Source organism: Mesocricetus auratus, unplaced genomic scaffold, assembly GCF_017639785.1.
Source record: "Mesocricetus auratus isolate SY011 unplaced genomic scaffold, BCM_Maur_2.0 Super-Scaffold_100004, whole genome shotgun sequence".
Lineage (NCBI taxonomy): Eukaryota > Metazoa > Chordata > Mammalia > Rodentia > Cricetidae > Mesocricetus > Mesocricetus auratus.
This window is the reverse complement of record NW_024429189.1, coordinates 83,700,518-83,844,696: the sequence shown is the minus strand read 5'-3', so window position 1 is coordinate 83,844,696 and position 144,179 is coordinate 83,700,518. Positions and strand designations below refer to the sequence as shown.

The 144,179-nt window shown below is 39.8% G+C and overlaps 1 protein-coding gene and 1 long non-coding RNA gene across 2 annotated transcripts in view; both read right to left on the bottom strand.

Moving 5' to 3' along the window:
* Window positions 1-40,238: 40,238 nt before the first annotated feature.
* Spred1 (sprouty related EVH1 domain containing 1) lies at window positions 40,239-121,844 on the bottom strand. Its single transcript, XM_040746019.1, has 7 exons — window positions 120,881-121,844; window positions 75,657-75,831; window positions 59,532-59,700; window positions 57,776-57,825; window positions 53,571-53,729; window positions 47,374-47,475; window positions 40,239-45,182 (listed from the first exon to the last, which is right to left on the bottom strand). Exons 1-7 carry the CDS (start codon window positions 120,910-120,912, stop codon window positions 44,535-44,537), a joined length of 1,335 nt encoding a protein of 444 aa, XP_040601953.1. The 5' UTR covers window positions 120,913-121,844; the 3' UTR covers window positions 40,239-44,534.
* A 16,376-nt stretch (window positions 121,845-138,220) lies between these two features.
* LOC121140234 overlaps window positions 138,221-144,179 on the bottom strand; it is a 13,626-nt gene continuing 7,667 nt past the window's right edge. Inside the window, exons 3-4 of the long non-coding RNA XR_005877026.1 lie at window positions 141,634-141,761; window positions 138,221-138,448 (exon numbers count right to left, since the gene is read on the bottom strand). This is a non-coding gene — a long non-coding RNA (uncharacterized LOC121140234). The remainder of the gene's footprint in view (window positions 138,449-141,633; window positions 141,762-144,179) is intronic.

Here is a 144,179-nt window from a genome sequence, read left to right as displayed (position 1 = left end):
CACAGCACTGAGACCCAGGAAACAATCTTATAAAATATGGAACCGGAATCTGATATAGCCTTAAGGATCTACCTACTGGAAAACAAAGAGAAGAGAAACATGCTGGATGCAATCTTGAGAGTAACCAGTAAAAGTGGGACTTACTGAGTCAGTAAGAGGAGTCTCACATAAGGAAACATACCACCAGATACCATCTGAGGACCTAGTTAAGATTCTTTAACCGAATTTAAAAACAAAACCAATCATAAACAGGTATCTGTGAGACCCCAAGGGAAAATTTCAACATGAAAATATTGGTTTTATGACCTTAGGTTAAGCAACAACTTTTCTAAAATGGGACCAAAACAAAAACAAAAGGAAAAGGAAAACATAGAGCTAGAGAGTTGGCTCAGCTGGTAAAGTGCCTATGAGAGACATGAGTTGAATCCTCAAACCCACATAAAGGTAGAGGGAGAAAACCAACCCAAGGTTGCCTTCTAACCTCCACATATATGCTGTGCTGTGTGCACACACGTGTGCGTAACACACATACGCATAGTTTTAAAATAATTTAAATAAAGTGTGAATTATAGTTCATCAATATTTTCCTCTTTAGTTTCTTAAATTTTATTTTGGTTGTGAGCCTAGCCTTTAACAGCTGAGCTATCCCTCCTTAATTGCCATCCTAGAGCCTTTGTCCAGTAGCTGATGGAAGTAGAAGCAGGCATCCACAGCTAAGCACTGAGCCATACTCCTGGAATCCAGTTGTAGAGAAGGAGGAGGGATGAGCAAAGGAGTCAAGACCACGCTGGAGAAACCTACAGAACCAACCGGCTGATCTGACCTAGTGAGAGCACACAGACCACAGTCATAAAGCTGGGGAACTAGCATTGGACTGAACCAAACCCCTCTGAATGTGAGTGCCAGTTAGGAGGTCTGGGCAGTCTATGGGACTTCTAACAGTGGAACCAGTATTTATCCCTAGTGCACAAATGGACTTCAGGAGCCCATTCCCTATGGAGGGATACTATTTCAGCCCAGATACACGGAGGCTGGGAATTGAAGAGCAGGCAGTGTTGATCCATCTCTCCAGCCCCAATATTTAAATACTTATACATTAACATATTAAAGTGTCCACAAAATAAAAAATTTCCTCCAGGTTTTCCATCTTCCCTATTGTCACCTCTTCTGTATGCATACATATGAATGTTAATATATTTCTTTGTTAACAGTAATGTTTGAGTTTTCCAGAGAACAAGGGATTTCCTGACAGCAATCTTCAACTGCTTCCGAAAGAGAATGAGGATCCACTTCCTTGACTTCACCTGATTCGACTGGAGGCATCTGAATTGCCCCACATCATTGACTCCACCTGACAAGCACTATCCTGAAACTGGCTTGAAACTACATCACTCTACACATCTCTGGACCAAGAAACTGAAACAGCACATCTTCTACAATCTGACCAGAGCTTCAAGATAAGAGCTTCAATCAACATTAGAACCCTAGTCAGGAACTTCAATCAAGCATCTCCTGCCATACTGAGACTGTCTGATCTACTGAGATTTTGTTATACTAACATTTTCTTTTCACAGGTCCCCATGAAATTATCATCGTCCCATCTCTGCAGGAAGTAGTTTTGAGAATTCCACGCCCCCTCTCCCTACTATTGATATTATAAGATAGTTTACACCTGTTAGTGTTAGTTTTCAATTATTTTAGAGTTGGGATTGGAAGGAGGTGTTCATATTTGGGTGTTTCTTTCAGATAAGTTTAGGTTTAGATAGAAGTTTGATACATTTTGTTCATGGACACAAGTTAGTTGTCCTTTTTTAGACTAAAAGGGGAATTGTAGGAGGAAGTTAGACTGTTCAGAAAAAGAAATCCATAGATAACAGTCCCTCATTTTTTATTTCTTCTGTCTTATATCAATGGCTCTTTGATATAATACAGAAATTCTGAATTGTATTTAAATAATATGCTTGGGTTTAGAGTAGGAGAGCCAATCCAACTCCAAAGCCAGCTTCAGTTAAATGAATGGGAACTGAGGTATGTGAAGAAATAAAGATAAAAGGATACTATGAAAAAACAATATAGAGAGATTTAGACTTTGATACCACACAGTGAGATACTGTTTGTTTGATGGTCCTCAGGGTAGCTATTCATTCTTCTACAGGAATCCATAATTCCAGTATTCTTTGCTGAGTTTACCTGTGAATACAAAAAACAAAACACTTCTCTTTCCTTTTAGGAGGTCACTTTACCCATGGTGGACTATGAATTTGTAGATGGGCTGTTATCTTCCTCCTCCTGAGATGTTTTCTGTTCTGATCGAATTTTAATTAATTTTGATGGAACCCAAACCTTTTCTTCTCCTGTGGAAACAAAAGCATAACCCCTTCCCCAACGTAACACATATCCTGGTTTCCAGACTGAGGTCATAACATCCTTAAAATACACCGGTTGGTTCAGTTCAGAAGTCTTCTCTGTAGTCCAGTGTCTTTCTGCTGCAGTTTGTCCTTTTTCATCAGCATTAAGAAAATTCAACGTTAGTAAAGCATTGTGTAACCTGTGTCTAGGTGTCTTTGTTTTCCCTGGCTGTTTATGAAGCATCTCTTTTAAGGTTCGGTTAGACCTTTCAATTATTGCTTGTCCTGTGGGATTGTAAGGTATACCAGTTACATGTTTTATATTATAATATTTGAAGAATTGTTCCAATTTACTGGAGACATATGCTGGACCATTGTCAGTTTTTATTGTTTTAGGTATACCCATAACAGCCATTACCTCTAAGAGGTGTGTAATAACAGAGTCAGCTTTTTCAGAGCTGAGGGCAGTAGCCCATTGGAAGCCTGAGTACGTGTCTATAGTATGGTGTACATATTTCAAACTGCCAAATTCTGGGAAGTGAAATACATCCATTTGCAAAAGTTCATTTCTGTGAACACCTTTAGGATTACAACCTGCTGGTAATGGAGTTTGATTGTACAATGAGCAACTGGGACAATTTCTTACTATTTCTTTGGCTTGTTGCCAGGTGATAGAAAAATCCTTCTTTAAACCTTTGCTGTTAACATGGTGTTTCTTATGAAATTCTGAAGCTTCCAACACATTACCTACTAATAAACGATCAATTTCATCATTGCCTTGTGCCAGAGGACCTGGCAGACCTGTATGGGATCTGATGTGTGTTATATATATAGGATGAGTCCTGTTTCTGATGATTTCCTGCAATTGTAAAAACAATGAGGTTAATTCTGTATTATCAGGAACAAATTCTGCAGTCTCAATGTGCAGGACAACTCTTTCTGCATACTGAGAATCTGTGACTATATTGAGAGGCTCTGTAAAGTCTTTAAGTACCATGAGAATGGCATATAACTCTGCCTTTTGTACGGGGTTGTAAGGGCTTTGAACTACTTTACTTATTTTTCCTGATTTATACCCTGCTTTACCTGATTTGTTTGCATCCGTGTAGAAGGTAAGAACTCCAGAAATAGGTGTTTGCCTCATGATACATGGAAGAATCCAAATTGTTTTCTTTATGAATTTGATTCTCTCTGTTTTGGGATAGTTATTACTAATAGTTCCCAAAAAGTCACTGCAAGCTATTTGCTAATACTCATTATCCTTCCATAAGGAGGAAATTTCCTCATTCGCTAAAGGTACAATAATTTCAGCTGGGTCTTTCCCAGTCAGTTGACGAAGCCTTAATTTACCTTTTAATATCAAATCAGAGATCTTTTCTATATAGGTTTTCAATTTTTTATTCTGTTTATGTGGCAGAAATACCCATTCTAGAATGATGTCGTCCCTCTGCATTAATATTCCTGAGGGGTATTCTCTAGATGGTAAAATAACCAGAATACAGTCCAGATTTGGATCTACACGGTCCACATGTGCTTCTAATATTCTCTTTTCTACCCATTCTAATTCTTTTTCAGCCTCAGCTGATAGTACTCGTGGGCTGTTTAGGTCTTTATCTCCTTTTAAAGCCATTTTCAGGTGTTTTAAATCATGCCCTTCTACACCAATAATCGTCTGTAATTGAGAGATTTCTCCTAATAGTTTTTGAAGATCATTAAGAGTCCAGTGACGATCTCTTCTGATCTGTACTTTCTGTGGTCTAATTTTCTGAGCATCTATTTTATAACCTAAATAGTTAATAGAATCTCCTCTTTGTATTTTTTCTGGGGCAATTTGTAATCCCCAGTGAGGCAAAATTTCCTTTACTGCCTCAAACATCTTTTCCAAAGTATCCTTATTTGAATCAGACAATAATATGTCATCCATATAATGATATATTAACGAATGTGGAAATTATTTACAAATTATTTCTAGAGGTTTATTCACAAAATATTGACACAAAGTTGGACTGTTTAACATACCTTGAGGTAGTACGTTCCACTGGAATCTCTGTACCGGACGGGAATTATTATAGGTCGGTACTGTGAAGGCAAACTTTTCTCTGTCGTTTTCTTGTAGCGGTATGGTGAAGAAACAATCTTTTAAGTCTATAAATATAATTGGCCAATCCTTAGGAATTAGAGAAGGTAACGGCATCCCAGGTTGTAGAGACCCCATAGGCTGAATTACCTTGTTGATGGCTCTAAGATCAGTAACCATTCTCCACTTACCAGACTTCTTCTTGACAACAAAAATAGGTGAATTCCATGCACTAGTTGATTCCTCAATATGTCCAGCATCTAGCTGTTCCTGAACTAACTTCTCCAAAGCCTCTAACTTCTCAGATGTCATAGGCCATTGACCCACCCAGACGGGTTCATCTGTCAGCCATTTTAATGGTAGAGCTTTCGGTTGCTCTGTAGGTTTGGCACTAGCATCTTGCTTCTGTACAGCCTGTACATTTGGCATCTGTTTTCTGTACTGTCTTACTATATTCTTACTACCACTAAGAGCTTGTCTATAATTCCTAGCTGATACAGGAGGAATTTTAATCTGCGTATTCCATTGCTGGAGTAGATCACGACCCCAGAGGTTTATAGCAATATCTGCAACATATGGCTTTAACCTTCCTCTCTGTCCTTCTGGCCCAATAAATCAATCCATCTAACACTCTGTTTAACTTCAGATAGGGTTCCAATTCCTAAGAATTGAACATTAACCTCTTTTAAAGCCCAGTTGTGTGGCCAGGACTGCTGATTAAGGATAGTGACGTCACTTCCGGTGTCCAGTAATCCGTAAATCACCCTATTATTTACCTTAACCGGAAGTTTGGGTCTATGATATTGTATAGAAGTTTGCCAAAATATATGTTTTGTATCTCCTCCTGATGTAATTGATTCATCCTCTGGAGCTAATGTATTATCCAGTGCCGTATTATTTACAATGGGCAGTGGATCTTCTAATTGTCCTGGGAGAGGCTGTCCTCCACTGTCACTGGGAATGACCGGATAATCTTCCTTTTCGGGGCTCCATTGAGCCCCGGAACCCTGTTTCCCTGCTGTAAAGATCTACCTTGTCTGTCTATTGTGGAAAAGCATTCATCAGTCCAATGGCGCCCCTTCCCACACCTCCTGCATAGACCAGGAGGCTTAGGCCTTCTGTTTGATGCATTCCTGGTAAAAGCATTATTTCTAGGAATGCGTTGTCTACAGTTCCTACTAAGATGTCCTATTCTACCACAGTTAAAGCATTTTGCATCTTTACGCCTATTTAAATTCTTTGAGGTTGCCTTCCCTACCCATGCCTCTATATCATCACAGGTAGGGTATTTGGCATCCTGGTGCCTCCTCAAGCCTGTAGAAATAGCTTCACCTACCCAAGCTCCTGTATACTGACTTTTACATTCCAGGTTCGCTGTATGTAGGACCCATTCCTCCAATGGCGCTGATCTCATTTTTAATGGCCAAATTACCTGCCTGCATTGAGGATTCGCGTTCTCATACGCCAAAGATTCTATAAGAAGACGCCTGGATTCTGGGTTCGCTACCTGTACTTCTACTGCTCTGGATAATCTCTCTAAAAATTCAGTAAACCTTTCCCTTGGGCCCTGTAATACCTTGGTGTAGGGTTGCATTATCTCTCCTGTTTCACAAACCTTATCCAAGGCATTTAAAGCAGCTGTACAGCATGTCTATCGCCATGCACAAAACTTAAGTCCAAATGGATCAAAGACCTCAACATAAATCCAGCCACACTGAACCTCTTAGAAGAGAAAGTGGGTGGTACCCTTGAACGAATTGGTACAGGAGACAGCTTCCTGAACATAACACCAGTAGCACAGGCAGTAAGATCAACAATTAATAAATGGGACCTACTGAAACTGAGAAGCTTCTGTAAGGCAAAGGACACAGTCAGCAAGACAAAAAGGCAGCCCACAGAATGGGAAAAAATATTCACTAATCCCACATCTGACAGAGGGTTGATCTCCAAAATTTACAAAGAACTCAAGAAGCAAGTCTCCAAAACACCAAAGGACCCTATTAAAAAGTGGGCTGCAGAACTAAATAGAGAGTTTTCAATAGAGGAGTCTAAAATGGCTGAGAGGCACTTGAGAAAGTGCTCAACATCCTTAGCCATCCGGGAAATGCAAATCAAAACAACTCTCAGATACCATCTCACCCCTGTCAGAATGGCTAAAATCAAAAACACCAATGACAATTTATGCTGGAGAGGATGTGGTGAAAGGGGGACACTCCTCCATTGCTGGTGGGAGTGCCAACTGGTTCAGCCACTTTGGAAATCAGTGTGGAGATTCCTCAGAAAAATGGGAATAAACCTACCACAAGACCCAGCAACTCCACTCTTAGGCATATATCCAAAAAATGCCCATTCATACAACAAAGATGTCTGTTCCACTATGTTCATAGCAGCTTTATTTGTAATTGCCAGAACGTGGAAGCAACCTAGATGTCCCTCACCTGAAGAGTGGATAGAGAAAATGTGGTACATCTACACAATGGAGTACTATTCAGCAGAAAAAAATAATGGAATCATGAGATTCGCAGGCAAATGGATGACACTAGAAGAAACCATCCTGAGTGAGGTAACCCAGTCACAAAAAGAGAAACATGGCATGTACTCTCTCATATATGGATTTTAGACATAGATCTGGGGAGTGCCAGCCTACAATCCTATGGCCAGAGAGTCTGGGAAACAGAAACTTTATTTAGTGGCTGATCGAAGAAGAGGCAGACTCCCTTGGTTAAGTACTGAGCTGAACTCAAGAAAGCCAGTAACAGAGAGGGAGGACTGATGATCAAAGGGATCAAGACTGGGCTGGTTTAACCCCCAGAAACAGCTGACCAGACAAAGGTTAACTCTTGAATCCCAGGCAATAGCCTGGGAAGCCAGCATGGGACTGATCAACACCCCCTGAATCTGGGTGTCAGTGAAGAGGCCTAGGGAATCTACTGAGCCTTGGGCAGCAGATCAGTACCCATCCCAAGTATACACACAGACTTTGGACTCCCATAGAACAATGTGAGGTGCACTCTCACCCTGAACTCTTGGGGAAGGGTATAGGCCCTGCCCTATATGAAATGACACACTATGCACACCCCCATGGAGGGCCTCACCCTCCCTGGAGAAATGAGGGGATAACGGGGGGGGAGGGCACGGGAGGAAGGGAGGGAATGGGAGAGGGACCTGGAACTGACTTGTGAAGCAACCTCGTTTCTTATCTAAATTTAAACTGGAAAATAAAATTTAAAAAAAAAATGGTAAAAACAAAAAGTAAGATATTAACGTACATCATGAAAGTGAAATGAATCCATAGAATAAGATAAATATTCTCAAATAATATCTGATATATGAATCCAAAATGTATAAAGAACTTTAAAATGCAACAGTAAAATAACAGTTCAATAAAAAATATGCAATAAAAATAGATAACAGGGTTCTCTTCAAAAATACTTATACAAATAAACAATAAACACCAAAAATATATACCTATAGATTCAATAGTGGCATGAATGCTATATGAATAACCAATCACGGATTTAAGGCCTAGTCTACAGTAGTAAACACATGGTTTGTATTGTAAGATCCTTGACTATTGACCATAGGAGTGAATCCACTGCAAATATTTTGCTAAATGGATGTAGTTCAAACTGCCTTTTAAATGCATAGATGATTAGCAGAGCTCCCTGTCCTCATTGAAGAAGCTTCTTTGTGCAATGAACAGTGGTTACTAGAGAGACTTACAACAGTCAGAGTGCAGAGAATGACTGTGGGACACTGGGCCATAAACAGGACATCTATTTCATAGTCCCTCCCCTCAGTGTTCAGGGAATATCATGGGAGAGGGGGTGGAAAGATCTCAAGAGCCTGAGGTTGGGGAAGACTGGGGCAAATCAGTGTCTTCTGGACATGACAGGACCTCTGTACTCACAAACTCATAGCAGCTGTGGTTGCCTGCACAAGACCTGAGTTTATATGCTCAGAACCCAATTAAAGCCAGGTGTGTGGTGGCACAGTGTCTGTACCCCCAGCACTGGGGTAGAGCAGACAGAAGTGGTGAAGCTAACTGACCAGATCAGTGGGCTCTAGCTCAGTGAGACAATGAGTTTCATATGCTAAGGTATGGAGCAATTGAGGAAGACATCAACCTCCTTTAGCCTCCACATGAACATGTACAGAGGTGCACACACATGAACATGTAGGCACACATGCAGCAGCAACACACTCAGGAGCCATCATCTCCTGGGGAGATATACACTGTATCTGTGGTGGCATGATGATGAGATCTGAGTCAGGTGGCAATAGGCAATAGTACCTGGGAATTGGGACAGTACAGATGAAACAAGACTGACCTTGAGTTCATATGTGTTGAGTTTAGGAGTGAAATCCCTGAGGGTTTGTTCGGCTCTTCTGTTAGTGTTTATATGTGTTTGTAATTTTCCATGGCTAACAGCTACAGTTAACAAGTTGGTTGCTGTTAGGGCACAGATGAGTTGGACTGTGACAGTAGTGACAGAGTCAGAGCATGTCAGGAAGAACCTGGGAAACTATCTAAAACTGTCTTTTCACAAAACTGACATCCCCGAAGATGGAAATAAATGAGGAAGATCTAAAACAGGAATCTGTAATCTTTAAAAGAGTTGTCTTTAGAGTGCACAGGGGAGCAGAGAATAATTTCCCCAGTCTTCTATGCTCTTTAGCTGAGCTGTGAACTCAGCTGACACACGGATTTACATAGAAAACCCACACTCTAATACGCATGTGTGTAAGAACGCTCATTGATCATCACCCAAGTTGAGTCTACCTCGAGGCCTGTTCCTGGGGATGTGCCTTCCATGTGTTTGGGTAAGTGTAGAATGACAGCTACTAACCACAACTGTGCCTACCATTCAGGGGACTTTCTCTTCCATGAGCAGTATGTATGCATGTGTGAGATTAAAGAATTCATGTAGCATCTCCTCATCCCAAATTTGTTGTCAAGTTAGAATACTCATTTAAACTTTAAAAATATCCTCGTTGCCTTGAAAGGAAAATTCTCAACTTTATAGGGCAAACAAAAGACCCAGGATAGCCAAAACAGCCCTGTACAAAAAAGGAATGTCTGCAGGCATCACCATCCCTGACTTAAAGTTCTATTATAGACCTATAGTCCTGAAAACAGCTTGGTATTAGCACAAAAATAGACAGGTAGACTAATGGAATAGAATTGAAAACCCCTGATATGGACGAGAAGCTTTTTCTTTGCTAGCTGCTTTGGTTTATCCCCCGCCAGCCGCCTGGGCTCTGCTGCGTTGTAGTCCCCAAATAAATACACAAGACACTGTATTAATTATGAAGCTGTTGGCCTTGCTTGTCTCTCACTGGCTAGCTCTGCTTTAAGTAATTACCCCATAATTGTTAATCTAAGTATGTCTCTTACCGGAGAATAGTTCTGGGCTCCTACCCCATGGCGTTACATGTTGACTCTCTTGTGTTTCTCCTTCCCAGAATCCTCCTGGACTCCTAGTCCCACCTATCTAGATTCCTATTGGCCAACAGTGCTTTATTAAAAAATGTACAGGACTTCCCTATCATGGACCCACACACCTACGAACACCTGATTTTTCACAAAGAAGCTAAAATTATACAATGGAAAAAAGAAAGCATCTTCAACAAATGGTGATGCCATAGCTGGATGATGGCGTGTAGAAAATTGCAGACAGAGCCAAATCTATCACCATGCATAAAACTTGAGTCCAAATGGATCAAAGACCTCAGCATAAATCCAGCCACACTGAACCTCTTAGAAGAGAAAGTGGGAGGTACCCTCGAATGAATTGGTACATGAGACTGCTTCCTGAGCATAATACCAGTAGCACAAACACTGAGATTGACAATTAACAAATGAGACCTCCTAAAACTGAGAAGCTTCTGTAAGGCAAAGGACACTGTCAGCAAGACAAAAAGGCAGCCCACAGAATGGGAAAAGATATCCACCAACCCCACATCTGACAGAGGGTTGATCTCCAAATTTACAAAGAACACAAGAAGCTAGTCACCAAAACACTAAATAATCCAATTAAAAAGTGGCATACAGAACTAAACAAAGATTTTTTTTTGGTTTTACGAGATAGGGTTTCTCTGTATTGTTTTGGAGGCTGTCGGTCCAGTCCAGCCTCGAACTCACAGAGATCCACCTGCCTCTGCCTCCCGAGTGCTGGAATTAAAGGCGTGCGCTACCACTGCCTGGCTAAACAAAGAATTCTTAATAGAGGAGTCTAAAATGGCTGAGAGACACTTAAGAAATAGCTCAGCATCCTTAGCCATCTGGGAAATGCAAATCAAAACAACTCTGAGATACCATCTTACTTCTGTCAGAATGGCTAAAATAAAAAAAAACCAATGGAAATTAATGGTGGAGAGGATGTGGAGAAAGGATTACTGCTGGTGGAAGTGCCAACTTGTACAGTCACTTTGGAAATCAGTATGGAGATTCCTCAGGGAAATGAGAATCAGTCTACCACAACACCCAGCAATTCCACTCTTAGGCATATACCCAAAAGATGCACATTCATACAACAAGGACATCTGTTCAACCATGTTCATAGCATTATTTGTGGTAGCCAGAATCTGGAAGCAACCTAGATGCCCCTCAAACTAAGAATGGATGGAGAAAACGTGGTACATTTACACAATGGCATACTACTCAGCGGAAAAAAAAAACAACAAACAAAACAACGGAATCTTGAAAATAGATGGAACTAGAAGAAACCTTCCTGAGTGAGGTAAACCAGTCACAAAAAGACAGACATGGTTATGTACTCACTCATATATGGATTTTAGACATAGAGCAATGGATTACCAGCCTATAATCCACACTGCCAGAGAAGCTAGGAAACAAGGAGGACACTAAGAGAGACAGACATACATGGTCCCCTGGAGAAGGGGAAAGGGACAAGATCTCCTGAGCTAATTGGGAACATGGGGGGAAGGGAGAGGGAGTAGGAGAAAGAGAAGGGGAGTACAGGAGGACACAAGAGAACAGAAAGATCAAGTCAGGGGAAGAATAGAGGAGAGGAAGAAAAGAGTTAACATAATAGAAGGAGCCATTATAGGTAAAGAAAAATCTGGCACTAGGGAAATGTACAGAGATCTTCAAGGTTGACCACAACTAACAATCTAAGCAATAGTCGAGAGGCTACCTTAAATGCCCTTCTCCGATAATGAGATTGATAACTACCTTATATGCCATCCTAGAGCCTTCATCCAGTAGCTGATGGAAGCAGAAGCAGATACCCACAACTGAACTCTGAAATCCAGTTGCAGAGAAGGAGGTGTGATGAGTAAAGGAGTCAAGACCAGTTTGGTGAAACCCACAGAGACAGCTGATCTGAACAAGGAGGACCTCCTGAACCCCAGACTGATAACTGGGAAACCAGCATAGGATTGTTCCAGACCCCCTGAATGAGGATGTCAGTTTGGATATCTGGTTAATCTACATCTGGTAGTGGATCAGTATTTATCCCTAGTACATGAATGGATTTTAGGAGCCCACTCCATATAGAGGGATACTCTCTCAGCCTGCTCCAAATGATATAACAGACTTTGAAGATTCCCCATGGAAGGCCTCACCCTCCCTGGGTAGCAGAAAGGGCATGGGATATAGAGTTGCTTGGGGGCAGGGGAGGAGGGGTGGGAGAGGGAACTGGGGTTGACATGTAAAACAAGTTTGTTTCTAATTTAAATGAAAAGGGAAAAATCCTAGCTGTACTAGCTCTCTCTTCCTTCTCTCCCTCCCCCCTCCCTTCCTGTAAACAGGTTATAGTGTGTTTAACAATGTGTGTAGGCTTAAGAAAAAAAAAGGATATGGACAATTATAAAAAATAGTTTAAAAAATAAAGTCTTTTTAAAAAGTAAAGTAATAATAATAAAAATAAATCATATAGAGATGGAAAATATACAGGGAATTTGGATTCTGTATGTTATTGCATTGTCTTTGAATTTTTTGATTGCTGATAAGCAAATGACAGCTCCTGGAAGACATGGATTGTGAAAGGGACTTCAGAGATAAGACAACCTAGAAACTTGAGAATGCCTGAACTTTAAAATGGATTAAAAAATGTATTGCTTTGGGAAAGAGGTTATGCTTTTGTTTCCTGTGGATTCATTCAAGGTTGATAGAGATCAGATTTGATTGGAGGAGATCCCTTGAAAATCCTGGCTACAGACAAAGAAATAAACCTAAGCAAGCAAACAAACAAACAAAAAATCCCTACCAGACAGGTGATGTATATTTTACCTACTCAAACTTAAAACAAAAAATCATCTTTGGCTGGCTTGTGTACAAGTCATATTTGTATTAATGCAGATATGTATATTGAAATTCTGTGTGTTTTCAGAGTAAGGGAACAAACAGCAATGAAAATGGATAGCCTAGGTGATACAGCCTCTGCTACAATTTCCTCAGTGTTCTAAACCTAGAAAATCTTCAAGGCTGCTGACTGAGATGGTTCAGCCTCACAGATTATTCTAGCCAGGACTTGGACATTATTCCAATTTTCTCAAAGTCCCCAAAGACACCAATTCCCCAAGACAACAGGCAGGGGTCTAGAGAACACAACACCCACATTCTTAAGAGGTGGGATAAGTGGTATTTGTTGATTTGATGGGTTATGAATATTTGTCATCCTTTAGGGGAGATTGGTTACAAGCTGTCATTGGTAATGGCCAGGGAAAAAAAGATAAACAAAGGAGATTAGATTCAGGGATTTTGTTCTGAAAGGAAAAGGGAGGATACAGAAATGATAGGATAAAAGGGTAGATTATTGAATCTATTTTAAACTAAAAGAGCCACTAGTAGTCATAAATATTTTCCACTGGTATCGATTTTTGTATATTGATACAAATTTAAGGTTACTTTTGTTATACTGTATATGTTTCTACTCTTCTTTAAGGTATTTTTGTATACTGATATAAATTTAATGTTATTTTTGTTTGAACATACTGTTTCTCTTCTTGTTTAAAGTATTGTACCTATGCAGCTCATTTAAAATATAAAGTTTTAGTCCTTGAAAGCTATGTAGGATAATAAATATAAGTTAGTAGTCATCTACAATAATCAAACTTGTAGTCATGTTAGATATGTTTTCAAGATTACACAGATAATCTTTAAACACTTCAAAGACCTACAGAATATGGCATTTAAGATGTTTAATAAGTTGAGGCTTTTTATGAGAGTGAGACATGCTTGCTCCTGGCAACACCAATCTACTTCAGAAAAGGTGATGGTCCATATGGAGTTTGCTTTCAATGTAGCAGAACTAGTCATTTGGACAAGAAACTGTTCTTGTCTTGACTGTTTAGAGTATGTCGTCCAAACTGGACAAGCAAAACACAAAGGAAAAAAAACTGTTGAACTTTGCCAAGATAAAGTGGAACAGTCCTTCAAAATTCCTACTTCATAGAAAAGTCTGCCAGACATTCTGCAGGACACACAGGAGTGACTACTGAACTTTGACAAAACAAGGCAGGACGGTCCTTCAAAATTCCTGCTTTACAGAAAGGTCTGTCAGACATTCTAGGCCTGTAGGCCAAAGATGAATGCCTCAACACTGCAGAAGAACCTAGGGGAGACTGTACAGGCAGTCAGATGTCTCCATCATTTCTTAGTTTTGAAAGTAGCTTGCACCGCACTGCCTGTTTACTGAGGTAATATTATATCCTTCTGAGGTCTTTGGTGGAATTGAAGACTAGATAGTTATAGTTATACTTTAGTTATAATAGAGGGTAAATTAGGTACAAAACTTTGGACTCACCAAGATAGGATAAATAATGGAATATTTTCTTTGAATTTGCCAAATACAAATAGACTGGAAACTGTAAATGTAATTCTTACCTGATAATTGTTCTTATTCTATACAGTTTTACTATGTCAGAGTTAAAACCCTTTCCTTTTTATTTAGACAAAAGAGGGAAATGTGAGATATTTGATTACACTGTGTAAAGATATGCCACTGTGATTGGTTTAATAAAAAGCTGAATGGCCAATAGCTAGACAGGATTCCAGGGACAGAAGATGCTGGGAAGAAGAAGGACGGAGACACCTGGTCTCAGAGGAAGCAGCATGGGAGGGAGGTACAGAGTAAAGGTAACCAAGCCACATAAAAGAACATACGTTAATATAAATGGGTTAATTTAAGCTATAGTTAGAAACAAGTCTAAAGTATCAGCTGAGCTTTCATAATTAGTAAGTCTCCATGTCATGATTTGGGATCTGGCTGGTGGGACAGAGAAAGACTCACCATAACACCCAGTGACTCAGTTCACTTCCTGTTACCTTTGGATCAAGAGTAGCCAACATTGTCTGCCTTCATGCTGCCATGTCCCTCCATGATGTTAATGAACTAAACCTCTGAAACTGTAGGTAACCTCAATTAAATGCCTCCCTTTATAAGAGTTGCATGGTCATGGTGTCCCTTCATAGTGATAGAACCCTAACTAAACACCGCCTTTAGACTTCCCTTTTATAAGCTAAGAGTATTTTAATATTTAATTTTGAAAAAGCCACCAAGCTATCTTTCAAAGCAGTTATTATATTTTATATTCTCATTAGCATTGAATAAGATTTCAATTGTCCAGGTCTCCATGGCATCCGGTATCATCAGTATTCTGGATTTTTGCCATTCTCATGTGTGTAGTGATTCTCAGTTCTATTTAAATTTCCATTTCTTTAATAACAGATGATGTATCTTATTGTTGAGTTTCTTGTTTTTAAAGGGTTTAGTTTTATTTTAAGTATATGAGTGTTTGCTATAGGTATGTATTTGTACTACATGGACACCTGGTGGCTGCAAAAGCCAGAAGGGGGTGTTGATCCCCTGGACCTGGAGTTACAGGAAGGTGTGGGCCCACATATAGGTGCTGGAAATCAAAACTAGGTTCTCTAAAAGAGGAGTAAGAGAAAGAATTCTTCCTGTGTTTTTGAATTAGTCTTTTCTCTGCAAGCATTTTCTCCAGTCTGTCACTCGTCTTCTCTTTCTCTACAGTGGTTTTCCCAGAGCAGGATGTTTTGAAAGTTAATGAAGTTTGGCTCATTGGTCCTTTCTTTCATGGACCTCAACTTTGGTGTTTCATCAAGAAAAAAGTCATCAGCAAACAGAAGATCACTAGCTGCTCTACCATGGTGCCTCTTAGGAGTTCTGTCATTTTGCATTTTACATTGAGGTTTGTGGTCTATTTGTAGTTGTTTTGTGGAGTACAATGTCTATGTCTAGGTTTAGTTTTTCACATTTAGATATTCAGTTGTTCTGTTGTTTCACTCCTGAATAAAAACAAACAAACAACAAAACCATTGGCTTTGTTTCATGGATCTGTTTCTGAACTGTATCTACTGTATGCATTGTTCCACAGGCTTGATTACTGTTGTTTTCATGTGTCAGGTGGTTGGATAATGTCAGCCCTACTTCAATACTGCATTGTTCTTCTGCTTCGGGACTCTATTGGCTGCTCCTAAGTCTTTTCCTTCTCCATATAAACTTCATAACCAGTTGTTGATATTCACAAAATGACCTACCTGGGTTTTGATTGAGATTGCCCTGACTCAATAAGTCAAATTTGGAGCATGATATTTTCTTCCTAGCCATGAAATATCTCTTTGTGGATTATTTCTTCATTTATTTAGTTCTCTGATTTTTTTTTTTGCATTAGAGCTTAAAGATCTGTATGTTTACCCATACAGATCTTGAGTGTTTTTCAAGATTCCCACTTAAGTATTTTATGTCACAGGGTACCAATATAAATGGTACTTTGTTTTAATTTCTAATTCCACTTGTTTATTGTTGTAATATAGGAACATGGCAGTCTTTTGTATATCACTCTTACATCCTTCAACATGAGCTCTATTGGTTATTAATTCTAGGGTGGTCTTTGTTGTTGATTGTTTTGAATTTTCTTTTTTTTTGTGGGTTTTTTCTTTGTTTTGTTTTTCAAGACGGGGTTTCTCTGTATTACTTTGGAGGCTGTCCTGGAACTAGTTCTTGTAGATCAAGCTGGCCTCGAACTCACAGAGATCCACCTACCTCTGCCTCCTGAGTGCTGGGATTAAAGGCGTGTGCCACCAACGCGGAGAAGTTTTCTATAGAAACTCATATAGAAATCATTTTAGATTTCTTGAGTTGGTTTTGGCTGCAACCAGTAAACTCTGCTGCTATAGCAGGAAAACAGTCATATGTAATATGTAAAGAAGTGTACATATTTATTACATTACTGCTTCATATATTTAGTTTCAGATAGTAGGTAGATGGACAATTTTCACTCACGCGCTATAGTCTGCTGGCCCTGACCCAGAACAACTGATCCTCTGGAACCTAGTTCCAGTTTTCTTTTCACTGACTCAAGTCCCAAACACAACAAAGTTCAGGAGCTTGCCACTGACTGATGTTTTTCTCATTTATGAGCACTTAGAAGAAACAAAGACAGTATCCGTTGACGGAGACTTCCTATCCATGAACTGTCAGCTCAACTTTTATCTACAAATGACAGTTTTGTGGCCTCTTCAAGTCTCTTTTTTCTAAGGCCTGAAGAATCTCACCACCACTACACAGGCTAACACGGGAGGGGGAATCTCATAAGGCCCTGTGGTGATATATTATTTATGATTTATCAGAACTTGCCTGAAGATCAGAAAGCAAAGCAGCCAGTCACTAGTTCTTACCTCTATCTCAGCTCAGACCAAAGGGGCGATCCTCAAACTGATGTTTGAGGTGTGATGTCACTGCTCCTCAGATTCACTCAGACTGCTATGCTTGCCTCAACGTGGCTAGAGACTCAATGCCTGGTAATGACTACTGAAGACACAAACCAGAGCTTTAGATGAAGTTTGAAAGAAGTAGAGGGAATGTCCATCAGTACTTCTGGACATGACTTTGAGCCAGCTGGTTTTTAAATACTTCAAAAAAATGTGAATCAATCTGTGTCAGAATCATTAAGTAAAGTAAAAGAGTGGGTAAAAAACATTATCTAATATTTAAGGATCTTTCCGTTTCTCTCTGGCACAAGGGTGCAATATCACATCTTTGCAAAGACTCACAGGGTTTCCCACCACAGACCTTAGACAGCGTTGTGGGCCGCCGAGGACTAGAAGGTAAAGGATAGTGGACCAACAGAAGATGACCAAAATTCTAGGTATCAATAAACTGCGGTGCTTATTTGGCTTTTTGTTTTTTGCTTTCCCTGTCTGGTACTCCCCAGGCTGAAGTTAAAGTTTGAACAACTGGGGAGTAAGCACTGGGTGACCAGAGAGAGCTAAAACAAAAGCAAAATAAACAAACAAAAAAGCCTGCTATGCTTGGCCCAGAAACAGAAAAGAGAACTGCCAAACTCAGAGAGGATGCCGTGTTCTTACTCCCTCTCTGTTTTCTCACACGTGTAACACCATGGCAGTAATGATGGAGGCTGTGAGGCCACAGAGGTGAACCTTCTTTTTCAGTCCAGAGAGATGGGGTTCCAACAGGATGAGGCGATCAATCAAACCTCCCTGTCTCTCACTTTCTCTCTGCCCCTAGTTGGTCCCATGGGCAACAGAGTCAGGTGATTAAAGCCTCAACATCCTGGCAGATAATGACGTAAGAATTCAAGAAAATGACCCCCACCAAGGAAGCGTTTTTGAACCACTAGGATAACTGCCTAGCTGTACTTGCATGGGACTGATCCTCATCAATCTTCCAAAGACATGAGGGACAGACGGGATGATAGATGGCTACCTAGACTACAGGCTGTGACTGCAAGGTGAGACCTATGCCGGAGAGCCTGAAGACAGACCACAAAAGAGTCACAGGAGGAAGTTGGCAAATCTCACAGCCATTCCACATGCAGACAGAGCATGCACCCAGTCAGGTGAGCAGAGCTCATAGCAATGTGTGCTCAAAAGGTACTTAATTATTTTCTGTGTAATAATTTTGAAACAAAACAAGCAGCAACAGAATTGCCACCATGAGCCAGTGAATGTCTTAAGGTCTTTGGGTGCAAGCATCAGAAATGATTCCAGCTCACTCAGGCAGAAGAAAACATTTTGCTTGAAGACTATTTACTGGTTCAGAGGATTTGCAAGAATGGAGAACTAGAAGAGCAAATTGATGAAAAGCCCTGAGAAGGACCTCTCACTGGCCTAGTCATCAGGGTCACTCAGTTCCAAAGGGATGCTCAGGGTTGGCCTCCCAGGGCCCCTGGGGTGGTGGTTGCTGGATGTGTGGATTTCCATGGGGATGTCTAGAAGGACTAGGGGACAAGAGCAAACCACAGAGATGTTCAGTTGTTGGCTATCAAGAAATAGGTAAAGTATGGCCATCACACCCTCCTACAGATGACAAAAACAGAGTGTAAAATGCCTATAGTGTGTGCTCCCAACTGTCAAAGAATCTCTGGAAGAGGCTGTGGCCTCCAGAGAGCTTTGTGCAAACCATGGTGTCCTCCTGAAACAGAGAAGTAATTTGAAACAGAAGTTCCAATTTGTGCCTGACTCTGCAGTTAAAGTGAATGCTAACACAGTTTTGTTTTTTCATTTTTTGTTGTTGTTTTTAACAGTTTGGGGTTTTATTTTTGTCTTGCAAATATGAACAGTAATTTTTTTCTAGTACACACTATCTCTAATATATTTCTGAAGAAACAGTATTTGAGGATTTTGGTCACATACCCATCAGCATTTTTTTTGAGGTTCAGTCCTTGTGTGTCCATGTTCTTTTGTAAAGTATATCTACTACAATACTCATTCATTGTGTGTGTTCTCAGTAACAGGATAGAAAGAAAATGCTCAAAAACATTCACTCAGTACAAAAACCACTATTTATTTCCTTAGTAAACTGTTAATGAGTAAGCTGCTGAATGTGCTTCAGATGTCTGGCTCTACAATCAACTTATTTTTAGATGTGGTGCTAATAGCTGCTCTTTAATTAGAAAAAAATAAAAAAGATATGTAAATCCTGATGGGAGATGTCATATAGCACCCTGTTTATTATTTGGGGTTTCAGACAGCTCAGCAGGGCCCAGGTGGTTGGCGGGAAGACTACACGTTACAGAATGGTGTCAGCATGTAAGATAAAATTTCCACGTAGAACAACAAAAACTTAAAGGGATTTTAGAAACAAAAGAACAGAGAGAAGCATGGCTTCTTGGTAACAACATTTTTCTCAGATGGGCTGTTTTGCTAGAAACAAGCAGAGACTCACACAGCTTGCTTAAGAAAGTCTTTCTGACTCCACATAAGTGGAAAAACTGCAAGGCTCCTTTAAGAGGCCCTGCCAACAATTGAATGGTGTATGAGCAGCTGGCAGTGGCAGTGACCACATCTCCAAGCCGGCACCATGCTGCTGGATGTCAATATAGATGAAGGCAGTGAACACAGCTCCCAATGCTGACGGCAAACTTATGCCTGCCATGCTGGAAAGCCAGCTGTTTCTGCTTTAATTCTCACAATGTTCTTTAGCCTATATAAGACGTGTGGCCAGAAAAACATAAAGTTTTACAGTAAAGTCAGATTCAGATAAAGTAAAATATAGGTAGACTTGGGAGAGTGAAAGAAACAAGATATTGGAAAAAAATAAAAATAAAGAGAGTAGCCGGGCGGTGGTGGCGCACGCCTTTAATCCCAGCACTCGGGAGGCAAAGACAGGCGGATCGCTGTGAGTTCGAGGCTGGGCTGGACCGACAGCCTCCAAAACAATACAGAGAAACCCTGTCTTGTAAAAACCAAAAAAAATAAAAAAATAAAAATAAATAAAGAGAGTAGCTAAGTGTGGTGACACACACCTTTAATCCCAGCACTCCAGAGGCAGAGGCAGCCAGATTTCCAAAGAGATACCCTGTCTCAGAGAAAAATAAATATGTAAAAGTAAAAGAAATAGAGTAGTATAAGACACGTAAAGATGAAATACACAGAGAGTCTGGATACTGTATGCTATTGTCTGGATACTGTATGCTATTGTGTTTTTCAATTGTTCAGGCTAAGGAAGGAACAACTACTAAAATATACTTGATTATAAATGCTGCTGAATTAATCCAACTTTTATCTTTTAAAAATGCTTTGACTTCTAAATTTAAATATAAGGACAGGTTACTTGGGAAAAGTTTTTGTTTATGTTTCCACAGAAAATGGAAAGCTGTGGATTCCTTCTATGCTTCTGCGGTTTGATGAACCAAGACCCCCGGAAGCAGTCGTCCAGCATCTGAAACAGCTGAGATGACACAGCCTTACAGACTACAAAGACAAGTACTTGGTCAGGTTTTTTAGTTTTGTCATGATCCCCATGGTATGGAGAGTGCCCCCTATCAGCAAGAAGCAGTTTGGAATGAACAATGTCCAATTTCCCAAATATTGTTTATAAATTTTTGTTTTCACTTAAATGGGGTTGCTTATAATTGGCTAATGATCACAACCAATCCTTTTTAAAGGCAAATGGGGGATTGTGGTATGGAAATGAATACTTTGTATTGGTATGGGTTTTCATTTACTGATACAGATTTAAGGTCAATGTTGTGATATGTAGATTTCTCCTCTTGGTTTAAGTATTGTGTTTATACTGATATTTTAAAATGTAATACATAATTAAATACAGATTATAGTTACCTATAATAGTCAAAATTTATAGTTAGGTAAGTTAGGTTTTCTAGATATACAGAGATGTATTTAAGATAGATAGTCTTCAGATCTTTCAAAGACTTTCAGAAAATGGCATTTAAAATGGTTTAGGGTTTTTTTTTTAACAATGAGAAATGTTTGCTCCTGGCAGCACCAATTACATGTAAGAGGAAGACAGGCACTGAAGAAACTCGTTATGGAGTTTACTTTCAACATGGCAAAATTAGTTATTTGGGCAAGCAACTGCTCTTGCCTAGACTACTTGACTATTGCTGTATAAAATGGACATGCAGGACAGACAGAAAAGTGACTGCTGAACTTGGACAGTTCTACAGGGTTCCTGCTTCATGAAAGAGTCTGCCAGACATTCTTCAGGACATAGAAAAATGACTGACAGACTACCAATGCAGGCAGACAGTTTAAAATGTCCTGCTTTGCTGAGAAGTCTTCCAGACACACTGTGTGGCCTATGGGTTGAAGATGGGTGCCCCAACGTTACAGAGGAACTTCGGTGACTGTCCAGGTATCGAGATGTCTCTGTCAATTCTAGTGTTTATATATTATCCTTCTGTGGTCTTTGATGGAGTTAAAAACAGATAGTTTTAATTATAGTTTTCCTTAGCTATAATAAAATATAAGTTCATATAAGACTTTAGACTCACAAAGATAGGATAGATAATAAAATATTGTAACTATAGTTCTTGCTTGATAACTGTTTTGTTATATGTAATTTGACTGTTAAAGTTAATTTGACTATGTTAAAGTTAAAACCTTTCTTTTTATTTAGACAGAAAAGAGGAGATGATGGGAGATGTCATTCTGTAAAGCTGTCTCTCTTATTGGTTGTTGAATAAAGTACTGTTGGCCAATAGGGAAGCAAGATAGGTGGGAACAGGAGTTGAGGAGGATTCTGGGAAAGAGAGGCACATTCAGTAACAATGTAGGACATGGGAGAAGCAACATGTGGACCCTTCCTCCAGTAAGCGAAGGCCACATGAAAATACTTAGATTACCAATTATGGGTTAAATACTTAAAGGCAGAGCTAGCCAGTAAGAAGCAAAGCAAACAGCCAACAGCTTATAATTAATATAGTGTCCTGTGTGTTATTTGGGGTTTCAGACAGCTCAGCAGGGCCCAGGCGGCTGGTGGGAGGACTACACGTTACAAAACCCAAATGTAAAAGCTTTGTCTTTGGCTGTGTTCATTAAACTACAACTATGGGTCTTGTTTCTGTGAATCCCAGCTATACAAACACCAAGGGTTTCAGGGATCGGAATGTAGTGGGGACCTGAGTAAGTTTCCACTTATGCTGCTGTTAGGCAAAAGTTGAGAAGATATTACATTGTTTTATTTTTAGCAGATGAATTCAAGACTCCTGTGATTTATTTTTCAGCTAAAAAACTTAAATAGATTAGAAAGAGACTGCTTACTAATGCAGTTACTTTTTGTTGCTGTGATAAAATATTTGACAAAAGCAACTAAAGTGAAGGAGGGCTTATTCTGGATCACAATTCCAGGATGCTGTCTATCATGATGGGGAAGGCTTGGCAACTGGAGCTCAAAGCATTCATCACATCATCAGAGTCAGGAATCAGAAATGGGTGACTGTGCACTGCTGCTCACCTCCTCTTCTCCATTTGTTCTGTTCAGGACCACAGTGCATGGGTCTTCCCACATCAAATAACTTCATCAACAGGATCCTTCACAGGCATGTCCAGAGGCTCATCTCCCCAGTGAGTCTCCATCCATTCTCCACAGAAGTAACTACCTCAGCTGGATTTCTTAATAACTCAGGTCCAGCTCCCAATCTTTCCCATCTCCATGTGAATCAATGTGATCTTTAACTACTACCCCTCATTGCTTCCACGTAAGCAAACACTACCTTGTTGGAAGAGGAGCACATAAGCCAGAGGTTGAGACAATCTGTTCAATGTCAGCCTCATCAAAGAATTGCTAGGTTCTCAAGAACAGAAAACATAATCAAATATAGAAGAATGTAGGCAGAATATTTTGTCAGCTCCGTCCCACAAGCCTGCTCCCAAATAACCAGAGACTTATTGTTAATTATAAACGCTTGACCAGTAGCTTAGGTTTGTTACTAACTAGCTCTTACAATTTAAATTAACCCATATTTCTTATCTACCTTATACCACATGGAGGTACCTTTCTTCAGCATGGCATATTCATCTTGCTTCTCACTACACCTCCTGGTGACTCCACTCTTCTTCCCAGCATTCTCTCAGTCGGGCTCCCCCACCTAACATCTTCCTGCCTAGCTACTGACCAGTTGGCTCTATATTAAACCAATGACAGCAACACATCTTCGCAGTGTACAGAAGGATTATTCCACATGACAGATAGAAATGTACAAGAGAGTCAAATAATGTGATTGTTAGCTATGAATTTAAAATGCATATGTCAAGTAATTAAAAGACAACTGAGACTATTGGAGATTCGGGAAGCATAATCAAAATCAGGGAAAAACACAAGTAAGACTTCAATGAATGAACTGAACATCAAATTAGGCACAGCTTCAAAAAAATGTGTAAGCTGGATATAGATCAGAGGGAAATGTTTAGACTGGAGTATAAAAGATGGACAGAGACAGTGAGTGGAGAAGAGAAAAGAGGAGGAGAAGCAGAGAGAAAACATGTAGAAGAATAAACATTTGCAAAGAGAATGAGCATTCTACATGCTGACAGAAAGCAGATATTTGAGCTTTGTAGGGCACTTACAATCTCTGTCTAACCTATAAAGCAACACCATCATGGCACAAAGAAACCTCAGACAGTTCATAAGCAAACAGGCAAGGTTGCGTCATAAGCCATATGACAGCCAGTTTTACAAATGTGCCATAGTCCACCTGTCCCTAATTTAACTGAATAGCAGCTTCCCACTCTACACAATTTATTATTTTTTGGATCTTCACTGCAATGGTTATTTTTTCTCATAGATTGGCTACATGAAGAATCACCCAGAGAAGGAATCTCAATGAGAGATTATGGAGATTGGCCTGTGAGCAAGTCTGTGAGGAACTGTTCTTAATTGGGTTAGCTGAAGTCGGAAGACCTACCATGAATTTCCTAGGCTGGGCTTGAAGGGAAGAGACCCAGCTAAGTGCAGGCAGGCAGCAGTCCACGGCTCTCTGCTCTTGACTGGGGATGTGATATGACCAAGTTCCTGCTGCCTAGATCTCCCAGAAATGATAGACTGTCGTCTGGAACTGTGAGCACTTTCTTACTTAGGCTGCTTTTGTTAGGGGCATATTATCCAGCAACAGAAAGGAAGCTAAGACATTCATATTGCCAGCATGAACTTCTAACATTGCAACACAGGTTAGACCATTGCCTGACTAGTCTCTAGGAATAATTTCGGACATATTAATATAGTAAAAGTTTTCCAGTGACAATTTTTAAAATATTCTAGTAATAGAGATGCATCTTCTATATGTTCTTTGGGTTTAGAAGAAACTGAATTGCAGAAACATAAACTTAAACACAGCTGGAAAGATTGGAAAGGTTTCTCATTATGTTCAGATTGCCAGTTTTTATAGATTAATCATGCTGGCAGTATTTGAAATAGCAATGCAGGGTGGGGTCATTCCTGAGGATAGAGAACACACATTCATGCATGAAATGAGTTTCCAGTCTTCAGGTTTTTTTGGGTTGTCTTTAAGGTACTGTTGTAACAATTCTGGAATGAAAACATGTAGTGACATCCAGTATGGTCTTCTATCTTCAATTTCTTTACAGGCATCTGCACACTTCTTTTGCACATTTCACCAAGGCTTAGGTTTTTAAAAGCTGAATAGAACTATCTGTTAGCTTGGTTCCTATGTTAATGTGACTGACTCTCCCGCAGATCGTACTGTTCAATAAATACTTGGAGCACATAATTTTTCCAATTTTCCATTTAAGAAAAGGTACATAAATGCCCCATTATTTTCTTCTCCTTCCCCAGCCAGTCATTACTTACTGTCTGCATGGCTAGCCATTTCATGCCAACCACAGCCATTTAGAGCAACAGTCCCCTGCTCTTAACAGACGATTCCTAGCTGACATTGTCGCTAGGGCAAGGCATATTCAGTAGAAACTGTACGTCAAAGGCCTACACCACTGTGCTGTACAAGTTTCTTCTCCCATTGCTGTGATAGAGTATTTGACAAAGCAACTGAAGAAAGAAAGGGTTTGCTTCAGCTCACTCCACTGCATCCACATCAGAGACAAGGGATGGCTCACAGGCCAGCACTCAGTCCATTTTCTCCAACCCAGGATCCCCTGCCCAGGATATGATCTTGCCCATAACTAAAATAGTTCTTCCAGTATCCATGAATATAACCAAGATAACCCCCAACAGGCTCATCTTCTAGGTAATTTTAGAGTTTGTCAATCTAACAACGCCAACTACTGAAACACCATATTGGTTTTATCTCAACACACATATCTCATGAGATATTCAACATTTTATTCCAAAACGTGTTTTATGCTCTGTAAGGCTTGCCAACTCCAGGCTAGTGGAAGAGTTGTTAAATGATGATATTTGTAGGCTGGATGTATTTTCAACAGTATAGTCTCAGTTTACAATGGATCCATCAGGCTTTAATCCCGTCACAAGTGAAAGAACATTTGTAGTTTTGCATCTGAGAATTCAAAAACATTTGAATATATCCTTACAAGCTACTGAAGGGATAGGCTAAAGCCCTTTTCGTACCTGGACTATTGAAGAATAATTATTTCTGTGGAATCTTTTCTTTAAAAGGAATTTTAACCACCACCCCCTCCTTTTTCCCTCCCATTCCTTCTTAATTCCACCTCTCCCATCTTCTTCCCTGACCCTTCCTAGTTCAATGCAAGGGTTTTAGAGGTTAGGGAATGGGAAGAATAAGATGTACCTGGGGGGGGGGGGTCAGAGGACCATGTTCACAAATTACGCCAGTGAGAGCAGTATGAGGGTGGGCAGAGGGCCACAGGGAGCTGAGTGGGATGGAGGAAAACTGAGCACATGACAGTGGGATCTAAATCTCTTATCGCTGAAGGACAAGCACAGGAAAAGGGAGGCTAGAACCGTTCAGTGGCAGACAAGCTATCAGAATGAGCTTGTTTCAGGCTGGTGAATGGCTCAGCAGGTAAAGGCACTCACTGTGCAAGCCTGATGACCTGAGTGCAATGCCCGGGTCTCATGGTGGAGAGAGCACAGAGCACAGACTTCAGAAAGTTGTCCTCTGATCTCTGGGGCATTATATAACACAATAATAATAATAGTACCACAGTAATAATAACAATAAGCAAGTATTAGATAAATAAAAAATGTGCTTGTGCTTTTTTATTTGTGTCTGTGTTTTCAGAGGTAGATGGATAGATCTATAGATACTGGACATTTGGCTGAAAAGATAGGCAGATGGATGTAAATGCATGAGCACGTGTGTATGGATGTGTACAAATCTGTACACTGAAAAGGCAGACAGTTGCAATACCCCAGCAGCAGCCCACATCTAGCACCTTTTTCTAGTAGTGTCTTCCATTGAAGCAAATTGAGTCTGGGATGGGAAATGCTGGAAACAAGCCTGGAATATCTATGGTGCCAGATAGTAAGGAAGTGCTCAGAGACTGGGGGGCACATGATCACGGATGGGCCTGTGATGGATGCTATTGGTACAGGCTCATGTGGACAAAATTTGGGGTAAAAGAACAAGTTATAATGGTGGTGATAACAAAGGGTGTGTTGAAACCCCCTGAGGAACCATGAGTTCCCACTAACATCATGACGTGAATCATAAGCAATTACAGAAAGGAGTTTTCAGCTCACAGAATAACAAACATAGGTAGACAAAGGCATGAAAACAAGTAGGAAGTAGAGGAAGGTTTAATTATTGACTAAATAACTGAAAGTACAGCAGCAGCAAAAGACCGAGACATCTGGGCAAGCCAAACTCTATTAAGTAGACAAAGGTGGGGCAATGTGACCATCAGCAAACCCAATATTTGTCATGGATTCAAACACATCAACTGCTGTGCAAGCTATGATTCATTTTCTTCAAGCTTCACTGGTGTCTTTTGGGGAGCTTGTGAGAAACCTGACCCTGTTGGAAGTTGGTACATGAAGGAGCAGAGTGGAGAGTATTGTGTTAGCACTCGGGGATGAAGACAGCCCAGCCAGCTTGTCTAGCACACACCAGGCCTTGGTTTTGATCTTCAGCACTGCATAAAAGCTGCCCATCTGGTGTATGCCTGTAATTCTAGCACTCAGAAAGTGAGGGCAGGAGGAGCAGACTTCAAAGTTGCCCTCAGCTTCATAGTGAATTTAAGGTCAGCCTGGACTGAGACTTTGTCTTAAAACAAAACAAACAAACAAACAAACAAAAAACTAGCACCTGACTTCAGTTAATACAGGGCCATCACAGACAAGTGTTGATGAGGCACCAGCAGGGGAAGGGACTGAAGCAGCCATGGTCCCTCTCGCCAAGCAATTTTGCCCAGGTGGGCAATGGTATCATCAGGAGAAAAGGATGTGGCTTTACAAAAGTCACACTGAGAGCGACCATCCATTGAATGCTTGTGATGCAATATCATTCACAATGACAAGGTGGGTTTGCAGTGGCTCTAGGCAAGAGTAGCATTCCAGATCAAGTCTCCCTGAGGACAACTCCTCTGATGTGGAGAGCTGTAGGGAGGCTGTCAGAATGGCAGAGGCACCAGCAGAGAAGCCTGTGACAGCATGAGAGAAAACACATGAGCTGCTCCCTCCAAGAGCAGTGACATAGCAGAAGGGAAGGACCCTGTCCTAGGGAGTTACAGCCACTAGGCGGTGCATTAGACTCGAAATGACCTCACAGTAATGAGTGGGTGGAAAGCCCTGTTTCCAGTAAGTACTTTTTTTTTAAAGATATTTGTTTATTTTATGTATAGGAGTGGTTTGTTTTCATCCATACCATTAGACAGCCCCAGGTCTCATTACAGATGATTGTGAACCACCATGTGGTTGCTGGGAATGGAACTCAGGACCTCTGGGAGAGCAGCCAGTTAGTGCTCTTAACCACTGAGCCATCTCTCCAGCCCCTCCAGTAAGTACTTTCCATGTAGCTCGGTGTCTGCCCTAGAATTGTGTTGATCCCAGAGGTGGGAATGGACTGAGACATAATGACCACACACCATCCTGCTCCCAGGTATTCACCAATTCTCTACATCCCCCAGGATGCTGACTAACATCCTGCAGCGGCCATAGGATCCTGAGGAGTCACAAGCTAAGTGAATGCCTTGGTAGACTACCTTTCTGTGGATGCATTTCAAAATGGTGATTTATGCTTTTCCAAGAACTTGTAACACAGAACGACTAAAAACATTTAGGTTGCTGCTAAGATGTGCTGGGCAGATAATCAGTTGATTGGAAGACAGTTCTGTCACTCACAGACCAACCCTGAAGCCCTGGCTTCTTCACTCAGATGCATGGCCTCCCACACGTTCCCACGCTGCTGGTATATAGTCTTAGAAGAAGCTGTTCTCAGACTCACTGCATGGGAAGTCTGACTTCCCGGCTTCCTCCCTGGTGACTTCCCAACTTGGCTTCTGTAGGAAGAAGATCTGCTTTTCTCCCAGAGGAGGCCAAATGTCATGGCAGGAAAAAAAAAAAAAAGAGAAAGCTGCTAGAAATAAGGGGCCCTAATGAAAGAGCAAGGGGTAGATTGGACTCAAGACCCTGAATAGGCCTTCTGGAATGGAGAGAGAAAAAAAAGGGTTTGATAAAGCTGATTCACTCACTCAAAAGACTTCGTGCCTTCGTGGGTTCTGTCCCCACCCTGTACACCCCCTCACTGCTACTCCTGAAAGTCAGTGAGTGATAGGTTAGCATGGTGTTCCTCCCATGCTGTCACCTAGCAACATGGTGTTCATAAATAGCCACAATCAGCTCTTCTCCAAAAATGGTTAAAACTTCTTTTAAAGGCATCAGGAAAAATGCTTAGTTCTTAGGAGCTGGTGTGAAATATTCCCCTGTCTCAGCCTTATTCCCAGCCTTCCTCTTCCTCTGCTCAAATTGACCTCCCAGTATGTTCATTGTTTATACTTTGCCTTTTTTAAATGCATATTTCCTCCGAGGGGTCACACAACAGCTGTTCATGTAAGTCTCCCAGTTCTTTTGCAAACTTCGCTAAGCTCAAAAACAAGTCAAAAGCCAAAAACAGTCCTTTCTAATCTCCACCTTTTGCACTTTAGAAGAAATCACACTAAAAGCTGTAGAATTAGAATATTAACTCTGAGAAAGCGTTGCCTCTAGGAAAGTTGAAAGTATAATAAATGTACAGTACTGCCAGGTGAGAGATTTATCTTTCTATTAAAAGCTTCAATTTATGAGAACACTAAGGGTCCACTGCCAAGTATGGCAGTATGTACCTGTAGTCTCAGGACTCAGGGAGCTGAGGCAGAAGAATTGCACTGAGTCTAGCCTGATCTACATAGTAAGACTGTTTATAAAAACAATAGTAAAGGTTGGGTTGCTTCCATTAGCTAGATCAATATTTAACAAACTGTAACTAACTTATAATTCTAATAACTTTTTGGGGTTGGCTACTATATTCCAAATATTGATCTCTGCAACAGTACAAAAGTGAATGAATCTATGCTGCTGAGAAGTTAAAAGAAATGTGGGAGATTTCTCTTTGCAGATGTAATAAACAATACTTGAAACAAATTCCATTCTTACGATTACACATTGTCCTTATTTCAGCTGGAGAATTACAGATGAACTAACTATATAAGACCCCAGAAGCCAGAAAAAATATCATAAGGAAATCGAACAAGGTGGTAACATGTAGATGCCACATATTACAATGAGGAGGACTGGAAGGTGGAAGGATATGAGTCTCATTTGGCCCACACTGAACTGGAGATATCCTGGAGATGTCTGTAGCAGTCAGGGTTGGGTAAGAAACAGATGCACATGAAACTAAGCTAACTGAACCAAGTGGGCAATGAGACCAACAGAGGGTGACCCCAGGACAAGTCAAAGTAGAGCCAGTTCCCACTTCCAGCCCTTAGGGACAATGGACAGGAGGGAGAGAGGATTAGCCTTCTAGTATTGAATGAGTATCTGGTGCTGGGAGCACTGGCCTCAGGAGGGAAACCAATTCTCCTAATGGAGGGATGCAAACCCAGGTCTTCTTCCTCGACTTCCATCTCTTGTTTAGGCCTTCCAGCTGGTAGGGTTGGGGATAAGGAAGGGTCATGTTGGTATGATGATGTCATCGCAGACAGGAAGGAGATGGGCTGAGAATGATGTGTAGGAGAAAACGGGGGAAGATCAGAACCCAGCCAGTGTAGACAGCAGAAGGGTCAGGCAAGCCTGAGAGTTAAGAGTGAGGTCTAAAACTGGAGTTAGAATCCCGGAACTTTGGCTAATGGCTGATAGATAAAGCCATGTTCCAGATGAACTTATTTTGAGAAGACAGAGGGCTCAAGCACTTCTCCATCCCTTGCCCACAATGCCAGGTATCTAGTGATGGCATTGCCCTCTAACTGGGTATTGGCATTGATGAAAACAGAGTTCTAGTCTTTGGGTCCTGTGTCTCACAGGAGGACCAAGGAAAAAGAAAAGGAAAATGCTTAATACTATGAGTTCTTTAAGTTTTTTAAGTTCTCCTTGGGCTTAGTAAAAATATTGCAGAGAAGCAGCAAAGATTGGAACAGCTCCACCCATGTGGTAATTTGAAATTCATCCCAACTGTAGGCTGATTGACCTACAGATCGGAGAGACTGTCAGAGTCCAAGTGTCAGTCATTTCCTTGGTACCATGATCTACCTCAACGATTTCCTGATCCAGGCCCAAGACCTCAGGAGAATAATTCTCTCCCCTCCTTTTGCATCTTTGTAGAAATACCTCCCACGGGCCCTCCCAAAACCTACTTTATCAGATTGTGACATAGCCTGCTATATTATTTGGGAGCTTTGTTGCCAGGCATAATGGCAATTTCCTCACACTAGAGATTGTTTGTATGGAAGATGATTGCAGGTGCATACAGTACCTCTCACTGACAACCCAGGGCACTCCCATAGTTAGGTGCAAATGCAGCTCATGTTGACAAGTCCTGATACTATTGTATGTATTGAGCTCTTGTCTACTAGGGACCAGAGGATAAACCTGAACTAGGTCTGAGAGAACTTAGTTTATGACTATTAAATAGTGACACTCTCTAAGAGTCAAGTGCACACACAGAGGTGTGGGCAGCCATGATTAGCAGCCAGAGCATCTAGGAAGGCTTTCTCGGGGAGGTGATGTGGCAACTGCTTGAAGTACTGATGGGAGGTGCTAGGAGCAGTCAGCAATTGCAGCCGTCAGGCATGGCAATCGCAGGAGCCCTGTGGTGGGAGGAAGCGTGGGCTGAAAGTCGAAGAGAAGGCCAGAGGTATGGGCTGCAGGACTGAAGGCCAAAAAGGGTGCTGTGTCCTGGAAGCCCCAACAAGAAGATGTGATTTTGCCCTATGGGCAACGAGAAGCCACCACAGCAGATTTGATAGTCCGGAAAATGGATGTAGGGAATGGACCAGGCACCCAGGATGGATGCAGAAGGCTGTCCTGAACTGAAGTGTCAAGACTAAACGGGTGGAACTGAGCCTTCTATTCTTATATACTCTCCAGAATGTTTCTCAGCATCCGTTCTCTTTGGGCTGGCATGGGTATAAAATACTCATGTTTGTCTAGGAAATAAGGAGCTACTGAAAATGGTATTTCACTCTCTTCTACAGGCAGGGCTTCATGTTCAAGGTAGAAAGGGTGCATTTAGCCCTCAATTCCAGTTTACATTCTGTCGCTGCAAGAAGTCAAAGCAGCAGGAACTGGAAGCTGTTGGTCACATTACATCCAGTCAAGAGCAGACAGGCATGAATGATAGCAATTCACCATCTCCTTCTCATTCAGTCCTTTCCCTGTGTGAAAAGGCACCACTCACATTCAAGATGAGTCTTCCCACAGCAACCACCACAGCTGAGGAAATCTCTTACCAACAGGGCCATTAGCCCACATAATCCAGACAGAAACTCATTGCAATTCCCCTCCTAGGTGACTCTACCCGATGTAAGGTGGACAATTAAAACTAACCACATCGGGTTCTGTCATTAGTCTCCCATTTATAGATAACAAAGGTCAGGCACCGAGCTTGCTTTAAGTCATAAGGTCATTAAATAAAGGCACTAGAAATCTAACACAGACACCCTCCTCTATTGCTCTTGAGCCATAGGAAGCAGGAGGAGCAGTGCAAAGTCATTCTCAGTTGCACAGTGAGTTTGAGGCCAACCTGGGACATGTGGGATCCTGTCTCAACAAAAACAAAATGGCTTGGGAAGTCGGAAAGTCAGTAAATTGCTTGTATCGCAAGCACTAAGACCTGAGTTCATATCATCACAACCTACATAAAAAGTAGAGGGTGATATAGTGAGCAGATGAACTTCTGAGCTTGGCCATGTCAGGGACCCCAGTGCCTCAGACCACTGGGAATGGTTAGGCCTTCTCCAGGTCAGTCTCAGAATGGTAAAGCCTTCCCCTGGTCCTAGTATGGATGCTGACACTGTGTGCAGAAACTGTCAAACAGTTTCCCCTCCCAGATAACTGCAGGGCCGGGGGTGGGGGGAGGGGATACTGAAGGTGGATTCTGGAACCAGACAGTCTAACAGAATCTCTAAGATCACTGAATGATACTGCCTAAATAAATGCAGAGTTCAACCAAAAGGATACATGATATCAACCCTGAGTATCTACATGCAAGCATGAATACACACACAAATATGTGTACACATACTACACAAACACACACAATTTAAAAAACTAATCTTGAAAAGCCTAGGCAGTGAAGATTTTGTGGGCTGCAGTCTGCCACAGTTACTCAGAACTACTCAATGGTGAATGTACAAAGCAGAACACCCAGTTAACACATATTCTATACCACCAACTTTACAGACATTGTAATTTGAATTGTACTTCATTTGCATGTCATGAAATCAGTTTTTCAACCATATTAACATGTAAAAACCTTAGACTGCAGGCAGGATGGGAGCAGGTGAGCTAGCCTTGGCTTGTGAGGTTGTGAAGAAAGATGGCTGGTCTGGTTGTCTGCTGGGAACTGGGAAACACTGATTCTGTGCTCAGGAAAATGTGAGCTACCCTTGCAGAAGTGGTGCCACCTGTGTTTGGTTGGTGATTGATACCCCCCAAGTCAGTGGCATTTCCCCCAGTGTGCTGAGCTGGGAGCTCAGTCAATAAAGCACTTGCCTTGTATGCACAGGACCCGTTGGATCTTTATATCCCATGGGTTTGTTGGGGTTTTTTTTGGACTGTGCTGGAATGTGGTTGCTCCATCGAAGATAGCCTAGCTTATCTGTTCTCTTCCAGAACAGTGAGAGACCTTGTCTCCTCCCCCCAAAAACATAGTTTTAGATGATGCCTGAGAAATGATACCCAAGGTTGACCTCTGGCTTCCTCATGCGGAGCACACCGCACCTGCATACATGAGCATGTATGTACACAGACACACACAGAAACACATGCACCCATCTGTTTTCTCCTCTGGTTCTCAATCTCCTTGTCTGCTTCCTTTCTCTGCTTCCCACCCCCACCCTCCTGCCCTTGCATTGTTTCCAGTTGTATGTGGAAAGGTGTGAAATATGAAACTAGCACACCTTTTTCTGTTCCATCCACCCATACAAAACCCGCAAGAACTTTATTAGTGAAATCTTGTTAACTTATCTATGCAATGGCTTTATTACAGAAATCAACCATGAAGAGAAAGACATGAAACTGAACTCAATGGATCATAATTTGCAAACAGGATGGCTTGCACTGGAAAGCAGTCAGTTTCTCCAAAGACAACATTGAATTGATGTCTAGGAAGCCCAGTCTCCCATGTCGTGAATAAAAATAAATAAATAAGGACATGACTGCTCCCAAGTATGGTAGAGGAAGTTTATTGTATATATGAGGGAATATACAGTCAGAGACAGAGATATCTGGAAGAGTCCAGACTGGACATGACAAGCAGACTGAGTTGGCCATGGGGGGGGGGGGGGAGGGGCAGGAGCCAGGAGGCCAAAGGTAAAAAAGACCAGTATGGTGATATTTTGTGTGATCTCACAAATAAAGCTTGCTTGGAGATCAGAGTGCAAAGCTAGCCACAGCCATAGGGGCCAGGCAGTAGTGGCACACACCTTTAATCCCAGGAGCCATTTAATCCCATCACTAGAGAGGAATATACGGCGAGTGGAGACAGGAGTGCAGTGTGTTCAGTCCGTAGTCGCACTGAGGACAGGATTGCCCCCTTTTTGATCTAAGCCTTGGTAGAGGTAAGAACTCTCTAGTGGCTTGGCTGCTTTGCGTCTCTGATCTTCAGGCAAGCTTTATTTGTTAAATCATAAACAAAATATCACCACATCAAGTGTAGCCAAAATGACTGGATTAGAGAGATCAGTTGAAGGGAACGCAGTCCAGCCAGTGGGGCTGAAGTTTATAGACTAGGGGGCGGGGTGTGCCAGCCAGCCTAGGCTTATGCTAACAGGCACCTCAGCCTATTGTTCCAGATTAACACATTGTATAGTACTTTCCTGTTTACTGGAGTCTAATCTTAGGTTCTCATCTCCTTTTCTTTAACATTGTTACTCCTTTTATTTATTGTTTTGACTCTTCAGTAGCTCAATTTTACTTTCTTTTTAAAATTTAATGTTACAGATATAACATTTTCTCAAGTGCTGCTTTGGCTGTATCTTACATGTCTTGATATTTGATGTCTACTATTATTATTGTTTGATTATAAATCATCTTAACTTCAGCTGGGAGGTGGTGGTGCACATCTTTAATCCCAACACTTGGGAGGCAGAGGCAGGCTGTGCTCTGTGAGTTAAAGGTCAGCCTGGTCTACAGAGTGACCAGGACAGTACAGGCTATTGCATAGAGAAACTCTTTCTCAAAAATAATAAAACAAAAAAAAAGCCAAAATCTTTTAAAAAATGTTACCATTTCCTTAATGTTTATGTGCCTGTGTATATATGTGTACAGGCATACATATGGAGGCCAGAGGACAGTGTCTTCCTACCATATGGGTCCTGGGTACAGAACTCAGAGCCTTAGGCTTTGGTGGCAATCTAACTAACCCTTAGTCCTTTAACCACTGAGTCATCTCCACAACACTAATCTTAAATTTTTATTATAGGTCTTACTGTTATTAATGCTATTTTTGCAGTGTTCTTAATGTGGGTACCCAAGTACCAAGGCTGAGTATGGAGGTCAGAAAACCATTACAGGTGTCTGTCTCCACTTTCACCTTGTTTGACACAGGACCTCTTTTTTATTATTTCCATTCTGTATACCAGGATAGCTCTGTCATGAGCTCCCAAGAATTCTCCTGGAGTCCTGGAATTTAGGTATGTGCTACCATATCTGGTTTTACAGGGCAAATGAGTCAGCACCCCCAAGGCCTTTAATATTTCTTAAATAATTAACTTCACTGAGATGTGTCTATAACCAAGCCTTTTGAAACGTATTTTATTGTCCAATATAGTCATTTTTATAAACTTTTTAAGAATTGTGAAAATAAAGCATGCTTCATGTAATATGAAAAAATAAAAGACCCAGAGGCAGATATTAGGGTTTAAACTTCAAGCTGATGATCAGAAAAGCAAAGTAGAGGTAGAATGTCACTAGCTCTTAACCACTACCTCAGGCTAAATGGGCTGGTCCTCTGCTGCCTTCCCTCAGCATGGCTGTAGGATCCTGAGACTGTCTTCCTATCCTCAATGTGGCTGTAGACTGAATGCCTGATCCTGAGACCTTGCTCCATATATACCTCCCTAGTGCTGGGATTAAAGACGTGTGACTCCAAGTGCTGAGATCATCTTTGTGTGAGCTGTTTCTCTTTAAGAATGGATCAATCTTGTGTAGATCTGATGGCCTTGAACTCACAGAGATCAATCTACCTTTTAATCATGAGTCCTAGGATTAAAGGTGTGTGCCACCATCTCCTAGGTTCTGATTGCTGAGATTAAAGGTATGTGCCTGGCTTCTGACTTATGACTGACTTTGCTTTCTGAATCCTCAGGCAAGCTTTAATAAACCATAAATATCACCACAGCTTTGCATTTTAAAAAGATTTTTATGTGTATGAGTATTTTGCCTGTATTTATGTATATGTACCACATGTGTACAGTGTTTGCAAAGACCAAAAGAGGATGCCAGATCCCTAAAACTGTAGTTACAGGCTGCCATGTGGGTGCTGGGAATTGAACCCAGGTCCTCTGCAAGAGCAGCAAGCACTTTCAACCACTGAGCTACCTCTCCAGTGCCATGTTTTGTAATTTTGAGATGCAGTGTGCATTCATTATGGACAGGTTTATTTTTGGCTCAAGGGTCCAAGGATACCATTCATCCTCACGGGGAAGTCACAGCCACAGGATCTTGCGGCAGCTGACCACACTTTGTCTGCATCAGGGAAGTGGAGGAGATGAATAAATGCTGGTGCTTAGCTGGCTGTCCCCAAGCAGGGGACAGATAAAAAGCCTAAGAAAAGAACCATTCACTGGAAGAAGGGTTTCAGACATTCAGAAGCTAAGTTGATATATAGGCCAGACCAGCAGGCTAGTTGTTGGAGTGCCTGCTTATTGTGCACAGGACAGTGAGCTCATTCTCAGAAACACAAACTTAAGGAGCCTTCTCCCTTCAGAAAGAAAGGACTTCAAATCAATTGTGGATCAAACTGAGGAAGTAACGGATGAGTGCCCCCATTTACTAAGCACAATAGACTTACGGTTGCACTGTGACCAGGAAGCACACACATGGTACAGAGGTTCACCCTGACTTTTTACTGTCATCTTCTAAGCATCCACAGCATATTTCTTTTAGTGGCATTAATACTGAAGTCAGAAAGGATTTAATTTCATTTATGTGTATGTGCCTGTATGAATTCATGTGCATTACATGTGTTCAAGTGCCCACGAAGGTCAGAAGCAGTGTCAGATCCTCTGGAACTGGAGTTAGAGTCAGCTGTGCTACCTGTAGTGGGTGCTGGGAAAGAAAACTAGATCCTCTGTTAAGAGCAGCTAGTGCTCCTATCACCTGAGCCATCTTTCCAACCTTGCAGACTTCCTTTGAAACCTTAATACTGCTTCAATGTCATTGTGGACAGGGCAGGGAGTGAAAGAATGGAAACAAACACTTAAGTGGAGGAAAGAAAACCAACAACCAAACAAAAACCATCTGAGCCTAGAATGCGATGGGAATGGTATACACCAGAAGCTGTACTGATGGGAGCCGGGCACACCTGAGCCTTGTTCTGAGATGGGAGCTGTGCACACTTAAGCCTTACACCACTCCCATCTCAGTGCAAGGCTCAGGGTGATGACTAGGCCAACTGGATAGTAGCGGTGCAGCAGTCCATCGAGGCAGAGAAGAGCAAGGACAAAGGTCTGAGGGGTGAGGGCAATCACTTGAGAACTGGAGCATCCTCAACTTTCTGGAAGAGACACATTTGGGCAGTTGAGTGGTTTAATGAAAGTTGTTATGATGCAACTCAATGGCCTGGCAGAAACCTCTACATTTCCTTGATCTGCTACACGGAGCACTCTTGTCTAAAGAGTGCCTTACTGCCCTGTGATCTGAGTGAGTCTGAAGATTTCCTCAGCATCTAGTTAAGTAACTAGTCTTAAATCCCATTTTCTCCTTACAAGAACACCGTATCATTTCTAAGCATATTCTTTCATACTTTAATATGATCTACTAACTAGCAGGGAGCTCATGAATTGTTCTTTTAAATTTTAAGGCAGAGTAAGACATTGGTTTCCCACAAAAGGCCTTCTTAGTATGAACTGATGTTGCCTGAGAAAGCTACATCTGTGCCATGGATTCTATGAATTGACTAGAACTTGTAATTTTCTAGACTGGAAATCAGAATTACCTTCGGCTATCCTGAATTTCTTTAGTAACTATCATGTCTCCTCCATAACAAGTAAAATCTTTGGAATGTACTTAGCAAATTCAGACAGCATCTGAGATCCTTAGCAATAGCTCCTTCTACTATAAACCATCTGCCCAAGGTCCCCACCAGTGTATATGGGGATTGCGTATGACTTTTGTTCTGTGACCATAAAAGCTTACACAATAACTTCCACAGCTGAATGTGTCATTCAGGGTAACCTGAACCCATGTTCCTAGACTATGTTCACTCAGATCTGGCTAAGAATAAACCTCTCGTTTTCCTTTTGGCATAGAGCTATGTGTTTTGCGTTGATGTGGCCTTTCTTAGAAAAACAGAAGGGGAGAGGAGGGTTGTGTGTGTATTGTGTAAAATATACTGTTAAAATTCCTTTTTATGAATTCTTCGTCTATAGAGTAAGTTGAAAAATATTTTTAGAGCCATAAAAAGGGAAGAAAATATGGAGGACACAAACCTTAAAAAAAAAATTCAAGTTGATGGCTACAATCTGACAATATGAGTTAACAAGTAATGGAAAGAGAGACCAATCTACAATTGATCCTGTCCTTCCCACCTACTCATACATAGCCTCTGAACTGTTAAAAATTCTTAGTACACCTGGCAACTTTGAGGGAAGAGAGATGGCAATTTTGTGCCATGATTACTCCACTATACACTCAACTCTGGTTCTAAGGACAGCTTTGTGGGAGAGCTGACAGGAACAGCCCACCACTCTTTGAGGGGTGATGAACGACTCACTGGAGATCAGTTTTTCTTCTGCCTCAAGGGGAAGTATATGCCACTGTTTTGGTGAAAAAGAATCCCTCTAGGGAAAAGTTGCCAGTAATCCCACACTAAACTGTGTCTTGCTTTTACTGTGAGGATCAGCCAAAGTGGCCAGGCCTCAAGGACTCCCCAGAGCTCCATTGCAATTCCATATTCCTACTTTATGGAACACTCCATGCCTCAGTAAGAGGGCTGAATGGGGATCCAGGAATGAAGGGTAATAGAAAAATCTGTCCCTTATGACCTAATTCTAGAGAAAATACTTATTTCACATGACTGTTCTGATCCTATGAAGTAAGTCTGAACCTGTCATAGCAGGTAAACTACACCAGGACTCTTAGGATCAGAAACAAGAGTTCAGACCAGGGTGTTCTCTCACAGGACCTTAGTAATACTTCTTAACTTTTCAAGTCTAAACATCCTTCATAGGAAAGAGGATCCATGCATTGTAGTCAAGTAAGGATTAGAAGTGACCATGTATAGCGTAATTCATGGAACAATAAAAAGTTCTAACTTATTAGTGTTACATTTAATATTACAAATGGAATTTTGGACCATCATTTACTTCAAGGATCTAAAATCTCAGATCTCAGAGAGTTAATTTTAACTAAATTCACTCCAACTATCATATAGTCACAGATTTTTAATTATTAATGTGTATGTATGCGTTTGTATGAATGTATGTCACGTGCGTGCGTGCGTGTCCGTCCGTCCTCTCCACTATCACAGAGTGCATCAGACCCCCTGGAACTGGAATTACACATCATTGTGAGCAGCCTGATGTGGGTGCTGGGAACCACTGAGGTCACCTAGAAGAGTTAGCAAGCATCTTTAAAGCCCCTGAGCCAGCTCTACAGCTATCTGCTTCCTGAAGGAGTATGCCACAATATTGATGGCATGCTAGGAACCCAATTCAACTTCTCTAATATAAAATTTCCCTGTTCTTACACTTGGGTGTTCACTTGATGTGGACAACATATCTTTCTGAAAGCCTGTAAATAAGCATGATTCTGTGCCATAAATGATCAAGGTATAGTTCTTTCTTCAAATGACTACAACTGTAACACAACTTAAAAGCATTACTTTGGTTCTGAGATGTTATCACAACTGATACTGCCCTAACAGTTCCCCCTTGTTTTTGTTGCAATAGAAGGCAAATGGCTAGTGTACACACACACACACACACACACACACACACACACACACACACACACACACACAGAGTTTCAAGTTTGTTAAACATTTGCCACACATCTTTAAGGTGGCTAATTCCAAGAGCTGGAGCATGGGTGCAAACCAGTAATTATGTAAATTAACAGCTAACAATTATCTAGAATCAAGGGTGATGTCATGAAGTGGAACTGTAGGTGAACTTTCAGTTAGAGAATATGGCTCTGAAGAATGAAACCACATTTCAGATGAAAGCACCCAGTTCCCCTGCTTTCTTCTCCAGTGACTACCATCTTACATAGCACATGCTTTGAAGAAGAAAGAAAAAGCCCTTTTTAAATTTCATGATTGGTTTAATCAGGTAATCCAGGGGAGGGAGAAATCACTGAAACAAATCATCTACCATCTGATAAGTCCAATTACATGGTATGATGGAACAAAAGCAGTTACAAACTCATATGTGCATATTTACATTATATACTCACAACTCTCAAGCTAGTTGAGTCTATGTGGGGAGATGCATTAGGACAGCAGTTAAACAGGCTTCCACTGCTCGTTAGAAAGGATGCAGTCAGGCTCCTAGTGGGGGTAACATACACGTGAGGCACTTCTGAGGTCAAGGAAATAGAAAGCAAAACATCCCACACACTGAATTGTTCACACGAAAAACTTGTGTCTCTTTAATACAAAGGCTTTCAACTAGATTATTCTTGAAATTTTTCAAAAACTAACAACGTTTGCAATTGTAGCTTTTGGGACAACGGATAACATTAGTGTACCAAAGCAACTGAAGGGTTTTTAACTGTCAGGCTGCTAGGCAACTAGTACCTTAAAGCCCCTTGGAATTCTCCTTCCCTCCCCACACACTTTTTGGTTTGTATAAATCACCTCTGCTTGTCAGTGTGTGCATGTTCCTAATATTTTTAGTAACCTGCCATAAAACACACATGGTCCTCTCATCATTTATAGCAACTTCTAGTGTTTCCCCCAATAATCAGAAATGTGATTCTGGAAGTCAAACCAAGAGTAAGAGCAACATTTAGTGACGTATTTGCTTTATCGATTAACTAAAGTTCTCCACGTTATTTTTCAGAAAAAGGTTACACTTGCTCGATGTACTGCTGGACTACAATTAAAATTACTTTAAAACACATTAATCTAAAGTTACGCATTCCAAATATAATTAGACATTCAATTTCAATAGAAGAAAGATCCATAAAATTCTCTACATTGCCCATTCAGAGGAAAGCACATGTTTTCTGCACTCTGAAGACTGACATGAGTGTTAAGAAATACCTGTGTGCCAATTAAGGGGAGAGGGAAAAGCAAGACTCACCCCAGGAATTAGATGGCACTATACACATGGATTCAAAGTGCATTTGTATTATTTCAGAAGCTCATTTTAGGCACTGCTGAATAACCAATGGAAATAGGTAGTTTCAAGTTTTTTCCCTTTAAATTTTAAGCCCTGTCTCATCTACTCAGAAACACACACACTCTCTGGAGTTGTCATGATAAAATACAGGCAATTATGTTTAGTTTTTAAAAAAAATTCTCCCTGACTGGCACTGGGAATAAAACAGGAATACCATTTTGGTAATGGCTTCTGAGTTACAGGAACTGGTTGTATAAATGCTTCAGTACGTACATAGGTTTGACTGCCAGTTCCAAGTCTCAATAAATATTCTAAAACAGGATATGTAAGAAAAAAGTGCTTAAAATCTTTCAGCAACCAAAAAATGCATCAGAGTAAAGATTTATTTACATTCCTTGGAGCTGTTCCTTACCCCTGGTTTCTCTGGTGGGCCCTTTACTGGGCAGATGCCATCTCCATCTCTCGGTGCTGGTCTAAAATCATCCAGCAGGTGGCACTGGAATTCCACAAGTATTCCTGCTCAACAAATCAAAGGCTTCTTTAAGCCACAAGAATCACTTGAGAACTACAGATTCTGAGCAAACAAGCCCACCAGGCAGAATTCTTTCTGGTCATGCCACTCAGGTGATTTCCAACATTTACTTTTACTGTAACAGTTTTGTTGAGCCATCTGCTTAACTTTAGACAACAAGAGGAGTTTAATGGAAATGCCCAATGGCAGTGCCAAATCTGTACAGCGAATGAGAAATCATTCCCAAATTCACCTGCACATGCTTGGGAATTGAATTTAAAATGTCCATCTGATTCACACAGGGATTCAATACTATTATATCATCAGCTACTTCTCTGGACTGATTTGAATTCATATATAATTACAAAAACCCAAGGTGAGAAAAAAACCAATTTCATTACCATAGTTTTTAATGAAGAGAAATGTTTAAAATTGTAAAGGAAAAAAAAATGGGAACAGGATGGCAAAATCTTAGCAGCAAAGTGGTTAAACAAACTTGAAAATATTAATGCACAAACATTAAAATATTAAAGCATGTATGTTGCGTATAAAATACAGTACAGAACCAGGAGATGCACTGTTGTGAATAGTGCTTAACAGAAAAATGATTTTGTTCTTCCCAGAAGTATATACACAGTTCGTTTCCACGGCATTTCCTATATAGCCAGCAAGTTATTTTCTTCAGTTATTCACGCATTTCTCCAACCTGAATTATAAACTCCATACTTAGAAATATGAATATTCATTCATAAGGAAAACCAGTATTTCTATGTCAGCAATAAAAAGGAATTTTGAAAGTTAACAGTCTGCTCTAGGAAACCAAGTTTATCTGAAAACGTCAGGGATGAAGGTCATCTGTGTAGCAGCCTCCAAATATAGAAACAGTAAAAATAAGACTTAAAATTGCTGCTACAGTGTCCGGTTTTGGATTTAGTTCATCCAATTGATTTTTAGTACAAAACTAGAAATAACCTCTTCTTCATAACATCTATAGTTATCAATATATTTTTCTTCTTTTCAATGTGAAATAATACTTCAAGATGATCTATATACATAATGTTGTCAGTTCAAGCTGTCATATAAATATAAATGCTTTCTTAAAAAAAGTATTTTACAGACAGATAGTGTTATATATACATTGTTCAGTTTGATCTGGGGCAAAAGAAAGCTAACACAAGCTTAAGTGTGACACATAAAATGAACGGTACAGAAATGACACTGAAACCTGCAGAATGAACTTCAAATGGTAGTGTGATTTTCTATAACTTCAGAGACTCTAAGGAAAAGCAAAGGGAAAGAGGAGGGGGGAAAGGCACACTGCTAAACTGTCGTCCCTAAGGGAATATTTTCAAAGGATCCCTCATATGGTTAGAATTTAATGTAACATTTAAAAAAAAAGGACAATTTGACCCCAAAGCACTTTTAAATGGTTTGTTGGAACACACCATACCACTCTGTAAATCCAACATCCCATAATATAATTGCTCTGCAACAGGATATAATCTACAAGATCTTCCATTCACAATGGCGGATTAAATACTTTCCTGGGAGAGTTCTGCATATATTTTATGCAAAGTAACTTTGCTCCTGGCTAGCTGAAATAAAATAAAATGCAACTGAAAAAGGTTATCATTGTTATGTGACTAATAATAAGCACAGAGGATTAAGCTCTAAAAAGAAAAATCAGTGAGACAGCTGTGCACATTCTGGCTTAGCAGAATGATAAATGGAGACCTCAAGAGGAAACTGCTCATACTAACTATCCAGTTAATGCTCCTGTCTTGTAAAACCTTTAATAAATGCAGTTAAGTCTTTTTGAAGGAGGAAACTGAAAGAAAACAACTTGCTGGTTGGATCCCACAAAAACAAAAACAACTAAAACCCTCACTTTCTTCTATGTTTACTCAGTCTCTTTATATAAAAATAAGTGTTATGTTTCCATCAGAACATTAGACAATTACAGCTGTGCTTAAAAAAAAGTTGGTCACTTGAGGCTATTAGAATATTTTAAAGAGTTTAGATTTCCAGAATGTACAGATAATAACTCAATATAAACGGCAGCCAAAGAGAAATGTGGATGAACATATCAAATCTTTCACATGGATACAAACGTTATTAACTAGAGTTAAATACTCAAAATATATGGAATGTGGTGGTAGACATATGCACATCTACCTCAGAACTAGGAAGGGCAAGAAAAGTTTAATATGTCATAGTTCGTACCTTACACTTAGTTAAATATAAACATTTGTTATTTATACATAAAACTGCTTTCAAAAAACAACTAATAAATGATTTAGTTGCACTTGTTTATCTCTTAATTTCCAAGTATTAACTTTTCTGTACTGAAATAAACTGTCCCTTAGTGCACTTTTTAGTTACTGTCCTAAAAAATTCAAATCTTTAAACAGTCCCGTCACCTAGTGCATAAATATAAAAATGCCAAAATTAATCCCTTTTAGTTGGATCATATTCTATGTTGACCTTTTGTAGTCAATAACCAGAAATGACTTTCTTCTGCAAATGCTCTATGATCTGTCCCAGAACATGCCAGGCACACAGGAAAACACCAGGCATGGCTGGCATCTGTAAATCACAAGAACTGACGAGTTCTGTTTCCTCCACGCATGGCCCCAATGATACCAGGCAAGATTCCATACTGCTTGCCAACAGCTTCCACAAATCCAAGTTAGCTAATTCCTGGAGTTGAAGATTTTAAGCTCATGTTGGCCCTGGACTGCTTCACCCAGCAGCCTTATGCTTCCCACCACAGCACCCACACGCCTCCCCACAGCGATGGCACATTCTCAAAGGTACGTAGCAGCACATACATGGTACAATGAAGGACAGAGCTACCAGGGCTAACCATCTTAGGCAGAACTTGTCATCACTAGTGTCACACGAACAAGGGTCAGAAAAGTCTCCCTCTGAGTCTGACATACAATGATACAGCATGCTCTCTGCACAGAGCATGCAGCTAACTTGATATATGCATCTTTTAACAGGGTCTGGAGCATCCTGGCATTTCCCCCTGCCGTTTTCTTCATGATTAAACCTTTCCTGGCAGTACACGCAGCGAGAACGTTCCCCATCCTCTTTTCTTCGTTTTGACTTAAATTTTAACGAGGGAGGCTGTGTCTTAAATACCACAGAGTCTTTCAGGGAACTTAACTTAGTTTCATCTCCACAGTGGTAGAGATAGTCTGATTTTTTACTGTCTTGTTTAGAAAATGGAATATTGGAGTCAGTGTCATCTCTCTCCAAGTCATTTTTCCACATGTCCGGATGTCTGTAGTCCGCATAACGACGTATTAAGATGTCTCGAGGGTTTATTCTGACAATCTCATCCTCATCTTGAAAGCTGACATGTCTGATTGACTTCAAAGGGACCTACACAAGATGAAAATTACAGAGAAGACTAGACAGTTAATTTTGTGTCAATTTGGTGGAGCAAGCCTATCTAGGGCTTCATTCAAAGAGCTCTGTGACAAAGTTTTGGATGAGATCAACACTTGAGATAGTAGACAATATCCAATCAGATAACACCTAAAACTAAAACTATCTCCTGCATGGCAAGATGAAGCTCTGCCAGCAAGAAGCCTTTGTACTCATGCTTCAGTTTCCCCCCACCTCCAACCCAATGGCTTATCTTTAGATTGGGGTTTTTATTTCTCTCTAGTAATAGAGATTGAACCTAGGACCTTGTGCCTGTTAGGCAAGCACTCTACAATTGAGTTACACTCTGTATCTTGAGACAGGGTCTCACAAAGTTTTCTAGGCTGGTCTTGTGCTCTCATTCCTCTTTCCTCAGTCTCTTGAGAAGCTGGGTATATAGGTCTGTGCCATGAGACCTGGATTTGTATCCCATTACTGTATGAGCCAATTCCTTAAAACAGAAGATCCATCTACTGGTTTTGTTTTACAGATTTTTACTGCCAAGAAGGTGGCTGCCACTGTAATAGCTTTAAAAACTTAGTAATAGGTAATGATTTCTGACTAGGAATGTTTTATGAAACATGTTAGAGCCTTGGAGAAACTATTGGTAGAAATATGGCCTATAAGGTCCTCTTGGAAAGGACAAGAATGTACTACTGGACACTAGAAGAGAGAAAATATAAGTGACAAGATCAAACATGTCTGGTATACTTGAAGGTAGAATTTGTATGTAACAATACTCAGCAGAAGAGCTGAAAGTGTGGCCCAGTTTTCGTGCCGCTTTAGTACCATGTGTGTATGGCAGGTGTGTGGGTGCAAGTGCACACATGTGCCCGCATGCACAATGATAAAGGACTTGCTAAGCAAAGTAAAACTAGAGAATGTGGATAATTCCCAATGTAACTTTACTGCAAACAATGGGGAAATGGAGAGAACAACAGGCATCTGGCTAGATAAAGCAAAATGCTGCCAACGTGCTCTAAAGTAGGTAGGATGCGATGAAGACAGAAGGTTCCATCTCTGGATCTCTACAAAACAGGCCAAGAGCACTGCCTCCAGGCATACTCCATCTTTCCAGTAAAGAAGTCTGACTCTGAAGGTAGGGCTGAGATGTGTTCTATACTTTAAGAGGGAAGGCTAATCTTTTATTGTAGCAGACCGCGTTACGGTATTCTAGGACCGATGGCAATACTGATACTAGGGATGAAGAGAAAGCAGGGAGGACCACCAACTCAAAAGGGCAAGATACAAACACAAAACCAAAAATGATAAATTCCAAGTCCTAAAATGGAATGAAATGTTATTAGGGTTTGAACTTCCTTAGGATGAACTATGACATCTTCATTTTAGCTTCTTAATTCTGTAATGGGACTGACTGTCTATTTCTACAGGTTCATAGCTGGAGAGGAATTCTGTCTGAAATGACCTCCTCATTCCGCAGGGGTCATCCACATTTTGTTGAGATGATAGTTTAAGACTTGGAAGTTAGAGTAGACAATAGAGTGGGACAGGCCTTTGGGGCTCTTGGATGCAGGTGCATATAATTCTGAGTGAGAAGGGTATGTGAAGGATGCAGTGTACTAAGTTAACAACATGCAGTTATTGTTTTGTCCTATGTGATGATATAGATTCAAAAACCATGCAAACTGAATAGAGCTTATGTATAGAGATGCAACAGATATGTACTGAGTATGTCTCATGTGTGTTTCACTCAAATGTAAATTAGATTTGGACCAGCTGAATTGCTGTGTTTCAGAACAAGAGACTGATCAAGACACCCTGAATGTTGTTGTCAGTGAGGAGACCTAGGCAATCTATGGGGCCTTGGGCAGTAGATCAGTATTTATCCCTGGCATACAAATGGACTTTGGGTGCCCATCCCACAATGAGAGATGCACTCTCACCCTGGACTCCTGGGGGAGGGTCTAGGTCCTGCCCTGGATGAAATGACAGACTATGGACACCCCCATGGAGGGCCTCACCCTCCCTGGGGAAACGAGGGGAAACGAGAGGGGGGTTGGAGGGAGGATGTGGGAGGAGGGGAGGGAAAGGGAGAGGGACCTGAAATTGACATGTGAAGCAACCTTGTTTCTAATTTTAATTTTTAAAAAAAGAAGAGATAAATGAACATTTGAACATTACTTACCCTACTTTGGGACTTTAGGCTCCCACACTCCTTAGATATTTGCCGCTGTACATATTCCATACTTCGGCTCTGAATGTCTAGGCCTTGCTGACTGAATGGTATCTAAAATTCCAATAATTTCTATTTTAAGTGACAGCAGTATGAATTTCTTAACGTTTAACAAAACTAAGTACAACATACATTTCAAGCCTTTACACCTGACAGGTTGCAAAATCATGTCTAACCAGCCTCTTTACCACCACACACACCAAAACCTCAGCAAAATCAGGCTACCGACACAGCTCAGCAGTAAAGAATACTTGGTACTCTTATAGAGTACCTGGATTATGTCCCCAGAATCCACCTGATGGCTCACAAACATTTGTAACTCGGCTCCAGCGAATGAATCCAAGCTGTTTTCTGACCTCCACAGGAAGCAAACAAGTATGTTTGCTATGTTGTCCATCCTATATGCAGGCAAAACATTCATACGCACAAAGTAAAATAAAGAAATCTTAAGGGAAAGAAAAAGAAGGAGAGACAGACAGACAGAATCACTTCCTCCTCATTTTATTGTTGGAAAGAACAATTTTTGTAGTAAAAATGAAGTTAAAACCCAATATAGCAAGTAACATCTCGAACCAAGCAAACGAACAAGCCTTCCCCCACCCAAAACCCACCACCAAAATTAACAACAAAAACCCAAACAACATAGAAGAAAGATAGGTATAGTGACCCATGCCTGCAACCCAGCACTTTGGAAGCTGAAAAAGGAAAACCACCCAAGCATAAGGATAACGTAAACTACAAAATCAGAGTCCTTGTCTAGTCTATCTGGTCTACAAGGTAAAATCCTGTCAAAACAAGAAAAATGGGGGGGCGCAAGGCACAACCCAAACATCTACTAACTGCTGACTGTAAATACACAACATAGCAGGCCAGGAAATGAGCTGCTGTGTGGGGAGTGTTATTCAGCAATAAGAATCAACGTCAATGTGTCACAATGGGGGCTGCTAAGGGAGGAAGGTGGCAGCAGAGGAACGGGACAATAATCATGGTGGGCTTTCTGAAGTGACGGAAATATTATAGTAGTAGTGACTTCCCAATTTTGTAAATACATTAAAACACCAAAATTAAATACATTAAGGGAGATTTTATGGTATATAAATTATGGTTTTTAAAAGCCATGAGGGCACTCAATGTCCTGATAAGATTTCTTAGTTTGGTTTGTAAAGAACAATTAAGAACTGAAAAGACTGCGGTTCAAATTTTATCAGTTTACTTTTTAGAATTTTATAGTAAAATTAAATATACACAAAGAGCAAAGAATATAATGAATTCTCATGCTGATCATCATTATCAGCATTTCAGTCGTTCTGTATTCTTTTTATTATTTAATTGAAAACATTCTGACCCAAACCCTGGTACACTTAATAAAAGTGTAAATTGAAAATAGCAACACACATATGTTTATTTGAAGTATGAGGTTTATAGGTAGAACATAATAAGAATTAGCAGGGAAAGAGACCACTGTGGATTAGAAGTTCTGGTAAGACTCCATGAAGGAAACACAGAATAAACTATTTGTTAAACTAAAACAACAACAAATAGAGGAGCATATAGAGAAGGTAGTAGGAGGGAAACTACTTGGTTTAACATATGACCTCAAGTTAAATAAATGACCTCAAGTAAGTACATAGTCTTAATGGCCAGGGTTATAACTCTTGGGTAAAACATTTACATGTACAAAGCTCTAGTTTCAATCCACAGTGAAGAAAACAAAACCCCCAAACTTCCTGTAATATTTTATTTTATTTTACTCTAGGAATATTCTATAAAAGTAAAAATATACATTTTCACTTATTATTCCTATTTTGGTATCCCAAATGTCAAATATACACATCCCATATAAACACATACATATTCTGCAACTATCTAAGTTAATGGATCAATAATATGTTGTTCTCTCATGTGATCTGTTAAGTACAAAGACAAATGAATGCTCTTGCTTTTACACTCATTTAACAAAGGTGTTAAAATATACACTTTAATTAAGCACTGCTTTTGAAAACACCAGGAATACATGCTATTTCTATTATCTTTAGGATAATTTATCAGCTCAAAAGCAAGAGAAGGTACTTTTTCAAAAGAATTCCATTCATAATGGCAACAAAATGTACAAGGAGTCTCTTTACTCAAAGAAAATATAAAGCTAAAGAAATAGGGAAGGACTATATAGAAGGATATATCACATTCATGAATGAGACCAAGGTCTCCCCTAAGCTAATGCATTGATTCAAAACAATTCAAATGTAAAACACAAAAAGGTTTTTTGTTTTTTAAATAAAAAAACTCAAGCTGCTAAGTTAGGACACTTTTGTACATTAATATTTCTTACAGAGGTGGAATTCTAAAATAAAGATGACATGTAATACAGGTACAGGCATCAACAAAGTGACAACAGATCTCATCAGCAACACTAGAAACAGACCCAGATGTAGAGGTAAGTTTGGTATGTGACACTCAGGACATTATGAACCAGCAGGAAAGGCTCGAATACAGGGACATTTGGTGTGTGACACGCACAGCACTGTGTACCAACAGAGGAGGCTCTCTATTAAGTCAGTTCTTTGTAGGGAATTAAAAACACCTGGAGCTCCACTACAGAAGAAAATATGGTGAGCTGTGCTAAGGACAAAAGTCACAAAACTTTCACAATAGAGAAATGCTGAGATAAACAGTGAGGAATTTGCTAAGTAACACTAGCAAATACAACCCAGATACTACATTAAAAGTTAAAATCGTTTATTAAAACCACACACACACACACACACACACACACACACACACACTAGGAGTCACAGATAAACCTCAAAAGCTCAAAAGGGACTGGCATTCAGAACACACAGCAAAATAACATAAGTTTATCACTCAATACGACGCTTGATATGAAAACATGTACTTTAATAATTTATTAACAATAAATTATTTCCAATTACTGGAATTCGTATTGACCAATATACATTTCCTGTGCACAAGGCATGCATTACTTATGTAATCTTCTTAAAAGAACAGCATAGTGACCTCATGAGGTCATATATCTGAATGTGGGATTTGAAATAAAAAATAAAATTAAGAAGGTAACAGCTGGAGGTTTCTGAGAGGCCAACGTTACCACTTCACTGCAGCCCCGAGTCTAGATAAACACAAACCAGTTTTGCATGGTACATACCTTTACTTCACGCCAAGGACACTGCCTGAAACACTCTGGCTTAGACCCAATACTACTGTGTGTTATAAATGGCAGTCTTTTCACTGTACATAAAAGACTTTCTGCATTTACACAGTCATAATGGTTTAATTATAAAATGGGCTTCATTACTTTCCTGCTGTCATCTCTCAGCACATATCAGCAGTCTTATCTTTAGATTTTACTGTTAGAATATTGTGTTTCAAATGTTTCTGACATGAGTTTCATCAAAAAATGTCAAATTCTGGTGAAGGATTAGAAGATTTACCAGCAAATTTCTTAAATGGCTCTCGACATACACCTGCTATTTTGTATCTTAGCATGTCAATCAGTGTTCAGTTTTCAGGTCTTGCTTAGGTAACATCTTGAGGTTTCACAGGTGCAGCTTCCCTCTCATATACAGAAAACACTCTCAGTAGATGTCCTAGTTTTCTGGCTCTTTAATCTTTCTTCCATGTTTCCTATGCCTTAATTATGTAAGTTGTGTTTGTATTTTTTCATTGTAGATGTATCAGTTAGAGCTAAGCACCCTATGGTGTGCTGTTCTCTGCATTCTGACCAGTTGTGGTTTTCTATGATAGTCTCTGATGCAGAAAGAAACTTCTTTGATAAGGATTAAGAGCTACACTTATCTGTGGGTAAAAGAGTCAGTATTTATAAATTAAACTGGTTTAGGAAAGTGGCAGTATGGGGTTCTCCTCTAGGGTTTACGACCTTACCAGCCACAGACAGTTAGCATTCCCTCCTATTCAGTGAACACAAGACTGTTGTTTACCCACTGAATGTAAGTACCACTATTGCATCTTTCAGAATATTCTTGTCATTATGGGCATGTTACAACTGGGTAGGTCTACTTAGTACTTTTCTCCCTTGGCAACTTGTATAGCTCCTTGAAATACTATAAGAGCTAGTCCTTACAGATCTAAGTTCTATGCAAGCCCACTTTGTACATCTTGAGCAAACACCAATCTGGCTTTAGGAAACAAGGGAACCAACATGCAAATGAAGGTCATGTTACTACACTATACTGAAAAATAAGGCTCTGTGTGTCTAATCAAACAGTCTTGTGCCTTTTGGGAGAATGTATAAACATGGCAGATAATTTGGTAGCTACAAGTAAGGTAGCTAGACTTTACAGTTCAACAAGGCAGCTGTCCAGTCCTTTTGAAAAGGTAGTTTCTATGTTGTAAAGGACCCATTAAACTAACTGTGAAGTAGGAAACTAAATATCCAAAGCATATTACTTGCTTCATAGAACACTTACACTCACACCAAGACATTTCTTTTTAGTAGTAGCCCAAATCATGACCTATTTCATGCAGAGTGTGTGCTAAGTTACCACTGCTTCTATAATCCTCTTGGTGGTTCACATTTTGCATTCTCATTTTTATGTATAATTTCCTTAACCTCAATATTTGAATCTTGGAAAAGGGACTTTAATTTTAGTTATTTTGAAAAACAAAATGAGGTTTCTGCTCTGCAAACTAACGGTTAGATTCTGTACTGGGTGAAGATTCTCCATGTTGTTTTTCAGAATATATCCAAATACAAATGGCATGGAATCTTGACCCCATTGTGCTGAACACAAGAGTGTTTTACTCTTGGTAAGTATGAAAAACCATTATCGAACCCATAATTTTATATGTTAGCGTCTCAACAAATAAATGTATAGATTTAAAGGAAACAAACCCATCACATTTAATTCCTACTAAGTAGACAGTTACCTATGTAGCTCTGTCTATAATCTTGCAATCAAGACACATTTTTATTATAAGAGACTAGGAATAATACTGTTTTCTTTAACAAAATACTTTCCCTACATGCTTTATATATCACATTTTGTAGTTTCATAACTTCTGGAGGTAGATTCTGGCATTACCCAATTTATAGACAAGAACACTAAACTATGAAACTATTGTAACACATTACCTAACAAAGAATTGGCTCCAAAACAATGCAAAGAATATCCCTACAAAACAGTAAGAAAAGGTCAGACAACTCAAGATGAAACATGAAAGGCTTTTTTTAAAAAGAATTCCTCAGTGGTCAACAAACGAAGGAAAACAGTGAACACAGTAGCAATCAGGGAAATAAAATTTAAAATCACAATAAAATACTATTTATTTCTGCCTAGTGACCACTTCAATATAAAAGAGGGAGTAATACCAAGTATCCCAGGAAATGCCAACTACCTGTGGGAATGCAAATGGAAGATTATTTTGAATTGTTGCTAATCTGTTTTGTCTATGGTGTCTTGTATAACCCAGAACACAACTGTGCACTCAGATCTGTGAAAAACTCACTAGATAAAATCCAAGGTATTTCAATAATCTGGTGCCGGTTCTCTGCTTCCTTTGTTTATAATGTGTGTGGTTTTCTACCAGAACACACACACACACACACACACACCCCTTTGCTCTGCATAGCTCTTCTTGAAACCAAATGTGGAAGTGCTAGCCTCATTCTATGTAAAGGATATTTGGAGATAATAGGCCTTTGGCCAATAGTTAGGTCATGAGAACAGAGCTCCTGATTTGACAGAATTACTGTCCTTGTTAGAGTCTTCTGATGTCTTTGTTTCTATCATTCTATCATGGGGAGGGACATGGCAAGAAGGCAGAAGTTGGTCAGCTAAAAAAAAAAGGGGGGGGGGTCCTTACCACAGACAGTCTAACTGCTAGAGCTGTAGGGTAACACAAACAAACAAAAACCCTGATGTTTGAGCTACCCAGTTCATGTCGTATCACAACAGTCTTCAGACGTCATCTTCCATATCCCTGTGCCCTTTTACAGAGCATTGCCTTAATCTGTCTATGGCCATACCATGCTGAATGCACCCAAACTCATCAGTACCTTTTCTGGGTTTTATTTGATTTTAATTTGGTAAAGAGCAGAGGGTTTTGGTGTTCTGTAGCATACCAGTTTCTCTAAACATGTTATACATATGAATTGTACACATTTTTCTCACCTGGTTGCCTGGGCTTTGTAAGTAGACTCTTCTGGCATTCAGATCTTCAAAGGGTAAAGGTCTTATGTCTGAGCTTCTATAGGGCTCACTGGTAACAACTGTCTCTTGCTGGAAAAGGTGATCTTTCACTAGGGAACGGGAAGTGTCTTCTTCAGTGGCCTGATGGGAACAGCATCAACAAAGACACTTCAGCACAATTAGTAAATCTATGCCATTTCCATTGCTATGAAAGGTAAATCCCTAGACTCAAAGTGCATGATTAGGTGCCATGTCAAAATAAGAAGAAATTTAGAACATTTTAATTTCATGAATATAGACCTTCTTATTAAAAATAACTCAGGAATGAAAGTTGCCAGTTCCATGGAGATACAATGATAAAGCCTTTAATTACACCAAGCGTAATATAAATACATAGATGATGGAAGAAATTAGGAGGAAAATACAAATAAACATAACAATTTGTAAATTAAAAATAAAAAGCACACAGTAAAAACTGTACTGATGATACAGTGAACAGAAACATGAACAGTGGTCCATGAGCATGCTTAACTTGCTAATGACGTGCAGACACTTAAACCATCAACTATCATAGACTTAGGCAGGAAATGTACTAAACTAGTGATGCTCATCATTTCAAAACACCAAAAAAAAAAAACTCTATAAAATAAAAGCTATATTAAGTGAAATGTAGCATACTATAAAACAAAGTCCTAGGTTTTTCCATTTTTCAGTGTAGATTATACTATTTCCTACTAACTCCATTAATATGTAATTTGAAAAGAGATTGTGACAGTAAAGTAGAAATGGCTGAGTACTTTCACTGACTCAAATTATTATTCAAATTATCCCAAATAATCATTTTAATGCTAGTAAATTTAAAGGTTCAACATGTATATTTTGGTTCTTAAATAAGTTTTGAAGAGTTTATTAATGCTACTTCTAAAATAAACAAGTAAATTACATAAACTGACTAGGACTTTTACATTTATATATATATTTTTTTGCTCTGGAACCACATAGTCTCCAGAATTCACTTTTCTAAATTACAAAATAAAATAGCTGTAACATCTAGTGAAACCATTTAAGTGAAAAGCAGTCATTATACCAGGAATCAAGCAATTAAAGTTTAAAATATACCTGAGGACCCACGGCCAAGTAAAGCCAAAAATGTCAAAACCAGTGAACTCACATAGCAACCTAATTCTCCTAACAGCTGTCCCAAACTATTATGATGGCAATTAATGCTAAATTATGGAAACAATAAACACTGTTACTCAGCAAACATTTTCTGTCAAAATACATTTGAAAACTGGGAAGAGAAAAATAGAAAATGTTTTAAAAAGCTTGTTATCTGTTGGAGATCTTCAAAAACAAACCACTGAACCACAACTACCCACAAACTGAATACAAGACAATGTTAAAAAAGAAAGTTAGAAAAGGGCCTCAGAGGTTCTGATTCACTTATTAAAATAGGATAGGAAATTAAATAGTCAACCAACTTTTACTATAAATTAGGTATAGTATCAGCCTTAGAGCTGGTTGGGATATTTACAAGAAAATTTAAATAAGCATGAGTTGTAGAAACAAAAGTAATTATAAGGTAATTATATTTTTAATGATAACTTCTTTGATTCGGTTATCTTTTACTAAAGTATAGTCTAATTGAGAAGTCATTTATAAATTCTAAATTAAAGCTGGGGGTAGCTCAGGGTACCAGCACTTGCTTCGCATAAGCAATGTCCTGGGTTCCATCTGCAGCACAGCAAGGAAGCAACAAAACTTATTGTTCAAAACAATAAGCCTTACTTAAACTATGTATTTCAGCAAACACAGAACAGTTTTATAGCCAAGTATACTGTGGTAACTTGGCTAGAATTCTTTACTTCTATTCTGTGAGTTTAGCAACAACTGATGAATTACAAGTATACATTTAGATCTCAGACAGTAATAAACTAAAGCATCATTTAGATGTGAAAAATGACCAAACAACTGTTTGAAAAGTGCTATACATACAATGTATTTTATAAGCATGTATTATTTACATATTATAAAAATCAAACTAACATTTTAGATAATCCTGAACCAGGAGAAAATTTATTTTATGTTAATTTTTAAAAAAATAGGAGTATGCTTTTTCCCTTACTTTTGATAAAGAATCTTAATATTTTAGAACATAACACAAATATACTCTTCCAGTGAAGCAGTCACTTTTTAAAAAGTGTAATGCATCTTTTCCCTTTCACCTGCTATAATGTACTACACCCTTGCCTGAGAGTTCCAGGTTAGTGCAGGGTAACTATGTCCATAAGATAACTCTGTAGACCTTCTTGCCTATCTCATCTTACTGTGATTTAAACTGACCTTTTCAGACTCTGGCTCACCACTTTTCATGAAGATTTTTTTTTTATTTTAATACTCAAAAGACCTACTCAGAGCCCCAATGCTGTAAGAGACTGAGCACATGCTAGCAAGGAGAGGATGACAGGCAAAACTCCCAGAACATCCTCTTAAGGTTAACTACACAGTCCATAGGAATGCACTGCGAAAGTTCAATAAACTTCCATTTTATTTAATAAGCAAAGAAATGAGCTACACTGCACTTGCTCAATAATTTTATTCTTGAAATGATCACAAATCACAATTTTGAATGTGTGGCTAGATATCAGACAAAACCTTAATTAGTAAATAAATACATATAAACATATGTAAATATATAGTAGTTAAAAATTGCATGCCCTGATTTTGTTACCTTGTAACGTATAAAAAAATTCCGTAATTCTTTTGTCCTAACACAATCACAATTTTTTTTGTATACTGTTTTAGTGCCAGCTCATTTAGAATTGGCTACAATCAACTTGTATTCTGTCCAACAGATTTCCTTAGGTACATTTTTGATTAAGAATAAACTATTCCCCTCACATGCACCTTTTCCTTTGAAGATAGTGTCTCATTAAATATGTAGCCCTGGCTGCTTGGAACTCATTATGTCATCTAAATGGGCCTTGAAATCACACAGACCTGTCAGTCTCTTGCCATCTAGGGCTCAGATTAAAGGTGTACACTTTAATGCTTCCTGTTAAGTTTTTAATTCTATACTTTTCTATGAGTTTTGTCTAGAAACACCAGTAGTATATAATATTCTACTTAGGCAACCTCAATGAAGCAATTGTGCTAAAACAGTAAGGCAGGAAATAAAAATGTCAAGACATATCTGGCAAAAAATACATTACAGAAAAATCAGTTCATGTCCTGGCTTAGATAACAGAGCATTCCAATGAAAATTTAATTTGGCTTAAAGGTACTTTTAAGTTTGTAGAGATTCTTTACTGTTTGTAAATACAGTCCTGTGTTATATCAAATAAGTCTATCTTCATTAAAACTGTCAATGTTCTGTCTTCTCTGACTGGAAAAACATTTAAAAAAGACACTGAAACACAGACTAGACAATGACTGGTTCCGAGTTCAGTGTACTGGTACTTTCACTCTTCCAGAGGACCGGGGGGCACTATTTCAAGCACCAAACCTACATAGATGCCCACAACCACCCGTGATTTTAGTTCCGAGGGATATGATATGATCCCCTCTTGTGGCCTCCTTGAATGCTGCATGCACGTGGTGCGCAGACAAACACCCACACACATAAAATACAAATACGGACTCTTTCTGCGCATCTTAAGGACATTAACTTCTCTGCTCACACACTGCCTGCCATCTAAGACAACTCCACAAAACTCAGCAGTTTAAAACAACTTCCATGGCATAAATTTGGGAACAATATAGATGCACAAAAGTAAATAATCTTTATTAAGCCAAATTTTTCATTAGAATGTTCTTCAGTTGTACAAGCCACATTTAAATCAATACATAGTAGGTAAAAAGAGATTTCCCTCAATGTGTGAGGCCTCATGTACATAGATGATGTCCTGAAGAAAAAGAACTAGGGGTCTGGAAATCCAGTTCAATGCTGCAGCATGATGTCTAGCTTCAGCCTGCCAGCCTACCCACTTTATAGATTTCAAACTTCCAACCTCTACAACTTCATGAGCCAATTCCTTACAAAAACAAACCTCTCTAATAGTGGTTCCATTATGAGGAAGACCTAGACAAATACAGTACCTTTGAAATGTGTGAGTTGCTAAAATGAATTTTAATGCCTTCCTAAAGAAGTTCATGTTTTGAAACTCCTTTCAAGCCAAACTACTTACTTGTAAATCATCTTCTCCTCCTTCAGCATCATTTTTTGATGCTGGGCACCCTAAAAAAAAAAAAGGTCAAAGTTAATTAAGCATAGGGTGTGTGTGTGTGTGTGTGTATGTGTGTATGTGTGTCTTAGATTTCAGTATTAAAGGTTGACTGTCATTATAAAGATCAGAGATTGATTTCTGGGTTGCTTGGCAACAGATTCAAATATCAGACACTTGTATTTGTTCCTGTTAGAATAATAAAGTGACTGCTTCCATCATCTCTTGGCAAATTTCCATTTAACTTTCTTTAACAGCTAAGCAGACTGGTTGTGCTATATTTCTCTGGTACTCAAGTGGTGTCATAATGTGATTATTTTTAAATTGTCTGATCCAGGAAATACAAACATTCAAAAATCAAGATTTCAGTTGCTCAAGTTGAAAAGTCAGTCAGTCTTAATTCACTATAGGCAGTCAAAGCCCCACTGACTGATTTGTGCATGCCCACGTCTGCATAAGCTTTTATGGCACTGAATGTCTTTCATTACAATAATTAATGGACAATGATGTATAGTAGTAGAGTATACTGTGTTTATATTCTAGACATAGCTAGCATGAAGCAGACATGAGATGAAAAGAAATGAAGCCCTTGTAAATAGTAGTTTGTTCACTGGGATTAAAAAAAATAAGTGACAGAATTTATTAAGTTCCAAGAACTTTGATGATGGTGATACTCAGTGTTTAACAAGACAGGCTGAATACAACAGTAACCTGGTGAGGCAAGTGTGTATTTCCTTCTTAAACATAAACTGGCACAACACTGTGAACCTGATTTACTCCATCTTAGAAAAAGTATTCTCTTACAAGGTCATAAGTATGGGCTTAAAAAAACAATTCAAAATATAAAATATATCACTTTAATTTTAGTAGTTATGAATAACGGCTTTCTCTTTAAGATACTTGCTCTATAAAACTTAGTTAAACAATTAGAATCAACTGGGGAATTTTAGAAAATATGCCAAAATTAACCAGCTGCACACACACTATCAAAATATACTCAGCAGTAAGCATTTTCGAGTTCATATCTAGTTTTCTCAAAGCAGTTTATTTACTCGAATTTTTCTAAAATACCACTTTGTACTTCCCTACTTTCTGCGTCTGCTTGCTTTTTCATATACAGTCTCACGATACAGTTCAACTCAGGAAGATCTTGACTCCCCGCCTCAGTTAGCACAGGGATAACAGGCATGTTTGACAACACTAAGGATTATCACAGTTTGATTCAGTTATTCTTAGCAAGTTTTTTATTATTATTATTAAATACCTTATCCTTTTCAATTAGGAAAAAATAATATTGGCTATTCTCTCCTATGGGAAGAGATGGGTTTCAATGGCATCTCTTTTAGTAAGCACACACCAAAACTGCAGGAAAATAAATTCTCCATTTAAAATCTCCATGTTTGGGGCTAATCATCATTTGACAGTCTGGTAAGATATTAAAAGGGATAGATGAGATTGAGGTCTCTGCCAAATCTTAACACAATCACAGAGTTTCATGACTGAGTATCTAGAGTCTATTATATATTTGAATATTACAAGGTTTCTTTATATCTCATTAAAGAGAAAAGAGTAATATACCATGACACAATACTGTTGACAGGCTCTTCACAATACAACATTCAACTGGTATTACCTGCTACTTGACAAACATAAAATAAGCCAAGCAGCCTTCTCACTAATCATTCCCCTTTACTCTCTGAAAATAGTAAGAAAAACCTACCTTGAGAAATATCTTCTATAGCTCGTCGAATGCCTCGATCAAAAGCCCTGGCATCGGCAGGACTTTGGAAGGTAAGGCCAAACTTCTTGTCATCAATCTTCCAGTGGTGAAATGTGGGAGTGACCTTGTTATAAATGAGGTCTTTTTTAAGCATACATTCCAAAACCACCTGCCGAAAGTCAGGTGTCAAAGTTAATGAACATACAAAATGCATCTAATGTAGCTTTTACATAAACATTAAGGACTATAATATAACAAATAGGTTTAAATAATTGAGATATTGAAAGTAATCTTCACAAAGTCAACTTTTAGGGACTAAGGAGGGAATAAAAAGACCATACAAGTTGTAAACAGAATGTGGATTATGCTATCAACAAGAATAAACACAGTGCTACATACAAAATTTCCTGAAGAACATACTTAATACTGGTTTTGAGAAAGCCTGGGAAAGACACAAGTAATAAAAATTTAACTTAAAAAAAAAATCACTCTCACCTTTTTGCCTTTTGTTTCTGGGTATCCAACAAGAGCTCCACCATTAATTACATCTTCTAGTCATTCCTTTTCTAAATTTCTTAAGAAACCCAATACCTACTTGCCAATTTAGTAACTTGGTTATAAAACTTTTCCCCCTTTGAGACGAGGTCTCACTGAGTATGCCTGAAACTTCCTAGGTAGCCCAGGCTGGCCTCAAGCTCACAGACAGCCTACCTCTGCCTCCCAAGTGCTGAGATTAAATGTATATGCCACCCACCATACCTGGCTCTGGTTTGGTAACTTTTCAAAGCTCTAGCTTCCTCACTTTGATAACAGTATTAAATACATCGTATAACTTATAAATGAAAATTTCTTATTTGTGGGACAATAGAGCTTTGTTTGTGTATTTTCTTTCTGAAATGTTTCCAGGAAGTAACAATAACAGGTAAAATGCCTTCCTTAGTTTAACTTAGGTTATCTATTTTTAACATCCACTCTATACAGTCTACAATTTTTAGTTATTTCATTTGTCTACTTTTGCAGTGCTGGGAATTACATTTAGAGCCTTGCACTTGGTAGGCAAGTGGTCTACACTGAGCTACATTCCCATCCCAACATTTTTGCTTATATTAGTCTGAACTGTATCAAGGTGGTAATTATTTGATGTCCCACTGCTCTTTCATACTTGAGTGCCTTTCTTAAGACAAGATTGTTCTTGTATGTAAGACAGAGATCAAAGCTAACATTGGGATAACATTTTTACCTCAGCTTTACTTCATATTCTAATTTTGTCTGATAACATCTTTAAATCACACATTACATTAATTCTTTAATATGGGAGCCACCCTCAGCCTTTGTCTATCATGATATCCACAGACTACTTTCTATCACCTTAGCTATCATTATAACTATAGAAAAGAAAGTTACACATCTTGGTTAAGAGTACTCTGTAAGGCCAAAAGAAAGCAATTAAAAGCCACCTGAGTAACACTATTTCCTCACACTAGTCAAAATGACTTCAAATCACTTTGCTTCCTAATCTGTTTATTCCTACCGCTCCTAAGACTAGGGATGCTACAACAGGAACTTAGACTCAGCTGGATGCCAAATTTCTGATCCCAGAGCAACATGTGGTATGTATACATTACATGCTCAAAACCAGTGGTGAGATCTGAGCGTCTCCTAACCACTGCCCTCTCTACTCCACCTATCACCTTCACTGGTTCGCCTTTTCCTGACTGCTAAGGCTTCCCTCAGACAGGGTAACTCTTCTGTGTGTGAAATGTTTCCTAGTTTTGTTTTTGTTTTTAAATAAAAAGTATACTTTGCTTTAACGTTTACAGTCTTCCCAAAGCTAGGATCAAAAACAAAATCATAATCATGGCTGATTACAGTCCAGAGAGGTCCTACTTCATCCATCTGCTTTCTTTGTCCATTTTCATTTCCTACTCTTTGTTCCCTTTACTCATCTGACAATGATTCTGAGGAGACAGGGCAGTACAGATCACTTTCTTTGCCTGTACTTCAATACTTTCTACTTTAAAATCTCCATTCACAGCCAGGCCGTGGTGGTGCACACCTTTAATCACAGCACCAGGAGGAGTAGGCAAGTGGACCCTGTCTCAATCCAGCAAAGATCTCAATCCACATATATATTCATAAGAAAAGCCCTTCCTGACCCGTATACAAGATACAGTCTGATAAAGTCTTTAACACTGTAATTTCAAATTGGCTCTTTTTTTATACCTCCTTCCACTAGGTCTATAAACTGGGTACTATATTTGGCTATTACTGTATCCCCCATCCTTATGACACAGAAGCAACCTTATATATCTAACAAACATCCTTCCTCAGAAAAACATATGTGCCCAGTTTCTTCAAAAAATGTATAGACTTCACCAGGCAATGGTGGCACACGCCTTTAATCCCAGCACTCAGGAGGCAGAGACAGGCAGATCTCTGTGAGTTTGAGACCAGCCTAGTCTGGTCTACAAGAGCGAATTCCAGGACAGCTTCCAAAGCCAGAGACAACAACCCCTGTCTTGGGGAAAAAATGTGTAGGCTTTATGTGTTTTCCAGAGTTTCACTCATAGATTTAGGTTATACCAGGCTACAGGCAACTTTTATAGGGTCTGTTGGGTCCAGTGGATAAATGGTTTGGAATTTTGGAAGTCATTATTTAATGACTTAAATAATAAAACCTTACAATGAAACAAATCACACTAAAAACATACTCAAAACTTACCCCTTCCTGATTACTGCTTCACTTCATCTGTGTCCTCAGGGCAGTCTCTGCCCTGCCTGTCTAAATAATGGAGAATACACAAGGAACACTGCTCCTCACTTTTTTCAAACATCATATCCAAAGACACTGTTCTGACTAAAGTCGGATGAGGCAGAAATATGCAAATGCTATATATCATTGCCTCTGTGCCATTTTGAAAGTAATTGTTAAATCTTTATCATCAAACTGGGACTGATGTTAATGGCAAGTCTTGTTAACTCAGGGAGAAATTAGCTCTAGGGTTTTGCTGATGACTATAAAAGTGTGGAAAACTTCTTAGGAATTTTTTTTATTCAGCTCTTTACTGAAAGTATTCTACGCTGATTTATTGTTTGTTATACAACTATTTTTTCAGAAAATGAAAAAGAGCCAAATTAAGTTCCAGAACTCAGGAAATAAATGCAGTATTGGTAAAAATCACTACAAAACTTGTACTGTAACTTATTCATAAATGTAGGAAATGTAGTACTTTAGAAAATGTTAAATTGGATTGTTTGAAAACAAGAAGAATAAAAAACAGTTTGTTTCTAGTTATTAAGTAACATGTCACTAAATCTTACATTTAATGCCTGAAAATATTACTGAATTAGCTCATCTGTTAAGATTTCTAAAATTAGTACTTTCCAACTGTTTCCTCGTAGATAAAATTTCAATGTGACCTACACTACTGTCCACTACTAGCTTTCACATGCTATCTTCTCAGAGAGATATATGTTTTTTTAAAAGGAAAAAAGTTGTGAAGATGAACCCAAATGGATACTGAAGAATGGAAAAAATAATGATGCAGTTTTTGGACACAAATGCTTATAGAAGAATCTACCTGAATGAAGTCTTATAAACACGGAGTTCATGCAATATACCAACTAAATTATGAACCAGAACTCAATTTGCTTTCATCTACATATTAGGAATTAACTTGCCAATATTACACTATACATTTAATGTAGCAGAAGACTACGCTTAGGAAAGGATTATGATGATGGTAGGTCCTAAGGGTTACAAGTGAGCAGTCAGTGGAACAGAAAGACAAACTACCTATTTATTACCACTATCACCTTTGTAGATAATGTTCAGTGTATGTCCCTGAGGACATGTTGTCTCAGACAACAGTTACATAAATCTCAGAATCCATTTAAGTCACATACATTACAAAGCTGTTTCACATTAACTGAGGGAAAGCAAGGGTGGAGGAAGGGAAAAGCAGGGGAGAACTCTAAATTATTGGAGCTTCTGCATAAGAGAAGACCCTGTACACAGGAAATGAATAATTCCAAGTTCTGTTAAAACTATCCTAATGCAACTGGCTGGCATCATAAAAATATGTTTTAAAACCATAAATAGTCTGGTTTGCTTGTTTTGCCATTCATAAATGCAGTTATAGCTTGAAATGCAAGCCAGGAGCTGGTTCCGTGGGTAAAGTGCCTGTGGCACAGTGTGAGGACCTGAGTAGACCATCTCCAGAACCACTGAACTGCAATCCCAGTGCACCTAGTATGAGAAGCTGAGACAGGAGAATCCCTGGAAGCCTCATGCCTGCAAGCTCAACACACTCAAAGCAAAACTACTAAGACAGCCTGTCTCAAACAAGATGGAAGGCAAAACAAATGCTGTCTCACCTCTACAAATGTGTCTTGGGATGTGTAGACCTGTACACCCCCCCACACACACACAGGGAGGGGGGAGGAAAGAGAGATTGTATGCTTCAAATATATCTCTACCTAATTTTAATTCATAACTCAAAATCTTTTTCCAGAATTAAGCAGTTTAGGAAATGGGTGAATTTCATCAGGTCCCCATGATAACTTTAAAGCATATCAATGAGTTAGTGAGAAAAGAAACACACACAAAAATATAAATTACATACACACACACACGTACATAGCCTCATCCTCATTTCTACCCAAAAAAGGCTTATATTAACTTAATAAAATATAAAAGCTATTATATATATATAATGTTATATTAAGTCAATAAAAGTTTATAAACAATACTCTTCCAAAGTATTTGTCAGAATAACCCCCTAATTTGTGACTAATCCATTTAGAATGTGGCTGGTCAGCAAAGATCAAATTAAAGAACCATATTTTAAATGTCACATAACTTTTTTTTACCTCAATCATTAGCAAGTATACTTATGTTAGAAAATAAAACTGTATTATTCCTATTCTGTTAAGGTTAAAGAGATGTTAATTATAAAACTATATAAAACTCTGGTGTTGTGGAATATTAGTTGAAGATACATTTATGCTGTGGACTATTTTTTAATGATGCAAAAATGTGTTGTATTCTTTTACGTTCCATTTGTTTAACTCTGTGAAGTTGTGCTACTTTGCCTGTCTAAAACACCTGATTGGTCTAATAAAGAGCTGAACGGCTAATAGTTAGGCAGGAGAAAGGAATAGGCAGGGCTGGCAGGCAGAAAGAATAAATAGGAGAACAGAGAAGAGGGAGGAGAGAACAAAGGAGAAGAGCACACCAGGGGCCAGTCACACAGTCAGCTATGGAGTAAGAAGAAAGGTATATATAATAGAGAAAGCCCAGAGGCAAAAGGTAGATGGGATAATTTAAGAAAATCTGGACAGAAACAAGCCAAGCTAAGGTCAGGCATTCATAAGTAATAAGACATCTCTGTGTATTTATTTGGGAGCTGGGTGTCAGACTCCCCCCTCCCCAAGAGCAAAGAGTAAAGAAAACCAACTACACTCTGGAATTTAAAAAATTCTATCACCAATTTATTAAAATCCAGTATTAAAGTGAAAGAGGGAAAATGAGGTCTCTGTGCTGTTAGGCAGTGCTAAACAAAAGTGGAGGATGGTTTCTTAGCTTATTTCTTCACTGCTGTGACAAAACACATGAGAAAAGCAAACGAAAGAAGGGTTGATTTGGACTCAGTCTGAGGGGCCAACATGTATAATTGCAGGAAAAATCTGTGACAGTAGCATGAGGCAGCTGGTCACACATACGGGACCACAGTAGTCAGGGAGGGAATAAAAAAAAAATGAATACTTGAGCTGCTTGTTCCTTTTTTATTCGGCCTGGGTCCCTGGCCCACAGGATGGTACAGCCTACATTCTGGGTCTATCTTTCCCTCCTCCTCAGTTAAACCATCGGAAACACTCTCGTTGGCCCAGATGTGTGTTTCCTCAGTGATTTTCAAATCCAGTTAGGTTGACAAAGATGATTATTTATCACATAAAGTTAACAAACAGGAGTATTTTTAGTAAGGTATCCAAATAGCAATATTGAGTTATGAAAAACAGAACAAACAGAAACATAACACTCACACTTCCAAAGCATGAAAAAGAATTTTGGTATAGTAACTTGGGCCTTGCACCCAAGAGGGGTTGGATCCCCATGTCTACCACTTACTGTCCAGCTTACTCTGAAGAATTAACTGAGGTAACACACAAAGTATTCAGAGTGATGGTTTATAGAATCTAGATTCACACAGGAGATGGGCCCTGGCCAGGCTTGTGGAGAATTATCTTGATTACATTAATTGAGTGAGATCATCTATCCTAACTGTTGATGGGGTCATGCCCTGGGAAGGGATCTTGGACTGTATAAAATGGAGAAGGCGAGCAGAGCAGAGGACTAAGCGAGCAGAGGACCTCTGCTTCTTGAACTGTGAGAAAACAGATTCAAAGTAAGAAGGATAAAGTTGATTTGGACAAGACCATCAAATTTCATCTGCCACCCACACACTGGAAACAAATGCATGAAAGATGGCCTTTTAAGTTGTGCAATGTTTAATGAATTTATCACAATATAAGATATATCTTGACAAAAGACTCACACAGACTGCATACTCTAGGATTTAAAAAAAAGGGAGAGAAAATAACCCAATTCACTAGTGAACTATACAACTACTTCTAAATGCCCAATGAACCAAAGAAATCAGCATGAGAATCAGACAACCCTAAGGATCAAAAAGGAAACGAAGGACATATAAGAGTGGAGGGCAGCGCATGAGGGGAACATGTTTTACATATGTAAAGGTCGAGAGGAGTGAGAAGGGGAAAGCATGGGGGTGGGATCCTATGTGGGGCAACCAAGGCCTAACTTTTTAAATGAGTTTGTAACAAAAATCTTAGCAGGTAAGAAAACCATGAAACAAAGGAACTTAATGTCAAAAGTACAAAATAAATATGCTTTTTTTTTATTTTAAGAACTTAGAGATCTAAACAGAGATTAGATGACTCATTGTAAATTCAATTCCTGCCAAGGTCCCATAAGCCTTCTTGCTGACAGGCAAGACCAGCACTTAGAAGTTACACAGAAGGAGAAGACTGTAAGAGCTACAACAATCTTGAAAAGGGAAAACAGGGGGAGGACTCCTTCTTTTAGGTATCTATGCTGATATCAGCACAGTACAGTAGCATGGGATTCAGCATCTGCAGGAAAACTGAGTAGGAAAACAAGAGACACCTACAAAGATGTGCTTAACTCATCTAAAAGGAAGACAAAGGTTTTTCAAAGAAGGACAAACAACCTTTTCAACAAAATGCTGCAGAGAAAAACAATCGTAGCCTTAACATCCTGCCCAAAGACAGAGAATTTTAATTTAAATATCACATTAAGTAAAAATTAATCTAAAATGGACCAATAGTTTAAATATAAAATACAAAACTATAATACTTGTAGGACAAACTATAGGATATACCCTCAAAAACCAGTCAAGAGAACAGTTTGTGGATATGACACTAAAACTGCAGTCTACTAAAAGAAAAACTGATAAATGAACTTTATCAAAATGTAAAGTTCTGTAAGAGCTTATTAAAGAATGAAAACAGGTACACAGCATATATTCCCACAAAGTAGTAGTATCTAGAACAGAATAAACACTGAAAGCTCAACAGAAACAAAGTAACCTAATGAGGAAATGGGCACAACAAATACCTCACCAAGAAAGGTTATTATTAGCTACTAGGGAAACTAAACCTACACTGACTTTGACTTTTCACTAGGTACCTAATTACCAAAACTGAAAGTCCATGAAATGCTTACAAGGATCCTGAGAACAAAATTTAGGTACTCTTGAGAAAATTTAACACAGCATGGCCACTTTCACTATGTTTGGCAGCTTCTTTTATCATTAAACAAGTTACTATCACATAATCTAGCAAATGTATTTTTGATCATTTATCCTAGAAAAAAAGCTATGTTTACACATAAGTGTATGGTAAAATGTATATAAATAAATGCTCACAGTAGCCTTATCTATGAAACCGCCCTAGAAGTCCTTCATTAATCAATGATTGATAAAAAAAACTATGGTTATATTACAAAATACTAATAAAAACGACAGTCTTTTAAGGTTATGCTGAATGAAAACCAGATCATCCTGAAAGATTGCACACTTGCAACTCCATTTTGATAACACAAAAATCATAGAAATTATCCAGAGAACAAACAAATCAGTGCTTGCCAGGCTACAAATATCAACAAGAAGTCCTTGGCTGCTTTGTATCGTGACCGTGAATGTTAATTTATGTGATTAAGTTCTACGGATCTAAAATTGACTAAGGATAAAACAGAAATCTGATGGTAGTTGTCTGTATGAATATTCTAGTATAACAATATAGTTTTAGAAAATATTATCCATCATTGAGAAAACTGGATACGCACAGGATCGCTTATGCTATATTTACACATTAATAATCTGGTGGGGCAGGTGGGATACAAAAGTGCTATATCCACAATAAAGAGTATCTCTCCAGTTAACAGCCAACATCATACTTGTACAACCTAGAAAGTCTATAAATTCCAAAGAAAACAAGGGCCCTTAATCACCAATAGCACCTAACATTATTCAGACAGGTCTATTTAGTGCCTAAGAAAGAAAAATTACACAAAAAACTTTAAAAGACTCCAAGACTGGTAAAAAAAAAAAAGGAGATTTTATGTATGTATGAAAAAGATTAAAAGAATATACCCCAATGGCTTAAAGATAAACCATTTATACTTCTCAAAAACTGAGCAAAAACACATTCTACAAGAAATTAATAACAAGGACAACTAGTGCCAGCAAACACTAAACTCTTTACATATAGTTTAAATAATATAAGAAAGTATGTTTGCCTACTTTCAAGAGTTAAGCAGGAAGCTACACGGAAATGAACTGAGTTCCTGCAAATTCCTATGCTGCAGCTCTAACTTCCAATGTGGTTTTCTTTGAAGACAAGGCCTGTGAGGAAGTGACAAATGTCAAATGAGACCGGACAAACAGAACCTAAATTGTTATGAAGCAAATGTCCTTGTAATGAAAGGCCCGAGGGCTTGGTGAACAGAGTCTGCCATCAAGAAAGTGCCCTCATCAGAAACATAAGCAGGACACCCTTGATCTGACTGCGACACCCAGAACTGCAAAGACATACATTTTTGTTGTTGAAGCCATCCCATCAATATTGTATTACGACCCTTTGAGCAGGAAGCCCAGCACATAGAAAACAGTAAATGATTAAATACAGACAGGAGTGATATAATTAACCAGTCAACTAAAAGTATGGACAGTCAGGTTAAATTTAGAGTCTAATAAAAGTAGTGGAGAAAGCTAGTCACAGCACCAATAACTGCAGTTGAAGATTTGGACTTTAATTCAGTAATTAAGAAGGTTGCAGAAGTAGCCTGGGCAGAAGTGTAGCTCAGTAGTAAGTTTTTGCCTAATGAATATAAGGTCTTGCATTCAATACCTAGCACCACAAAAAGTGAAACAAGAAACAGCCTACAGTTCAAAGGTAAAGAGAAGAGTATCAGGATGGGGGACCCAGTATGATGCACAAGCATTAGGCAAGAAAGATGAGTCAATATAACTAATGAGTGTGACACACCAGTTTAAATCAGTTCAATATAGTAGAATCCGAAGAACAAGTTTAGTAACTAATGAGCAGACTGATGATCATCATTTAAAACACACAACCGGATCTTAGGAAATATGATAAATGGGCTAAAGAAAGGTTAAAGTATGAAAGATGAAGTTGTCTGAAAGAGGAAATAGAGGAAGCCAGAAGGGTAACTGGCCAATTCCCAATCCTAATAACTTTCAGGAACCAAGTACCACAAGGCTCTAAAAGACAGCAAACAGTAACAGTAACAGGCAGGGTTTTTCCTCTTCAAAAGGTATAAGCCACATTAAAGAACTGCTGTAAAACTATTTCTGAAAGAAAGTCACAAAACGTACAAATGTCCACAAGATACTGCGTAGTTTACTTCTGTATCTGTGGATTGACCCTGAAATTCACAGGTAATGACAGGCTGGTTCAACACTGCTGACATTTGTCCCAATTCCATTTATTCACAGCAAAGCTGATTTTCTCTAAGTATTCTATCTCATCCAATTCTATTTTTGGCTTGTGGCAACAGAATGGAAATATGTTCTCTACCATTACCTGGGAACACGTGAGCATCTACTGACAGTCTCCTTTCTACAGAATTTTTTAATTAAACTTTAAAATATTTATTTTATGTGCATGAGTATTTATTTTATGTGCCTGCATGCATGTATGTCTGTCTATGTATTGTGTGCATGCCTGGTGCACAGGGTCAGGAAAAGAGAACTAGACTACCAGAAGTAGAATTACAAATGAATGAGAGCTGCCATGTAGGTTCTAGGAATTGAACCTGGGTCCTCTGAAGAGCAGCCAGTGCTCTTAACCCTGGGGCCATTAGCTCCATCTGTAAGAGCATGCATTTTCTGAAGTTTAATATGTATTGCTTTATCTTATCCGTAAATATTAAAGCAATAATATGAAGGTAATTGATAGTCTATCCTTGAGAAAAATGCAGCTAGACAGATTAGATAGAGATGGTTGAGGGCCAGATCATTTTCTTTTGACATAAGAAAGTAATATTCTCTGTAGGAAAATTATTGGTAATTACAAAGGATTATATTAGCTCCAAGCTTTAGAAGGTTTACAATGGTAAACAATATAGATGCTACAAAGTAAAACTGGGCAATGAAAAAAATTAGGAGGCTTATCTGTAGCAAGGTAAAAAAGACAGATGACAAAGATGAAGTAAGAATAAAAGCCTGGTTGAACAAGTAGAGATCACAGTTAATCCCTAGGTTAATGACTATTGTTAACAAACAAAACAAACATCATAATTGCATCCTACTTTAAGAATGCTCAAGCTTTGGAAAACTGAATATACAAACTAAAATATAAGTCATCTTCATACAAATATTAACCAGTCCTCTCAGCCAACCTGAAATTGGCTACTCTTTGAATATCACCTATCTTCCTGATGAAAACACTCCCTGCAGCATTTCTTCCAGCACTACCTAGCATGCTGCTTACTTTACTATTTACTTATCTGTCATTAGAATATATATACTCTGAGAACTGAGATTTCTTAATTTATTTACATAATCCCAGTTCTTTTAACTGGATTTGGCACAAACATCTGCTGACAAATTATGTGTTACATGGCTAGAAAGACAACTCACCTATAAAAATTTAATACTAAAACAAGTAACATTATATGGATTCAACAGGTTATATATGGGAATATGTATGTAGATACAAATACATATATGCATGTTATAGCAACTGATAAAAAAGAGGCTGTGAATTAGAAGGAGATTGGGAAGAGGTACATAGGAGGGTTTGGAGGGAAGAAAGGAAAGGAAGAAATATAATTCAAATACAATCTCAAAATATTCTAAGCTTTAAAAATGTAGCTATTAAAAGGCCATGTTGCATGATGTTGCTTTTATATTGATATAAAAAGTCACCAACTTACTGCCTAGCCCAGAATGAGTGAGAAAACTTACCAGATAGGAAAAATAAAACCAATGCTGATAAATAGTAAAAATACCAAAGATAGAGGAATTTAGTCAGCTTAGAAAATTACAGGCAAAGTAATTGAATAGGTACAAAATTTAAATGCAAAGTAGGAATGATATGAAACCACAGAGTCCCAATGGGACAGAACAGCCCTGACTACCAACTGTATCAGGAGAACCTGTTGGAAAGAAGGCCAGAAGGTCAAGATGGCAAAGAGCCCTCTGGAAGGAGGGGAAGGTCCAGAGGTGGAAGAGCTGCTCTAGGGAGCAGTTGTGAAGGTCAGGGCGGAAAGTGAAAGTCAGAGACTGTCATCTGAAGGTACAGCATCAGCAGAGGGACTCCTGTGTGTAGGCGGCACACCGAAATAGCATTAACACCTCTACTCTCACGCCTCCCATCTTCCTGTGATATTCTAGTTCACACAACAGTGTCTTTCAGGAGACAGGACTGCCAAGAAGGCCAAGCCCTAAATAAAAGCTAATGAAGTCCTTTAGCTTTTAATGGAGCACACTCCTACAGCATTGCCATTTGACAGTGGAGTTCAGAGATACCATGGGAAAGCTTAGCAGGAAATTCCTGTTCTGTAGCCCAGAGTGGAAAGACATCGGTGTTTTAAGATTTCCCTACTATAGAAAGGGGGTTAGTGTCACTTAAAACGAAGTGATTGGCATTGTGTAATTATTCTATTTTCTTCCCAGGAAATATTCTAATTTAGTCTTGGTCTCCAATAGATGGCAAAAGCCCCACTTTGTTGTTGTTGCAGAGATAAAAAACTAGTTTAATGAAACTTAAGTTTTTATAAATTGCTTATCCACAATCTAATACTTATTAATCCTAAAAGTAATTCCTTGATCTTCTCAATTTCCCAACGAGAAATATGACTTTCCTTTTTTCATTTCAAAATTACCTTCACTAATCAATGTTTACATTGATTACTATTTTATAACCTTGTTCTTGTTTTCAAGGCACCTTAAGCAATTCTCCTGTTTTAGGAAGGAAGGTCTCACTATATCTTCTTTCTTCTTGCCACTTTATAACCTTTGGACAGCCTAACAATTACAAATCAAAGGTGGAAAAGTCAGTCCTCTGTTAAAGCAAGGCTCTGTTCATCACTTGGGGGAGGGGGCTGCCTTTCTTTAATTCAAGGGTCTTATAAGCATCTTTTAATATTACCTAGTATGTCTCTCAGTCAGCAGTGGCCATGTGCAACTCTTCCTGCTATTTATTTTCTTAAAGGGCACAAGTTCATTTAGGAGTCTAAAGAAAGAACTTCACTTCTAAAATTCATCTAAGGGACTGAACACTAAGATTCAGCCCACAAAGGAACATAGGATAGTTCCTAGCATCTACGTTATTATCATATCGAAAGCTTTTTTTTTTTTTTTTTTTTTTTTTTTGGTTTTACGAGACAGGGTTTCTCTGTATTGTTTCGGAGGCTATAGGTCCAGCCCGGCCTCGAACTCACAGAGATCCGCCTGCCTCTGCCTCCCGAGTGCTGGGATTAAAGGCGTGCGCCACCACCGCCCGGCTCATATCGAAAGCTATTAAAATACAATATTTATTTACTAGAAAAACCTTTAAAAGAAAGCAATTATTAATTTGGAAAGAATTTTATAGTTTCTAGATTTGCAGTAAGGGAGCCTTTGATAACACAAAACCCAGAACCTAGAATAAAACTAATCAACAAAATAAGTCACAGAAGTAGACACTGCCATCTTAGAAAGCCTGTTATTTCTTGATTTCAATGCTCCTGTCTCCTTTGCCTTGAGACTGTATATGCTGGTATTTTCAAGATATACCCATGAGTCATTTATTGCCTATACCTTTGTCCCTAAATTCCTATAACCTAAAATGCTTCATTACAGCTAATCTCTGAAACAAACATAGCAACCTTCCAACTGAAAGCCATGTCTCCTTCAGGTTCACATTTGATCTGCTTATTTTCCTTGCAACACAAGCAGTCAGTGGTTAGGCGAAACAACAGATGTTTTGATTCCTGGTCAGTACTTCTGGCAGGAAAACGTATCAAGTCACTAACAGTCATGGATGATCCTCTAATCCAAGGGGGAGATTCTGTGTCTGCATATGTGCGCTCTCTTTCCCTGATCTCCTACTGCTGGAAATGAGATTGCCTTCTGAATCCCAGGTTCATATTTTGCAGTTTTATGGTAAAACCATGTACTGAACACTCACTTTCTCCATTAACCTGAGCTACCTCAGATCAGCCGCATTTCAAATTATACTGGTTTGAGTTCCTTAATTAACATTAAGTAAACATCTCAATTAATATATTCAAAGCTTTATCTTATATTTAAGACATCTTTTCCTATTGATACACTTTTACTAACAAATATTTCTCCTCTAATTTTTATTCCATATTTAACTTCTATTTTTAAGAAAATATTACCAAAGAGTCCACAAGAAACATCTTAGAGCCTTCCTTCCTCTTTACATAGTTTCTAAAATGTATAACTTATTTTTCAACATACTCAGTTATCAAATTAGAAATATTCTACTTTAGACAAACTACTTACCATAGCATTATGGTCACTACCTAGCATCTCCACACTGAAAATGCAGACACCATTCTATGTGCATACAAAACGACTTTTAAACTTTGTGAGGTGATGGGTTAAGTTTACTCTATCTTCCTCTGATTTCAACTGGAGTTTTCCACAAAGCTGAACATACTCTAGTTAACTGTGATCCACTGTGCTATGTGTACCACGAAGAAGTAATTATAAACCTACAAAACAGTGTTCTTGGGAGGATTTCAAGATAATTTAGGATAATTCCAACCATGGGAGAAATTTAGGCAAAAATTAGTTTAGCAACTTCCTAAGCTTCTGAAATGATCCATCAGTAAAAAAAGCATTATGAAATCTAAATTCCAATCTAAAACAAAGTTGAATTCAAAATGTTCATGCACAAAAGAATTATTTAAATCTCAAACATTCTGACAGAAATAACAGAGACTAAATATGCTTATGAACTCAAACTACAAATATGTGTAAAGGGATTTCTAGTTAAAGGATCTGAAGAAATTTTCAATACTACTTCTACTTTGCTTCTACATATATGCTCTTTCCTTGATACAAAAGCAATACTAATGTTACTCAACTTCTCATACATGGTAGTTTTTGGCTCTGAGATAAAATGAGAATAAGCCTTCCACACTAATTTAAAAAGGATAACTAACATCAAGCACTAGACTACCGTTTTAAAGTATTTTTCTTGAAGAAAACATACACAAGGGTAGAAAATAATCCTGTTAAGAATGAGACTGGAAGGGGCTAGAGAGATAGCCCAGCAGTTAAGAGCACTGGCTGCTCTTCCAGAGATCTTGAGTTCAATTCCCAGCAACCACATGGTAGCTCACAACCATCTACAATTGGATCTGATGCCCTATTCTGTCATGCAGATTTATATGAAGAGCACTCATACATAAAATATAAGTAAATGAAAAAAAAAAAAGAAGAGAATCAGACTGGCTAATTGGTAATCTTATGTGGCTAAATAAATTTATGGGGAACTAAGAGAGAAAGCCTGAGATCCCGGTAGTCTAAGGTAGAAGTAAGCAAAGTTCCTCTCTAAGGGGCCACACTCTTAAGGCCTCTGTTGCTGCTACTGAATTGTCTATAGAGTGAAAACAGTAACGCGCATAAATTACTTCAGCCAAACTCAAAACAAGCTGTACTGGGACTGGAGAGATGTCATAGCACTTAACAGCACTGACTGTCTTCCAGAAAACCCAGAATTACATTCCCACCAACTACATACAGCTCCAAACTACCTGTAACTCCAGTTCTAGGGGATCCAACACCCTCTTCTGCCTTTGAGTGCACCAGATATGCATGTAGTGAACAGAAGCTATATAGCAAAACACCCATATACATAAAATACAAATAAAAGTTTTAATTATTTGTTTATAGACATGAGAATTTGATTTCACATAATTTTATGTCACAAAATTATGATTCCTTGACTTTACTAACCCTTGCTTTTTTTTGAGATAAAGTCTAACTGTGTAAGTAGCTCAAGGTAGCATAGAACTATGTACTCCAGGCTGATCTCAATTCATCATAATTCTCCTGCCTCAGCCTCCTAACAATTGAGGTTACCGTCATGAGCCACCATGATCAGCTTTCATCAACTGATTGAAAATGTTGAAAACAAACAACACCTGCCGCCCCCCAAAAAAAAAACATCATTAGCTCATGGTCTGAATAAAAGCAAGTAAAAAGAACAGGTAGTGGCATGCCTGAATCTGTCCTTCAGACTAGGAGTTGCTGATATCTGGCCTAAGGAACAAGGAGAAAGTAGAGGAGATGGAGTTAATCTAAACAGTAAAACAGCAGCCCCATGCAATATGTGTACATTACTGTCAAGATCCAGCCAGATACAATCACATATTGCTGTCTCTAACATAAACATAAAAACAACTCCCAAGAAATAATCATTGAGTCACAGACAAAATTAACTCTCACATAAGTGATATACCAATTAGAATTTTAAATAGACAATTCATTTCTTCTGAAAGTATCTTGAAATCCCAGTGATAGCTATATTATTCATTACCATTTTGTCCCTGAGTCTCTCTCCACGGATAAAAAAGTCCGCACAGCCATTCTCTTCCTGATGAGGGACTCTGAAGACAGTGACGCTGCTCAGTCCGCTCCCTCCGAGTGGTAGCCATCCACCACTTGAGTCATCTCTGGTCATCACCACAGCTCGCACTCGTGCATAACTATTACTAAAACAGATGCAAAGATCAGGAATTAGCTTTTCCATAAAACAACAAGAAAGCCAATGTGTTGGTCTTGAGAAGCCAAAGACCACAGTAATTACTATGTAGTAACTGGTATGTTTATTACTTACTTCCATAATAAGCCATAGGGGGGAAAACCTAACTAGAAGGGGGAAACCCACAAACTGAAGGTTGTTCTTTATTTTGAAGGTTCAACTCATAAGACTACAGGATTCCTATTTCAATTCATCATTTGGGTAGACACAGCATATCCGGATCACCCTGCACATGTGATCACAGGTCAGGTCCTAGAGAGAATTTGTCACCTTGCCTATATATATTCATTTGTTGTAACATTACAACAAGGATAAATTATTACTGTATTTATCTTAGCTCTTTTAATTGTTCCTAAGTTTCCAACTGTTCTGGAATATATTATAAAAAAAAACACTGAAATACGCATGCTTATTAGACTTAGAAGCCCGTTTTTAAAAACTTCTACCAGTGCTGAGCCTATATCACTTTTATAAATAAGAGGAATATTCTGTTTACTCATCAATCAAACCTATCTGTGGAAACCTTTCATGTCTTCATTTTCGTAAGGTTCTACTCTTAAAGAGATTAGTTCCATTTCATAATGCTCTTCCCAAATTAACAATAACTTTCTCCATAAAAGCGAGGATGTTGGCCGGGTGTTGGTTGCACACACCTTTAATCCCAGCACTCGGGAGGCAGAGACAGGTGGATCTCTGAGTTCAAGGCCAGCCTGGTCTATAGAGTCAGTTCCAGGACAGCCTCCACAAAACAATACAGAGAAAACCTGTCCCGAAAAATAAAAACAAAAAAGCTAGGATATTCAGTTAATGCATTAAGTGTCCTATACAACTGACATGTAAGCCCTCAGTTTTCAAACTTTTAATGATTAATAAATCATTTCTAAGTCTATATAATGAATCATGCAGACTTAGAAAAGTATACTGGATACAACTTAGATCTATGGTTAATTATTACTATCAAATGACATTCGACAAAACAGTTCTATATCTCTTAACTATGTCACTGCATACTCTAAGCTGCTTCTTGTCATTCACACAAGTACTGCACTTGTCCAAAGTTATTCCCTTGCTTCTGTTGCTCCCATTATTTTTTTACTTTTTAAAAATTATAAAATCTACATAGTTTCTCTCTTCTCTTTACTCCCTTCAATCCTTCTTTATTATTTCTTTTATTGAGGTAATGTCATACACAGTAGCATGCATCCACTTTACACAGGCACTACCAAACTCTACAGATGTGTACCTACACAGCTCAATACAGGTGTTCCTTCAGAATGCATTGCTATCTAAACCTAAAGGTGAGGGGGGGGGTATGAGGCAGTGGAGTATTTGGGTCATGAGGCAAAGTCCTCATGATTGGGTGATCAGTCTTGGAAAACAAACTCTTAAAAGCTGCCTCATTCTTTCTCCCATGTGATGACATAGCAAGAAGGTGGTCACCTATATCCTGAAAGTGGACACCAAACAGACAACTTAATCTTCAAGTTCTCATCCTTCAAAAGTATGAAAAAGAAAGATTTGTTGATGACAATCCATCTTACTTAGCTTTATCTTGTAGAAGCCCAAACAGACTAAGATATGTAGAAACACCATGGAAATGAAGATATTTCTACAACAAAGAATTCCCCTTTGCCTTCTGTTTTTATTTATAACTTGCAGACCATTTGGCCCATGCTAAACCTTCATATAAATTGAAACAAGTAGTATTATCATTATACTTTTTTAACTTACTATATTTAGTGTAACAAAATTTATTTTGTAAATTTTACTAAGTAGCCCCCTAGTTGAATCATTATTGATTCTTTCTTACACTGAGAGGAAGCTGGATCATTCTAGTTTGTAAGCTATGATCAAGCTCTTACATAGATCTTTTTCTTTAATTCTGTTTTTGAGATAGGGTCTCACATAACCCAGGCTGCCTAGAACTCACTACGTAGTTGACAAGGACCTATACAAGTCTGTTATTAGCAATGCTTTCATCTACCTTAATTGCCTAGAAATGCAATTATTAGGCCACAAGACATTTGCATGTTTAACCATATAAAAAGGGGATTCTAGTCAAATGTTCTTACCTTGGATCTAGGTTTGGCCACATACTATGTCTGTGACCTTTGGAAAGTTACCAAAGTTTCTGTGCCTAATCTTTGAAGTAACAGCACCCATCTTTATTACAAGTTAATAGTGCCTGACACACGGTAAAGACTGTATTTAAGTAGATGACAACAAAACATTTAAAACTAAAGTCGCCATTGTGGTCAGGTCATTCAAAGTCAGGCTGTGATGACTTTCTATCACTAGTCAACATAAATCTTTATACAGACACTCCAATGGAACTGGCTTTACAGGGAACCACTACATGTCTACATTTTTTAATATTTAGCTCTTTAGTCTCTTGCCAATCTTCCCTTAGAACTGCATAGAGACACAGGAGCACAAAGGCTGCATTATTAACAGTGTCTCAAGGCAAGATTAAATGAAGGAATTCTTAAACGATTTCTTCATTTTTTGTTCTTTAATTTAAAACCAAGATGGTACCTAAACATCTGATCTCTACTCTCATTTAAACAAGTGTTTAAAAGCATTCATTCACATACAGCAGAAGAATTAGCTATTACACCATGACACAAGACTGAGCAGCTTCTAAATGAACAGAGTTTATTTCCTGTAGTTCTGGAGACTAGAAAGTCCTAGATCAAGAAAAAGGAAAATTTTGTTTTGTTTTGTTTTGTTTTGTTTGTTGTTGTTTTTGGTCTCCTCCAGTCCAGTCCTCTGCCCCCAAGATGTTACCTAAACCCTATGATCTCCAGAAAAAGAACACTGGTGTTCAGCTGATGTCACTCTTAGAAGCTGAAACTTTCTAAGTGGGACTAGCTGGAGGAAGTAGTCATAGGAGCTCGCTCTCAGGACATGTCCCTTGTTCCTTTCCCCTTGATGCCCCATGACCCACTAAACCCACTAAAGGTTAAGCAACTCTGTTAGATGGTGAGTTCTCCAGCATATGATCTACTTTACCACAGACCCAAAGTACCTGAGCCAAGTGATCATCTATTGAGATCTCTGAAACTCTATGCCAAAATAAGATTACTTCCTTTAAATTGTTTTTAATTATTTTTCACAGAAATGGGAAGATGACTAGCACAGAGGTAAATTTTAACTGTATTAAAGTTCTGTGCTTTATCTTGTTGTTAGTACCTAATACTGCTGTTAACGAAACTGGAAAAAGAAATTACCAAGCACTGTGGCTTGCATTAGTTTCGTTTTCATTTCTGAAACAGTAAGTACTGTAGTTTTGCTTCCCTACATGTATAGTAAGATTATGGTTTACTTAAGATACTAAAGGGGGTAAAGAGATGACTCTGCTGTTTTAGAAAGCACACACTGCTCTTATAGGACTCAAGTTCAGTTCCACTATTTACCACTCGTGGGGTTTAGTGACATGGTTCCATAGATAAAGATGTTTGCCATCAAGCTGAATGACCTTAGTTTCATCCCTAAGATCCACGGGATAGAAGATGAAAACAGATTCGCCCAAGTTCTCCTGTGACCTCCACTCCCATGCCATGGCAAAAAGTCACCTCACCAAGAAACAAATACAAATTTTTTTTAAGGATATACCTACTTATTCAACAAGTAACTGTTTTCCTACTAGGGCCTAAGTATTGTCTATTAAAAATTTTTGCTCTTTAGACCAGAAATTCTTTAACATTTTTACTCTTTGTGTCTTTCCCATCATGCATCTCTCGATCCCATTCCTTCCCCATCCCTTTGTACATACCCTTTGCCCTTGCAACCCCCACCGAGAGAGAGGGAGGAGAGAGAGAGAGAGAGAGAGAGAGAGAGAGAGAGAGAGAGAGAGAGAGAGAGAGAGAGAGAGAGAGAGAAGTCACACGGTAAACTCTTATCCATATATCTTTATGTGCAAGTGTTCATTGCAAAGAGTCACTGGTCTGGTTCAAGGTTTCTGGTTTTTGCCATACTATCAACGATGGGCCCTCACTCGTCTCCTCTTAGATGTCCGGTTGCTGACACCTGTGCCATGGAGATCCTGCAGCTTTGTATCTACAGGATCAATCCCTCTGTGTTCTCCCACAGATCGTAGATGGGGTGGATGTTGGGGTGGGCTAGTTCTGGGCCTGGGTAATTGTAGGGTTGCTCAGGCCACCAGCTTTCATCTGTTTTCACCACTAGGGTCATGGGCTCTGTAGCACTGCCCTGGCTAGTTCACCAGCAGCAGCAATGAGCAAGGGGCGGGGGCCAGTTCTGCTTTCATGCCCTCCAGGTCAGCTCTCCCCACCCACACTTCAGGACCAGCTCTACTGTACTGCCCAAGTATCAGGGCCACTCTCCTGAGTACTACAGCTGGTGATGAGCAAGGACAGCTCTCCCACCTGCCACAGGCACAGTAGGGGTTGGAGTGGAGACATGCCCCCCATATTACCATATGGCAGATGAGGAGTGGGGTCAAATCTCCCATGCTCATGTTCTCCAATCACCAGTTCTCCTGTCAATAGGGTCAGCTCTACTATGCTGCTCTTGAGGTGCAGTGCCCACTTTCCTTAGTGTTGTAGCTGGTAAGGGGGAAGGGCAGCTCCCTCATCTGTCTCAGGTGGCAATGATAAGGGGGAACATCTCTCCCCACCTATGCCAATGAATAAATACATGGGTAGTGAGGACAGTTTTCCCATGCTCACACCTTTGGGGCTGGCTCACCCACACCTCCAACAGGGTTGACTGTATTGTGCTGCCCAGGCAAGAGCAAGGCCCACTCTCCCGAGTGCTGTAGCTGGTAAGAGGCAGGGGCAACTCTCCCCTCTTATGACCTCAGGGCCAGCTCCTTTCCCTCCTGCCTCAGATGTGTGTGTAGGGGGCATGTCTCTCCTGCCCATGCCACCATACGGCGGATGAGGGGTAGGGCCAGATCTCCCATGTGTTTGGGTTCAGCTCACCTGTGCTCCCATAAACAGGGTCAGCTCCACTGTGTCACCCAGACAAGGTGCAGGGCCCACTTTCCCAAGTTGTCAGTCAACAATTAAATCTTGTACACTATGCTCAAGACTATTGCTCAATACTGCAACAACAGAATGCAAAATGCAGTAAACATGGGAGGGAGATTGACTTGTGTTTGTAAAAGATCTTCCTCAGAACCTTGTTGTACTACTCCCAATGAAGGCAGTTACTTTTTATCACTTGAATAAGAAAATTAAGGACTGAGTATGAATTGAAAATTCCAAGTCCAAATTATTTTTATGCACTATAAATTTAAAAGCAGGTGAAAGGATTCCCATGTAGTAACCATCAATCCAAAGTACCAAATGGTATATTGTGTTCAGAACCAAGACAGGCCTCCTAGCTTTCCAAAACCTATGGCAGTGAAGTCACAGACCTAAGAGGGAATTTCCTGTTGTTTTGCCCTAGGGAATCACAGATAAACTACCTTCTAGGTATCTGTGTTTATATGCAGAGACATATGTAGCTCTTGGCCTTGGTCAGAGAAGCAAGCCTCTTTCTGAAGTGGGTGACATGTAAAGCAGGGACCCATTAACAGCTGAGAACAGGTGACTGCTGAATATTCGCCCAAATGGTACATGTATGGCATGTCCACTGAAGTCCAGGAAACAGAACAGAACAGCTGGAAGGACTATGGGAAGTGAAAGATGGAGAAAATGTGGTAGGGAGCTGCTATGGATATAGTCATGCACACAGACTAACAGTAACTTCCTCCTTGGGGAAGACCAGAGAGCAGAGGAACGTAGGTAGACACACGAGTATAGGAAGGGTCAGCCAGCAAAGAAAGAGCGAGGACAGAGTGTGGAGTGTGAATGAATTTAATCATAGTGTATTATACATAAGTATGATATTAATTTTCTCAAAAAGTAGAATGAGTAACATACTAAAGAGAATCAAATAACATACAATATTCATATGCATATCTATATGTTCTTTATGCTTGTGTTATAGTATGGTTTCTGTTGCTGTGATAAAAATGACCAAAAGAAACTTGGGGCCGGAAAAGGCTTATTTAGCTTATAGGTTATAAAGGTTATAATCTGTCATCAAGAGAAGTCAAGGCAAAAACTCAAGGCAGGAACCTGGAGGCAGAAATGAAGCAGAGACCATGAGGGACTGACTATCTGCCTGAGGATGGTACCACCCATGAAGAGCTTGGACCTCCTACCACAATTATGAATCAAGAAAATGCTCCACAGCCATGTCCACAGGGCAATTTTATAGGGCAACTGAGGTACCCTCTTCCTAGGTAATTAGTTTGTTTCCTGTATTTTTTTCTATCAGATTTAGGATATCCTTGTGTTGAGGTCCTTGATGCATTTGGAGATGAGTTTTGTGCAAGGTGATAAATATGAAATCTATTTACATTCTTCACACCATTTATCTAGTTTGACCAGCATCATTGATACTGTCTTCTGTACAGGGTGCATTTCTGGATTCTTTGTTGATCAACAGAACTGAATACACAGATATGATTTTTTAACTGTTTCTACATTCTAATTTTTAAAACTACATTTTCAAATAAAAATGTCTAGTTTTAAAGCAATGCCAGTTAACTATGATAACCTTAGGCTCTCCCTATCCTGTTTTCCTGGCCTATAAAGTAGGGTAATACCTATTATCACAGTATTGTGAGAAATAAATGAAGATATGATATAAAATGCTTAGCACTGTGTGTGCTCATACTCAGGTGGCTAATAAATGTTCTTATAATGATCTGATTAAATTATCTTTCTAATGTTAATAATATAAGCATTCTGGAAATGTCTCATTTAGTATTCTGGAAATGTCTCATTTAGTATTCACTATGGTTTTGTGGAAGAAACCCAGTTGCTTTCTTGAAACTTTTTAATTAACTACAGCTAAGAATCAACAATAAATTTTCTAAGTCTGCTACAAACTGATTACAGAATGGAAACACATGTAACCAAGTTAGGCATTTGAAAAGTCCTCAAAAAGGAGGAGAATCTGTTTTTTTTTAATCTAAAAAATGAATAGAGGTGTTAAATTACCTTTTTTACAGTGAACAAAGTTTTGACTGACAACAACATCAACTTTCCAGAGTACATTGTAAAAACCTGTAACAGCTGGCATGTGATGTCCTTATACAATCTCAAATATGAAGACTACAACAGAACAATCATACTCTCAAGGCCAACCTGCGCTACATAATAAGATCCTGTCTTCAAAAAACAGAACTAAGAAACATGGGAAATGGTTGAATTCACAGAGTACCTGCCACACAAGCATGATGATTTGAGTCTGCATGCCTATCACCCATGTAAAAGCCTGGCACAACAGCATACCTGTAATCCTATCACTGGAGAAATGTAGACAGGAGGTTTGATGACTAGCCAGGTTAGCTGCATCAGTGGACTCCAGACTCATATTAGGAGAGCAATTAAGGAAAACAACTTACTACATACCTAGCATTCTCAAGACCTTATGTTGACCCAGCATAGAGAGATGAGACGGAGAGGTAAAGAAGGGAACAGTAAAGAGAAACCAACATTAATACTAGAATTCAAGGTGAAATAAAAAATATTATAGAGCAGAGAAATAAGATAAATTTGACTATTATACATTCCTATACAACAAAACACCACAAATAATAAACAGGGTAACAAAAAGTAAGCAGCAAACTGATGGGAGCAAAATAACACACACACACACACACACACTTCTACTGCTGCTATTGATATAAAAAATTGCCAACTAAGTACCTTAAAATACAAATTTATACAGCTCTGTGACTTGGACATTCATAGTTCCACTGGGTAAAAACCAAGGTATTGAGGCTCCAGCAGAAATAGCTCCTAGACGCCAGTAATGATCTTCAGTTTACATTCCCTTCTCCCCTTAAAGCAAGGAACCCTATTTTTGTATGAATCTTCCTGGTCACTTCTCTCTGATCTTCAACTCCATCAAAGACCACAGGAGGGTAATATATAAACACTAGGATTGACAGACATCTTACTGCCTGGACAGTCACCCGAAGTTCCTCTGTAACATTGGGGCATCCATCTTCAGCCCATAGGCCACAATGTGTCTGGAACACTTCTCAGCAAAGCAGGAAATTTCAAACTGTCCATCTGCATTGGCAGTCTGTCAGTCATTTTTCTGTGTCCTGCAGAAAGTCTGGTAGACTCTTCCATGAAGCAGGAACCCTGTAAGACTGAGTTCAGCAGTCACTTTTCTGTGGGTCCTGCATGTCCAGTTTATACAACAACAGTCAAGCAGTACAGGCAAGAGCAGTTTCTTGCCCAAATGGCTAATCTTGCCATGTTGAAAGCAAACTCCATAACAAGTTTCTTTGATGCCCATCTTCCTCTCAGACATAATTGGTGCTGCCAAGAGCAGATATTTCTCATTGTCAAGAAAAACCCTAAACCATTTTAAATGCCATTTAAATCTCTCTGATCATGGTCACAACTCTCTAAAGTTGGGAAAGTTTACCATCTTTAGAAACCTAGAGGATTAGATTGGGCCCATTTAGGTAATCCAAGACCTCCACAGCAATGCTAACTGAAGTCACACTTTCAAGGTTGCTAGTGTATTTAATAATTCCGGGTTTAGATAAGAGCCTTTTGGGGGCAGGGGAGAAATGAAAGATGTATTATTTCTCTTTGCCACAAATAACACAAGCAAACAAACAGAAGGCATTCCTCTTTAAAACTCCAAATTTTCAAGGAACATACTTAATTCAAGAAGCGATAGAAAGCGATAAGAAAGCCAGTAACAGAGAGGGAGGACTGATGACTAAAGGGATTAAGACTGGGCTGGTTTAACCTCCAGAAACAGCTGACCTGACAAGGGTTAACTCTTGGGAATCCAGCATGGGACTGATCAAGACCCCCTGAATGGGGGTGTCAGTGAGGAGGCCTAGGTAATCTATTGAGCCTTGGGTATACACATGGACTTTGGACTCCCATCCAACAATGTGAGATGCACTCTCACCCTGAACTCTTAGGGGAGGGTCTAGGCCCTGCCCTGGATGAAATGACAGACTATAGACACCCCCATGGAGGGCCTCACCCTCCTTGGGGAAATGAGGGGATATTGGGGGGGGGGGTAGAGGGAGGGCACAGGAGGAGGGGAGGGAAAGGGAGAGAGACCTGGAACTGACTTGTGAAGCAACCTTGTTTCTAATCTAAATTTAAATTTAAAAATAAATAATAATAAAAAAGCGATTAAAAAAAGGCAACTCGAAAAGACAGAAAACAAGGAAGGAAAATAACTAAAAGGGAAAATGTGTTTATGAATAACACCCACAGGCCATAAAACAAAAAAGAATCTTAGTTATAATCAAATGATGCAAATTAGAGATGATCAAATACCAAGACATTTGCTAGTTCAAGAGACAGTGAGAATATGAAAATATAAATTAGTTCAGTGGGTTTTAAAGATAATTTATGAATTTCCATAAAATGTAAAACATGAACATTCTGTTGCTCCCTTTTTCCATAATGTCCAAACATACTATACCCTACACAATGTATGTCCCTCTGTCAACCTGTGATGCCTCCATTCCCACCTATTTGCTACTTATAATATCCCATGTCCCACCAACTTGCTCCAACATAGCCTGGTACTGCAGTCTTTTCCTGACTCCTTTCTAAAGATGCTAGGCAGATCTCATGAAACAAAGCAGCTGTGCTGTGGAAATTAAAGGGGTATGTCAAACAAATACTTAGCTACAAATATGGCAGGTAAGTGAACTCTGTAAGCTGCAGTCTTCAGGGTACTACAGTTACGTGGGGACACACAACGAGGCTGGGACCCAGATCATCAACAGACTAACAAGGAGGAAAACCGAGTATGTTCACATAAGAGTATTAAAAACTGCTACCTCAGTGTCCAAAATATGGTCAACACCTGAAAGTCTTAGAAGACCTCTAGGCATTCAATAAATACCTGAATAGGCAAAGATGATAAAAAAAATAGATAAAGGAGACATAAATAATGGCTAAAATTTTTCTTACAAATACTTTCAAGAGTGACTTTAGCATGTGGACACTACAAGGTGATTGAGTGAAAATGAGAATTCAGTCGGAATTTAGCACTCCTCAGTGGTGTGCATACGGGGTTACATAATGCTCCCAGCATTTTATTCACAGAAGGCAGTCTAGAAACTTCCTCTTAAGAGGCCACACTAGTCTGGAAATAGAAACTGTGAGACACTCCTTCCTCTTAATGCAATATAAATTGATTTCATTTTTACTGAAAATTTTACTGTCCTACAGCAGCACTGTCAAATAAAAAACAAACAAACCAAAATTCAAGTCATATAACTAAAGAGGGCAGCAATGAAAATGGTTGAGTACATTGCTCCAAACATAAACACCAACAGACTGAGTAAAATGTACTCAGAATCAACTATGTTAGAATTGGGAGGTACACTGACTAAGCAAACACCAAATCAAAGCAAAAATAAACAAACAAACAAAAAAACTCAACAAAAACCTACCATCAAGGCTACCCTGAACTACATTGATAAATTCAAATAGCCAATGTCACTATATCAGTCTTGATAACTGCTCTGTAGTTACAAGAATGTAAATTAGTAGGTACAACACTGGAAATTTATTTTAAAATCTTAAGGGGAGGGTCTGGGGAGATGGTTCATCAGTTAAGAGCACTGGCTGTTCTAAAGGACTTGAGTCTGATTCCCAGCACCCACATGGCAGCTCACAACCCTCTACAAAACCAGTTCCAGGGGATCTGACACACTCTTCTGGCTTCTACAGCACTGTACACATGAGTTAGAGGCACACATAGTGTAAAATAAAAAATACCTTTAAATGCAAGGGGACATTACATAGAAAGGCATTCTAATGCTCTTTTTTAAGAAACTGAAGTACTAATAAACAAACAAATAACTAAATATTCTTGCTTTTGGCGGATCTCTGTGAGTTCGAGGCCAGCCTGGTCTACAGAGCCAGTTCCAGGACAGCCTCCAAAGCCACAGAGAAACCCTGTCTCGAAAAAACCAAAAAAAAAAAAAAAAAAAAAAAAAAAAAATTCTTGCTTTTATATTTCTCCTTTAAAATGTTCTTTTCTCCTATATAAAAATTCACACACATTCCCATGTGTGGGCTGAGGTTATGAAGACTTCTTTTGTTTACGAACGCTAGGCATTTATCAGTTATCTTACTGTTTTTATAATTCCTGTGATGTCATCTATCCACTCTTTTTTGGGGGGAGTTTGAGGCAGGATTTCTCTGTAGTTTTGGAGGCTGTCCTGGAGCTAGCTCTTGCAGTCCAGGCTAATCTGGAACTCACAGAGGCGTGCATCATCACCAGCCGGCATCATCTATTCACTCTTAATGGATTTTTTCAGATGAACTAATTAATAAAAAAAAAGCCCCAAACTGAACTGGAGTCCTTCACAAAAAAAAGAGAAGAAAACACCAGGTGCTTATTTATTGGTACTTTTAGTCCTTAAGTTACAGTTTAGTGAAGATGGAATGAGCGCCTATAAGCACAGATAGGTAAAAGCTGAGCTCCACAGAGGAACCAAAATATCTGTTTATAATCCCACCGACAGCTTCAAGTCATGACAAGAGAAGAACACTAACTCTGGCTTTCCACCAAGCACGAGTCAGCCAGTCCTTCCAGACTCACGTTGTTCATCAACAGATAAAATGTCACCTAATAAACAAACTGACAGTCCAGACAGCCAGAATTAAAACCCATTCAAAGTCTTTTCCACAAGGAATGGATTTGCCTAACTGTTTATTGCTATTTAGAACGAAGAGCCGCTAGAAAAATAGGTAGGTACTTCCTTACAAACACCTGATTTAAAGAAGTACTTCCTCATCACAGTTTACTTGTTAATATCAGTTTTCAGAATATGGGCACTGCCTAGTCATATACAATATCAATTTGATGACACCCTGCCCATGTATGATGTATTGATAAACATCAACAGAACCAGTCATTTCTCATACATAAGATTTTTAAATTTTTGAATACTCATTAGTATTTATTTATCTATGTATGTGTGTTTGTATGGGAGTTCCTGTGCCATTGTGCATGCCTGGAGGTCAGGACACCCTTCTGGGGTCAGTTCTCGCCTTCTACCATGCAGGCCCAGGAATCAAACGATGTCACCAGGAATAGCAGCAAGTGTCGTTACCCCCTGAACCATTTTGCCAGCCCTCTTTTTTCTCATGGTGACTTTTAAATCTGAAAAATCATTGCTACTTTTTAAAAAATGTCACCGGAAGAAGCAAAAATAAGAGAAAAGGGAGACTGTGATAGAACACTCTAAAATAATAGCAAATATGTATTTTGGGTCTGAAAGCAGACAGCAAACTAGAGAGTTCACAAATTTGGCCAGCTGAGAGCTAACACAGTGTAAGTTTCGAGAATGGACAGCCAGGACACACACTCCCCTGAATCAAACCTTCCAGGGACAAGGTCTGATGGCTGATCTCTTTGCCAAAAGAAGAGATCCCTTTGGGTACTACAATACAATCTCTATTGGAAGCATTCTCTGGTAGACTACAATAATGAAGTTTTTCTTGCAGAGAGACATCCTTCAATTAACTCTTCTATTTTCCCACACCCATATTAACACATAAATGTAAATAAGTCAAAGGATACAGATTCAAGAAAGTCGTATCTCAGTGGCAAGACATGTGTCTATCAAGCCAGCAGTCCTGGGCTACACACACACACACACACACACACACACACACACACACACACACACACACACACACACACACACACGAGGTCTTTAAACTTCCTCTCAAAGCCAATCAAGAAAATGTATAAACATTTACGCATACTCTATCAAAACAAAAATAAATCATTTTATCTCATTCTTCAGAGTTCTGGGCTGCTGGATTCCTTTGGTGACATTTCAGAGGATTCTCTTAACTCACTGATATACATATAAGTGCACAAGTTATCCCTGTGTAGAGAAAGTATACAAATGCCAATAAGAAATTCACACCATCTGCAACTGAATTCTCAAGTGTAGCAAAAACACTTCAAAGAAAAGGGACTTATTTTAAAATAAATTGAACTTCATTTTAAATTTGACTCTAGCTAAGGGTTCTTCACTAACCACCACCTCATCAGTTTTAGGTTCACACAATCCTTAGATGTCCAACAAAGTGTCTCTTCTCAGGGTTCAGAAATACTGGAAATGAATTCCACCATCTAATTAATTTCTCTGCCTTGGTTTATTTGCTAATTCCTGTACCAAGCACACCTAAAGGATTAACCTTGACTTAATGAAAAGGCCTGAGAGTGAAGAGGGTATGATTCCCTAAAGAGAAAGAAGGAACTCTCCACAGATAAAGAGGCAAGATGTGCCTGACAGACTAAAACTATAGATGGGACACTGTGACAACACGGGCACAGACTTAATTAGAAATGTGGTGCAAGATATGTAAAATACATACACACTATCCAAGTGCGAGCAGAAGTGTCTAAATAACAAGAAAAATTGATTCAACTGAATAGGGATTTTTATCAGTAGATGGCCTTATTTATATATTAAAAAATAAAATTATTCCAGGCTTCAATGCTGAGGAATATGATTAAAATCTAAGAATAATTACACTAAAAAATAGAATCAAGAAAGCTTGGAATAACCAGAAAGCAAAGATAGAAAGGCAGCTAGGAAGAGGCTATTTGAATCTTGATACTATTTTAATGCTGAAGCATGGGAATACAGCAAGGTCTTTATAGACAGAGCTAGAAGGCAGGCAGACTTCTGTATCTATATTCCTTTCAACAAAACTTAGGCAGAATGAGCATTAAAAGACAAAGGGTGAGACCGAAACTACAGGAATCAGACAACCTCCAAGACTACAAGCCTGTAAAGACTGAGCCCAGAAGGCTGAAGAGAAGTTGCTAACCCAGACTAAGCATTCATCACGGTATTATGGCTTGTATCACAGTTGTCTCCTAAAGGCAATGTACTACTACAGGGCTTGGTCACCAGCCTGGGGTGCTACTATTGGAGACAGTGGAAACCCTCTCCTATCCTACACTCTTCTTCCAAGGTAAACAGCTCTGTTCTGTGAAATGCTATTTTCACCACAGGCCCAAAGCAACAAAGTCAAACAGCAACGAAAGACGAGTGACACATGTGCTAAGACTGTCCAAAGGTAGTAACAGAAAGCCTGAGTGACAGTGCCTATTGACAACATTTCATTTTTGTTGAATTGGACAATCAAATTCACTGAATTTTTAATAATAAAACAATACATTAAGGCTTATTTGTTAAAGTGCTTGCCACACAAATAAGATCTAGGTTTGGATCCCGAGAAGCCTTGAAGATGGGTGGGCACAACAGTGTGCACCTGTGATCCCAGCACTGGTGAAGCAGACAGAGGAGGATCATTGGGGCTTGGTGGCCAGTCAACCTAGCTGTCATAGTGAGCTCCCAGCTCTGTGGAAGACTGTCTCAAAAAAAAAAAAAAAAAAAACAAGAAAGAAACCAATCACTGAATGTTGACCTCAAGTCTCTCCACACATGTATGCACTTACATACACACACAACAGTACATTAAGTACCAAGTACCCAAGATAAATAAGACAGAGTTCCTATCCTCAAAGTACTCACAATATAGTGAACTTTAATGATGTAAGGAGAATATTGTTCTGAGGTGATTTCCTCTGATGGAATTACTCTATGTATTTAATAGAAGCTCTGGAAGTAAATCAGAAACCTGTGAGAAAGACTGTAAGTCAGGCTAACTTTTGTGAGAAATACTCCTTTTACAAGTCAGTGAATGATGGCAGTCATGATACATAATATAGGTGGGTAGTTTAAAATGTAATGAAAGTCAAAACAATGGTTTTGCTTAAAATTCAGAAATGAATCTTATGTTTTTTAAAAGTATAATCTGAATGCAGAAGCAATAATAAGCTGGCACAATAAATGTGCACCACTATTTCTTCAGTAACAGGGACTAATGAATTAGGCTATAAAAATCCACATTCTGGTATCCTTTGGTTAATCCAGATCACTTTAGAGTCTGCTTTAAAAAAAAAAACTAGTAGCTATAAACATCTGAATTATCTCAGTGGCCTACACATCTGTAACAGTGTCACAGGTCTTAACATGAACAAAAACAGAAACACTTAAGAGTTGGATAATACTTCCGTGCTGGAGGTTCCAACCACCTGATGCAGTACCTCACTCCAGCTGCTGCCTTGTAGGAGAAGCACAGTATTGGGAAGGTTTTAGTCTATTTAGAGAAGTTGGACATCTTGCTTATGTGAAAGCTCCTAGTTTCTTCTTAAATGATAGCTCACTTAAATGTGGGCCAGTTGCACTCCACTTCCAGTTTGTCTTAAGGTAACTACTAATGATTCTTTAGCACAGTAGAAATATACATGTTTCAGCCATTTTTACTTTGGCATGAACCTGACTACAGGTTTGTTTTATTCAGACCAGGTCTGATACTGTAGCCCAGGCTGGTCTGGAACTCACTAAGTAATCAAGCTGTCTCAAGACACAGCAACCTGACTCAGCCACACCATGTCCAGTTCAAATACCTTTACTAAAACTACAAAACAATAAAAACTACATAAACCTAGCACACTTCAGAATCTATAGACAATATAACAAGAAGCTCATCACTCTATCCTAATGACTTAGCTAAATTTAACTCTAATGACTCTTTTTTCTTTTCAGTGCTGAATATTTAAGCTTTCAACATTAAATCCAAAACTTAAAAGACCCCTTCTTACTACTCCCAATGTTCTCTCACTATTATTTCAACCACACAACATTCTCTATTTCTTTTTTTCCCCTTCCCTCCCCATCCTATATCCGCTTTCTTCCAACCCAGTGTCTCCACTTGATTACCCTGGAAATATGCAATTAATTGGATGCTTGCTTCTTCAGTATCAGCTAATGAGTCTCCCTAAAGTAACACTGACACCTCCTTGGCATCCCAATACTTATGACTGAGATAATCTAATTTAAATTTTTGTCCATCTCCTATTAACATGGCCAATAATTCATATAAAGTGGGTCTTTTAACCATATCATATGGAGAGTATATGTTCACTATGCAATCACTGAAAAAAAATTCAAAGAAAAGTCTGAAAAGTCCCAACCTTTGTCTCAGTTTATTAACATGTCGTATCTATCAGTCTCTATGAAAACAGTAAAACATTTTGTGAAACTTTTATCCTAAGCAAATAGAAAATTTCAACATGCAATACTGATCAATAAGTTCTGTATTATTAACTCAACCTCCAGTTCTAAAACAGATGCTAGAATGGAACATGCCCCCTTTTTAATCATTTATTTTAAAAAATTTTAAATGTGCACTGGTGTGAAGGTGTCAGATCCTTGTGATCTGTCATGTGGATGCTGGGAATTGAACCCAGGTCCTCTGGAAGAGCAGCCAGTGCTCTTAGACACTGAGCCATCTCTTCAGCCCTAGGAACATCCCTTTTCTAGGTTAATTTTTTTCTATGGCTGGGAAGCCTAAGATTCCAAAAGGACCTCTAATGATACAAGACAGGAACCAGGTACTCTGTATCCAAGGAGTCAAAGGAAGAGAAGAATATTAACAAGAAGGAGGAAAGGATTATCCTCATAGAAGATTGCCTTAGACAAAAACCAGGAGGCAAGAAAATGTCTCAGGTGAGAAACAATGCTGTAAGATGGAGACAGACCAGTGCACACATGACAAAATTAAGGCTGTTCTTTACTAAAAAAAATACTTTTTGAGCAGGAAAATGTAAATCTACACTTATAAAAGAAAAACACTGTCTTGTAGATTAATGTAAAAAGTGGAGAGGAAGCCAAGTGAATGAAACACAGTTGAGAAACATAAAATTAGGACAATAACTGGAAAAAATGGGTCAGAAAATCAAATGGCACAAAGACATACTCTGTGCCGCTCACTGTACTTCTGAAGCTCACCTGAAGTTATACTTCCATGCATTTTCAATCGACTCTAACCTCCACAGTAAAGGCTTGTCAGGTATTCAAAGCAAAGAATTAATGGCATAATCACCTCCACTCTGCCCATCATCCTGAGTAGCCTGCTCAGGACAGCACTTTATTTGCTGTACATCATTGCTATGTTCTGCTACACCTCTCACATCAACGTTCTATGGCAGGGAAACCTAAGATTTCAGAAGGACCTCTAAGGACAGAGAGAGGTACAAGCAGATACATTCTTATAAGGCAGGCAAAAAATGTGATACTCCACTCCAGCAGCTGTCTTGGCTGAGCTAATGTTACAACTCTGCAGTGATTAATTTGTAAGTTCACAGACCCTCTTTAAAATCAGAGTGTGTGGTAGAGAATAGGCGCTAAACAAATAAGTTTTAATTTTAGTAGAGGGGTGCTTTTCTTGAGCGTTTTTACTGTATATGTTACACAGAGTTTCAAAAAGAGCGCCGGGGAGGGGCAGCAGAACCTGTCTACCAGGCAGCAGGAGCAAAATAAATATATAGTATTTAAAATGCTGTGGTCCAGCTGAAACAGTAAGGTCCCTCAATATACACTCCATAATATACATACATCATAGTAATCTAATGTGTTTATTATGTCACTGACTCATAAATCCCACCCTAATGTTTGGATATATTTCTCATGTTGAAGGCTAACAAAAATGTTTTAAAACAAAACAAAAATAGAAACAAAAATTACAGGGATGTACTCTAGATAATACATAAATGTACTCCACGTATTCAGTATGAGATTGCAATAAGGCATATCAGATTTGTAGAAAACAGAATGGCTATTCAATAGTGTTAAAGTAAAAAGCAAGCTTTCTGGAGAAAGACAGCTTGATTGGAAGCTAAAATTAAAATGATACAATGGTTATTAGAAATTTTCATAACTCAGAAGTTGGAAGCTGAAGGTCAGCACCAATTACAGAGTGAGACCAGCCTGCGATACACAGACTTTCTCAAAAGAAAAAACAAACATGAATAGTATTAGAGTACAATCTACAAGATTGACTGTCACTAGTGTTCAACCATACTAAGAAATCACTGAAGTAGAAATTAATTACAATTGAGGTGACTTTTTCACCTACTGAACTACTGAAGTACAGTAGTAGTATCGGTACAATCCATTCTTCTGCACAGCTTTTGGGAATGTAGGTGCCTTACATTCAGCAGTTTGGCAACTCCCAAAAAAAAATTTACACATACACACATATACCCCTCAAGACAGAGATTTTACAACAACAAATTCCAGAAAAAGAGATATACTCAAGACTATGCCTAAAGCTATGGTGATTGGAGATTTATAAAGAAGGGAGAGAGGGAACTTACTAGAAGCCCATTAGTAAGAGACTAAAAGTAAATCTTCTGTAACTAAGTGTTATTATGAGGCAAAACCATACAGATTGACACAGTAAGTACGAGGAAGCAGACTTTGAAACAGCAGAAAACATCATGATCTCAGTTTGAGATAATTTCTACAAGTGGATTTGTTCTTAAGGAAGAGTCGCAGCAAGCCATCATGGTCAGAAGACAGAGGTTACCTTTATTTTCTTCTTTACAACAGCAAAAACAATGAAGCAAAATAATCTGAGCTCTAAAAATATACTGTCTGTTCTGCATTGAAGATTTCAGTAGCCTATCATGCTTGAGAAACTAGGTTCAAGACATGCTTAATTCTGACAATAATGCCTGTTGACAAGACTGCATTTTGTTTAAGAAAAGCAAGGATTTAAAGCCCTGCCATACTGCTTCTGTTCTGTGCCTTAATTGGATGTGCCTAGCATGAAGGCTTCATTTACAATGTAATCTTTGGAATGGGGTACATATTCTCTACTAGTTGCAGGTGTTTTGGGTGTAAGTGTAAGTACATAGCACCTATAGAAAAAAATTACATTTTCCAAAGCTATCAACCAACAGACACAGATAACTCATTCTAAATCAAGCCATTCTCTTATTGCTTATTTAGGTCAGCAGCTTTTATATCAAACAAAACTGGAATGAATCAAGGATATTAATCATGGCTTTTACATCTGAATAAGGAATTTTAACTTATCCTTAGTTGCATTTACAGATTGTGTAGATTATGTTATGACACATTATGAATGCAGTAATGCTGATGCCCACCAGATTATGACAATTCCAAAAAATTTCAAGTTGATTTCTTAAAATAAGTGAAAGATTTTCTATCCACAGAAAAATACGTTCAAAAATTTAAAAAAAAAACTGTATGGGGTTAGAACCCAGGTCCCAAGCATGCTAAGCACAGGCTGTCTTTCTCCTTTCCCTTAGCTCCACGAAGAACTGATTCTTGCTGCCTTATCAATGGATAAAAAAGTTTGTTGCACAAGTCTGCAGACAAGAGTAATGGATTTTGGATCCCAGGCACCCATATGAATGCCAGGCAGATGTTGAAGCCCATCTGTAATCACAACACTTCAGAGGTGGTGACAAGATCCCTGGAACAAACTGGCTGGATAAACTAACCTGACTAGCTGAATAGGTGAGTTTGGGGTTCAACAAAAGATCTGTGTCAGTAATAAACTGGAGCGTGATCAAGGAAGACACTGGACACTTCAACCTCCAGCCACATGTGAACTCATACCCCTCCCCCCCCAAAAAAATCCAAAATCAAAAACAAACAAAAAGGCCTGCAGGCAATTTCTACGGCACAAACCAAACCTGCATGCTGCTTTGTCAGTAACAACTAATGGAGGTCAATTAATTTTTAAAACCATTTATAAATCTGTAGAGTATTTCCCTAAAGTTAAGTATTGTTTCATTTTTATACAAACACATTTTCAGAGGGTGGAAAACTAAAGAAACAAAGCAGCATATTAAGTATAGAGGGCTAAAAGCATGGACCTTAAGCAATTGTAAGGAACCTTAGAAGACCAACTTGATACAAAACCCAGCACCCCATTTTGATCAATCTTCTCACTTGGAAACTATGGTGATATCCGACCATCCATTCCACATTCAGACAAACCACATTCGGAACTTAGTTTTTGTCTCTATACACAGAACAAAAGTCTGTTCTCTTCCCTAAAACTTCTGCCTGCTCATTTCTACTTTCATTCTCAGGAACAGAGCGTGATTCATTCTCATGATGTGAAAAAACCAAGAGATCCCTTTTATTTGGAGCTAGTTCACTGATCAAATTTCCTCAAAGCTCCAGGTGACCAGTTCCTACAACATGTCTTCATCTAATCTACTTTCTGAATATCACACTGATGGATTAGATTTATCATGACTCCGAACAAGTAATAACACTTTGAGACAAAGATGGTAGATGATAGAGTAGGCACTTACTTCCAAAACAATTCACCACATTCTCTTTGGGACACCATCCTTTCTATTACACTTCCTAAATTAAAGTCAATAAAGCTTGTTAGAAGGCCATGGCCAGTACTTTCCACAACAATCATTTAACCTCCAGGAAAAAGAGAGTTTCAGATCCATAGATGATTGTAAATCCACCTCAAGAGGGATTTTGTTGATATGACCAGACAAGGCTCTGTTTGAAATTTACAAGGTAATCTACAAAGATATTGGTACAGCCCCACCCATTAAAGTGACTTAAGTGAATTTTACTCCTTGTAATACTAAATTCTCTGACCAAGATGTTCTCATCCATTTTTGAACATGCAATGCATGAATGACACATAATTTCAAACTGTTGTCTTAACAAGTCTGTCCTGTAAGAACACACAGGAGCTTCTCAAACACGAGAATGTGTTGTGTCTGCCCAGAGTTCCAGTGGTTCTCTGGCTGCCAGAATAAGCTCTCTCCATTCCTCCACATCCTGTTAGAGCTTCACCACCAGGGGAAACCACTGTTTCTGTTACAAACTCACAATCCAAATGTACCCTTTACTTGTAAGATACTAAGTTAGCACTGGGTAATTCTAAATCATTTGCTTTTGCCAACAGTCATTTTGGATTATGCAAGGAAATGGAGTTTGAAGGTCCATAGTAACTTGGTAGACACACTGCAAACCCCAAATCTTAAATAACCCCAAGAGGAAATCATGTAATTTTCATCACTTCCACACCTTTGGAAAAAATAGACTGGACAGCCCAACTCAGTTGTAATCACTACCACAAAAAAGCGGTAAGACATTCAGACAAAAAGCTGGGTCAAAGATAGCTACAGTGATTCCCTTGGTAATAAGGATACAGACGTTTTCTTTGCACTTATCTCAAGAAAAAAAAAAGGGGGGGGGAAACTTCTACAACATACAAAAGCATCTCTCACCCAACGCTACTTGAGTACTCTACTTCTTGCCAAGACCCTGCCTGGCTACTAGGAGCACTGAAATAGTGCTTTTACAAAAGATCAAAAGAGTTAATCATAAACCTGTGGCAGGGATTAGCAGAGATTCTGACTGGAAGCTATATACCTTTTAAAAAGTGTAATCTTTTCCAGGGCTCACTACTAGTATCTATGATCCATCCCTACAAACAAAAAAGATGGTAACTTCACCAAAATAAATTACTTCCCAGGATAAACATTAGGATCACCACAGATAATATACTCATGAAAACAGAAGGCTAGGCAGTTTAGGGTAAAAGACCCCATACAAAAGTGACCAGGACATGGGAGAGCAGGAAGGTTGAGCCAGGTAAGAACAGAGGAGAAAAGGATAGGAGATACCATAAAAGAGGGAGCCAGTATAAGTTGGAGGAGAGATCTGACACTAGTGAGATCTTCACAGATCTACAAGAATGACACCAACTGGCATTAAGGCTACCTTAAATGCCCTCCCATGATAATCAGAATAATAACTATCTTATATGCCATCCTAGAACTCTTATCCAGTGGCAGACGGAGGCAGAGGCAGACACCCACAGCTGTGAACCAAATTGAACTCCTGGAACCCAGGGCTGGCGAAACCCACTGAGGCAGCTGACCTAAATAAGGAGGAACACATAGACCCCAGGCTGATGACTAAGGGGCCAGCATGGGACTGATCCAGACATCCCTCCCACCGAACCTGGGTGCTCCCTCAGACAGGGGAAGAACCTAGGCTCTTCCTGGGATGATGTGACAGACTCTGAAAATCCCTCAATGGAAGCCCTTGCCCTCCCTGGGGAGCAGATGGGGGATGGAGGAGGGGTGAGGGGTTGGGAAGATTAGGGGTGGAGAGGGAGAGGGAACTGAAAGTGTCATGTGGAAAAAGTTAAGTAAAAAAATATAGAAAAAAAAGTGACCAGTTTTTTTTATTGGGGGGGGCAAGGTGACATTTTACATTTTTCAGTGGAGACAACACTGAACTGGAAGTAATGAAGACAAACTTTCTACCGAGGTGGACATAATACAACCATACAAACCTAACAGTTTGACCTAAGTATCTTATAATCCCAGGTGTTAGTACTGCCATTTATTGAAATAATAAGATCTTTGAACTGGTTAGTTTTTTTTGTTTTGGTCTGGTTTGGTTTTTCAAGACAGGGTTTCTCTGTATTGTTTTGAAGGCTGTCCTGGAACTCACTCTGTAAACCAGGCTGGCCCTGAACTCACAAAGATCCACCTGCCTCTGCCTCCCGAGTGCTGGGATTAAAGGCGTGCGCCACCAACGTCCAGCAGTTTTGTTTTTGAAGATTTATGTTATTTATTACATATACAGTGTTCTGCCTACACACCAGAAGAGGGCACCAGACTGAATTGTAGATGGTTGTGAGCCACCATGTGGTTGCTGGGAACTGAACTCAGAACTTCTGGAAGAGCAGTCAGTATTCTTAACCTCTGAGGCATCTCTCCAGCCCCTGGTTAGTTTTTTATGACAACTTGACACCAGACAGGGCAGGACAATTTCTTGATTGATAATTAATTTGTGAGTGTCAAGCTTACTGTGAGTGATGTCACCCCTTGGCAGAGGGTTCTGGGTTCTGTAATAAAGCAAGATGAGCAAGCCATGGAGAGTAAGCTATTTAAGCAACACTCCTCCATCTGTTCCTGCCCCCAGGTTCCTTGCTCTGCCTTAAGTTCCTGTCCTGACTTCCTTTAATGATAAACTGTGAAATGAAAATGTAAACAAACAATAAAAACCTTTCCTCCCCAAGTTGTTCATGGTCTACGACAGTCCTATTTAATAAAAATCCTTTCCCATTCCAAATTTCTTCACTTCTGTGAAACAGCAAAGACCTGTAAATTATCAGACATGGTTCCCATGGATGTTTAGCATGTGTTACTTAGGTTATTCCACAGTAGGAACTTGTTTGTATTCACTTGCCATGAATTACTACCCCCAGTAATAATCTCAACAGACAGCTAACATTGTGGTGCTTGCTATATGAGGACACATGTTGTATGACTGTTTCCTCTGAGCTAGACTTGATTATTGCAGTTTTGAATCAAAACAGCTCTGACTACTGCCAGGAAGACCACAGAAGACTGGGCTTATTGACATTCACGAAGATAGTGAAGAACAAATAGAAGGTGTATACATTAACATGTTAATCTAACTGTGATGCTCACAAGAACAAGATTGCCTCAGAGCTCTCTAACAACAAAGATCAACTTTTGTCTTCAGATGGTTCCACTACTACTAGTGATTAAATTTAACCACACAGCTGCACTTTATCCCATAGGCTTTCATTTTAAAATTTACTACCCAGTATTTTTCCATATGATTTATTTATTACCAGTAGTATATTTCCTTCTTTTAATATAGAAGCACAAATGAATATGCTATGCATACTTTTGTGTGTGTTCAGATAGACTACAAAATATAGCAACTGAGTTAGAAATGCTCAGCAAGCATCAGCCTACTACAAAAAAAGAGGAATGCCTCATAAAAATTATTCCGAAAGAATATTATTTAGTCATAAATTACACTTGTCTACAAATCAAGTAAAAGCTGAAAAGGGATAAATTAAAAAGTGTAAGCCAAAAATAAATGGATAGTATTTAAGCAGAAAACATGCAATCTTAGAAGAGACAGTCAAAAAGTCTGACAAGAGCTAGTCCTTCACTGTAGATAGTATAAAAATATATTTAAATGCACCTTCGCTTATTGAACTGTCCTATCTTTGACAAATCACTGAAAGAAATGTATGTGCTAAAACAAAGCATTGAATAAACAGTGGGTGGGAATTAAGCAACAAATATAAAATGCTTATAAATGTTTGGCAAGGTTACATTGTAACACCTAAGAAATGACAGAACACTAAATAGGGGCGCAGGTGAATGCAAAAATGAAAGTAAACTCAGTATTGAATGTACGCATTACATCCTAAGCCACCTAAATGTACAGAAAATGAAATAATCGCCATCTTCATACCAAGCACAGGCTTAAGAGGAAAATGGCACAGTAAACAAAACACTTCCAGTATGTCTCCAAACTGTCTCCAACATGTGCATGCACAGTCCAAAACACTACTAATATCTAACACATAGCTTCATAGGAAGCATATAAATATTTTTAGAATTGCAATGGCTATTTTCTGATTGAAAAGCTAATATACTTTAAACTGATTGTGTCCAGGAAAAGCAAAAAGCAAAATTATTATAAAAGCAAATGTGAAGCTGTCAGTGGTGGTGCACACCTTTCATCTCAGCTTTTGGGAAGCAAAGGCAGACGGATCTCTTGTGAGTTCAAGACCTGTCGTGTCTACATAGCGAATTCCCGGACAACCTGGGTTATGTAGAGACTCTGTCTCCAAAACAAGAAAGGAAGGAAAAGACAGAAAGTAGGTAAATGTAAGGAATGAATACACAGCAATATGTAAGTGGTTAAGTAAAACAAACCCTGTCTTTGAATAGGAGGTCTAAGTTCATACCCTAATTCTTATTACAACTACATCTGGATTTTATGAGGAATAGCTTTAACTTCAACTTTGCTTTCTCCATCTACAGTATAAGCTAAATAAGACTATTTTATGTAATATTAATCCCTTAGTCCAAAGCTAGTGAGCACAGTTGTAAAGTTTTTAAATATAATTCTCCAATAAAAAGAACCAGTGCTCCTTAGAAAAATGATAGCTTCAAAGTTAGGACAAATAAAGTATGCACTGAGCCTAGTATGTTTGTGATACCAGAAAGGAAGTCACCAAAAAACAAATAGTTGTCAAAGAGATGGAGAAATCAACATGCTGGTGCTTCCCAATGGCCAAGTCCAGAGAAACTGAGCATAAAAATGCTGACAGTGGGCCAAGTCATTCTGATATAAGCAACTATAAATATGAGAAGAGAGACTTTATATCACATACCAAATTATTAAAAGTGAGAGAAACCATGGTCATAGGAAAATTATTTGACAAACATCACAGTAATTGTTGTAGATAAGAATTATCAACAAATGAGAAAGTAGTAAATATACACAAGAGTATTTTCCAGGCCTCAGGAATCTCTCTAAAAGCTGCTTATTACAAAAAGAACGTAACAGTTAAGAAACCTGGCGAACATCTTATCCAAATGTTCAGTTCATCTCACCAACCTCCTGACTAAATGCACTACCACAACTAACATAGCGCTGTTGCCAAAACTTACACGTTTTCAGTTGAGGAACATTCTGCAAATACCTGCCCAGTACTCTTCAGGCAATGTCAAAATCATACAAAGAAATTAAGGAGCTGTTTCAGATCACAGCAGACTAAGAAGACATGACAACTTACTGCAACATACAATCATGGACTAAATCCTAAATTAGGGCAACTGTTGAAACATGAATAGTATTAGTAGATACACACAGTGTCAACAGACAATATGATATATGTGTTAACTGTTTCATTTAGTTATGCAAGATACTAACATTTTGGGACACTAACTGAAGATACATGTACATTCTTTGTAAAATGATTCCGACTTTTTGAAGTCTAATACATTTCAAAAGAGATTATTTCCCTAACCTTACAGAACTTCTTTGAGATTCTGGCAAAAAAAAAAAAAAGAGTTACTAGCTCTCCTCACTTGTTTGATTCTTATGCTATAAGAAGTGGACACTTGAGAAGAGCCGCCCACACAGGAAAGAGATCAGCTCCTCCAAGACCCCAACCCAGCGAGCCCAGCTTCAGGTGAGATTGGGTCCCCGGCTGGGACCACCCGCCCATCACCCATCCCCCTCCATCTTCGGGGCCGCTCCCGGCTTCCAGAAGAGCCGCCCACACAGGAAAGAGATCAGCTCCCCAAGACCCCAACCCAGCGAGTCCAGCTTCAGGTGAGATTGGGTCTCTGGCTGGGACCACCCGCCCACCACCCATCCCCCTCCATCTTCGGGGCCGCTCCCGGCTTCCAGAAGAGCCGCCCACACAGGAAAGAGATCAGCTCCTCCAAGACCCCAACCCAGCGAGCCCAGCTTCAGGTGAGATTGGGTCCCCGGCTGGGACCACCCGCCCATCACCCATCCCCCTCCATCTTCGGGCCGCTCCCGGCTTCCAGAAGAGCCGCCCACACAGGAAAGAGATCAGCTCCTCCAAGACCCCAACCCAGCGAGCCCAGCTTCAGGTGAGATTGGGTCCCTGGCTGGGACCACCCGCCCATCACCCATCCCCCTCCATCTTCGGGGCCGCTCCCGGCTTCCAGAAGAGCCGCCCACACAGGAAAGAGATCAGCTCCTCCAAGACCCCAACCCAGCGAGCCCAGCTTCAGGTGAGATTGGGTCTCTGGCTGGGACCACCCGCCCATCACCCATCCCCCTCCATCTTCGGGGCCGCTCCCGGCTTCCAGAAGAGCCGCCCACACAGGAAAGAGATCAGCTCCTCCAAGACCCCAACCCAGCGAGCCCAGCTTCAGAAGAGCCACCCACACAGGAAAGAGATCAGCCCCTCCAAGACCCCAACCCCAGCGAGGCCAGCTTCAGCTTCAGCTGCAGTAAAGAAGGAGACCAGTGGAGACAGAAAGCCCCCACCAGCACCCACTGGAAGAAGAGATGGGAAGAAGACAGAATAAGAGATCACTCAGCAATAGAAACACCAACACGACCCCACCAGAATCCAGGGATCCAACACCAGCAAGACCTGAAAAGCACTACATAGATGAAGAAGAGGAGACAGACCTTAAAAATTATTTCATGAAGATGATGGAGAGCCTCAAGGAAGAAACGAGGAAATCCCTTAAAGAAATAGAAGAAAAAACAAACAAAAAAATCCATGAAATGGGGGAAAAATTCAAGAAATAAACAAATCTCTCAAAGAATCTAAAGAGCACCAAGAAAAAACAACCAAGAAAATTAAGGAAACAGCTCAAACAGTTGAAGGATTGAAAGCTGAAATAGAAACGATAAAGAAAACACAGAATGAAGGGATGCTGGAAATAGAAAAGCTCGGTAAACGGTCTGGAATCACAGATGCAAGCATCACCAATAGAATACAAGAGATAGAAGAGAGAATCTCAGGTGTTGAAGACTCATTAGAGGACATAGCATCGTCAACCAAAGAAAATCTCAAAACCAACAAATCCTTAACACAAAATATCCAGGAAATATGGGACACCGTGAAGAAGCCAAACCTGAGAATAATAGGTATAGAAGAAGGTGAAGAACTTCAACTTAAAGGTACAGAAAACATATTCAACAAAATCATAGAAGAAAACTTCCCTAACCTAAAGAAAGATATGCCTATGAAAGTACAAGAATCTTACAGAACACCAAATAGGCTTGACCAGAAGAAGAAGTCACCTCGCCATATAATAATCAAAACATCAAACCTACAGAGCAAAGAGAAAATATTAAGAGCAGCTAAAGAAAAAGGCCAAGTAACATACAAAGGCAGACCTATCCGAATTACACCTGACTTCTCAATGGAAACGATGAAAGCCAGAAGATCCTGGTCAGATGTCCTACAAACGCTAAGGGAACAAGGATGCCAGCCCAGACTACTATATCCAGCAAAGCTCTCAATTACCATAGATGGAGAAAACAAAATATTCCATGACAAAGCCAGATTTAAACAATACGTATCCATGAATCCAGCTCTACAGAAAATGCTAGAAGGAAAACCTAGAGCCAAGGAAGATAACTACATTCACAAAGACACAGGCAATATAGAATCATACTTTACAAAACACTAAAAGAAAAAGGGAGGAGAAACTACACAAAATAACTTCACTAACAATAAATCAAGCGCAAACAAGGATCACCAATCAATGGTCATTAATATCCCTCAATGTCAATGGCCTCAACTTACCTATAAAAAGACACAGACTAGCAGAATGGATACGAAGACAGAACCCTTCCTTCTGCTGCATACAAGAAACACATCTCAACACCAAAGACAGACGTTATCTCAGAGTAAAGGGCTGGGAAAAGATCTTCCAATCAAACGGCCCCAAGAAACAAGCGGGCGTAGCAATCCTAATATCTAACAAATTAGACTTCAAATTAAAATCAATCAAAAGAGATGAAGAAGGGCACTTCATATTCATCAAAGGAAAAATACATCAAGACGAAGTCTCGATTTTAAATATCTACGCCCCAAATACAAAGGCACCTACATTCGTGAAAGAAACATTACTAAAGCTCAAAATGCACATAAAATCTCACACACTAATAGTAGGAGACTTCAACACTCCGCTCTCACCGCTAGATAGGACCTCCAGACAGAAACTTAACAAAGAAACAAAAGAATTAATAGAAGTTATGACCCAACTGGGTTTAACAGACATCTATAGAACATTCCACCCAAATACAAAGGGATATACCTTCTTCTCGGCACCACATGGAACCTTCTCTAAAATTGACCACATAATAGGAAACATAGCAAATCTCCACAGATACAAAAAAATTGGAATAACCCCCTGCATCTTATCAGACCACCATGCATTAACATTAGAATTCAACAATAACACAAATCGCAGAAACCCTACAAACTCATGGAGATTGAACAATGCACAATTGCACCATCCCTGGGTAAAGGAACAAATAAAAAAAGAAATTAAAGACTTCCTCGATTTCAATGAGAATGAAGACACAACATACACAAACTTATGGGACACTTTGAAAGCAGTGCTGAGAGGAAAGTTTATAGCACTAAGTGCCCACATGAAAAAACTGGAGAACAGTCATACTAGAGAATTAATAGCACAGCTGAATGTTCTAGAACAAAAAGAAGCAAACTCCCCCAGGAGGAGCAGACGCCAGGAAATAATCAAATTGAGGGCTGAAATCAATCAAGTAGAAACCAGGAAAACATTGAGAAGAATCAATGAAACAAAGAGTTGGTTCTTTGAGAAAATCAACAAAATAGACAAACCTCTGTCCAAACTAACCAAAAGACAGAGAGAGAACATGCTAATTAACAAAATCAGGGATGAGAAAGGGGACATAACAACGGACTCTGAGGAAATCAAGAGAATCATCAGGGCATACTTTGAAAATCTGTACTCCACAAAATTTGAAAATTTAAAGGAAATGGACAATTTCCTGGATAGATATCACTTGCCAAAACTAAATCAAGAACAGATAAATAATCTAAACAGACCTATAACCCCTAATGAAATAGAAGCAGTCATCAAAAGTCTCCCAAACAAAAAAAGCCCAGGCCCAGATGGCTTCAGTGCAGAATTCTACCAGAAATTCAAAGAAGAGCTCATTCCAATACTCGTCAAAGTATTCCACACTATAGAAGCAGGAGGCTCACTGCCAAACTCTTTCTACGAGGCTACAATTACCTTGATACCCAAGCCACACAAAGACACAACTAAGAAAGAGAACTATAGACCAATTTCCCTCATGAACATTGATGCAAAAATACTCAATAAAATACTTGCAAACCGGATTCAAGAACACATCAGAAAAATCATCCACCATGATCAAGTAGGCTTCATTCCAGGAATGCAGGGATGGTTCAACATTAGAAAATCTATCAATGTAATCCACCATATTAACAATCTGCGAAAGAAAAACCACATGATTATCTCACTAGATGCTGAAAAAGCCTTTGACAAAATCCAGCACCCCTTCATGATAAAGGTCCTAGAGAGATCAGGGATAACAGGAACGTACCTGAACATAATAAAAGCAATATACAGTAAACCAACAGCTAACATCAAACTAAATGGAGAGAAACTCAAAGCAATTCCTCTAAAATCAGGAACAAGACAAGGCTGTCCACTCTCTCCATATCTCTTCAATATTGTACTTGAAGTTCTAGCTACAGCAATAAGACAACAAAAGGAGATAAAGGGGATACAAATAGGAAAAGAAGAAGTCAAGCTTTCATTATTTGCAGATGATATGATAGTTTACATATGTGACCCAAAAAACTCCGCAAGGTTACTCCTAGAGCTGATAAACAGCTTCAGCAAAGTGGCAGGATACAAGGTAAACTCAAAAAAATCAGTGGCCCTATTATATACAGATGATGAAGTGACTGAGAAAGAAATCAGAGAAACATCACCTTTTACAATAGCCAAAAACAGCATCAAATATCTGGGGATAATGTTAACCAAGGAAGTGAAAGACCTGTATATCAAAAACTTTGTGTCTTTGAAGAAAGAAATCAAAGAAGATACCAGAAAATGGAAAGATCTCCCATGCTCTTGGATTGGTAGGATCAACATAATAAAAATGGCAATCTTGCCAAAAGCAGTCTATAGATTCAATGCAATCCCTATCAAAATTCCATCACAATTCTTCAAGGACCTGGAAAGATCATTAATCAACTTTATATGGAAAAACAAAAGGCCCAGGATAGCCAAAACATCCCTATACAATAAAGGAACTTCAGGAGGCATCACCATACCTGATTTCAAGCTCTATTATAGAGCTATAGTCCTGAAAACAGCTTGGTATTGGCACAAAAATAGGCAGGTAGACCAATGGAACCGAATCGAAAGCCCTAATTTTAACCCACACACCTATGAACACCTGATTTTTGACAAAGAAGCTAAAACTGTACAGTGGAAAAAAGAAAGCATCTTCAACAAATGGTGCTGGCATAACTGGGTAATGGTATGCAGAAGACTGCAGATAGATCCATGTTTATCGCCTTGTACAAAACTTAAGTCCAAATGGATCAAAGATCTCAACATACATCCAGCCACACTGAAACTTTTAGAAGAGAAAGTGGGAGATACTCTTCAACGAGTTGGTACAGGAGACCACTTCCTAAACATAACACCAGTGGCACAGGCACTGAGATCAACAATTAACAAATGGGACCTTCTGAAACTAAAAAGCTTTTGTAAGGCAAAGGACACAATCAAAAAGACAAAAAGGCAGGCCACAGAATGGGAAAAGATATTCACTAACCCTACATCTGACAGAGGGCTAATCTCCAAAATTTACAAAGAACTCAAGAAACAAGTCTCCAAAACACCAAAGGATCCACTTGAAAGGTGGGGTACAGAGCTAAATAGAGAATTCTCAGTAGAGGAGGCTAAAATGGCCAAGAGACACTTAAGAAAGTGCTCAACATCCTTAGCCATCAGGGAAATGCAAATCAAAACAACTCTGAGATACCATCTTACTCCTGTCAGAATGGCTAGAATCAAAAACACCGAAGACAATTTATGCTGGAGAGGATGTGGAGAGAGAGGATCACTCCTCCATTGCTGGTGGGAATGCCGACTCATACAGCCTCTTTGGAAATCAGTATGGAGATTCCTCAGGAAAATGGGAATTAATCTACCACTAGACCCAGCAATTCCACTCTTAGGCATTTATCCAAATGAGGCAGGTTCATACAACAAGGGCATCTGCTCCACTATGTTCATAGCAGCATTGTTTGTAATAGCCAGAACCTGGAAGCAACCTAGATGCCCCTCAACTGAAGAGTGGATAGAGAAAATGTGGTACATTTACACAATGGAGTATTACTCAGCAGAAAAAAACAATGGAATCTTGAAATTCGCAGGGAAATGGATAGCACTGGAAGAAACCATCCTGAGTGAGGTAACCCAGTCGCAAAAAGACAAACATGGTATGTACTCACTCATATATGGATTTTAAATATGGATCAGGATAGTGCCAGTCTGCACTTCCACAGATAGAGAGTCTGGGAAACAGGAAAGAACCTAAAAGATATGCATATATGCATAGTACCCAAGAGAAGAGGATGGAGACAAGATCCTCTGAATGGATGGGGAACAGGGCGAGGGGGGTAGTGGGACCTGGGAAGAGTAGAGGGGGTAAAGAGGAAGGGAGTTGGTCATGGGGGAACAGGAAGTTGAGGGGGTGGGGGTAAAATAGGGGGAAGAGGGAATCATAGGATCGAAGACAGATCAGGCACCAGAGTGACCTCGAGTGATCTAAAGGTATAACATCAACTGGCAAGCTAAGCAATAGTGGAAGGACCACCTCGAATGCCCATTCCTGATAATGAACTTGATGTCTATAACTATCCGGGAGCCTTCATCCTGGGACTGATGGAAGCAGAGGCAAACACACAACTAAGCACTGAACTGAACCCAAGGAACCCAGTGACAGAGAGAGAGGAGTGATGAGCAAATTGGCAAGGAATGGGCTGGCAAAACCAGCAGAGACGGCTGATCTGAACAGGGGAGTGCTCTTGGACCCCAGACCGACAGTGGGGAGGCCAGAATGGGACTGATCTGGACCCCCAAATGTGAGTGTCAGTGAGAAGGCCTGGGCAACCTATGGGGCTCTGAGCTGTGGATCAGTGTCTATCCCTGGTATACAATCTGTCTTCATGTGCCTATGGCACAAAGAGAGATGCTCTCTCAGCCTGGACTCTTAGGGGAGTGCCTTGACCCTACCAAGAGTGAAATGATAGACTCTAGACATCCCCTATGTGGAGGGATTTGGCAATAGGGTGGGAGGGAGGGTGGAAGGGGAGTGCGGGAGGAGGGGAGGGAGAGGGAACTGGGATTGACATGTGAAACAAGCTATTTAAAATTAAAATAAAAAATGATTAAAAAAAAAAAAAAAAAAAAAAAAAGAAGTGGACACTTGCTCTTTGCGGTCACACAAATACACCTTCAAGTCTATGGGAACAACCTAAACAACAGAATTTTTGGCCTAAGTCAAGGGCATCAAAGAGTATTTGGACTCCTACTTTAAAGAGGCAAAAAAACTTTTTTTAAAGAATTAGCTTTGTCAATGAACATAAAGATGTTAAAGTATATGACTTTTATGAAGCAAAACAGCAATGTGAGTAGCTATAATTATCACAATTACTAAGAAATGCCACCTATCTTTCAATAGCTCTAGTCAGTAAGACAAAAATCAACCTCAAGAATATGTAGGTGGACAAGAAAAGGAATGACAGACCTCATCCCTTCAGTTTCTACCTTTACCTTTTATCCATAGAGTCTTCATTTTCAGAATAAGTGAATGGAAAGGGAGAAGTAAATACAGTTCAGTCTGTTCATGGCCAATGGTTAGAGGAGTTCACAACTCCAAACCTGTTCTTCACCTCCAATAACCTTTTGTCTTCCGATGAGACAATGAAGCTTTCTGGAGCATAACTTTCATAGCAGCATATCTCATAGTCTTGCTTAATGCTGGCCCAGCTGGGGTAATTGTCACATATTAGCAATTACAAATTATTCACTTTAAAGCTCTTTCTAGTGAAGGAGTACCAGATAGCATATAAATATGTATGTGATACCTAAGATATCACTCATATAAAGTTTCACCCCCAACATACAAAATATAAAGGTGCAAAAAGACTACTTCCACAGTACTCATTTGCTCTAAGGTATAACCAACACTAAGCCTGTAACCTTTTAAGAAGATAAAATTTATCCTGCCGTATGAACTTCAAGATAAATCAGTCAGCAAAGAATGTAGCTACATAAATCATAAGATTTCAGGACTATAATGGTGAGTGCAAACAAAAAATGGTCTCTTACAAATGGTTTCAGTTCAACACTCTTTCTCATCTTGGAGAAATTGTACTACCCCTGAAGTTAAATCATTATCTCCAAGCTCTACATACTTATACCTGGAACACAGTATACATCAAAAATGTTAGCTCCTCTCCTTCCTCCAGTACTTCATAAATGCTCAACAAATGCTTCCTGTGTTAACTCATTCAGGGTCAGCACTAATAACTGTGCCAACTGTAGAAGCAGTACAAAATGTACTAATAAATGCTTCAGCATCCTCACTTCCACTTATCTGGCTGCTACTACCAACCCACCATTCCACTGCCCATGAATGATTAAGTTCTTTGGGTCTACCGCACTGAAACATTTAGTAACCCTAAGATATGGAGAATTTACATAATGGCTTTTAATTAAAGGACATTTCCTTACTGAAGCAAACATAAACGTTTTTCTTTTTTGCATGACCTGAATACCTTAATGTTACTGACATTTAGATTATTATACACAGCATAGAGATAATCATTTATTACTGGGTTCTAGCAGTTTGCCATCCAGTAATACTTTCTAACATTAACATTATCATTTTGAAATAATTACCTTAAGTAAAAAACAAAAACCTGGTGCTGTAGAGATGGCTCAGTGATTTTAAAATTACTTGATACTCTTGGAAAGGATTGGAATTGGGTTCCCAGCACCCATGTCAACAGGCAGCTTATCTCCAGGAGATCTACAGCCTCCTTCTGACCTCAGTTAGCACCCATACACAGGCATACAAATAAAGATAAAATTAAAATTGAAATTAAAAAGGGAAGGAAGAGGACAGAGATAAAGCAAACAAGCAGCAATACAATACAATACAAGGCAATTTGCAACTATCGACTGAGCACCCAGAACATTGTCTTCATGAAAAACTACCTCAGGAAACAACCAAGAATATTAACAAAGTAGCCCAGCTGTAGGGTGTGCACAGACAGCTTGTCCAGGGTTAGCGCATTTCAAGTCCACTACAAGTTAGTTTTTATAATTTTTAACTAATATAGAACAATGCACATGTGTGTGAATCATTTCAGATTTTTAATTTCCTAAATTGTTAGTCCATAAAAGTAATTAACTGCAAATAGAATTAAGCAACAAAGTCTTACTCAACTTTTTCACATTTTATAATTTAAAAAGGCAAAGTAAAACAAATAATATTATCTTGAAATTAATGATGTAATAAATAGGAGAATAAGTTATTTACAAAACAATTAAAACCAAAGGGCTAGAAATCAGAGAGACCTTACTCATCCTATCATTAGGGAAACTGAGATTCTAAAAATGAGTTTTCAAAAGATTACATATCTGACAATGTTTGAATGAATAAGCTAGTACTCACTATCATGAATACATAAAGGCCAAGAGAAGAGTGGAAGCAAGTAAAAAGACAAAGAAATTAGGATATTTACCAGTAATTTGGAGAAAGGAAAAAAATATCACAGGAAGGGAGCCAGAGTCTACTGTCTGACCTAACCAAGTCTAAATCCCAACTATTTACCAGCCTTCAATTTCCTCATCTATAGAATAGACTTAACCATACCTACATCATAGAGTTGTTTTATTAAATGAGTTCATTAATTATGTAAATTAACTCACTAATTTAATTCAGTATCTAGCACTCTAGGACATTTAACCAAAATTCATTATTTGATATTCAAGATACCATAAGAGTGGGAGTATAAATTGGAACTATGGGAATAAACAATTTAGCAGTTTTTGTTGTTTTGGTTTTGGAGGGAGGCATTGCTTCATAGACTTCAAAAGTCACACTCTATCTTTACAACCTGAATATATTCCTACATTTATTCCAAGGGAACACTTAGCAAACAGGAACAAACACAAGAACATTCATGACAGTAAATACTTGGAAACAACTCAAATAAAACCCCAGGAAGGAAAATACAGTGTGTTAACAAAAGGAGTATTACATAGCAATACCAATGAATTAAAGCATGATAAAAATGCTTAAGTATGCTGGGTGGTGGTGGTGCACACACTTAATTCCGGCTCTTGGGAGGCAAAGACAGGAGGATCTCTGTGAGTTCAAGACTATCCTGGGATACAGAGTGAGGTCCAGGACAGGCTCCAGAGCTACACAGAAAAACCCTGTCTCCAAAAAAAAACAAAAAAACTTAAATCTGCATCTGGAGATCAGCATGTAGTGCTCTTACATAGTTCCCAACACCAACATGAGGCAGCTCACAACTGCCTATGACTCTTCTTCTGGCTTAAGTAGGTTCTGCACTCCATGTACACCCTTCATGCATATACATTGTAGGAGGAAGTCTGATGCCGCCATTAAACATGTGACTTATTAGAGGCGCATACAGATGAGGTAATAAAAGGGCGGTTTACCACACCGCTAACCACACCCACTTTAGGCAGGACTAAAGACGTATACGGCTGGACGTAAAGACGTATACGTACGTAGGCGGAACTACGTCACTAGCCAGGCCCACTTTTGGGCATGGCTAGGGGGGCGCTACGGGGGAAGGTATAAAAGACAGCACACAGGAAGTCTCGGTCTCTTTTTCCTGGAGTTCGGCTTCCGGTTCGGCAGCTGAAAACTGCTTGGCTCCTCTGGGTTTGGTATCTTGTGAGTAATTCCTACAATAAATACTTAGCTTTACTTTCAGTAATTGTGTGTCGCGTATCATTACAGCGTCCATTAAAGACTACAATACATAATTACAAAGATAAAATGTTTATAAACTAGATACCATATGTGTATCACAATACATATAATAAACTATGGAAGTTTTTTTAAAAAATCAAGGTCTGTGATCAACATTTAAGTAAATATATTCCTTTAATAGAGTTCGGAAAAACAATAAAATACTATTTAGGCATACTGTGGGATTTAAAATTTTGTATTATGTGCATGAGCATTTTGTCTGCAGATATATATATATACACATATATATATATACGTATATATATATATATATATATATATATATATATATATATATATGGGCATCACAACTGTGCTGGCACCTATGGACATCAGGAGGTGGCACTGTATCCCATGCATGGAGTTAGGGATGATTGTGTCCTACTATGTGATGTTGGGAACAGTACCTGGGTCCTCTGCGAGAACAACAAGTGCACTTAGCTGCTGAGCCATGTTTCCAGTCTGTATATATTTACTTAGGGACAAAGCAGAGAGCAGGCTGGCATAAAATATGTGATCCTCTGTTCAGACTCTTAATGGGCTTACAAGGGGTACACTACCTCATCCTGCTCAATTTTCTTATTTCTAAAGGAGGACTAATGACAAACATAAATGGACTTGGCATATTTTTTTCTTTTTTTTTGTTGGAGGTCACAAGGGTGGGAGGATGGACATGGGAGGACTGGACGGTGAGTATGATTAGGGTAATCATGTGAAATTCCCAAATAATCAATCAAAATATTATGTTGGAAAAAATAAAATATCATGAAGAAATTAAGAGACTGCAAGAGGGTCTGAGTTCAAATCCTAGCACTGCATAAAAGTCCGTATAACCATATTATCTATGATCCCAGCACTGTGGAGGACAGAGAACTTGCTGGGTGACAGCTTAGGTAAAGGTTCAATGAGAAAATAAGATGAATAATTTGGAGAGTGCTAGAGCAGAATACTAAACATCCTTCTCTGGCCTCTATATATGCATAATACGTACGTACACACACACACACACACACACTGGGGGTGGTGGTAGGGAGGAATGACAGAGAAACAGAGAAAGGCAGAGAGATGCTGTTCTAGAATTTACTATGCAGTCAAAGCTGTCCTAATATTTGCAATTGCCAACTTAAAATCCTCTTGCCCTGTCAGCCTTCTGGATGCTAGGATTCCAGATGTATACCAACTATACAATGTTATTTATAATAGTAAAGAGCTGGAAGCCTACCATTCCTTAAGGAGAAAGTAGTACATATGTAAGCTTTTGGTACAATATGATGATATATTACAGTAGAAGTGAGAACTATTAAAATTGAATATAAAACAATCTTTATATTAAGTGTATCAAGTAGGAATGAATAAATAGTTCTGCTTTCTGGCCTATTATTAAGATCTAATTTAACAATAACTTTATACTTACACTGTAAAAGCAAAAATTATATACACACGAAGCATAAGGCCTATAAAGATTTTACATTTGTTTTCTTCAACATTAATTGCTCCTGTCAATAAACCAAAGTCAATTAAAAGTATCCATTTTACTTTTTTTTTTTGAGACAGGGTCCCACTATGTAGACCACACTAGCCTCAAACGTAAGAGATCCACATACAGGACCCCATCTTGCTCGTATTGTTTTCTTGTATTTCCTGACTGGCTAAATGTATTTAAGGCAGAGTAAATGCAGGATTGGGCTGATCTGAAGTTAATCAAATTTAATTACAAATCAAACTATCCTTTTCCTTTGACAGATACTGGAGAACAAACAGCATACATTATATAGGTTGTTTAGAATCAAAGCAATACAGTCTGTGTGTTGTCTGCTCCCTTTTAAAGTATCAGCTCAGGGGAAAAAAAACCTCGAAGGAAAACAAAGGGTGGCTAAAAGTTAGCTTGTTTCATTCATCTCCTCTCTTTCTTTTAAAAACACAAAACTGAACAAAACTCTGGTTTACTGAGGTTATTTGTTACATATTCTCAACTTCCACCTCGTTTTGTTTTGTTTTAATCAAACAAGCCTGATTTTAAACTCTAGATTATGCTCATTCAAGACCTTAATTCATCAATAAACCTCAAATTAATTCCTAAACCAAATATATAGTTACAATTCCAAGGGGGTTATTTCTGGATTAGCAAATTAATTATCTCAGAATAGCAGATGAATAATCAGGACCGATGACAATATATACTAATTTTTCGCTACAGTTTTCATAACCAAAATTAGCAGCCTACATTTAGGTTGACAGGCTCTTGGTTGGCCCAACTAAATTTCAAAGAGATTAAACCAAGAAGGGTGAACTTCTGGCTAGCAAATCTTTCTCACCAGTAAGAGATCTTAGCTGGATCACAGCTTACAAAACATGAGCATTTACCTCTTGAAATAAGTGAAACTGAAAAGGCTCACTTCTCCCATGAAAGTAAACTTTTGACCCCTACATAGTGACAGAAACTGTTAGAAAGATGGCCCTTCTCACCAAAATGAGGGAACAGCATCAAACCTACCAGTACCTCCACAATGTGTTCAAAGAGGTATTAAGACTGTATTAACAGGCCCTAGAAAAATACTTTCTCCGTGCAGGTGGTATTTTGGTGTTGTCTGTTTTTTAATGAAGGACACTGATACTGAACCAGACTTTGTTTTCCTGGCCTTCCCAATACCAGTTCTGCATTTGCCCACTCTTTCTTCAATCTTTGTTCAGAACATGGATGAAAATGCTCACGATACATTTGTATTATTTTGCTTGTCAGATAGAGGCAGAGGCAGAGGCAGGCAAATCTCTGTGGATTGGAGACCAACCAGGGCTACATAATGAGACATGGTCTCTAATTTAAAAAAAGAAAAAAAGTTTTTCATTCAAATTATCACAGACACAAATTTCATAGATCTAAAGACTTTAGTTCTAGATGCTTATGGTATAATTATAACGATCTGGTCATAGAATATTCAAATACTGGAGAATAACACTTTACCTGTGTCAACTTTTGAAACTAAATAAATGTATTAGATTAACATTCACCAAGTGAGAATGATTAACTTCTGAAACTAAATAAATGTATTAGATTAACATGTTTTGATAAGTAACTAAGTGAGAATGACTTTCTGGTGTTCTTGGTCATTAAGTAAAGCTTACAGACTGGCAGAATGTTAGTGTGTTTCTCATGAAACTCTTCAAGTTGGCATTTAAGCCCAGTAGCTTTTGTTCACCTTTCCAACTAACCCATGCTAATGGGGTAGGATGATTTAACCTACTTATAATCCCCAACTAGCTGGGGTTGGAGATTTAACTCAAGGAATCTAAGACGTTGGGATATATAGTGGGAGCTCATCTCCCAATGACAAAAAAAGTAGTTGGTAAGCCCAACTTAAAAATTTCTGATGTACAGATCAGCTGCTCACAGATCTTGTATCTTTTTATTCAAAATTCACATTTTTACTTTACCATGCTATCAGGCAGCATTTACTTAAATATATCAAAAATAGTAAAATTAGCAAAATCAAGTGGCCTAGTGTGTCTACCACTGATAACATTAGAACAAATCATACACTATTAGCCTAAGGAGGGCCCATATGCTTAGTTCAAACTCCTTTGACCACAAACGAGCCAACTGTAACCCAGAGAGGCTATCACTCACTCTTGATCACAGAACTAGTTACAAGAAAAATGTCTCCAATTTCAAGTTTAATGTTCTCTGTATTATACCACAGTGCATGAAACAGTTAAAAGTTAAATAGATATGCAAATGACTTCTGAATATTCATTTAATTCTATTTATAATGCAGTATTTTAAAAAATTCTAGATACCCTAAAACATTTTTGTTTTGTTCCAAACAAATCATTTCTACTTTACCACCCAGAACATTAAGACAGTCTGAGTAGAATTTCATTCTCTGCATTCAAAACTGACATTAATTCTCAAAGGCAAATGGACAAACATTTCAAAGCCTGAGTACTCTCATACACTAAAGTTTTCTTTTGTATGTGGTAATTTAATAAAAACTTAAGATGTGATATTCCTAGATTATCTCCTGGAAGAAACATCAAATATTGATGAGGAAAAAAGTCAATGTCAAACTTAATACTGTTCAAAAGCAGAAAACCCAGAACAAACTCCAACAGTATTAGAGTGGTAAACATCAAAGAGTATCGTACAATAGACATACAGTAGTCACTAAAAGTCACATTCTAGAAAGATAATTAAGACACAGCAAAAATTTTTTATATGTGAATCAACCATAGTATTCACTGTGCAACTCTACTCCAGTAAGAGAAAGGGTGTGTGTTTGTGTGACTGAGTGTGCATAAACATTAGTTACAAAATTCTTTTTTTTTTTTAATTTTTGGAGACTGGTCTCGAACTCACAGAGATCTGCCTACCTCTACCTCCAGAGTGCTAGGATTAAAGGTGTGTGCCACCACCACCCCGATAATTGCAAAATTCTTAAATAATGCATTTTTCACAGGGCTCAACACAAAGTAAAAAATCCAACATATGAATAACATCGTCAAAATCACAGGTAAAGGAGTATGCATGCAATTACATAACAAATTACTATAGTCCTTGTTATCTCATGTTAGCAATGAAAATAAATTACTTATCTCTGCTTTTGATCTTGCATGGGTGGGTAAACTAGTTCTCAAATTGGCAGTTTAATCTAAATGCAACTCTTCTGGAAGGTTGGGAAGAAATGTAGACCTCTCTGTATGACCCTTTCCAACACTTAGTGAGACCCATTAGTCAAGTTCAAATTACCCTCATCACAGCAAGTCTTTCCCCTTCCATACTTCTCAGTCACCAGCAGCAGCATACAATTAGGGAGCCTATAATTTTTACCCCTTCCCCATCAATAAACTTCTTTACTCCTAAGCAGTTTCTCATATGTGGTACCATGCAGAAGCTATAAGAAGAAGAAATTTTCAAATCTTTGAAACTGATAGACAGACAAATGACTATCCTTTTGTTAATACAGCACAGCTCAGAGGCCAACACAACGATTACTCCAAAATATCTACGATAGTTTTAGGCCTCAACAATTTCTAGAACTTGTGGAAATCTAACATGTCAAAAATGAAACCAATTTTGGCCTTGGGAAATAAAGAGTAAATCTTCTTTAAAAGATAACATATCCCAGCTCTTGGGAGGCAGAGGCAGGCAGATCTCTGTGAGTTCGAGGTCAGCCTGTTCTACACAGTGAGTTCCAGGACAGGCTCCAAAACAATACAGAGAAACCCTGTCTCGAAAAACCAAAAAAGAATTAAAAAAGCAAGATAACATAAATAATTTTCCTATAATCTTTCAGCCTAACAAAACTAAATGATTCCAAATGTATAATTCACACACACCAAAAAAGTGTATATGCAGTAAGGGGCAATAACAGACAAAGCAATGAGTATTACATAATATATTCTTAAGTGTTCAAAGTTCTATTTAAAAGGCTAATTCATTATGGTACAACTTTATTTACTGGAGTATCAGTTTCTGCAAAATGAAAAGCTGACACATCTGGAGTATTAATTTCTGCAAAATATATTATTATCTTTGAAAATAAAATCATGTATGGCAGTTCCGTTACTCATAGCATAGAGCAGTTTACCCTAGAGTACATTTGCTGTCTTTTGAAAACTCAGATTAAAAAATTGTTTTATTACACTTATTTGTGACTGTTTTGAGGACAACTTGTGGGAGCAGAATCCACCATATAAGTCCCAGAAATGGAACCCAGGTCATCAGGCTAGATGGTGTAAAGTGCCTTTAGCTGTTGAACCATCTTACCTGCTGAAAAATCTTATTTTTTAAACATGAATTTGAAAGTGTGGTGCTTCATCCTATTCTCATTCATTTCCTCACTTGTCACTGTTAAAACAAAGCCTTTTAGATAATGCATCTACTAAACTGCGGTTAGACATACAATCACCTCAGCTATTTCTCTACCAAAAAATTCTAAATTCAAATAATGGTTTTCATAATGAGTATTCTAAAAGGCCTTATTATATTTCAATACAACAGCTATCTATTAATTTTTAAAAGTTAACAGTCTTCAAGAAATTAGTAATTTTTTGCCTTCTTTAAAAGGCTAAAAAAAAAAAAAAAGCACTCAGGAGGCAGAGGCAGGCAGATCTCTGTGAGTTCGAGACCAGCCTGGTCTACAGAGTGAGTTCCAGGACAGCCTCCAAAGCCACAGAGAAACCCTGTCTCGAAAAACCAAAAAAAAAAAAAAAAAGGCTAAAAACAAAAACGAAGCAATAAAATGTTAAAAACAATTTCTACTGTAATTAAACCCCTATGTACTATGGCTTAAAGAAAAAAGGAAAAAATAATACAGGGTCATTTTAAACTATACCTAGATCCATGAGGGCCCTGCTATATTTCTCACTTATTCATAATGTATGATTTCAAATAATTTTTAATTTCCATTTTCAAAATTTCACCTCCTCCAATAAAGATAAGATCTACAAATGGCCAGATTAAAATCGACATTCCAAGAAATCCACTTTGTGGTTGAGCTAAGACACAAGTAAACAATGTCAACTCTACCAACGACTACCAGATGAACACAATCATTTTCTATCGTTAATTAAAAAAAAAATTGCCCTACAAAGAACCTTTCAGAGGCTAATACACGCTAATAAACTACTCCTTTCCTAGGGAACAATGTACTAATAAGTCAGGATATATTTGTGAAAACAATTTTAAAAATATGAATAATTTTCAAATTGTTCTGTTTCAAAGCATCAATATCTTGAGGGTTAAAAACATCGGAAATATCTTTTTCATTTTTAGTGCAACAAAGGTTCCATCCACTGAGATCTCTCTCTCGCACTTACTTGCACTTTCAATTTACCATAATACCAAAAAAAAAGCCCGTTTTGAAACAATCTATTATATGTCTGCATTAGTACACACCCCATCATTTGTTCCTCTGTCGCAGCAAGGCAATACTACGTTCTAAACTATTAAACTGCTAAGACATCTTTCCCCATCTCTAAAATAGATCTTAAGATTTTATCCCAGCTGCTTTCTTCCAAGATGCTAATAAAAGTTCCCGACATTCCCTTCAGCATTTCCGCAGTTTTCCTCCTAGCCCAGTACTATCTGAGACAGGCTTCTTGATCTAGCTCAAAATAGGTCTAGTCTGCGGAAGGCAGTGACAGTGTACTGCACTGTGAATGGACAGCCAGGTATTTTATGAATGGAGGCGATCACGTGATCCCAGCACCTCCCCGAACTGATATTTCCCACATAACTGTGTCAACATTCTGAGAACTGGGGTAGTTGTTTGTGTGTGCGTATGTTCTAAAATTTAATCTAAAACTTCTAATTCTCCTCACTTCCTCAACTCAAAAGTCTACATAAAGACAAACAAGCTTCGAATGTTTTTCTTAGGAACCCCTTTCAAGTTATCCAAGGTGATGGATGTTTAATTATTTTTTTTTATGAATGAAGTGTGCTATGCAAATGAGGGCGATTCACAAAAAGAGAGAACATGGCGGCCACTTCTGCTTCTAGACTGCACTGACTGCAGCAATCCACCTCCTTCCACGCCCGCTCCTCGGTGTGAGCTTCTCAGAGGGGGGAACGCTGCCTGGCATTTTTCTAGCTGCTTTATGCTAAGCGGGCTTCGGCACCGGCCCTTAGAGCCTTCTCGAGGAGGTCTAACTTGAGGAATGTACTTTATTTAAAGGAATGCATCCTCATTTAACTTTGCATAACCCTCCAGAAACAAACTTGAACTCAATTACAAGAAACCGGACGCCAACATTCGGCCCCAAATTAACTCTCTTCTCGACAGGAAAATTTTACTGCACCATTATTCCTCTAAGCGGCTGCTATATTTAAAAGGCACAGAGCTTCGTTTGGAAAACATAAGGACAGCCCAAATAAGCAAAAAACTTATACTCATGGAATGCTCTAGATGAAACTGATGAAGTCACCAACGCGTTCGGCAATGTAAACGGCGCTTTATCACAGACGAAAGCCAGACACGAGCATTCAAAATTCTTAATTGCTCGGCTCTCGGTGAGGACGGGTTCAGTATTCGCCAAGGTTTAAAAAAAAAAAAAAAAAATAGCCCAACATCGCCCACACTCCAGGTGCCCTTAATCCTACTTAATTCTTAAAATGTTTCCCAAACCTTTTCTTTTTTTTAACTAGCCCAGTATAGGTCAGAAGTTTAAAAAGTGGGGCAGGGGGCGAAGGCTTAATCGGCATTAAGAGTCACTGAGTCACCGAATTAGGATTCGAGAGCAGTTTGCGGCAGAAGGTGCTGCCACACGAGTTTCCGAGCGAAATATCCGTAAAGGGGGGGGGGGGATGGCTGGATGTTCAAGGTGTTTGGGGCGGGGGGGGGGGGAGTGAAGGGCAGGCAAAGGGTAGTTTCTACTCCACTTTGAGCCACCCACATTACTCGGTCTCGGAGACGTCCGACTGCTACCCCGCCTCTGCTCTGCACTTGATAGCCTTGCCCAAGCAGGGAGGCGAATGCAAAGATGGAAAGGGGTGCTGCCATTAAAGAACACACACACAGCCCGACACATCGGGCATCTATCACCTCCCGGGCGGGACGGGCTGGGGGGAGGGGGCTGCCCACCGGGCTCGCCCAGGCCAGGGCTCGCTTACTCGTTGTCAGAAGTCGCCGTCTCCTCGCTCATCTTTCCCTCACCGTGATCCGCTCAGGAGATGGAGGAGCAACAGCAGCAGGCGGGGAAGCAGAGGCAGCGGCGGCACCGAGGGACGGCGGGCGGCGGCGGTGACCGGCGGGGCGCGCGGGCAGCGGCTCGGGGGCTTCACCATGGTGGACGCCTCACCCGGAGCGGCGCCCCGCGAGCCGGGCAGCCCGGCCACCCCCGCAGGGGGGCGGCGGCAGCGAGCGCGGCCGTGGCGACCCCAGCGGTTCTCCGCGCCGAGGCCGGGTGCGACGCCGAGACGGCGCGGGCGGTTGCAGGCGCTGGGAGGGACGCGGCCGGCGGCTCGGGCGGTGCAGCTCTCAGGGGCGCGACGACAGGAGGGCGGCGGGGGCCGGCGGGGGGCAGCCGAGCGCTGGCTGCGGGCGGCGGCGCGGTCCCGCCGAGGTGCCGCGCACCATCTCCCGCCTGGCCGCCGGCTGCCCGCGCGGTGCGCCGACCCGGTCGGCCCTCAGGGGCTCCCTCAGACGCGCTCCAGCTAGGGGCCCCAGGCAAGGCGCGAAGCGGCCGTCCGAGCCCGAGGGCACAGTTGCGAGCGGCGGCGAGGAGGGCCGAGACCAGCGCAGCTCCGCGGGCCCGCTCCTCACGCCCGCGAGAGGGGTGCCGCGAGGGGGGCGGCGGAAGCTCTCACGCCGCCCGCTCCTTCCGCCGCGCGAACCGGGGGCGCCCGCGGGAGAGGCAGGCGAAGTAGTCCCTCGCGACTTCTGGGGCGGCGGGGCTCGCGCGGGAGCAGGCGGGCGAGCGGACGGGCGTGGGGCGCGGCTGCGAGCGGGCAGCGCGGGGCCTCTGAGAGGTGGAGGGAAGACCTAAAAGCGACGGTCCGCAGGCGAATCACTGCAGCTCCAGATCGTGGGCAGCATAACAAGTTTCCGAAAAGTAGTTCCCTCCTCCCCTCGCTTCCCAAATCGTCGGGCAGCGGGAGCGGGGCGAGGAAGGCGGCGGAGGGATATACCGCTGCACCGCGCGCGTGTGCGTGCGCGCGCTCCAAACTCTTGGCACGCCGCGAAAGGGGGCGGGGGTGGGATCTGTGAGCAGAAGTGCTCCTGGACTGGCATTGTTGCGACGCGCAACTCCCCGTTACTCGGCCTGGAATGTCCAGGTTGTCTCTACAAACAGGCGGCATCCACCGTGTGTTCGGGGGAAGAAATCAGAAGGCCACTCCGTTGTGCTCGGTGCGCGTGCACGCGCGCGCGTGTGTTGTGTTTTCCTTGCAAAGAATGGAACTGGCTTGAGTTCATCTCTAGTTAATGGGGGTTACAGGCCAGGACTGCAAAGCGAGCTCCTCCTGCTGTCCCTCTAGTTGCATTGCTGCAGTCCCCTTGCTGCTTGCACAAGGGAAGTGAGGATGTGTGTGTGTGTGTGTGTGTGTGTGTGTGTGTGTGTGTGTGTGTGTGTGTGTGTGTGTGTGTAGAAAGAGTTGATTTCAATACCTCGCAGCGCGATTCTCACTGCGCAAACAGCATGCAATGCAGGGCATTCATCTCTGAAAGCCCGAGTGCTTGTTAATGGAGAACGGCTTCCATTGAAGCCCGGGGTAGGCGGGTTACATGAATCTGGCGCATCCAGCAGCACAGGAAATAACTCCCGCTGCGAGTGAGGTTGCATAACTATAGCGCAGGAGATGCCTGTGTGGCACGAACTCCGCCGAACGGAGGCGGCACGGTTGTTGGATAGGCAGCTGTCACGTTTGCATTGTCAGAGGACAATGTATGCAGTCATCCCAAAAGGTCTTTTTGCATAGGAACCTTCTAGGGTGAGGGCTGGAGCCTGGGATCTTTGTGACTGAAGGACCAGGAACCCCAGGCTCTATAAATTCTATTATCTCTTCTCTATCTACGAAGTCAGTCTATATACAAGATGGCCTGGGGGACGGAATCTCAGGCGCTCCCAAGTTCCTGTCGCGTCTCCCCAGGCGGTTCTGCTCTAGGCTTCTCACTTTGTTCTCAAGTTTACTTGACCTCTAGGGAAGGAAACTTGCAGTTCCAGCCACCTTGAGGGATAGAACAATTCCAGAGGAAGAAGAAAGTGAGAGGGCCTTCCAAGGAAACCGACACTCTCTTGCCAAGGGTTTCCAGGAAGCCTCAGAATTGCTGCTCTCCGAATGAGTACACACTGGTGTGCTAACAATGTTGTGCACATAGGAGTGTCTAACGTATGTTTGAGGAAGGAATGAGAGCCCTAACCCAGCCAGCCGTACACCAAAAAGCCATGCTGTGGATCACTGAGGTTTCTTTATATAACTGCCTTCCTACCGGCCACGTCTGCAGGATTGTTGATCTTCGGAACAAGGAGGAGCAGTGGTGAGGATGGGAAAGAAATGAGCGAAGCCTGGAGTGAAAGCTCTACCCCTATCATTTTGGACTTGATTGTGATGTGAAGAACCTGAAACCCGAGTGTTGGTGCTAGTCTGTCCTCCAAGTGCTGCCACTAACTGGGCCTGCCTGGCAAGGGCCTGTAATTCCAGATAATGAGGGGGATGAGGCAGGAGGATTGCAAGTTCAAGGTCTGCCTGGGTTGTAGAACCAGTTCAAGACCAGCCTGTTTAACTTAGCAAGACCCTGTCTCAAAATACAAATTTTTAAATTAAAAAGAGGCCAAAAGATCTAGCCTGGTAGCATAGTACCTGGGGGGGGGAGCAGTTAAATTAAAAAGAGGCCAAAAGATCTAGCTTGGTAGTAGAGTACCAGTAGAATACTGAGGTGGGAGTATAGTCACCCAAAGACTGCTCTGAAGCAAGTCACTTAAACTCTGCCTGGTGTTGTGGGGCTAATAGCACCTACTTCATGGGGGGTTTATATGGATGACTGGGATAGCAATACAAATAAAGAAGTAGCAGGGTGGTGGTGCACACCTTTATCCTAGCACTTGGGAGGCAGAGGCAAGTGGATCTCTGTGAGATCAAGGCCAGCCTGGTCTACAGAGGGAGTTCTAGGACAGCCAAGGCTACACAAGGAAATCCTATCTAAAAAATAAAAGAACTAGAACAAATTCAGCGGTGGTAGCTTTGTAAAACAAGTTAGAAAGCCCATATCAGTGTGATGGCATGTGAAGGTCAAATGGGAAGCACAGGGTATTGTTCAGTCATTCAACAAATGACCATCTGTCATCTTCTGTGTACCCCGGTAGACACATGACCTGGCCCTTGGTAAGCCATCAACAGTGATAACCATCATAGTTATGATTAAGGGTGAAGTTGGCCATTTGCAAGGCAGCTTTCACTTTTAGGAGGCGCATCTGTCTGAGATTCCTGTGATGCACAGAAATAATCAGCATCAGCTCTTGGGGAGATGAGAAAACTGGCTTTGTTATCATACACCAAGCAATGTGTTCTCCACTTACACAGAGAGAGGGAGAGAGAGAGAGAGAGAGAGAGAGAGAGAGAGAGACAGAGACAGAGACAGAGACAGAGACAGAGACAGAGACAGAGACAGAGAGAGAGCTTACTGAAAGGCTCAAACGTGGTCACCAGCCTGAAGTCATGCACCTCAGCTTATCCTGAGCCTAAAGCCTAAAGACAAGACATGGTGGATGGTCAAACCATCAGCTCCTTTTAGTTAGGATTCTAATGTGACCATTTTAAGAGGACATTTGTAGTTCCCTCCACTTACATACACACTTACACACACACACACACACACACACACACACACATTTCTGGTCTAGGCCCAACATATATAAATATTACATATAGTGCATTGTATATTTATAATACATATTGTGATACATATTTATAATATAATGCTTTTATATATTTATAATACATATAAACTGTGGAACTTCAAGAGGAGCTGCTTGCATTTGTAGCCTGCTGTCATGTGGGACAGAAATGATCTTACAAGGATGCTCAGAGCCCAGCATCTGGGTCTCTTAATGTAGAAGAGATAGGACCCCGGAGGTGGCTCTGACCCAGTTTGTTCCCACGTGGCTGAGAGGGCAGGCAGCGTGTCCCACCCTGGTGCTGTGGGGCAGGAAGACTGCTGCTGCAGCCTGGGCCCATGCTCGAGGACATTTGATGCCTCCCTGCAGCGTGTGCTGCTGAAGAAGCCTGGGAGCAGTCCCACCAGCCTCAGAACTGCTCTTAGTCTTGGTGGGCCAGGTGGGCGAGTTAGCAGCACTCTTTCTGTGGAAGTCTGGCTCAGCCTAGTTCTCAAGCCTGACTGCCAGAGGAACAAGCAGCCCTTCAAGAGGAGCTGCGCATTTGTAGCCTGCTGTCATGAGGCTTTACCTGGAGCAATAGTCTCCAAAATGGATACCAACCAACAACGTTACCCCATCCATCTGTTCAGAGGCTCTGCCTGCAAGTACAGAGACTTGCCCCATGGGACCATCCTTGAAGACCAGGCTGTGGGGGCTGCAGACCCTGCCCCTGAGTTGAAAAACCAGGCCTCCACCTAGAAACACTGTGTCTGAACAGCAGAGGTGGACTTGTTCTAGTCTGGTCTCACTAAACCATACATCTGAGGCCCAAAAGTCTCCAAAGAATAGCCTACTGGTGTTTTCTCTCTCAGGAAATGGTTTAAGGGAAAAAAAAGAGAGATGGCAATCAAAGGCAACATATGAGACCTTATTTGCAATTTGATTTGAAAAATATTTTAAGATAGGAAGATGATTGGGGAATGTTGGCTACTACCTCAGGATTTGATAAGAATAAAGATTGTCCTTTATGACTGTTTATCAAATCAATTTAAATGATTTGGTATCTGACAGTTACTTCAGAATAAGAGACTTAAGAGACTGATGATGCAAGATTGGCTATAAATAAGTATATTTCCTTTACTTTTTTTTTTCAAGACAGGGTTTCTCTGTATTGCTTTGGAGGCTGTCCTGGAACTTGCTCTGTAGACCAGGCTGGCCTCGAACTCACAGAGATCTGCCAGCCTCTGCCTCCCGAGTGCTGGGATTAAAGGCGTGAGCCACCAACACCCAGCTTTCCTTTACTATTTTTTATATTGAAATCTTCCACTATAAAGGTGTTTTCCCTTTTTGTACTTATTTACCAAAGTGCTGAGGATCAAACCCAGAATCTGTGTGAACTAAGCGAGTGCTTTAGCTCTAACCCTATCCCCAGCCCTGGGAGCAATGGGGCAGCTTTGTAATATGGCCAACTACTTTCCTTTTTTAGAAATCCGCCAGGTCCTTCATAGTCTTCCTCTCCTTTCTTTTTGAGCGCTTTGTCATCTGTCTCCTAACACATCCTTAACTAAAACCACTGCTCTAGCCAGCACCAAAGGGACAGCCTCACATGTATGTGAGATGCTAAAGACATCACAGTTGCACCTTAAGTTTCAGCTCTGTAGTTGCAACTAACCAAGGATTCTAAGGCTAGCTTCAGGTTCTTCAAGGGAGGGGATATTTATATTTGCTTGGTTGTTTCTTTTCTCAAGAGGGCTGGGGGCTGTGGAAGGAGAAGGGCGGCATTGCTGGTTCCCATAGGTGACTAGCTCTCTCTACTTTGTTTCCAGCTTCCTAAAGTTAGCCACAGCCTTTCAACAGCACCCAGTTAAAGGGGAGTGGCTATAACCGGGATGTTTAAGTCAAATGAACCCTTTCCTCCCTAGGTTGCTTTTTGTTATATTTGTCATAGCGAAAGGAAAACTGGAGTAATTATGAGTAGTGCCAAGGGCTGAAGAGAGAGGAGCAAAAACATGATTGTCAAAGTGAGACTAGGATGGATCATTCCAGAAAAGCTAAGTCACAAGTGGCTTCTAAGTTTCAGGCAGGTAATAGTCCAAGTGTTGTTAGTACATTACTTGTCAACTTGAGACGTGTCTGAGGCACTTTCTAGCTTAGGTAAACTGAGGTAGGAAGATCCACTTTAATTGTGGGTAGCACCATCTCATAGGTTGGTCCTGGATTGAATAAAAAGAAGAAAGCAAATTGAGCACCAATACCCATCACTCTCTGTGACCAGTTGCATCAAGTAGCTGCCACCATGTCTTCCCCCGTATGGTTGACATAGCTTTGCTTTCTTAGACTGTTTCTCTCAGGGTATTCTGTCACAGCCGTGAGAGACACACCCTAATAGAGGTGGCAACGATGGTAAATGGTGCCCTCTCCTCTGCCCTCACTGTCTTCCATAATACTCCACTCCATAGCAACCATCTCTCCTAGGAACTTGGATTTTGTCTTCTGAGGTTCTTTCCTTTTTGCCTTTACTATTTATACATTAGTGTTAATACGTTAATGGCCTTTTCTGCTAGTTGTCTTTTTTATGAATGTATATTTGTTTCCCTGGTTATACTTTACAGGACTTGAAAACGGAGTCTATGTTTCCTTGTGTGTGTGTGTGTGTGTGTGTGTGTGTGTGTGTGTGTGTGTTCCTTTTATCAGTGATTTTAGATAATAAAGCTTTCAAGATAGAAGATTATGCCAAGGTCTTGTCTACATATAAAAGTGAAGTTTTGTAGCCTGAGTCTGGGCTAAAACTAGAAGTTCCTTGCCCTTCCTACTGTACCCGCATATATGGTGGTTCAGCATTTCACACACACCGTGTCTGGTACTCTTCACTCTCAGCAGATATTTGTACACTTGGCAAGCCCAAGAGGAGAGAGCCATGCCAGCACGTGAGGTTCTCTTAGTACTTAAAGGGCGACTTCCCTTCTGCTTCCAAAATTCCCCTTACTTTAGCATTGCTCCTTTGCAGTTGTTAGTCATCAGAGTTTACAGACTGAAACCAGTTCTATAAGGACTCTATTTTCATGCTGCAATTTGCTTTTGTATAATGATTCTCTCTCCTCCTTCTTCCCTTTCTCTCTCCCCCTCCCTGCCTCAGCCTTTCTCCCCCTCTCCCTTCTTCTTGCTCCCTTTCCTTCTTCCCACCAAGGCCCTCCTTTTCTTCCCCTCCCCGCCTCCCTCCCTCATTCTTTCCTCCTTTCTGTACTATAATCAATCTCTTGGCTAATGAGCCCTACCCCTCAGTGGAATTACTAAACAGTAAGCACGTTTCTAAATAGTTCCCTTGCCTCTAGCATGGGCCTCTCTTCCCTGGGTTTCTGTGTTTTTCCAAGCCAGTGTACAGTATGGAAGGCAAGTGTGCTATTTTCTTTTTCTCCCTAAGGACTGCAATTGTTAGTCTGGTTGTATCCGGTATGTGTGAAATCAGTTTACTTTTAATGCTATAACTGCCTTTTACAGGAAGTTTCCACAAGCTTCAGATGAGTACAAGGGAAATGAGCAGTCTGCGATTTCCTTTATGTTCAGTGTAATCTTAGCAGGGAGGATGCTTAGCAGACCCTGTGCTACTAAATAAAGCACTCCCCTCTACACCATCCTCCCAGATGGATGCGGCGTTCCCATTCTGTTCAGGTTATGTTCCCTTACAGCAGTCATGAAGGATTGGATATGCATCACATGAGATTCCTAAGGCTATGTGCATACAATAGAGATTTATTAATAGTATAAGAAAAGAGTCTAGGTAGTCCTCAGACTTCTGTTTTATAGCATCAACTTCCCCATTAGTGGGTAATAATTAGCCTTTGGATAGGATGTTAGTGTCCTTTAGGACCTAGACTTCTATGTCTTTGCCCAGTAAATATTATTACGAACCTTGTTACAGAGTCTTGGAATTGAAAATCAGGGAGGTTAAGCTGTTTGTCAGAGGTTTCTGGAGTAGTAAAGGTGTCATTGAAGCTGGAAGTGAAATCATGTGCTTCAAAAACACCTCTCTTCCTCTTTGGTCTATATGTTTCAGTATTTTATAGACTATTTCAAACACAGGTTCCTAGGAGGGATATGCTTCTATTCTGAGTCATTATTCTTTTGGATGATGGTTTCAGGAAAATGCTAGCTTTAGATAAAAGGGGGATTAAATTCCCTGGTTATCAGTCGCCTCCTATGGGCCTCAAGTTTCCTTTTGCCATCAACTCTCAGGGGCCCCAGAGACTTCTAGGTTCTTTTTTTATAAATTAGTAGTTAAATTGGAGCCTTAATAGCAAGCTAACTTCCATCAGAAGGCAAAAGCATCTGGGTATCTGGCATCCATGGTTGATGCTAGCAGCATTAACAATCATGGTGACTGGAAGCCATGTGTGGCTATTTATTCTTGGGTATATTAGGGATATTTCTAGTGTTCAATAGACACCTATACTTAGTGGACAGTCAGTATAGAACATTTCTATTATCACAGAAAGCTCTCTCAGACACTTTAGAGTGTAGATGTAATGCTATAAATAATAGAGGGAGTTATTTTGTTGTAAAAATGGACAAAGATTCTGCCTTCAAATGTGTCCTTACTGGCTTGAACAGGGAAGGACACTGGATTTGCTCTTTTGATGTCCAATTATCTATTCATTTCCACCCACTGAAGGAGAAAGAGAGGATGATTGCTTAATTAAGGTCTTTGATAAGCCCACAGTAGGTATCTCTCTGTTGGGGAACATGAATTCACTGATCTATTGGTTTGATAAAAAAAAATACTTCAAGTGTCCATCCTTGCTTCTCAGAGGTGCAAAGCGTCACCTAAAGTTTGCTAGAAAAGTCAGCTCCTGGCCTCCACCCCATCCTTACTGAGTTGGCATTTTCACTTAACAATATTCCCTGGAGAACTCACCTGCACATTGGTATTTAGGAAGCCCTGATGCAAAAATTAATCTGGGGATAGTAGTGTCTTTTGCTAACACTGGCTGGAAACATTGTGTCTCACACTTGTCAGCCTCTGAGAATACAAAAAATGCAAGGCAGTCCTGTCACTGGCTTGTATCCTTTCATGGTCCCTACAAGCAGAGTCTTTGCAGTTGTTTCCTCTGCCCTTATATTTGCAGTCTGACTTAGACTCTCAGTGCCTTGTCTTATCTCACCTCTGAGTGGGACACTGCTCACCTGGTTCCCTGCGGTCCTAGGACTCTGTTTGAGAACTGTGTTTCCCAGTGATGATAAAATATACACCAGACCTCTGGGGATGTCTGTAAGGGGATTCTTTGGGTTGGGAGAATTAACTGGGAATGACTACCCTCACTCAGTGTGGATGGTACCATTCCATGGACAGGGTTCTGGGTTGCATAAAAGGGAGGAAGCTTCCTGGGTGTTGACTGTCATCCTTCTCTGCTTCCTGACTGTGGATGTCATATGACCAGTTGTTTCAAATTCCTGCTGCCGTGTCTTCCCCACCGTGACGGACTGTAGGAACTGTGCACTGAAATAAACCCTTCTTTATGTAACTGTTGGCAGGTGCCCCCCCCACACCCAGCAATATATAATAGAACTAATCCAGTTCCTTCTTCCTTCTTTTCTCTAAATTTTACTTGACTTACAAACAAACAAAGAAACAAACAAGTCCATTCTTTTTTCCCTCCATCTCCCTCTACAATATTATGTCAGAATTTAACCTGATCACTCCTTGTTGGGTTTGTGTAAAACTCAGCACTTCTAACATAAGTCATTTGGAGTTTCTTACAATTCTACATGTTGTTATAATTGCCCCCCCAAAAGCCTTAAAGACTCTTCATTTACATGCAACATCACTTTGCATGTAAATTTCTTTATCTGGTAGACAGGGTGTGTGTGTGTTTGTGCAGTTGTAATTCAAAACCATAATGTAGACATTTAATTGATAGAAATGCAAGAAAGACTAGGAAGGAAATACTAGCATTTGAGGGGAAAATGTCTATTCGTGTGTTTGAGGGGGTAGGGGGAATAAATCTGGAGGTTAGATAACTCTTGGGAGTTCTCTCCTTCCACCATGAAGGTCTCAGGGATGGAACTCAGATCATCAGGCTTGGAGGCAAGCTCTTTTACCCACTGATCCATAGTGCCTGTCCTTCCTTTCAGTTTCCTGTGTTTCCACAGTTATACTGTAAGACTGAAGACCAGAAAAAGCTATTGCAACAGTCTGTGACACAGTCAGGTGTGGTGGCACATTTCTATAACCTCAGTGTTTGAGAGGCTGGAGCTGAGGACTTGCCTTGTGTTTGGGGCCAGCCTGGACTGTATAGTGAATTCCAAGCTACCTGAGTTATAGACTAAGACCTAGTTAAAAAAAAAAAAAGACTGTGCAAGATTAAAAATTGAAAGAGGGCTAATGGGTCTTGAAGCTACAGAAAGAGGATGGCTGCAAATGCAGTGTGTGCTAGTATCCACAGGGCAGCTCTAAGTCCACGAGGAACCCCATAATCTTAGGAAGACGGGCAAACACAAGACAAACATTTAGTCAATAAAAGATGCCATGTGACTAAATGCCTCGCAAGTAATAAGTTAACTGTTAAGACTTTCTTCAATTGAAATCAATTTTTATTAACATCCCCAAATGTGGCTATTTTGGAAATCTACTTTATTATTTGTATGGTACTGTACTTTTACATAGTAAAAATACTCATACAAGATGGGCATGAGATGGGCATTGGTGGCAGACTTTAATACCAGCACTCGGGAGGCAGAGTTCGAGACCAGCCTGGTTTACAAGAGCTAGTTCCAGGACAGTCTGTGAATCTCTGTGAACTTGAGGCCAGCCTGGTCTGCAGAGCAATTTCCAGGACAGCCAGGGCTATATAAAGAGAACTTGTCTTCAAAAGAAAAGAAAACAAATGAACATAAAGATCTCATAAAATATTGAAAACAAATCATTACAAACTAAAATCTCCAATTCTAGTGACAACTGGCAGTCACCACCTCCTGAAAAACTGTATTTATTCCCCTGAGACTGGAAGTTCAAGCAGACACTGGCTTTCCTTTACCTAAAGAGCAGCCTTCAGCCCTAAAGCTCTTTATCAAAGGCCCTACAACACTTCACACCCTATTTGCCTGCTGGGTTTTAGCCAATCTTTGTTTATTTCAAGTTTCCTTCCTTTGTTGCCTTGTCCCAGACTTCCTTCTGGGTCCCTTGCCAAGCCACGCCACATCCTTTGAGCAGACTCTTTTTACCTGCCTCATTGTGCTTACATAGTTAGATCTCCTGACTTGTCTACAGGTTGATTTGGTATTGATCTGGGAAAATAAAATTGCTTTCTGCAAATATTTGGCCCCGCCCACATCTTACTACTATGTAGCTATTCTTGTTTTGGGCCATGGAACTATTCTTCACTCCATTTACTTAGTGTCTATATTTAGTTGTCTGTCCTTTTCATGCTTTTCTAAAATTTCAATATTCAGATGTATCGATTTGTTGTTACAAGAATTTATAAAGTGAGATACCAGCAAGGCTTTTGTTGGAGGTTATTGGGGCTGTTATCCTTTGGTAGGTCAACTTTTACTTTGTGATTGTTTTGGGGGACTTCCTGTGCACTCAAGTGAAAAGGTGTCATTAGGAAGTCTGACACGCTTCCTCCACATGTATGGCGTCTGTACTATAATAACGTAATAGAATCCATTATTATAGCCTGAGCATATGTGTGTTTGAGTGTGAGCACATGCATGCCACAGCACATGTGTGGAGATCAGAAGACAGCATTAAGGAGTTGGTTCTCTTTCCATATTTCTGTGGGTTCCAAGGGTCTAATTCACTGTACTTGAATATGAACCTGGTATTTAAAATGAATATCTCAACAAATGAACTCTCCCGATAAGGAAATCTTCTGTGAGTTTATAAAGATAAACCAACCCTTTGAGGGTTAAACCAAAATACTGCTCTATAGTAAAAAAGTCCAGGTGGCTCAGATAACACTTCAGTATGATAAAGTAAAATGCGTATTAAAAGTGAAGGTGATAAAAATAATTTTTAAAAATGCCGAGTCAAGGCATGGTAGTACTACAACTAAATGAGCTATATCAAGTACTTTTTCAAGCACATAATATTTTAGATATATGGAAAGTAAAAGGAAAATGGGGACCAGCAAGATGGCTCAGCGTGCAGATAGAGATGAAATAAGCACAGCCCTTGACTTCAAGAAACTTGCAGTCTAGTGAAGACATCAACCTGTAAAGAGCGCACTCGAGAATGAAGTATCATGGGAGCAGCAGGCTTTGCATCACAAAATAAAGAATTGACAGTAAGTTACCGTGAAGCGTTATTGTGAAACATAAATAAGAACAAGGAAGTGAAAAAACACCCTTGAACTTGACTCTATCCATGTGCTCTCAGAGAATGTGAACAGAAAAGTGCTGACGGCTGTTTGTGTAGATTCAGCTTCCCAAGGGCCAGCTGGTGCCCAGAGCTCTGACAACTGTGTGGTTCTCTTTTCTCCGGCACTTTTAGACACCAAGGCCATGCCACTGAGTGTGAGGATCTCATGGCACCCTTCCGCCTCGGCCTGCCCTGAGGGAATGAAGAGAGACACTGGAGAAGACCTACCTGGTACCACACGGTGGCCCTTATGTGTGGGCCTAGCCGGATTGTATTTTTTTCAGTTGTTTATGCTGGCAGTTGTTTGTCTTATCGGTCCTTTGACTTAGGACAGCAGTTCCCTAATCTAGTACCTAAATACCCAGAGAAAGTAGCCTTTTACATAATTAAATGTGGGTTGCTCTTTGTTTTGTTTTGTTTTTTGATTCCTAGAGCCTAACTGCCAGCGTTGTCTTTTGTATTACTTCTGAAGGCTCAGAGCCACCCACTGGCCTCTCCTGCATCCATCCCAGGACTTGGCACTGAGTCTTTTCTGAGTGCATGTAAAAATTTCTACACAACCTATATCTTTGTGGGCTCTCCATTTTATTCTTTAAAACATGCTCCTAAGTTTCTAATGTGTGTTCTCAGTATCAAAGTATGGAGCCAGAAGGCTTAATCTCAGCATAGTGGCCAGTGCTTAGAGGCTGAGACAGGATTGTTACCAGTTTCTAACCAGCCTTGGTTCCATAGCAAAATCCAGGTCCAGTCTCAGGTGCAGGCACATTTGAGGTCAGACTGAGACTCTGTTTCACCCACACACGCATACCCCCAAAATAGTAGAGGCCAGGCAACTTATACCCTAAAATGTATTTTGTTTTCCCCAAATGTCTAGACTGAACTCTCAGCAATGTTAGTAGATGGGAATCACATGCTGTGGACCAGAAATCTGAAGGAAGTTCATATGAACGTGAGACATTATATGTGTAATTCTAACAATAATTCAAGAAAAAGGGCAGAAAATAATATCAAATGGAAAATCACAATGGCCTCAATTCAGGTTTAGTGGACATGGACATTTATATGAGATTTCCATCCTCTAATGGTTAAAGTTCACTGTCAGCTTGAAAAGACCCAGAGTCACTTAGAGGATAAGCCTTCAGCACACAGTGATGAATTATCTAGGTTAGACCAACCTCTGGGCATGTCTATAAGGGATTGTCTTGAGTAGGTTAATTGAAAGGAGAAGGTCTGCCCACATGCCCTGGGCTAGGACCCTGATCTGTACAAAATGAGAAAATGAGCTGGGCACAAGCACTCACCGTTCTCTGCTTGCAGACGACAGATGCTATGGAACTGATGTCTCAAGTTCCAACTGCTAGGACTCTGGCCATGATAAACTAGATCCAGAACTGTGAGCAAAATGAAACCCTTTCTCCCTTAAGTTGCTTTTGTCAGGATGATTTATCACAGAAACAGGAAAAGTAACCAAGATACAGCACCCCCCAGGAATCCCAGAGAGCAGAGAAAATGATGTTAAATTGTTTTTACAATTAAATTAAGAAATTAAATCAGGTGTTCCTTGCAAACACTAGGAACCCTGTCAGAAGTTAAGGCAGAGTCAGAGGACACCAAGTCTACATGTCTCCAAGGGACTACTGCTAATAGTTGAGAATATTTTAATTCAGACCCTTTCCTAGATACTCAAAGGTGCATGCAGTAAACATGGATTTGCTTATAGCACTATTGCACTATACCATGCAAATGCTTTATAGCAGTGTTTATTCTTTTCAACAGTTTGTAATGTGGCTAAACAGTGAGGTACCTGTTGTAGAATATTATTTTAACTATGTAAAAGACATGTTACATTTATTAATGCTGCAGAGTATTACTTTGACGGTGTAAAGGAGTGTTTTTGTTGCATTTGTCTAATGATGTAAGAATGGGTGTTTAACTATGTAAAGATATGTGGTTTAGCTTGTCCACCTAAGATACCTGATTGGTCTAATAAAAAGCTAACTGGCCAATAGCTAGGCAGGAGAGGGATAGGCAGGGCTGCCAGGCAGAGAGACTAAACAGGAGGAGAAAACTAGGCTCAAGAGAAAAAGAATGAGGGAAATGGGGGAAGAGAACAAGGGACACACCTGAGGCAAGAAGCCAGGCAGTCTCCAGACAGACAAACAGACATAGAGAAGCAGTGAAAGTAAGATATACAAAAAAAGGTAATAAGCCCTGAGGTAAAACTAGATAAAGAGAAACAGGTTCATCTAAGTTAAACGAGCTAGTCAGATATGAGCCTAAGCTAGGCCAAACACTCAAAACTAATAATAAGTCTCTGTGTCATGATTTGGTGGCCCAAAAGAAAAAGCCTGGTACAGGTACCTGCATCTATTTATTGATTTGTTTCTGTATCAATCATTGCTTACTAGTAGGTTTTTTTTTCCTGTGAGAAACAGCACTTTCATGAAATTTTGTATATTTACCCTAAAGCATACTTATAATTAAAGACAAATATTTCAGAAAAAAAATCATGTAAGTGGTATTCCTGAGTTAAAAAGTAAGAGCATTTTCTTTCTGCTTATTTATTTATCTATTTATTTGATGACTGGCTCTTGCTATGTAGGTCCTATCTGCCACAGCCTCCTGAATAAAAACACTACAGCTGCCTTGAGAATAAGCATTTTAATTAAAGATAGAACTGTACGGCCCTCCCTCTAAATCATGTTTTTGTAAACCAATTATTTTCTCATTAGTATTGAATGACAGTACCATTTTCCCTATATTCACACACATAAAGGATATTGATGTCTCTTAAGTTTTATTAATGTGGCACCCTACCTAAATACTGTATTGTTGGTTTTGTTTTGTTTTGTACTTCCCTAATCACCAGTTTTAATGTCACTGACATTTCTTCAGCGAGATTTTCTTTCCAGTAGTTAGTATGATTTCATGTTTTGGTCTGGGCACACAGAATACACTGTGCCTTGTAGTCGTACACGCCAACTCTGCTTATTCTCTAGGAAGAAATTCAATAGAGCCATTACAGGTACATTTGTTGCCCCAGCATAAAGCTGTTAAGTCAGCTCCTGGAGGCAGGTACCCCATGTCTACTTTCCCAAATCAAGAATGAGCAATAACTCTCCAGAGTGATACAGACTGCTGGGTGTTGCTGTACTCTGCAAGTGTGACCCATGGTCTATGCTGGTGGAGAGGCCGGTAACAGCTAATGTTGTTGGATGCTCACCACCTGCTCTGGTTCACTCCCACTTGCTTCATATATGTTCATGTTCATCTCACCACGAAGAGGTACTCTTGGTATCATCCTCAATTCAGTAGGAAGGAAATGAAAGCAGATGGAGGTTAAATAAGCTTGAGTTGGTTTCACAACAAGAAAGTAACAGAGCTCTGTTTCAAAGTCAGGCCATCTGGTTTCATGACCACAGCGCTGGGTCTTCATGACCAGAGTGTACCTAAAACAGTACCAGAGAGGAAAGACACTATAAACAGGACATAGAGAAAAGAAAAAGTGAGGGTCCAGGAGGAAAACAGAAGGGAGAAGAAAGTAAACAGTGAGAGCAAAGAAATGGTGAGAATTCCTTCTCCAACTCCTATACTACCAACTGAACCCGTAGCTAACTGAACAAAAATCATTCACGCCTAATCAATTGCCCTACACTTTCAGCTTGGTCTTACTAAAAGCCTTCCCTGCCCTTGGCACACCCACATGCAGAAATCCTCCAGTTCACAGAAACTCTAAGGGACCTGAACTCTTCCAAAGTTCCTAAATAATTGGAAAGTATTTCCTTGAAAGCATTCTGGAAGCATCATACAATTCAGAACTGGGTTTTCAGGGGCTCACTAACTCATTGAACCGGCTTACCTTATGAATAATAGAAAAGGTAGTAGGGAATCCAAGTGGCCCTAATCTGGGAAAAAGTCCCCTCTATCCCCTCCCCCTCATACATGCACACACATCCAGAGGACATTTGGTGATGTCTGGAAATAACTTTAGTTGTCACAGCTCAGGGGCTGAGTAGGAGGGAATGTCACTGGCATCTAGTGGGAAGTGTCCAGGGACACTCCTAAGGACAGTCCCCCACTGCAGCAAATTATGTGGCTCAAGATGTCAGCAACAGCAAGGTTGGAACCCTGTTTTCTGAGAGACATTGGTACCTAGCATCTCTCTGATAGTATGAGAATTTGTTCCAAAACAAAGTCTAGGGGACACACAGAGCTTCTTTTTTCTATTCATTTTCTATTTTTCCTTGCTTTCAACTCCTTCCTGTCTGACCTAAATTCAGACCATTCATTCAAAAATATTATGTTAAATAGAAATAGTATAAAGGCTCAAGCCAATGTATTTGGGTGCAATTTATTGCCAGGGTTTCTCTCTTTGGCCATGGAATTCTTTGGATAAGTATTCTGTGAATGATACTATTTGGGTGTCTCTTTATAAAGCCATGGATTAAAATGAAACACAGCAGATGCTGAGATAACAATAGCAAGAAGGAGAAGCTTTATTCTACTTAAACTATCTGAAGAATAATTATTACCCTCAATTAGACTAGAATACTTATTACCTTAGCAAAACTGACTTTACAGATTTATTGATGATAACTTACAATATTTATATAAGGAATTTTTAAGTGTTTAGTGGTAGTAACTGAAATTTATAAATATTTAAAATTTTCTGTGCCTCATATTCTGTTCAGTCCTGCATTCATTAGATCATGAAGCCTCATAAATCTATTTAGTGGATGTGAAAACTGAGAAGTCTGGTAAGGAATTTACTCACGATTGCATAAGCAATTTGTGGTAGTTTGAAAGAAATTGGCCCCCAGAGGAAGTGGCACTATTAGGAGGTGTGGCTTTGTTGGAGTAGGTGTGGTCTTGTTGGAGGAAGTGTGTCACTTTGGAGATGGGCTTTGAGGTCTCATAGTCAAGCCATGCCCAGTGAGACAGACAACTTTCTGTTACCTCTAAGTCAAGATATAGGACACTCTGCTACTTCTCCAGCACCGTGTCTGCCTGCACGTCACCATGTTATGTGAACCCCTAACTAAGACACAAGTAAAAGGCATAGTAAGACCTGGATTAATGTTCTCTGAGTCTGGCCAAATCTAACATTATTAACATCATCTGATTTTACCTATTCCAAGACCATTTAAAAAAATCAGCTATGTTCTCATTGGTAACCTTAAAATAAGTAAATAAAATCAAGGTATAAATACTATAAATATATTGTTCTAGTGATACTTTTTTTAATTATAAAAACTCTAAAAGTTTTAAAAATGAATGCAATGAAGAGCAAGTAAAAAGTTCTAATTTTTTCCCCTAAATTTAAATGGATGTAGCTCTGTGTAGTCCCTGAGACTCTCCCAGCCTTTTCAGAAGACCACTGGAGTCATGGGGTCATTTGTTCTTTGCTGCACACATCAAATTAGGACAAAAGGCTGATCTGTGTTTCTTCAGAGGCCCCATTAAAAGTGTCTTCTTGTCTGACCAGTGACAGATGCCAATCACAGCGCAGACCTACACATAAAGACAAATGAGCCAGTAACAGGAGGCTATGGTTCTTATCCATCAGATAGTACAGCATGGCAGGCAAGGGGACTCTCTCTCTTCATTACCCATCAGGAGAAAAATTCAGATCCAACACATGACATAAAAGTTTCCCCACACTTCTTTACGAAGACCTTTATCTCAGAGTCCCAGTGAAATAGGCCTGTAATTCCATTGCAGTGCTGCTTTTATACGAGTTGCTAAAATATGTAGTAAGCTCACTAGCTGAAAATGCAAAACTTTCCTACCACTCAGTAAAGAAACTGTATAAGCATGAATGTAAACCTTGGGGGCATAAATCATAAACATAAAGGTAAATTATAAACATACTATGTAATTACTTGATATAAATTTGACTTAACAATTTCTAAAGTATCAGTTATTTCCTTCCTTTTCACTTTTAACCAAGATCTTTTGTGGAGATGGAACCTTTTGTTTCATGCCTGGGACGCAGTGCAGTATTCATCTCGAGCTCAAAACTGAAAAGGAACGGCTAACAGATATTTTAATTCCTTTTTAAAAATAATGAGTCAAGTTTAAAGAACTTACATGAAGCCAGGTACCCAGATTGTAAATAGTGACAGAGAGCGTGCCTGCCTTCTAGCCTCCCTGGGATTGTGGAAATAGCAAATACACTGCCTGTTTTCTGTCTACCTTTCATACTCAGATAGGAAAACACATCCTTTAACTTCCTGGCATCCTAACTTAGTCTATAGCTCTGGTACCCATTCTAGGAACTTGCCTCTTTGGCAGACATTCTCTTTTTCAGTTTGTTGCAGTTAAATTATTTCCCATCGTGTGGAATGCTCCTATCTGGCCTGCCCTTTAAAAATCAACTCCTGAGCATGAAAAAGATATGCAAACATATTGGGCATAACTACTGTCATCTCAATTAATAGATAATTTATTGGCCAAGTGGCTTATTTAATTTTCTGAATAAGGGATTTACTATTAACATGATTCTGTGGGATCACGGTACACATCAGTTCTCAGATCACCGATCTGAAAGTGATTCTGTCTGACCAGTTTACCAAAGGTCTTCTCTCCTTCCCGGCTATGTTTACCACTCAGATCAAATCTCTGAAGGTGGCTACCAATTATTTGCAGGTCTGTATAGTCTCAGCTTCAGACTCCAGTAAGAGGCCAAGAGAACCTTTCTAGCACCAGTTCTGAAACTCCTTGGAAAAAAAAAATCTCCTATTGGCTCAGCTTAGGAATGCTTCTGCCTGGACTCACACTATCCCTGGTCAGTCAGACTTGACTGATGCGGCGGTAAGTTGTGTGGCCCCACTGTAATTACATGGATGTGGGAACACCAGACCTTGAGCAGAGACCCACTTCCCCTTCTGCCTGGGAGTAGGCAGCTATAAGACAATGTTTAGTAAAAACATGTTTACTAAAAACGATACAATAAGTTCCTGGCCACTTCCCCTTCTGCCTGGGAGTAGGCAGCTGTAAGACAATGTTTAGTAAAAACCTGTTTACTAAAAATGATACAATAAGTTCCTGGGAAAGGCCTTCCCACGGAAACCGCCCTGACCTCGACCTTGTCCAGAGACTAACCGCACCTTCAAAAACCCACACACATCCACCTCTGGTGTCAGAGCAGAACCAGCCAGGGGAGAGGAGAGAGCAGAAGTTTCTCTGGTGGGAGCCTTTCTTAGGAAGTTTTTCTTGAACCTTTTTGGAGCCTGTTTAAAGTTCTCTTTATATCATTGAACGAGTCTCTGTGTTATCAATACCCGACACCCTCCGCACGTTCTCGGACACAGGCCGCGCAGCAGACGTGACACATGGATGGTGGAGTTGAACAGGGGCAGCTCTCCTGCTAAGCTAGAGCTTGGCAAATACAGCGACCCATACTTGCCAAAGACATCACTTAGTCCATGCCCTTCGTGTAACTAATGATGAAAGAGGCTCAGGAAAGTGGATTCTCCAAGGCCAGTGAGAAAGCCAGAACTGGTTCCCAGGTGTTCTGTGTTTTTACTCAGCAGCTCTCCATGAATGTTCACTGAGGTACACAGCTGGTTTCGGGAAACACCAGCAGCAGAATTTCTTATCCTGGCCACACCACGTCTTAGATTAAACCAGTGCTCTCCTGCTTCCCCTTCTTCATAATTGTGGTAGAACATTATTTTAAGGTGTGCGACTTTTGCTTACGCTGCATTTGTTTAACTCTGTGAAGCTGTGCTGCTGTGCCTGTCTAAAACACCTGGTGGTCTAATAAAGAGTGGAACTGCCAACAGCAAGGCAGGAGCAAGGATAGGTGGGGCTGGCAGGCAGAGAGGAGAAACAGAAAGACAAGCAAGGAAGGGGAGCAAAGAGAGAACAAGGAGAGGAGCACACTAGGGGCTAGCCACCCAGCCACCCAGTCCCCCGGCCCCCCAGCCCCCCAGCCCCCCAGCCACCCAGCCACTCAGTCACACACCACCCAGCCACCCAGCCACCCAGTCACACAGCCACTCAGTCACACAGCCACACAGCCACCCAGCCACTTAGTCACCCAGCCACTCAGTCACCCAGCCACCCAGCTACCCGCCACCCAGCCACCCAGTCACACAGCCACTCAGTCACACAGCCACACAGCCACCCAGCCACTCAGTCACCCAGCCACCCAGCCACCCAGCCACCCAGCCACCCAGCCACCCAGTCACACAGCCACTCAGTCACACAGCCACCCAGCCAGTTACAAAGTACGAAGGAAAGTAAGATATACAGAAGAAAAATAAAAGTCTAGAGGGAAAAGGTAGATGGTTTAATTTAAGAAAAGCTGGCTAGCAGCAAGTCAATCTAAGGCTGGGTGTCCAAAAGTAGTAATAAGACTCTTGTGTGATTTATTTGGGAGTTGGGTGGCGGGCCCCCCAAAAGAGTTAAAAAGCCTTAGCTTGCTAATTTATAAGATAATACAGACTGGATAATACGAACTGAAATTGCTTATAGTCTTACTGTACTGTATTCTTTAAAGGGTTTCAGAAGCCATGTAAGGAGAAATTTCATCCCAGTTTCAAAAGTATTCTTTTTCATAATAAGTGGTTATTCAATGCTTCAAGTCCATATGAATAAAGCCAAATATAGCGGCTTGCTTTCTGAACATTAGTACTATAAGGCTTTGCCCCTGTCACATAAGAATGCCTCTTTAGGTGGCTAAAACTTACCTTCCATTGGCTTTACATAGGTGAACACCAAGCCTCCAAGTGACTGTCTGCCCCACCTCATAGCTAAGGTATTATAAATATGTGATGAGTATAAGCTGCGGTTCTCCACAAATGGAATGCATCAGAAACTGAGGAAAAGAAGGATGAGATGTATTAGTTATGACTCAATTTCTATAAAAACAAAAACAAAACACCATGACAGCAGAAACTGAGGAAAAGAAGGATGAGATGTATTAGTTATGACTCAATTTCTATAAAAACAAAAACAAAACACCATGATGAAACAACTTGTAAAAGAAAGTGTTTAACTTGGGCTCACAGTTCCAGGTTAGTCCATGACAGTCATGGCAGGGAGTATGACAGCAGGCAGGCAGGCAGGCAGGCAGGCAGGCAGGCAGGCAGGGAGGCGGGCGGGCAGGCAGGCAGGCAGGCAGGCACGGTGCTGAAGCAGGAGCACAGCCATGAGGCACAGAGAGCTAACCGGGATGCTATAGAAAGCCCACCTCCAGTGACACACCTCCTCCATCAAGGCCATACCTCCTCCTCATTCCCAAACAGTTCTACAGTTCCCCTCGCTGGGGACCAAGTATTCAAACACGAGCCTATCGGCAAATTATTTAGGTTATTACAATTTTTTTCTCACATCAGAGCGTTTTTTTCTTTCTGCTTTATGATTTTATTTAGGAAAAAAAAGAAAAATATCTTGAGCCCAGTAATTCCACATTCTGTGTTCCCTTGGCTACAGCTATGCCTTGATGGGTCCTGGAAGAGACAGCATATGAAATGTGCCAGTTCCCAGAGACAGCCAACTGTCTCTGCTGCTCAGTCTGGGTAGACATTCCTGGAAGCAACCACTCAGGAGTGCTACTTTTAGAAACAATAGCAGCTAAGATCTGCTGCTGGAGCCAGGACACAGGGCTTTATCTTTCCTAAGTCTGCTGAATAAGCTGCTGTTTGAGGGTGCTTACTGAGCTGATAGCTGAGTATTAGTCTCCACGCAATAGGGTCATCAGTGTTTTTTCGTCATAAAAGTACGAAATGGCCTCAGAGCTAATCTGCTGGCATAGCCGGCTGGAAATGGGCATCAAAACCTTTAAAATACATATGATTTCATCTCAGTAGCAAGTTGTCCTGACCACATAAACATTTAGTTCCAGCTAGCACATAGAAAGCATTCAATGAATATTAGTTATTATTATGAAGGTTGACAGTGTATCATGATTTACAGTGGCGAAAACATAGATTAAATGTCCCATGCATATGATATATCAGTATATATAATACACTCGTAGGTAGCCACTAAACAGTGTGCCAACAGTGCTGGATTTGGGAGTGCATCAGAATTAACCAAAGAACCTGTTAAAGGTGAAATTATCAAGCTCCACATCCTAATTATTCCTGGAAAGATCCATAACCGAAGGGATTAGACCTCATATGAACTCAGTAAAGAGAACATTAATTTTGTTTAAAGTGTGATCCATTAAGTCAAAAAAAAAGTGTTGACCTTTTTTTTAATTAACCATTGAACAACTAGTCTACATGTGTAGCTTAGTAATGTAATACTGCTTGCTTAGCCCGTGCAAGACCCGGGTTTGATCCTATGTACCACCAAAAGAACAAGAAGGAAGAAAGGAATGGAAGGAATTGCCACCCATCAATAGTTTCTTGTTCAATCAACCTTCATTTTCCTACAGTCCTGCTTTTAAAGGACATTGTAAATCCTTCAGGTCATTAGAAACAGACTTAATTATTATCTGTATATTATCCAATGGGTTAGTTCCCCCCACATTGATATCCTTATAAAAAAAGTATCCTTTATTCTCTAATCATATCGTTCCCTCTCTTTTCCTCCAAATAGCTCTCACTACTTACTTCTCATCTATCTCTTTATAGAAATTGCTTTAATACAAAACAGCATTTCTTTCAAAGAAGGGGAGGTCATTTGGAAGGAGATTTCGCTTTCTGGACTGTCTTTCAGTCTGCTTTCTCTGGGGCTGTTTTCACAGAGTGTATTGAAGGCAGGGGGCAGACTGCAGGTGAGCACCGTGAAAGCATTTCATGTCCGCCTCCAGGGGTTGTTCCTGCTGCTCCAGGCCCAAGGTGAATAACTGCCCACCTGTAGTTCTGCTAGGTCAAAGCAATGTACAGGCTCAGAAGTGACTGACACAGCACTGGTGTTTTTCCAGACGACACCATATGTCTTAGCTAGGGTTTCTATTGCTCTGAAGGACACCATGACCTCAACAACTCTTATAAGGAAAACATTTAGTTGGGGGGACTTGCTTACAGTTTTAGGTGTTCAGTCCATTATCATCATGGTGGGAAGCGTTGTGGCATAGAGGCAGAGGTGGTACTATAGGAGTAGCTGAGAATCCTACATCTCACAGGCAACAGAAAGTCAACTGAGACACTGGGCAGTATCCTGAGCATAGGGAACCTCAAAGCCCATGTCCACAGTGACATACTTCCTCTAACAAGGCCATACCCACTCCAACAAAGCCACACCTCCTAATAATGCCAATCCTTGTAAGCTTATGGCGGCCAAT

What these genes read in the sequence shown, in the direction of transcription:
- Spred1 (XM_040746019.1), bottom strand. Translation starts at nt 120,912, where the DNA reads ATGAGCGAGGAGACGGCGACTTCTGACAACGA. An exon ending in AGAGACTCAGGGACAAAATG is followed by an intron (nt 59,701 to 75,656) that starts GTAATGAATAAT and finishes GACTTTCGGCAG; the next exon opens with GTGGTTTTGGAATGTATGCT. An exon ending in TACAAAGCCCAGGCAACCAG is followed by an intron (nt 47,476 to 53,570) that starts GTGAGAAAAATG and finishes TTGGAATTTTAG; the next exon opens with ATACCATTCAGTCAGCAAGG.